The sequence below is a fragment of the Python bivittatus genome, unplaced genomic scaffold, assembly GCF_059951505.1.
Source record: "Python bivittatus isolate LINGU-HERP-01145 unplaced genomic scaffold, Pbiv_v1 ctg000220_np1212, whole genome shotgun sequence".
Lineage (NCBI taxonomy): Eukaryota > Metazoa > Chordata > Lepidosauria > Squamata > Pythonidae > Python > Python bivittatus.
In genome coordinates this window covers 23031678-23153573 of record NW_028277048.1, presented here as the reverse complement: position 1 = coordinate 23153573, position 121896 = coordinate 23031678, and the positions used below count along the sequence as shown (strand labels likewise).

Here is a 121896-nt window from a genome sequence, read left to right as displayed (position 1 = left end):
GGGGAGAGAGATGGCATCTCCTGTTAAAGGGCAGACATCCTCTTTCCTTACAGAATAGGAATTAAGTCACCTGCTTTGACTTCATGCCAGCCGCAGAAAAGAATGCATGCATTATCCATAGACATCAGAGTAGTTGTGGCAATCCCAGCTAGCTAAGCCATAGATATGCGGTTCTCGAGAAATGATTACACTATTTTAAACTCTATCACATACGTTTGGGCAGTGCCTTTATGTTGGGTTAGGTAGGAAATGAATGGTGGTGTCAGAGTCATTGAGTGAAAAAAACCCTAAAATGATCACTCTTGTGACAGCTGAAAGATGTTCATGTTTACTGTGTCATGAGCTGTCGTGTACTGAGTTTCACATAATGAATCAAGCATTGTCCCGAGAAATGAATTTAAGACTAACGAGTAGGGGAAAGCAAAGAGTTTGGCCTCAGAAAGTTAAATGTGTGCCATGCAGCTTCTGATCATTCATGGATCAGAATGGCCATTCAGTAGTCAAATAAGAGAGAGTTTTCGCTAATGAGCTGACTGGGTAGAGCCGATGTAGGGTAGTTAGAATTTAAACACTAAAATGCGTTCCTGCTTCCAAATCCTCCAAGCTTCACGCATTGAATTTGTATCTCCTGATTTTGGATCAGAGGTATGGGTATCACATTGCAATAATTCATTGGGCAATGTACTCCAGTATCTCAACTTTGTGATATAAGAACTTCAAAATGAGTTTTCATCAGTGTAAAATATAAATGGCTTTAATGCCATCTTTCCTTATTAATAAAATAGGAAGGGTAATATAGCTCAGTAGCAAAAAAAAAAAAAAAAAAATTGAAATGCAACATTCCATTTTATCAAGTTTTTTCAGACCAGCACCATCCTATTTTAGCTGTACATCAGCTGTTGCTGTGTAATAAAAGGTGGCAATTGGCACGTATAGGTCATAGACTGAATTTTTCTCACAAGATCCGTTTTTCCGATAAGCAATTTTCTCTAGGAATTTTTGTAAGGTTATGCAGTGGGCTTGGATAGCAAGAGCGATGGCAATCTGAGTAGCCTTAAGCTTTCTAACAGTATCCTGCCTCTGTTCAGGGTCCAGCCGTTCCTGGCATAACCACCTATGGTGGCAGTGGGAGAGAAGGCAGTTGTGTGCTATTATGCAGATGCTGGCCCCTGGTATCATGCCTCCAAACAGGCCTCTTTAAGGTGTGCTCTTGTCTCCGATTTAAAAAAAACTGAGAATGACAATCAGTTAATTACTGTAACCGATTAATCCAAGAAGGGGCCATTAGTCTGCTGGGCACATAAGCTGCATCATTGACACTAAAGGTATTAGAAATCTGCCATATGTGAAATTGCACCTGTCTACTACCCAAAGCTGGACCTTCACCCGGCTTCTTCATCATGTGTGAGGAACACGGTGCAGGAGGCAACCCAACCACAGGGGGTTGGCGCTGCTAGTAAATGTAAATACCTGTAATGTTGCTAGCCCTCTTCTTTGAACCTCACTGTCCAAATAGGAGGCAATGATTCAAATGTCAGAAAAGCGTTCTGAATGTTGAAAGTGCAAAGACTCAAACTGGTGTCTCGTTCTTCCATTAAGCTTCCTTCTTTCCACCCCTTTGGGATCAGAGGGAGGGTAAACAAAGCCTCACGAAGCACGATCACATTTTCCTCTTCTCTTTATTTGCTACAACAAATTACAGCAGTGGCTATGAGAGGCACAACGGCCAGAAACACACTTGCATGGTAAAGCCTGCTTGAGGAAGACAGCAAGCTGAAACCTTGGCTTGGCATGGAAGGCAGTGGGCGATTCAGCCCCCAGCAGGCGGACTGCCAGCACACGTGGGGGCGCAGCACCACCCGACCGAGTGGAGAGGCGTATTTGTTGTGTCAGATACATTCGCTATGGTTGTACAAAGAGATAGAAGCCGTTAAAAAAAATCTATTTATAAATTACAGATAGCGATCTTAGGTTTTTTTCAGAGATGAGAGAGCAACAGTGTGTGAATAGAAATGCATGGGAATTTGGCAGGGTGCGTGTGGGATAGCTGGAAAAGAATTGGCTCAGTGGCCAGACGGTGGAATGGTGGAACATCAGGTACCACTGCAAGGAAACGTTTTCCTGTGCGAAGTTGGGAAGTTCAGGAGCGCATCCCACCTTTTCTTGCTCCCCAGATTCTGCCCACCTGCCCCATATTATAAGATCTGGAACAGGAGAAGAAACCAACTGCCGCTGTGAGGCATCCCCCGGGATTTGGCTTCCCGGAGCTATGAGCATGATCCTTTAAAATCACTAAACCAGTACCTTCTTTCTCATAACACCATCACAGAAAACAAACCTCCATAAAACCAACCCCAGGGCAGCTGCTAAGTCATGCCGGGAGCTTGCTGCGCACACTCTCCCCACTGGAAGAGAATGGTTGGATGACTGGTTGCAAAAATGGCGACCTTGCAGTTGGCTTTCGTTTAAAAGAGGGATCAACTCAATTGGCGTCCCTGCCAAAGTGGCATTGAATGGCACAGCACTGCCAATTTGCAAACAGTGATTCATCAGTGAAAAAAAAGAGTTAAAATGCTTTAGTTTACATATGTGGAAAGCCCAGAAGCTCATCTTAAAAATTTGTTCATGCTAGCTAAGAAAAATCATGCCTATAGTTCATGGTTGGAGACCAGCACAGGCCTTTTCTGGCCATCTCATTTCTTGTGAGTTTTGTTGCTCCGGGAAGCATGATCTCCTCACGGTTTCTGTATCTATCTTTCTCCTCACTGTACAAAGTAGATTGGAAGTCATCAAAATGCAAATCATGCAGGTCACTCTGTATATAGGTAGATAGGTTCTGTAAATCTGATTTGGAGCAGAGAGTCAGAATTTCCTTGCTACAGCATGCACACCGTCCTAGAACTTGGTGTAACAGGAGGGCTTCGCTCCTCACACCAGATCAAAGACTAGAATGCAAGAAGGCACCAGACAACATTCATTTTTAAAACAGCAACTAAGCGGCATCCGTAAAGTTACTCTACGAAAGCAATCCGCCCATTTGGATTGGCTGCACGAAATGGAACAAGCCAAGAAGCAAACACAAACGGATTCAATTTTGAAAATTCAGAAGCAGAAAGAAGAAGGAAGGTGTGGTAAGATAACCATCTGCTACCACAGTACTGGGGATTTGCAAAAAGTTGGGATGGGATACTCCCCTCTTGGAGTATCAGCAAAATGCACAGCGCTCAGTGTCATGGATTCCCCCAATGTGGGAAAAATATAAACATTGCAAATAATAATTGCTTGGCCACGGCACTTCCCCACTTTCTATTTCTCTTGTTCCAGATGGCCGAATGCCATTTGAAAGCCCTACTAGTAGGAGAATTAGGACAGAACCCCAATCTCTTTTGCCACTGTTATGTTCCCTTTCCAAATGACTGGTCCTCTTTGAAAACATCCATGGCCCTCTTCACGTTTGGAAACCTCTATCATTTGCCCATCATCACACGGGAGAAATACTTGGTCCCTCCAGGTTGTTCTCCTTGTATCTTTCACCTAATGCCCTGAGATGAGCTCAGGCAGCTCTTGGTCTTTTTAGCTGCTTCTACAGCAGCTGCCAAAAGCATCAGCTTGCAAGATGGCTAAGGAACCCCAACCCCAACAGAAAGATGAAAAAGGCCCGCTTCTTTGGTCAAGATAAAGGCAGCGTATGGTTTTCAGTGCTAAGAGAAGCATGCAAGGTGAATGCAGGATGTGAATCTTTGTCCATCTTCCCTTCAAAAATCCAATCAGGGGTTATTTCTCCACCCCTATTGGTTTCACACTGAAAAAGAAGATTTTTTTAAAGAAACACAATTCTATGATTGCTTAGGAAAGCAAAACACCGAAAAGCCCATCCAGCAGAAGATGAGCTTGGAATCTTGCAGTGAAGGGTGGTGGCAGCAGTGGTGGGGGTCTTCATGCCAGCTCAAGTCCTTGGATCGTGGAGGCACTCTGGAAACTAGGAGCTGCTTTTGTCATCTTTTAAATCGTACCTGCAAGACAGGAAAGCCATCTCGAATCTGCAGAAAGCCATCTCAAGTTGTAAATCAAGTTGCCTGGAAAAGTAGAATTTCTGTTTCTCGCTTTCCCACAATGAGAAGCAGACAAGACGCTAAGCTACCCTTAAATATGGGAATAGTGATCTGCTACCTCTCTGGCTGGAGGGAAGGGAAGCAAGATGAACCCCACTCCTTAGGAAAGCCTCACACATGAAGTTGCTATCTCTGGAGCTCATCTCCTTTTCCTTGAAAGCCGACGTCCATATTTTACATTTCTCTTGCCTTTCTTACAGGAAAGGATGCTCAAAATAGCTCAGCTTTTTCAATATGCTCTGCTGGCAGGGAGGGCCTTTCCTACCAGCCAGCAGCTTCTGCAGCAGGGTCAAAAAAATAAAGATGGCACTCATGGCTTGGTAACACTGGCACACCTACAGAAGGGGTGGACTTCAATCAATCTGCTGCAGCTGTCATCTTTCCTTTCAGACCCTCCCTTCTTGGCACCCCAGCCACCAGCATCTAATACCTAACGCTACTGAATATTCACAGGCAGGCTGACTGCCAGTCATTTTCTCAGCTGCTTCCTCTGCAGTTCTAAGACATCTGAGTTTGGATATTGCAGGTGGCTACCATGCTCAAAGGTGAAGATGGCTGTGCAGTTTATTTTGCTCTGTTCACAGAATTCATATTTAATGTGAATTTCACTATTGTTTTAGCTGGTGGTAGATTTGCTAAATCTACTGAAAGTTACTTTGAGGCTACTGGACAGCAAGTAGCTTTATGTCCTGCTTGTGGACTTCCCACACGCATACGATGGGAATCGAAGGCCAGACTGGACAAGCCTTTGGTCTGATTCAGCATAACCTTTATTCTTATCATGACTGACGAAGATTAAGAATGAATAAGAATGCCCAGCTTGGCCTTGGCATGCAGGAAACAATTTTATCCAAAGAGCCCATTCACAGTGGAATGGATGGGAAGCAAGTTATTGAAAGAGAAAAGAGGAAAACTCTGGAAAACAGCTCAGGATGTGAGTCCAAAAAGAAACCGCCAATTCCCTTTGTGTAGGTTTCTGATTCATGGATCCAGATTCTCCTCAACAGAGAACCCACAAAATACCCTTATATCCACCTCCCCAGTTCCATTTCAGAGCAAGATTTTCCCCATGTCACCCCCTCTGAACCTAGCTTCCCACCATGCTTAATCCAGTTTCTCCAGTTTAGCACCTCTCCTCCTGCAGCACATGGTCTCAGAGAAGAGGATGTGGGAGAGAGAAAGGGTGGCCCATTCTTAGCAGTTGCTTCAGTCCAGCAATTGCTACAACTCTCAACAGATGGCTGCCTAGGGAATGTGACTATCAACCAGAAAAAAGGTTGCCCAGCTGGGTTGTACTGGACGAGACTCCACCACTGTAGCTTTTAGGGTAGGAGAATCTTGTTCATAAGATTCTACTTAACAAACGTAGCTCTGAGAAAAATCAGCCCTGCTGCGCAGGTGTCCTTTTCAAAGAGGATACACTGTGAGAAAAACAAACAAGCGAACACCCAAACCATGGGGCTCCTGCAAGACTTCTCTGCCAGACCCCTGATCTTGGATACCAGAAGGGAAATAGAAGTGGAGCTGGTTTGGCATCTGCCCAAGACACCTTTGTTACCTGTACTACTCCTATACTTACCACTGGGCAGCACCTTGGGTGAGGTCCTTTTGGGAGAGGTCAATGTGTACCTGGAAGAGACACAAAGAAGGAAGAGTCACATGCCTGGAATTCTCCCGGAAGAAGCTTCACTGCCATTAAAGTCACCAGCACAGCAACACTTGCGTTCTGTACCTTTCCGATTGGCTCTCCTCGGGACATAAAAGAGACACTGTTTTTAACGTAGGCCTCCAGCTTCCTCCGTTGGGCTTCTTCGAAAGTGAGATCCCACTCAAACCTGTTATAAGTGCATTGCATGGATTGGACTGTTACTGCTTTTCTGAAATAGGCTTTAAAAATCCTTAATGATCCTAGATACCTTTTGGATGAAAGGGAGTTTAGAAGTATAATGAATAAAATAAAAGGACAAGTGCCGGGGTCATTTAACAAAGCTTACCTCTAATAATTATGTTTTAATCATCAGAATTGTTGCATCAGTGTGCATTTCCCTATATTCGTTCTGATTGGAATATGGCATCTAATTTGTAGTAGTAACTCCAAGAATAGAAATCCAGAGTAACATTTATTTTGAATGAATTAATTCAATATAAACTCACAGAGACTCCAATCATGATTTACCTCCTTCAGTGTGTGAACGCTTTTAAAAATACAAGGAATGGCAAACGTTGCCCTAATTAAAAATGGGCAAATGGATCAGATGGCTCAGTGAGGTTCCCAGATCCCTACTACTCTTTCCAGTATCAAAGGTGACCTTTTCAAACACGCCCCTATTGCCATACAGCTGCATTCTCCCTTACTTCTCACTGAACTCAGGATTCACAGTCTTCTTCCGTACAGTAGTCTTTTTCTTGGTGACACGAGATTTGTCAGGCAGCAGGATCAAAGAGACATAGGGGTCAGGAGCATCCCTGGCACTTGACTTGAGGTTTCTGGAATGTAGTCAAAGGAGGAGGCTCTTGAAAAAGAAAGGAACCTGAACGGCTACAAAGTAAATGGCTAGGAAGCATTTTAAGGTAAGTTTGGTAAAGAGGAGCACCAATTTGGATCAGCTAGTTAAGCAAGAGAAAACCACACCTATTTCATGAAACAAGCCCCTTCCCTCCTCATCCATCAACTTCTCCCATTTTATCATTGTTTGTTAAAAAAACATAAACCACCTCTTCTGAACTGACTGCTGCCCGCTGCACCATTCACACACAAGCATTCTTCCAGAGCCCACTGGAAAGCCAGCTATGCCTCTCCATATTGTCCTCAGAACTATTCCAGATAGTTCTAGATATTCTGGATTCAGTAGGGTTTATTACTCCTTTTGATAATGTTCCTAGAGAATCTCGTGATGGACAGTACCAGACGTCCAGAAGGAGATACACTGGCAATGAGTGTTTAAAGCAAGGACCCTCTGCAATCAGGAGAAAGTGTCATCCAGAACGATGGCTTAGAATTATCTCCATGTTCTGTTGCTACAGGAAGAAATCCAATTGTTTTGGAGGCTTGTACCAAATTCGCCTTTTGTTTCTCCTCTCCCCAGTCAAGTCTGTCCGACAGCTGTTACCTGCAGGCGTGTATGATCACAATCAGTTTCCTTGCATCCATGTTGTACCAGACAGTGAGCTGCAGCTGTCCCAGGGGTGTGTCTGGTAGCTCCAAATTACTGCAGGGCAGAAAGACACAAGTGCAGAGGAATATTACAGGAGCTCGAAAACACGTGGGTCTGGCATGAGGAAAAGGGGGAATATTTTTAGACCCCTTGGTAGCACATGCAGCTTGAGAAAAGTAATGCAACAATAAGGAACACTGAAGGTAATGGAGAGATGGGAGGGAAGATGCCATTTGAAAGATCTGAACCAATAGGATGGTGGGGACTTAAAAGGCAGGAAGGTCTGTTCTCTATGTGGCAGGAGAAATGTGTCACCGAAGCAGCAAACTGCATTGGTGATGAGAATGGTGGCAGGTCGCAGTGGCGGCCTATGTAGTGCAGCGATGAGGAGGGCTGGAAAGCAAAGCTGGGATGTTTTCGGCAGCTCTGAGGGCTGCAGGGGGAGGAGTAAACTTGCTGGAATTCCCAAAGCCCAGATGAGCAATGTGCTGCAAGACAAAACAGCAGAAGAGAGCTCACCTTTTAAAGCATCAAATATATTACGTACATAAACAGCAAGCGTTGTCTCTCCCTTTCTGGTAAAAAGCTCCACTCAACCGATCTGTATCAACAAGAGGTTATTCAAAAGCCCACAGGGCACTGGCTTCCATTTCCTAGGTTGACCCTGCCTGGACCTCATGGAGTTCCGCTTCCAACCTCCCCTCCCCTCTAAGAGTTTCCTCACGGGAGACTGGCACAGCCCTCTGTGACATCACAGAAGTCTTCTCTGATGTCACAGCATCCAGAGGCATGAAAAGACATTTAGGATCGAAAGTCAAGTGAAAGAGGGTGAAACAGAATTTCAAGGGAGGAGTTAATCTTTCTGGCTATCACACTCTTAAATGATCAGCATTAAATGATTCAACAACAGGACAGCCGTTTTGGCCCTGAAGGCTGCTTCAGATGCTCAGAGGGAGAACACTTGTGCACGTGCACCTACAGATGCCCAGAGATGCACACGCACCAGCCTCTTGCTTAGGGACTGTCGATTTCCTACAGTAGAAAGCCAGGGATTGTGTGTGTGTGTGTGTGTGTGTGTGTGTGCAAGGGGGCAATTTAGTTGATTTTGCTGATTTCCTGCTGTTATTAGCATCTCATGAAATGGATGGTAGCCCAGAGTAGTATATGCTTCATTTATTTAAAGCTGCAGCAGACTAACACAGCTCTCCCTCTAGAAATTATCTTGAGAGAAGAAGAGAATTTCTTCAGATACAGAATACTGGATTTCATGCAAGAAGGGACCGCACAGAGTCAATTCATTAAACACGAATAGGAGTCATCTTATCCCTCTGCATGGATTCTGCATTCCATGCAAGGAGCCCTCCTTACCTGTTGGCATGGGGGATCCGCTGGCGCAGCTCTTGCGGGGAGCCAGAGTCTCCATCCTCTCTGATATACAGCTCAGTCTCTGACCCCTTCTGGGAGTTCTCCTCATTTTCATCCCCTGCGGCAGCATGGAAAGCCTCCACCCCAGAGTGCTGAGAAATCAGAAGCTGTGGAGTTGCGCGCAAGGCATTTAGAGCCTGCTCGGCCATAACCCAGATTGGCTTCTCCCCACAACCCCACTGTTAGCCGTGCGGGGTAGTCCAGACAAGAAGCACAACCAGGAGTACTAGCTCTGTCTTTATTATAAGGTTATATTTAACAGAATCTTGCAAGACTGAAAGTATTTCTCCCCTCCTCTCTTTTTACTGTCTGGAAAACTAGAGAGGGTCCCTTCTGAAATGTTTCCCATGCCGCCACCCCCACGTCCCCCCAGGCTGAGACATTTTTTACATGCCAGTTGTCCCTCCTATCTCCCAAGGTCATTCCCAAGACCATCACACCCACTTACCCCAAGCTGCACTCGCATCAAGACCTGGCTAGCAGTACCAGAGTTAGTGAGCTGGAACCAGCGGTCAAGGACAAGCCCCTCTGCAGCCAGCACTTGTGAGAGTGGGAGTGACAGGATGCCCAGGATGTGCCCATCATCCTTGACCTGTGAAAGAAAAACAAAAAACAAATGGCGACCTTCTACATGTCACAGCTATGGAGCAGAGAGCATCGGGGGGTGTGCATCCAAGAAAAAAATCCTCTTCTGGCTTCCAGGCTTTTGAGCTAGAAAGAGGCAGTTTCCTTGTAATGTAAGGAGCTTAGCTTCTGAGAAGATGCAGCTGGGTCTGCACTCCCTTTCCTTTAAGCTGCAAAGAGATTGTTCTCCTTACCTTCTAAAAGATTCTGGGAGGACAGAAACTGAGTTGTGAAGATAGTCTCCTCTCCCAATTTAAGGATTCTTTACCGCACAAGGCCTAGCTTGTTTTGAAGTTTTTGGCTCAAGGGTAAAGATGGGCCAGTTCTGCTTCCCTGTCTTGGGAATTAGGTGAAAGCCTTGCAGATCTATACGGCTCTCTGCTGTAACCTTCCCAAGCACCACGAGGACAGTACAGGTGTGTATAGTTTCTTGCATTTATATATAATACATATGCATAAACCACACATACCAGCTGCCTCCACTTTAGCTTCTACTATGCTCTGAAAAGCTTTGTCTCATTACCGTCCTTTTCTTCTTTCACAGAAAAAAAAGAAAAGGTATTTCAGCTAAAAAAAAAAACATGAACGTAGCACCCAAGCTTACATCTGGAAAAATAATACTTGAAAGTACTACATGTTAAGGATTCAAAGCATGTCACTGATAAAAGTTATTTTTTGGTAACCCTTAAAACTACCAGGAAGTTAGCAAAGGCTGAGAGAACTTTGCTAACTGGACTGAAGGATACTCAGAACATTCCATCTGCTCTTGTGGCAGCTAGTCCACAATCACATCGCTTAAACAACTTGGTTTTCCATATTTGAAGTTCCAGTTCCCGCTACCAAATCAGGAGACCCAAAAGTTCTTCTCAGTAGGCTTATCAAGCAAACTGAGTCCCGTTGACTTGGCTTGGCACGTCTGGATGGTGGAACAGAAGAGAATGGCTGTTGTGGGGAAGAACTGTCCGTAATACCTACCTGCAACTCTAAAGATTCTGCGTGGGGCCTCTTGATAAGGAAGGAGAAAGCTTCATCCCACACTGGTTCTGCTGTCTGAGGGGAAACCTGAGGGCAGAGACAGAGGCCTTACACTTAGAAAATACAAAAGAGGAGAAAGACAGCGCTTGCTATGTAGTGATGTGGGAACGTGCACAGAATATGACACCAATCAAAATAAAACGAAGTTAGTTATAACTCAATCCCACTAAGCACGGGGGTGGGCAGATAATCAAGACTGATTTAACATGGCAGTACTCCAGAATATGTCTGTCTTATGAGTTACAAGTGTAGACTAACTGAGCTATTTTTCTCTTTGATATAATACTTTTTATTCCACCAATAATTAATATGTTTATATAAAAATCCATCACTGTCCTTAATTAAAAATTATCCATACCATAGTGGTGTTTCCAAATATTTCTCAAAAAAAGTCTCCTTCTGTAGTCATTCACTGATGGTGGTAGCAGAGAGATATACTCTACTATAAAACCTGGAGTTCTGACCATTCCCTTTCCTCAAACCATATTCTAAACCTTATGCCTCCTTCTTTAGCTGAGAGAACAGAAAACTATCACATGAGTAGGTAATAGGAGCACAGGCAGGCCAAATGTACTTAAATAACATCTAAGCATGGAGGGAGGCAGCCAGTCTCTTAAAGCAGGATTCCTCAACCTCAGCAGCTTTAAGATGGGTGGACTTCAACTCCCAGAATTCCTCAGCCAGCATGGCTGGCTGGGGAATTCTGGAAGTTGAAGTTCACCCATCTTAAAGTTGCTGAGGTTGAGGAACCCTGTCTTAAAGGGGTCATTCTATTCTGTTAGCTCAGTAAAACCACAGGTAGTTTTCTGGAAATTAAGAAAAAATAAACTTTGCATGATGCAATCATATCCCAATCTATCTGTGGCATGAGACCCGTTAGTTTAGGAGCATTATCTTATTTTTTTGAAAAACAAAAATTGAAAATTGTTCCAAAGATTATAGTATCATGATTGTCATATGACAAGCATCAGCCACTCCACCATTGTACAGAGCTATTTTCGGTGGTAAACACTGAACAATTTTCCCTAAACTTGATCCTTGAACAAGGAGTTTTGTTTGAACAAAACATTTCTGTCGTACGTTTTCAGTGGCATCTCTCTAATAGGCAGATTTATCAAAGAGATGTGGATGATGCTCTTCTTCTTTTAATTGTTCTATTACTTTCCTTTTCTTAAAGAATCCAAAACAATTACAGTTAATAGAACGAACACTGAAGTAACGCAGTACTTTGGTTTACTAAAATATTTAGCAACCTAAAAAGTTCAAAATTTATTTTGGAAACACCAACCAATTGCTTTGTATACTTAATATGGAACTGGAGAGAGATCCATTCTTTTGTGGCTCTATAGCTAGAAAAAAGTTATAGATTAAATCCTCTTTCTTTAAGAAAGTGTGTGTGTGTGTGTTTGCACATCTGTACATATGCACAGACCCAAGCTATGCCAGAAACTCCCTCATCTTATGGCTTCCTCTTTTTTCCCCTCACACCTTCACTTCACCATCTTTGCTAGTCTTCTCAAAGGAGGGAGAGGCAAAAGATCACTGAGGATCTCCTAATGAACGCAGTAAATTAGCAGCTGCCTGCTAATTGCATTACGTCTCCTTCCTCTGAACTAGTTGCTGGAAGGAAAACTGGGGAAAAATGGGGGGGAAACGAATGGTGAAAGAACATGCCAGCCTGCTTCTAGGACTGATCATAAATTCCTAGGCTGAACAACAGCACCCAATTTGTTACCTCTAAAATCACATTCATGCTGTTCAGCTCCTATTTTAAATACACCACTGATGGCAAATTTCAGCATTATACTAAAAACCTCAAGGGAGATCCTGGATGTATCCCTGCCCCCTCCTCTCCCCTATACTCTATTCCAGTGTTGTCCAAACTTGGCCACTTTAAGATGAGTGGACTTCAACTCCCAGAATTCCCCAGCCAGCATGGCTGGCTGGGGAATTCTGGGAGTTGAAGTCCACTCATCTTAAAGTGGCCAGGTTTGGACAACACTGCTCTATTCCAAAGCCATGATTTACTACCCACTTTCAGCATGACCGTTTCCTTCTTCCCCATGTCCTTACCTTAGTCTTATAGGAGACACCTCGGACAGAGAGGGTGACGGAAGGACTTGGAGGTTTCGATCCCTTCCGCAGCTGGTGAAATGGGAAAGAGAAAATGGTCGATATTCTGTTATCTGGGGTATTCACAGGATGCGCCGTTTTGTGCCCACAGAAGGACAGGGTCCATTTTAATCTGGTGTCTCTCTGATATTAGTTCAGTATTGCTCACACGCTGGCAGAGCAGAAGAGAAATATTTGCATGCAGAACTGCCATTGTGCGGATGAGGGGAGCCATGGGAACGGAAGAGGAGGGATTGCTATCACACGAGGATGCTTGATATACAATGCAATTCCTGATACTACTCTGTATGCAATATCCTATATAAAAGTAAGCCTTGTGCCAGTCAGGCTCAACTCCTGGTGAAGTCATGGGCCCATCCATGTAGCTTTCAGTATGAAATGGCTCGCCAGTGCCCTCTTCTAGGAGGCCTAAAGCTTCCCAGTCTAGTCTATAGCTTTGGAATTTCTTGGCAGTCCCCCATCCAAGTACTAACCAGATCTGACCCTGTTTAGCTTTGGGGGATCAGCCACTTGCTTAGATGATGTTAAAACTTCCCCTTTCAGCCAACCTTTCCGCAGGGCTTCTGGTCCCCATATTGCCACAGATGCTCAAAATCAGCTACCAGAAATACCTTTATCAAAAATGTTAGCCCATTTTCTCCTCCACACGCGCCCCCCCAACTCCATTGTTAGAAATGTGTTTTTAGCACAACAACACAATCGGGATTATAGAACTTGGTTGCAGAGAATGGCACTCGATGCAGCATTCTGGTTTCTTCCCAACATCTCTGCCTCTTCCTGTCCCTTGTAACTATTCTATGAAGATAGATTCCTAGGCATTGCTTGCTTTGAATCTGCATTTCATGGCCACAGAACTGAGATTCTGACCTCTTTTTGCAGATCATCACAGCCACACCAACAGTGATGTAAATCAGTAATCTGTTCAGGGCTACTGTGAGTAGTGGGCTTTTTGTTATCCTCAAGCAGCCTACAGAACAATTTTGACCAAGTCAGTCTATTCCTTTTCCCTTTTTAATATATCCAGGAGTAAGTGCAATGTGTCTGTAAAATTCTACTTTTAAACCCATTTTAGATCTATTTTTAAAATCTACTTTAAAATCCATCTACTTTTAAATCCCCAGGAGGGGAAACTGAGTGACTTATCTAAGGCTGCTCCAGGGAGGGCCAAAATGCAAGTGATGGGGCAGCCATGTAATCCTATGTCTGACCTGCTCACTTATAAATGGAAATAGTACTTTATGTTTTATATGGAATGGAATTCACTGTGTATATGTATTTAGTGATTAAGCTGTTTTGGGGTGGTTTTCAATTAAAAAACATTAAAATCAAGATCAAAATTAAAATGTGAGATATTAAAAGCAAACAATTAATTTCAACCTTTACAGTACAGAGGAGTAAATCCACGCTTGTCCTTCATCTCATTGTACATTATTGCTTGAATCGCTTTTTTTTTAGCAGCCTAGTTCATTTCCTGTATTTGTACCGGAAAACTACTCAAACCAACCTTCTCTCATGTGGAAGTCTCACGTGTTCTGGGACTATGATTCCCGCATCCCTACTGGCTATAGTGGCTGATACTTCTAGGAATTACAGAACCAAATTACAGGAATTATACCAGAGGGCGCGAGAAAGAGAAGGGCTAGATTAAAGCAAATGAGCACAAAACAATTGGATGGAGAAAGGACCAGACTTCACTCATCCTTCCTAGAGTTTAGCTAAAAAAACAGCCGCCTTTGCTGTTTGCGAACAGGGTTAATCTCTGGATTAATTAGGCTCTGGATCTATGGCTGAGTGTTCCTGGTCAATGAAATACAGTGTTCCAAACTAGTTTCTGCTAGTGTTTCTCTCCACTGCATTGCTCAGATGATATCAGCAACTCTGAGTTTCTGGTCACGGATTACCTAGCTGCCATAGCCACTTGGAGAACTAAGATGCAGAGGACAGAGAAATATTCTACTGATACTCACTGGCAACCCAGTTGCCCTGTCAAGGAAGACAGAGAGAAGGGCAGATGACAGTTCTTCACTCTTTGGGGTCTGGATTAAGCTGTTCACTCTTAGAACCTGCAAGAGGGGCTCAACAGTTAGGGCAATATTTAGATGTATTACCACCCACCACCAGAGAACACTTTGAAAGAAAGCCAATGAGTGGGTTTATTTCTTCCATGTGTTCCTTTCAAAGCAACAATTATTACACAAGACCTTGGTAACCCACATCATGCAATGGCTCATCATAAAATAGCCCTTTCTGTATCCAAGAGAAAAGGCTGCCAGCAGGAGGATCTGAGGTGATGATCGGTCGCTAGTTGGTTGCTCGACTCCACCCACCATCAAAGCCAGGGAGGTGGCAGTGAGAATGCTTCCTCCCAACTTCACAGCTTAGGGTCTGTGGATGACCCATAACCCCTCCCCCAGCTCCAGTGTCCCTCAGCTTTCCAACTGTCTGAGCAGCAGGTCTGGCTTTGATCACAGTCTGGCAAAACAAGCAAAGCAAAAGAAGAGAGTTTTGTTGATGCCTCTGTGAAGGCATTCAGTTACTGTACAGCATCACCTTTGATTCTGGTTTTCACCATGCCTTTCATAACCCATCAAAGGGAGATGAGAAAATATAAACACACCCATTCACAATAGGCTGACTTGTTCTCCTAGAGAGGAAAATCTGAGAAGGAACCATAAATTGTGGGAACAACATTGTTATTGTTATTGTATCTGAACAGTTTAGCTTCTTTAAAAATGGAGAGCTTTCTTCCCCACCTCCCAATTCCAGCCAACCCTACATGCCAACCTCCTCCTTGATGGCCTCCATTACCTGCTCGAGCTCAGCAGCACTGGGCATAGGGGGCAGGCACTCCAGTTTCACATGGAGACGTCCCGATTTCACGTCTTCTAGGGGGAGCCACTGAAACAGGAAGGAGGTAAGAGTGAATGGTGGCAGATCAGCATGCCCTTGCCCTCCCCAATACCATTAAGAGAGTTTCCTTTTATTTAGTTTTTGGTGAGATTTATACACTTCCTCTCCTTCAAGAGCTCAAAGTGGCTTCCATGGGAAGCTCCTTTCCTGTTATCTAGACATGAACATCCTTGTGCGGCAAATTGGCCCGAGAGGGAGCAAGTGCTCCAAAGTCACCCAGTGACTTTCCCTGGCTAAGGGTGGATTTGACCTGGATCTCCTCAGTCCTAGTCCAACCCCTTATCCACGGCAACACACAGTCTTACCTCATCCACAAACCTGCTGCTTAGCACACGCTTCAAAGGGATCTTGCATCTGGGGAAGGGGAAAATTATGAGAGAGAAGATCACAGCATTAAGGAAAGTCTGTCTTTCCTCTACCTCTTCCTTACAAAAGCAAATCACTGGATGCTGAGTGAGAGGCCCAACTCTACAGGACTAACCTTCTCTGCCAAAAAAGAGTAGACAAATCTGGCCGTGAGATTAAATCTTTAGGAAAGGAATAGGGATATTCTCTTCTATTCCATGGGGAATCTGGGATATCCAAGTGCCTTCTTTGGCTTCCCATTCAGAGGGAGAGAGCAGTGAATGCTTTTGTCCGATTTTCTTCCTTGCTGTAAACTTACCTCCCCAGGAAATCATCTTTGTCAACATCTTTATCGTACAAGTCGAACTCTACCTCCTGTCCTGGGATGTTGCTCACAATGACCTAGAAGAAAAATTGGGCTGTTGCACAGAAGAACACAAGCCAGTAGCACAAATCAAAGCAATAGAACAGGAGTAGCCTTTAGTGGAATAGGAGTGGAAGCCAAGATTTGTTCTGATTTCAGCTTTGGGATGATTCAGTGTATTAAGCCAACTGTGGAAAAGCTAGGAGAAGGAACCTCAAATACTGGATATTGGCCCTACTTTTTTGGAGGGAGAAAGAGTCGACATAAAGTCACATGTTTAGTCAATTAAATGGTTAGACATACCTATCCAGTAAAATAAAGAAATATCCCTTCCAATTATCAACCCAAGGTTCAGGTTTGTGAGGAAGATGGGGATTGGCTACTGGTTACCTACAGGTAGTCCTCGCTTAACAACCTTCAATTTGTAAAAAAAACAAAAACAAAAATGCAGTATCTGCAAAGCGCTATAAAGTGAAGCACAATAAAATGAAGTATGCCTGTATTCAGTCAGTCATGTTTGAAAAAGAATCATTTGTCTACTTTCCATTGCCCAGACAGGATCTCAGTTACAATGTCAGGTACAGTACAAATATATGGTCCTAAAGTATAGTATAAATATATTTCCCCACCAAATCCAACTCTTCCCAGCAATCAATGGTAAGAGGTCCAGTAGGATACAATTTAATATATGCGTGGAAGGTGTTGGGGAGGATCCTTACCTCGTAGATCTCACTCCAGCGAGGGTTGAGCTCTTCCTTGATGACTCGGCTGCGAAACTTCTGGCCTCCCAAGCGCACTTTGACATAAGGGTCTGACTTGCCCTTAATCATCCCGCCCATGAAATTATCCTTGGCAATTAAGTTCTCCGCTTCCAGCAAGTGAATGCGAATTACACTCTGAAGAGATACAGTTTGCATGCCAGATCTATCATCATCATCATCATCATCATCATCATCATCATCATCATCATCATCATCCTCCAACATAATGAGTCTTAGTCTGGTTTCCCTGGATTTCTTAAATCTTCCTGGTTTTAACTACAGCACTTCAACATTCTTCAAACAGGATGGAAGAAGGAAGAGAATCAGTTAAGATATTGAATGCCCAGCTTCTGCAATATATTTAATTTTCCTAAAGTCAGACAGAATTTTGTCAACAACAAAATGAGTCAAGTTTTATAGAGGGAATAGGGAATGGCCTTGAAGGACAGGAGGAAGAGTTGCTACCAAGGGAACAGTCAGATAACCAGGGCTTGAGCCCATTCCAAGAAACTCATTTGAGTAAACATCTCAGATAGGCCCCTCCCTAGTTCATACAAAGATAAAGTGAGGGAGGGGGAAGCACATTCAGACCTGCAAGGTTCTGTTACTGTAGCTGTTACCATAAAAGTAGTCCTGACCTATATGCCATTGGTTTCTTTGTCTGGTCTACTCTGTAGGGCTGACAAGTTTGCTGTGATGTCCGAAATCTATGATACAATTCTCAGACTTCTTAAAACTATGATCACTACTTTATTTATTTATTAAGATCTGTATTCTCCCCTTGCCCCTTTAGAATGGAGAAACACAATGGAATAAAAACCACAGCGACTGTAGTGAAGCAGTCTGCAAAATGTGAAGCAGTGATAAAAGGCAATAACAAGAATATTAGACCATAATCAGAGACACAGCTTCACAAGTCTTTATCTAGGGAGGAGCAGGCTATAATGAGAGCACTGCAATCAGGCCTAATCTCTGATTGCATCCACTGGAATTACAGTGCTTCTCCCCCCGCCCCCCCAAACCTGGTTCCCTGATTAAAAACATACTATAACTTTGAAGTTGCTATTTTGCTGTGTGCAAAATACATAAATATTAGGCGTGACACAAGTTACAGATTTATAGCCTTCTGATGCTGCAGACAGCAACCTGGTTTAAATATGAAATAAGCTATTTGTTGTAGATGACCGGCAAAAAACTTCCAATCTGCAGCTAAAAATCTGCTTTCAAACAGATTTGGAAGTTCTATAGCAGTAAACGGAGTTATTACTATGCATTTTGTTTTCTTTTATTTATTTGTTTCGGCTTTCTAAAAATTGTCTTGACTAATAAATTCAGCTGTCTTATTTTTGCTACCATGGCTATGAAAAGACAACTGCAATAAGTTACTTTCTTCACTGTCTCTCATATTCAGAGGCAGCTGACCCGTCTCCCTACCTGGTTGACCAGCTCCAGACATGTGGACATCAACTCCCAAGATTCTTAGCAATGGCCAAGCTGGCAAGAGAATTCTGGGAACTGAAGCCCACAAATTTAGAGAGCACCCAGGTTGGGGAGAGCTGTTGTTTTCAGCACGTGCTTAAGGGCTTCTTGGAGACTTCTGGCTGGCCACTATAAGAAACAGAAGACTTTTAGCCTGATCCCACAGCGCCAGCCAAATGACTACAGGAAGCTTATGTTCTTATTTTTACTAATAGCAAAACTATTTATGTTTTCATGGCAGCTGGGTTAGGTTATTTTGAGATCAGTTAAGAAGAGGCTTTGGGGTCACAACATGAATAGCATAACTGGAGTTGGCTAATAGTTCAGTTGATTAAAACTTTGTCCACATTTTCTGTAAAAATAGCAAGACTTAACGAAGGAATTCCATGCTCTCCTTTATAAAAGTGAGTTGCGATGTCATTTTGACAAGTTGCAGATTCGCTTGTTCTTCAGTGTCTGTCCTGTCTTAATCACCGAGTTATATATGTTTAGACTGCTAACACCCATAAAGAACCCTAAATCTGGTCTGCCTCTGAGTTTGAAGTGACAGCTTAGAAGGGTCCCCTATCTTACCAAAAGGCAGGACTGACTATTAAGGTTGGGTGGGGGGAACGCGTGACCTTACCTCGGTGCCAAAAGCAGCATCTGGGCTGGCCTTGGTCGGCCGAGAAGGCACATCGACACTGCTACCAAGATGGGGACTCTCTGTGACATTCAGATGTCCTGGGGGACGTGGTTGGGTATTGAAACACACTTCAGGGGCATCCAGATATAATACCTGCAGAAATTATAGCATGTCATAGAAAGTCAGGATAGGCATCCAGGCAAAGAGAAGCTGGGGAACCGCTGGTCCTCAACCCAATAATGAAGTTGTAATATCTGCCACTTATTGTCTACACGAGCCTGGTTGCAAACCTGGACACATCGAATTCTGGAATGAGATGAAGCCATTTTGGCAATCAAGTCCAAACCACTGATCAGTACAGGAATCCAAATTAGAAACAATTACAAGTAAATCAAGTATTTCTGAAAAACGTGAATCCAGTCCCTGCTTGAAAACCTCTAGTGAAGAGACATTCTTGCCTCCCACAGCAGAGTGAACCATAGAGCCAGACAGAGCTGGGCTAAGACAAACAGGAGTTTGATTGCAGAGGTGCTGATTCAAAAGCGGTATCCAAAGATCTCCTGCAGTGCATGAGTCTAGCTCCTGGCTAAAGTGACATGTTCCTTGAGCCCCTTGAGAAATCCCAAGGATCTTGTGTCCAGCTCTTTGCCACCAGCTGATCTCAGTCTACCAGTAGATCCTGTTTAACCTCTGGCTTCCAGATTTGTGTTAATGACTCCAGTTCTTGCCAGGCCCAACTTTGGACTTGTCACCAATGGAGTTGGACCAGCACATCATGTCAGATTGGATGCTGAGGCATAACTCTGAGGTTGCTTATGTGGCCAGGCTAGACACACTGCCCAGCCCTGTGGAGTGCAATATTTAAAATAACTAGCAGTAGAAGGTAAAGAAGCCCCCTTTATCCTTAGTTAAGAGAATGAGGCCACCAAAAATATTATGCAAGAAATTTACAACAGAACCTCCCCGTACTTTTTTTTTTTCCTCAAAGCAGTTGTGGTTGGGAAGGATTCCTGGGCTACCAGAAGGATAGGATTCCCCAAAGAATTGTCCTTACTTTCCCTGCCACTCTCCACCCCCACACCCCTGTGAAACTGCTCCTAGCTATAGAAGGAGAAAGGTATTGCATCTGCCTAGTTTTCTCACTCTGCGGCTAGCAGCATTTAAATGGGGAGATTTGTTTAAGCTAATGTGAAGAGGGGAATAATGAGACAAACAATTATTCCTAGTAGACGAAGCTACTGGGAGATTAAGGCCTGGCTCTTCCGTATCACCTAAAGCCAGGATTTGAGAACCGGTTAGAAGGATCATTTGAATCTCTGCAAATCATATTTCTTACACCTTAAGAGGCGGGTCTCTTTCCCACTGCTCTCTACTGGCCCCTGATGCTGCTCAGAGATACACAGGAAACCAAAATCTCAGGGGGGAAATGTGCCATCTTCCACTTCCATTGTGCCAATACCCACAAGAAATCACTCTCTGTAGCACGTTGGGAAAAGGGAACAAAAAAAATTATGGGATTCCCACTCAAAATGGAAACTATATAGAATCAATGGCTTTCTCCATTTTTTCCAACTCCTTTTTTAAATGAAATGCTTCATGGATTTCAAAAGTTGCTGCACGTACTGCATTTTTATAGAGAGCTAGAACTGAAGGTGAGAGGAAAACCTTTGTATCATCTCCCAAGTCCTTAACCCTACCAGACCCTAAAGCTTTTTACCCGCATAATGAGTTTCATGTAGATGCGGCTGTTGGGTCCAGAGTTCTCCAGCTGGAACCACTGGTCCAGGGTCAGATTATCAGCACTTAAAAGGCGAGACAAGTGGATTGTGAGGGAGCCCAGGGTGGTCTGGCGATTGTCATCTTTGACCTAGGGGGTCAAAAAGAAGAATTTCTGCAGCTGCTGATGTGCACAAAATGACTGGATGGGCCTGGAAGAGAATGGGAGCCTTACCTGTATATCAATGTCCTCGACAGTTGGATCTTGCAGGAAAAAGCGGAAAGCGTCATCCCAGACAGGGGAGACAGTGTTATAGACAACCTAGGAGAAGAGAGAAGAGAGAAGGGAGAAGGGAGAAGGGAGGGAGGGAGGGAGGGAGGGAGGGAGGGAGGGAGGGAGGGAGGGAGGAAGGAAGGAAGGAAGGAAGGAAGGAAGGAAGGAAGGAAGGAAGGAAGGAAGGAAGGAAGGAAGGAAGGAAGGAAGGAAGGAAGGAAGGAAGGAAGGAAGGAGAGAGATTACAATGTGGCACTGGGAGAAAAATTAGAGTGGACTACTACTGCCCTCTACAGGCAGAGTTAGAAACAGCATTGTTTCTATTGATAGAACAGAATCATAGAATTCAGAGGGGCCACTGAGACCAGCTTCCTGCTTTGTGCAGAAGTCTAAATTAAAGCATCCCTGCCAGTTGGCTATCTAGTCTCCATCTGAAGACATCCAGTGAAGGGCAGCCCTACACCTCTCTGGGGAACTGGATCTCCTGGCAAACCGCTTTCTCTGCTAGAACGTTTTTTCTAACGTTCAGCTGGCATCTCCCTATCTGTAATTCAGACCCTTGTTTTATGTCCTGCATCCCAGGATTCAGATTAGGAGCAGGTCTTGACCTTCTTCATTTCAGGCATCTGAATAGCATTATCATATCCTTCTTTCCTCAGTCTTCTCAAAGCCAAATACTACCAGTTCTTTCAAACTTCAACGGGATTTAGCCTCTAGCTCTCACTCATCCTTTGTCCTGCTTTGCTATCACGATCTGAAAGAGAGGAGAGAGAAACCTGGCACCGAGACCGCATGCTAAATTTCAGACCTGTCTAAGCTCTGTGGCAAGCTGGCAACCATTCTGAATTCAGATAGCAGAAAGGAAGATGGGAGCCAGAATCAGTTTCTCCACCTATGTGCTGTTTGTATGAGATGTTATAATATGGAAAAAATGGGACAAAATGCATCTCCCCTCACAAACCTACACTATACTACCAGTATTTCCACACACATCAAACAGCTACAAATGGAAGGAGACCAGAAAAAAAACTAAACACCCTTACCCGGCTCTCCCGAGTGACATCTTGAATGGATAGCTGGACCACAGGATTGGGCTCCTTACTAGATTTCTTCAGCTGGGTAGAGTGAGGGGAGAGAAATGATAGTATTCAGCCAGGAACAATACAATGGGGAATGTCAGGCCTAGCCCAAGGAACTCCAAGAGACCATGCCAATTCAGTCCAGCTATGTTTATTAGCTACAACCTCTAGCAAGAATCTTCCCAGACTAAAACCCCAGCTCCCAAAGTCCTCCAGCCACAACAGTGTGAATTCCTCAGGGAGGTGCCAGTCTCGTCCTTTTGTTCCTCCCACGCAGTTCTGGCGAGCTAAGAAAATGCTTATCTCCCTGAGCTTGGCCTTCATAATTCCATTCCATCACAGGGAAGCTATGATCCTTTAGGGTTTTCGGACCCGTATCTCATAGCATTCCTTGCTACAGGCCACACTGGGGCTTTTCAGAGATCAGTAACATCTTGGAAGCTTTGGATTCCCAACCTGTGATGTGCCAATCCTCAGAGCTTCCTTCACGTAGATTCCTCCAGACCTTAGAACAAGGCCTGGGAGGGGCCCCTGTCCTTACAGTATTGTGGAATAATTTAAGGGCAGCAATTGGTGGATCCTCCTAGCTTCACTGCCCTCCACACCCAGTGTCACCAGCTAGTGGGAAAAAAAACACTGCCAACTGCTCTCCTTGAAGTGTGATGGGGCAAGCTTGGGCAAGGGTGGGCAGTGGCCTGGGACAGAGGCTTTGGCCCCTTAAGTTGACCTAACGGCAGGTTGTCAGTGTGGAAGTGCTCTGTCCTGGTCACCTGTCATGCAGGCTGTTTTTGAACACAGGTTAACAGCCTGGCTGACAGATCAGTGGGGTGGAGGACAGTCCCAGAACAAAGCAGGAAGGAGCTTCCTCCATGTGCCGGGCAACCTCCCTCCCACTTCACTCCACTATCTTCTGTCCCATCAGCCTGTCCATAAGTATTCCATGGAATGCACAAAATGGTGCCGAAATATGCAAAATGGCATCATCTTCCCCAGGTAATAAAAATAGGAGGACAAGTGGGTATACAGTACAAACTCTGTTGGCAGAAACAGCACAAAATTTGTAAGGCCCTCATTTGGGACAGAACCAGCAACCCATAGCTGGCAGAACACGGCTATCTTTCCTAATTTAAATCAACCTTTCATATGAAGAGTGCTAGTCCTGTTTTTGAAACACAGGTCTACTGTTTTTTTAAAAAAAGACTGCTAAAGAGATGTTAAAAACAAGTCTAAAAGTCTTCCAAGAACAATCAACCTGTGAAAGGCGAATGGGCTTTGTGTCATACAGGTAGACCTCAACTTATGACCACAGTAGGGACTGGAAAATTTGTTGTTAAGTGGTGTAATCGTTAAGTGAGACATCACATGACTGGACTTGCGACCTTCCCTGCCGGCTTCCCCATTGACTTTGGTTGTCGGAAGTCAGCTGGGAAGGTCACAAATGGAGATCATATGACTGCAGGATGCTGCAACTGTCATAAATGCAAGGACCGGTCATAAGTCACTTTTTTCAATGCCTCTTAATTTTGAATGGTCACTAAACAAATGGTTGTTAGTCAAGGACTACCTGTAGAATGTTTATATGCAAGGCTTGTGTCGGGAGCAGAAGTAAAATACTACTTTAAAACCAGAATAGCTGAAGATGAATGTAAGTTGCCTCTGCAGTGGGCTGGGGATGAGATGAAGGTTGTCATGAAGAATATAGTTAGCAGGACATGTGTTTAAAAACATGGCCTATAAAAGGTTTAGGTCAAGATACCTAAGAAAAAAATGACCCCACTTTTTCATTTATAGAATTTTAAGCTAAGGAGAGACTAAACAAAATCTTGGATGACTAACAGCTGATCCTCAGTGAAGTTAACTTTGTCTACCTACTTTATCTGATGCACAGGCAAAATGGCCTTGAAGTTTTGCAGGCAAAACTTCACATGGCAGAATGTTTTCTGTACAAAGCTCCGTCATGCAACTTGTACCGCAATAAACTCTTTAACAACTCTCACAACTATTTTCATCAGGTTTATAGGAGCAGTTCTCCCTTTTATGTACCTTGACTACTGATTTCTAAGCATCAGCTACAATGCAAACATACACAGAAAGAAGAAAACTCTGGCTAAAACCGTGTTGCTGGTCATAACAGGATGATTACGATCATGTTTTTATTATAAATACTTGTAAGCTACCTAGAGCCCAACCAGATTAAGGCGGTGTATAAACTTCATATACAAGGAAGTTGCTTTAAAAAAGTCACTTGCTTGTGGCTGCTTTTCCACATCACTGCACAAGCCTTCTCAACCTGTTGCAATTCCCAGAGTTTCCAATTTTGAGTTAGGACAAACTTATGAACTTCAAACTCACATCCAAGGATCTGCCCCATTTCATATTAAAAAGTGACCTTTGGTGAAATAAAGAAATCTATTGTGGGGGAGACAATATCTTGTGACTACTCACTGGTAATTCTTGTGCTCTGTCTAAATACACAACCAAGATGGCTGCTGAGGGAGGATCTGGCTTTGAGGAGATAGTTTTGTTCCACTGAAGAACCTTCAAACAGCACACAATAAATAAATCAGCATTAGCTAACATTTTTACACAATACCTAGCTACTATCCTATAGAATATCTCCCATCTCTTCAAAGGGACCAGACTGTGGTTCCCAACATAGTCTTAATGAGAGACGATTTTGACAAACCATTCTTCATTTTAACTTTCTTCTAAACTTCTGCTCATCTGATTCCAGTTTAGAGCATGATTCTGAGATTATTCCCCCCAACTCCCCAGTTAGCTTCCCCTCATGTCTTCCAAGCCACGGAATCCTGTTTGCCTTGTGGGAATAAAAATATATGCCAAGAGTTTGGATTTGCAATTCTTGGTCCAAGTTTCATCCAGAATCTATATCTAGTTCTCATAGTATATATGTTTCTCTAAGGAAAGTTTCCTCTAAAAAAATTAATTAAAAGTGAAAGTTTTTAGACTCACCAACCCTTGGCTTCTCCAAGTAAAAAGGTACTCAAATAACTAGATAGGAAAAACACTTCTGACCAAGACTGTTTGGTACTCTGCCCATCAAGGTAAGCAATACTTGGCATACTCTTCTTGTTTTCATGAACAGGAGTGACTCAAGATGTAGCCACCTCCAGAGACACCCCTAAACAGCATTTGCTTCTACCCTAAGTGTTTGCACTCACCTGATCCAACTTGGAATCATCTGACATGAGCGTATGCCACTCCAGACGTAAATGCACACGAGCCTGGCCTCCATCTTGTAAAGGGAACCACTGTCAGGAAGGCAAACAAGAAGGAAATTAGAAGCTCTCTATGAATAGGAAAGCCCTTAACACTTACTGACAGTAATTTGTTCCTCTAACTCAGGGATGCATAGCTTCTTTGGAGGTGAACGCCAAACTCTGACTTTTGAGTGATGTAGTGGGGCTTATATTCAGTTGATCCCCACTACAAGACAAAGACAAAAAACTAATTTTGCTTCAAACGAAATCAGTTCAGTTAATTAGAATATACCCCCTTTTGTTAGGAATTTTCTCCTATTAAAATTACAATTTGGTAGCAACATTTGAAGAGGCTTTTGTGGCTGTTTGTAGTTCTGGAGCCTGAAGCTGTACATCCCTGCTTTAATAAAATATGCAAGTTACTCCACAAATCATGGCTTCTATGACACTTTTAAAACCTCTCTGCCATCCTATTCTGTCCCCCCGCTGCTCTCAAGAGCCTTTATCATCACCCTTGTCTTCATTTAGCTGAAGATTCTCTATTCATTACTGTACCCTTGCAGCCAGTTGAAGCACCCTATTGTCCAGCTCCAGGTATGAATCAGCCATCTTCCCCCCTCAGCACTCACCTCCTCTAACACACGAGCCCTGAACACCTCCCCAAAGTCCAGCTTCATCCTGAGAAAAGAAAGAAGATGGTGATAATTGCATATCCACTAATCCTAGGATTTTAAGGAATAGCACCAAGATGTTCAGATCAAGTGCTCCTCATTTAGGCAGACCTCATATATCCAACTTCTTGAGCTGGGGTTGAAGCTGCTGATCCTTAGACTGGGCTTGTAACTACCTCTGCTTTTTTCAGTACTATCCCAATCATCTCCGTGTGGGAAAAAAAAATCCAGCAGTTAAGCTCCAGCTTCCAACCCACCATTACTCATTCAACTAGGCCTCAGTTCCCTGCTAGACTTGGAAACAGAACCCAGTTTCTCACCTGCCCAAGAAGTCATCCTGATCGGGGTCTTTGTCAAACAGCTCCACTTCCAGTTCCTGCCCTGGTACCTCGTGTACAATAAACTGCGGGGACAGTGAGGTGGGGAGTCAGAGCAGACACCACTTACTGTGTAAGCCAGAGGGGCCTTCTTCCAACAGAAAAAGGAAAGCAATGACAGCTGTATTGCATGAAGTGGAAAAGCTAAGACAAGAAGGGAGATTAGAAAAGAGCCCTAGCATCTCACTAAACACTTACATTTAAACTACCATCTCAGCTGGCAGATAGTTACCTCATACATCTCATTCCACTTGGGATTGAGGTCTTCATCAATGACTTTGCTGGTGAAGACCTGCGTTCCCACACGCACAATGGCATATGGGTCTGACTTGCCCTCAATCATCCCTTTGATGTACTTATCCTTGGACTGCAGGTTCTTAGCTTCCATTAGATATACACGGACAATGCCCTGGAAGGGAGAAAGTAGATCAGGTCCACAACTCTTAACTCACCAAGTAATAACGTTCATCTCACCAGAAAGTTTGCCTTACCCTGGGAATTGGGGAACGGAGCTGAGCTGCTTCATGGAGATCAGGGATCAATGGGATGAGCAAGCGGTTAGGGAGAACCAAGAAAGAGGCAATGGAGTCCATGATCATTGTGTCAGACAGGGAGCTGTTGAGGAAAACACATTCCACTGGTCACACTACTTCTTGATAATTTCCTGCTAATCATGTTATCTCAGCAAGCTACCCTTTGCAAACATGAGTTCCTCTAATATCCCTCAAATGACTTTCTGCTTCTCACAATGTTCAACAAGCTCAATGTTCTTCCTCTTCAAGCTTTTCCTTCAGTCTGTAAAATCTTCCTACCTTGCTACCCTTGGCTCTCTTACACATTTAGCTCCACAATGGCCTGCAAACCTGGGCTGACAGAAGGTGCCTTACCAAGCAGTTTTGGCCCACACACCTGTAGTTCTTTCCAGAACAATAACATTCATTTCCTCCTTGCACTTCTCTTATAACCTTCTAGAAATTTAAGACCAGCACAAATTTACCTCAGTCCAGGGATGTCCAACAGATTGGTCATTCCAGTCCAATTAATATCCAGAGTCTGGGAAAAAAGAAATGTGCAATGTAGGAGTTAGAATTAATTATAGATCTACTGGAGGAGATGGTTGACAATGGTGAAATAGTCAAGACTCAAGAAGATATTGCAGAGATCTCCTCATAAACACTGTGCCAGATTATTTGGGAGATTCTCTAATGATAGAATTTAATAAAATACATACGACTTTCCAGTATTAGTTTAAACAGGAGGGTCTACTACTTGTAAATCCAAGGCTTCTACAAAAGGCTTTATTTATGCACGAGCATTGCTTGACCCACAATACTTGAATTACTGGCATTTGAATGTATGCAATCAGACTCCATTAAAAAGCATCAGATTTTTTTAACACTCAAAGTATTTTTTTGTGTAGTTAATTTTATGACTGCATTCTTACAGATCAGTCATTGTTTGATACACCTGCATTTGGACACAGCCCTATATATCCTCCAGAGAATAGAGACTGGCTTAGACATCAGAGACTAGCCCTAAAAAGATGTTAGAAATCATCCAGTTCCTACAGAGACTTATTTCATAGGAGGAAGATTCTGTTACAAAAATGCAAATTATAGGAGGATCAGTAACAAAATTCTTAATTTGTTCAGCACTGTGCTTGAATTCCAAGATGACCTTGACCTCTTACATTTTCTGCCCTCCCCTTAGCTATTGTTCCTAGGAACCTAGAAGGAGGGAGGGCGTCATTTAGCTAAGCTAGGAGAACTATAGAAATCAGGGTTACAGATTTAATTTAGGACCTCTCCTGATTTGAGCGCTGGCCTTGAGTTTCTAAATGATAACTGCACAAAGTAGCCAAGGAATTTCTCTAATGAACAACTTCTCTCTCAACATACAAGATTGTAAAAACTAAACTCTTCTAGAATTGCTCCGTCAGCAATCATCTTGCTAAACTAGAGAACAAGGCACTTATCTCAAAATCATTTATATGCAAATTAATAGTCTCTATTTGAATCCAGTTTAACTCTGGGAGACCCCCATGGACACACCAATGTTATTTTTCTGGCAACAAAACAGAAGTTGCTTGCTACTGTTTCTGTCCAAGTTTTTTTAAAAAAAATCAATTTAGCTTAGCTGAGATTTCCTAACAGTCCTATTTAAGTACTAATCGGGTGGTCCAACCTTGCTTAGCTTCTTCTAGATCAATCAAGGTCGGCCAGGTGCTACTATCTGCTGTAACATACACAGATCTCTTAAGCCATACAGTGGTACCTCTACTTACGAACTTAATCCGTTCCGTGACTCTGATCGCAAGTCGAGTTGGTCGCAAGTCGAGGTAAATTTTCCCATAAGGTTCAATGTAAATACGGTTAATCCGTTCCTCCCTCCGAATTTGGTCGCACCCCGAAGCAAATTTTCCCGTAAGGTTCAATGTAATTTCCGTTACTCTGTTCTGGCGTCTGCGGACCACGCCTCAGGGGCGGAAAAGCGCCCGCACACCGCACGGTGGGGTGGCAAAATGCCCGCGCGCCGCGCGTCAGGGGCGGAAAAGCGCCCACGCGCCACGTGGCAGGGGCGCGGCAGGGCAGCAAAATGCCCGCACACCGCGTGGCGGGGCAGAAAAACACCGCGGACCACGTGTCAGGGGCGGAAAAATGGCCACAGACCACGTGTCAGGACGGAAAAATGGCCGCAGACCACATGTCAGGGTGGAAAAATGGCCGTACCTCGAGGCGGAGTTCACACATCGAGGTAAATTTTTGGGGCCGGAGCTGGTCGTATCTCGAAAATTTCGTAAGTAGGGGCGTTCCTAAGTAGAAGTACCACTGTACTTTTGTTTACAGATAGGTAGTTTCATTCATGCTTAGCATTCATGATACCACATTCCTATATTTCCCAGTCATAGAGCTATAGCTCATGCTGTCTCTTTGATGCCATTTATTTGTGGATTATTACAATTTCATGAAAGCATAGAACATTCAAGAGAATATTATTGTCAGGATTTTCTTTCTCATGGGAAAGGATTCATCCTGTTATCTTTAAAACAATAACAAATAATATTTTGGCTACAGAGATCATGTGAGAAACACCTGTTATTGTGTGTTGTGTATTGTGCTATTTACTGCCACCTATTGACGTGTGTCTGCTAGTAACCCAGTGGGGCTGGCATGGAGCTATAATATAATGAGAGGAAAATGTTCAGTGTCTCAGTGTGTGTGTGTGTGTTTTTAGCTTTAGCTCAGTATAGCACCATGTAATCATTTTTATGGGCTATGTAGTTGTAACGAATTACCAAGTAGTGTACCTCTTCTCTGAGAGTTTGTAGCTAGAGATTATGTTAAGCTTGTGTTGCTAATAAGTCTTGGATGCTACATTACATGAGAAGATGCGTTTTTCTTTATATTTTGTATGATATTTGCATTTTATGGAATTTTGCATTTTTATCAATAAACACCAGTTAGTATATATTTTCTGACTGGATTTCTTTGGGAAACAAGAAATGGACATTGCACTGTGAACAGCTGCAATGCTGATGTGTATCTTTCCTGGGTAACTTTTCCTGGAGTTTTTGCTGCGCTCTGCACAAACAGGAGTGTTTGTGATTTGCACTCTGCCCGACAATTATACTGGATGGAGAATTGTTCCTGAGGATTTTGGCTTCCACAATAAGTCTCTAATCTTTATGACTGCAAAGATGTATTTGAATACGCATCAGCTGCAAAAATCTTGGGTTCTATAGGTTGACTATTCAAAATTTTCACCAGCTAGGGATGGACAGTTGTACTCAGAGTAGACTAATGCCTCTTCCTGCAACTAGCAAAACCAAAATGAATTATTTATTTATTTATTTAATTTGTCCCCGCCCATCTCCCCACAATGGGGGACTCTGGGCGGCTTACAACACACTAAAAAACATAAATACCATTAAAATTATATAAAGCAATAACCATAGGTGGATAAATCATGTCAGATGAGAATTATTCAAATCTGCACAAGCAAAGGGAACAGCAACAACTTTCTTAAATTATACATTGAATCTCTTCTTTTAATGCAAAGCTCATCCATCTGGTGAGCTTTCCATTGGGAGGACAAGATGGGGGGGAGTGATGACATGTGAATTGTGATGCAAACTTGCATGTGACACAAGTAAGAAAGGGCAGAGGTTGCATTTTGACATAGCATTTCATCATTTTGGTATCATTGTGGCTAGGAGCAGACACCTATGCAGGTTTGCTCACTTGATTGGGTCCTATGGAGACACTTGCTCTGTGTTATATTACGCTGTTTTCTGATTCATCTCATGACACACACAGATCTGAATTCCACAAACTGATATGGCCAGTGAGAGAAAAATGTAACAATTATTTAATCTACATGGGGCTGCCTTTGAAATGGGTCTGGAAACTGCTGTTACTGCAGAATGCCATTGCTGAGTTGTTGAAGGGGATAATCTACCTCAAACATGTTAAGCTTGTTTTGAAATCAATGTAGCGGTTTCCTGCCTATTATCAAGGCATGTGCAAGGTGCTTGTTCAGGCATAAAAGACCTATACAATCCTTGCAACTTTGCATGGTATTTACCGTATTTTTCCGACTATAAGACGATACTTTTTTCTAAAATCCTTACGTTAAAAATTGAAGGGCGTCTTATTCAAGGAAGTCAGCCGAGGAGAGAACCGCGCGGTGGCAAAACTGCCCATATTTTGTCTCTGCAAACGAGCTTCCTCCTATTTCTAGCCTCCAATCACGAGTGAAATAGCTTGAGTCTGCAAACAGACTTCCTCCAATCATGAGTCTGATGTAACTGACGTCAGCTGATGCTGAACAAACCAATTAGAGGAAGGCTGTTTGCAGAGACAAGCTATTGGTAGTTTCACTCGTGATTGAAGGTAATCAGTTTTGCAAAAGAGCCTGGAAATAGAGCTGTAGAGAGACGGTTTGGACCTCCTCCCACCGAGTGTATCAGGTAAATGTTAACTAATTACTAAATAAAAATGTGTTCTGCACTATCTTTAAAATATTGATTTCTTAATTTTGGGTTGGAAAAGTGGGGGTCGTCTTGTACATGGGGGCGTCTTATTGATGGAAAAATACGGTACTCTTGCAATTTTGTAATGTTTTTACTATACTCTGCTTTGGAATGGACAGTGAGCTAAAACTGGAAATAAAATAACTCTCTCATCATGGAGTAGCAAATCTTACTGAGCTTTTGGCCTTGTCAAAGGATTGAAAGTTTGGTATCAGGAAGTTACTCTTCTGCACTACCCTTCCTTTTTTCAGTTCTTCCTAGGTCTGGTATTGTTTGATATTATTAGCTTGTGGGTTGGTCCAACCCTTATGTGGAACCTGGCAATATTAAGTCCTTTATTTAATTAAGATGGGTATGCATCCTTAAAGAAGAAGATGGAGAGATGAAACAAATATGAGGGGCAACTATCCACTTAATGATCCACAGGGGACAGCTTATAGTAGATTGAGTCCATTGTCATATAGCATTCAGTGCTATTTCTGGTCTCTACTAGCTTTCATTAAACTTGGCTTTGTAGGGTACCAAGAATCAGAGGAATCATTAATAGAACATGCATGGAACCAGCCAAATGGGTAATTGACCAAGCTAGGAAGATAAGGGAGGCAAGAGATTGGCTGGAGCACTGAGACACAAGCAGATGATGAACCACGCTTGGCATTCTGGGAGCTCTCCTTTTTTTATAATGTTTTTAAAAATCTTTTTTGTTTTGCTTTTTTAATACCTTTAAAAAAATCTTTTTATAACTATTGTGTGTGTGTGTGTGTGTGTGTGTATACTTTTTCTTTGTTTTTGCTTTTTTTGTTTGCATGTTCTACTTAACTAATACAAAAAAGAGAGATGTTAAAAAAAAATACCAAAAACTTCAACACATTTTAGGTCCCATCTTTTTCAGAAATGACTTCATTGCATTTATGAAGAAAAGGTCTGAGTCAAGGGTTAGGTTGTTGGAGATGCAATGAAATTAATGCTTTGTTTGTTTGTTTGTCTAATTTATATAGCCGCCCATCTCACAAAGCCAGTGACTCTTACATATTCCTACAGAGTCTAACACTGTTCCATTTGGAAAAAGAAATTCTTACATGCATTAATTCAACTTTGAGATTCAATATTTTCAGATGTTTGTATTCTTTTGAAGTTTATTTCTATCACAGGGGAGCTGACATCTGGATGAAGAAAGTAGATTTTATATACCTTATTTACAGCTAAACAACGTACTGTTCAGCGTTGGAAAAACAAACACATGGCTCCAACTATATAGTGGTCTGCAGAATTGATCTTACCAGCAATTGATGAAGCAATAACTTGTCAATATAGATTAGCTATGTAGTATGTCTGTGAATGTCATGTCATGTCCTGTATGTTTTTGTTTCTTTTTTAAACCTAACCTACCCTTCCCTTCCCTTCCCTTCCCTTCCCTTCCCTCCCACCTCCCTCCCTTCCTTTTATAATTCTGTGCATTCTTTTTCTTTGTTTTTTTGTATTGACCACGCACCCTTTGGAACATCATCCCCTGGAGGTTAGTTTCACCCTGACCCTACTGGCCTTTTGGAAGGCTCTAAAGATGTGGCTTTGTCATTGTGCTTGGGGATCCAGCTGTGGTATGGAGCCTGCTAGATGCCTGTACTGATTGTGATGCCTGAATTGTACTCTGTTTTATGGCTTTTAATTGGTTTTAATGGTTCTACATGCTTTTGTTGCTTTATCTGTATTTTCTTTATTGTTTTTGTTGCTGCTTTCACAGTGTGAGCTGCCTCGAGTCATAAATGTGAGATGGGCGGCTACATAAATTGACTAAATAAATACATTCGTTAATAAAAGAAATGTGAAACCACCACCACCATGGTTGGCTGGCTGTTTGGGGAAACACCAGGAATATGACAGAATACTTACTGGGCGGCGAATGAAGAACATGGTAAGTGCTCCTATGATTGGGACATCACCAATGAGGGGCTCCAGAATGACTCGCAGCATGCCGTGTAACTACGGGGAAAAGAGAAGCACAAGACCTAGTTCCCAATTCCCGGGCTCTGAAGCAAGCACAGGACGATCGTCCTCCCCTATCACCTGCCGTTCCCCTTGGCAAAGAGGGGGGGCACAAGGTCACAGTGTAGGTCAAGATGTGAGCCTCCTTTCAAAAATGGTGGGAAACTGAAGCAAATGATATGAGTGAAGGGATTTCACCAGTACTTTTTGCCTTCCAGTGCTCAAAAGTATTTGGCTTAGTTTTTATCCTCATCCTCTAAAGAGTTCAATACAACTAAGGAATCCCTTTTTGGATGCCTAGAATTGGTTGGCTGCCTTTCAAAGATTGGTGAAAAGACAGCAGATGGGCAGAGATGTTTCAGAAAAGTTCATGGGGAAGAAAGGTAAGATGGGACCATTGGGAATAATACAGTGTGTTGCCAAAGTAAAGAAAGGTCTCCTGCAACATTCTGCATATGCCAGAATTATGAGAGGAAACTTTTTCCAAAAATATAAATGCCATCACTGAGAACTAGTTCAGAGATATCTACTGCCCAGGGTCAGTCAACCTGGGGAGGAATTATGGAGGTTGTAGAAAACTTCTAGAGAACATCAGGTTGGGAGAAGGATTCTGATTTATTTAATCTTAAAAACCTGAAATGGGATATAGTTTCCAGATTTGCCTTTCCCAATCTGGTTTTCAGGGGTGTGGACTTTCCTAATTCCCTGGGAGAAAGGCTAATTTAGACCAGGATTTAGATTAAGATCTCAGTCCTAATCCACTTTACCTGCATGCCTTTCACTCCAGCCTTGCAGAAAAATTTCTTCACTTCCACGTCAATCTGGACATCACCCACGTAGCTATCACATAAGGAAAAGATCAAGAAAAAATAGCAATATGGGAACTGGAGGAGCAGGACTATGCAAGGATGGACTAACAAAGGGTCTAGAGCAGTAGTGCTCAAAGATTGGTCTAGGAACCTCTGGGGGTCCTTGAGACCCTTTCAGGTAGTCTGTGAAGTCAAATAAATAAATATTTTAAAATTCTTAGTTTTGATTTCTAAATATTGATAGATATAACCCACATAACAAAGTTCTTTGGGATCCTCAATAATTTTAAAAATGTAAAGGGGTCCTGAGACCAAAATGTTTGAGAACCATTGGTCTAGAGAATGGTTCCTCCTTCACCTCTGTCCATCTGAGCAGCTTTTTTCAGAGGCTGCTGATATCAGTGTTTTCCCAACTACCACCTGAAGATGGTTTGCATACTACAGGTAGTCCTCATGGAACGACCACTCATTCAGCAACTGTTTGAAGTTACAATGGCACTGAACGAGGACTTATGATGGGTCCTCAAAGCTGCAGCCATCTCAGTGTCCCGCAGACATGCGATTGCGATTTGGGCACTTAGCAACCAGCTCACAGTTACAGTGTCATACTGTCCTGCAGTCATGTGATTGCCATTTGCAACCTTCACTGCCGGCTTCCTACAAAGTCAATGGGGAAGCTGGCAGGAGGCCGCAAATGGTGATCACATGACTGTGGGACGACGCAACTGCATGGGATTCACTTAACAACAGCAACTGGGACTGCTGCAACTGCCGTTGTAAGTTGGTGCGGTCATGTGACATTGTGCTTTTTGACCACATCTCTGGGCAACCAAGTTGGCAGTCCCAAATACTATCATTAAGCTAGGACTACCTGTACAGATATCCAGCATGACCAAAGACTGCAAGAAGGAATGCAGTTGCTTCAGAGAGAAATAGTACTGTCTTCACTTAATAATAATAATAGTAATAGAAAGAGTAATCATAATAATGTACAGCATGGCTGCAGTTATAACTCAATACCTTGGATGCAAAATCAACAAGAAAAAAAGCCAAACAGTACACCACTGAAATGGAAGATCAGGGTAGAAAATAAATCAGCATGCTAAGATAGATGCAAGCAACCGAGAACAGATGAAAGAAAAGAAGCTGAAGAACAAGAAGACCAAAGAATACCTGATAAAGAAATATCACCTAGAAACAAGGAAGATCAAGGAAACACTGGAAATAGTAAAGCAGCAAATAACAGATCAGCAGATACAAAGCTCGAATTGCACACTATAGGCAGAATCTCCAATTTCAGTTGAATCAGAAATGTTTCTCCCAATCCATCAATGGAGAGGCTGCAATGAACCAGTCAACACCTGACAAAGAAGAAACAGTGCAGTTCTGGGCACAGCTATGGGACAATCCAAAGAAATACAACAAGAATGCAGCTTGGATAAAGGAAGTAGATAAGAATAAAAAAGAAGCTGAAATGAAATAACTTCATTTCATGGCTGCATGGCTTTTGGTTGAAACATCTGACTGGTCTGCAGACCCGCTCATTGCCCAGCGGTTTAATAACATACTGTAAGGAGGTGAAATTGAAGATTGGTTAACATCCGGCAAAACCTGCCTGATAATGAAAGATCTGACAAAAGGGGCAGCACCAGGCAACCACAGGCCAATTACCTGCTGGCCAACAACAGCAGAGGGACAAAAGATCAGCTCCTAATTGACAAGATGCTTTTGGAAAACTATAAGAGAAGGAAGACCAACTTGACTGTGGTTTGGATTGATTACAAGAAGGCATTTGACTCCCTGCCACTTGATTGGATAATCAAGTGCCTAGAAATAACAGGAGTCAGTAGAAACATCAGAAGCTTTGTGCAAAGTTCAATGGCACAATGGAAGACACAGTTGCTGGTCAGTGGCGATAGACTGGGAGAAGTTAACATCAAGAGAGGAATCTTTCAAGGAGACTCACTATCACCACTACTGTTTGTCATTTCATTGATTCCTCTGTCAACAATACTGAACAAGTCAGGCCATGGCTATCAAACATCAAAAACATCTGTCAGGCTTTCCCACCTCCTTTACGTGGATGATCTGAAGCTGTATGTAAAAACACCATCTGAAATAGAATCATTGCTCAACGATGTCTGAATATACAACCAAGATATTGCAATGGAGTTTGGACTGGACAAATGTGCCACCCTTACCATCAACAGGGGAAAAATAGTGAAAACTGAAGGAATCAAGATGCCTTATGGAAATAACATCAAGAGTCTGGATGAAGAAGTTCACTATAAATACCTGGGAATCCTTCAAGCTGATCAAGCACACTGAAATCAAGAAGAAGGTTAGTAGTGAATATATCAGGAGAGTGAAGAAGATCTTAAAGTCCAAACTCAGCAGTGGAAATACCATCAAGGCGATTTACACCTGTGCAATTCCAGTCATTAGATATACAGCTGGAATAGTGGATTGGACTCAAGCTGAACTAAAAGCCCTGGATAGGAAGACCAGAAAAATAATGACAATGAATCATGCCCTTCATCCACACAGTGACATTGACAGACTCTAGTTACCAAGGAGCATAGGAGGGCGTGGAATGTTGCAAGTACCCCAGACAGTTGAAGAAGAAAAAAGGGCATTGGAAGAATATCTGAAGGATAGTGAAGAAGATGCACTGAAGCTGGTACACCATGAAGGCTTACCGAATACCAAAGAGACCAAACTGGCCTATAAGAAAGACCAAATGAAGAATAGAAAAGAGACATAGCAAGGCAAAGTATTACATGGCCAGTAAACAAAAAAACCAGCAGGCAAAACAGATAACAACAAGGCTAAGAGCAGGAAAGTTGAAGAGAGAGACAGAGGGGCTAATTCTGGCTGCACAAGACTAAGCCTTAAGAACAAATGTATACAAAGCCAGAATTGAGAAGACAGCAACAGACAGCAAATGCCGCCTCTGCAAAGAAGCTGAAGAAACAGTGGGCCACCTAGTTAGCTGCTGCAAGAAGATCACACAGACTGACTACAAACAATGGCATGACGAAGTAGCAACAATGGTGCACTGGACTATCTACAAGAAATACCATTTGCCTGCAAGCAAGAACTGGTGGGGCCACAAAACAGACAAAGTAGTAGAAAATGAAGAAGCTAAAGTGCTCTGGGACTTTAGAATTCAAAGAGACAAGCACCTGCCACACAACACCCCAGACTTAACAATTGTTGATAAGAAAGACAAAAAAGTCTGGATAGTGGACATTGCAATACCTGGAGACAGCAGAATAGAAGAGAAAGAACTGGAGAAAATCACAAAATATAAAGACCTGCAAATAGAAGTAGAATGACTATGGCAAAAGAAAGCAAAAATAGTACCAGTAGTAATAGGTGCCTTGGGTGCAATCCCAAAACATCTGGAGCGCCACTTGAACACCATCGGCATTGACAAAATCACCATCAGTCAATTGCAAAAGGCAGCTTTACTTGGTGCTAAAAGTATCATTGCAGGATATAAGTTGTTCCAACACCATCGAACAACATCTGCCTATCCCAGGTCCTTGGGAAGAACTCGATAGGCGGACAAAAATGCCAAATCCAGTCTACACATCTGGCTGACTGTGTGACCAACTGCGATAACAATTTATTAAACTTGTATGCCATCTGACTCTCAATGACGCTGGGCAGCTCACAGCAATCAAAGAAATTACAATAAAAGACAGAATCACAAGGCTCACTGCTCAGCCTTTGTCTGTAATGGAAGAAACAGAAATGGCCAGTAGGGTCTCACCCCAGAACAGTGAGTTAACCTTTCCCTCTGCAGTGCAGCTTATTTTTCTTTATCAGGACAAAACCTGCCCTTAAGGAGTGCATTCTTCCAGGAAAGAGAGTGGTGCATGCCCAACTGCCGAAATACAGTTTATCGTTGTGATTTGTCATTCATTCCATAAAAGACAATCATTTTTCTTACTTTCTACTCTGATAAACAAAGTTGACAGCTAGCAGCAAAACCAAGTCTTACAACTCACCTAATGTTTAAGTCCAGCAAGATTTGCTTCTTGTTCAAGCCTGTGTGAACTTTGACTCCAATGATTTTGAGGGGCTAGAAACAAAAGCAGCATTGTTTCTAAAGAAATAAACATATCTAGAGGCATTGGTCTTCACTCCCATTCCCCCAGCAATGCTTCATTATGTATGGAGGCAACCAATTCATTGATTTTGTATTGAACTCAAGGCTTTATTGATGTATCTCCTTTTCGAGTAACTCTTACTACTTTCTGAAGACTAGTTCCCCACCTGCCACTCAAAAGCTAAGTGTGGCCCATAGCCCCCCAAAGGCCCCTACCTCTGAAATACCTCTGCATCTTTAAATGCTCTTTTCATTATTTTTCAGATTTATATTCTATTTTATAAATTGTTGTTTTATGGTGTCTTATGAGTATGACTGTTATGGAAAGGTGAGATAGAATCTGCTGGTACAAACCAAAAAGTTTATTTTTAGCTGACAGATGCTGACATAACTTTAAAAGGATGCAGTGTGAGAGGTCCACGACTCTTGACAATGGGAAATAGACAAGCATGGGATAGTTTTAATGCCTGTTGCACTGACCTACTTCAAGTGAAGCTTTCCACCCAATATTTTGATTAATTATTCTGTTGACCACTAATTACCTTTTCTCCCATGTCAATCTTGGTGAAGGTGAAGGTCTGCAAGTGGGTGTTAGAAGCCCGTATACTTGGGGCAATATTTTCCACCAGGAGTTTCTCCATGTACTGACCAAAGAAGGGCCAAGCTTGGGCCAGAATCTATCACAGAGTAAAAAGCACAGTCATGTAAGTATTTTCACACAATCATGTCATGGCAGGAAAGGAACAACTGAGCTAATTGCCTCTCACCTTATTGAGCCATTCGGCTTTCTCAACGTCTGGAAAACTGACCTAGAAAGAAAAAGAAGTAGAGATTATAACACTCCTGCTATGGGCTCCTGACCACACTGGAAACCACAAACATGCATATTCAAAGGTGCTGCATCATGCCTTAAGATGTGTCAGCAAAAAACTTGGTAACTTTCATAAATGACTATGAAGAAGAGAGATTTAGGTAAGTGATGCAAGATGAACAAAACATTCCCAGCATTTTTTTAAAACAGCCTATCAGAATTTAGTATTAAATTGGCATGTCCCTTCTAACCTCCCCAACTGTGTGACAAGTTGAGCTATTTATTACTCCAGTCCTTGACATGTCATTCATCATTGTTCTAAACTGGAACCTGAAAGCTTGCAATTCTCAATGTGCTTATCTGGGAGAAGATTTCACTGATTTCAGTAGGACTTCCTTCTGAATAGATGCATCTACTGTTATGCTGTTAAAACTCTGCACCCACCATCATGCTCATAATCTTCCTAGTATACATAACCCAAACTGTATGAGGTGCAAAGGGCTGGCACTGCTCGGGTTAGAAGAACTCTTGCAAAGATGTGGGACCTTGAGACTCCCAAACAAAACAGCAGTTATCATTCAAAGATATAATCAAGTCTAAGATGAGTAACAAAATTCCAACAGGATCAAGAACATGAGGCTCAGTCCCTTGGAATGTAGAGTGTTGCTTAGTCATCAACCTTTGCTGCATCAGCTGTTTGGTGAAGCAATTTTCTTTCTGCACTGTGCTTTCAACTGCTTGCTGAGGTGGGGGGAAGGGGGAGAAGAGGAGGTGTTGCAAGAGATGTTTTGTAAAGGGGGCAATAACTGATGAGGAGAGAAGCAGCTGATCTTTTCCAACATTCTAGCATGCAAGCACCAAACACCCCCCTTCCTGTTCCATAGAAATCTTGTTGATGGTAGAATAAGCAGAATTTGCTGCTGCATGTACAACAGGACTCTTCCAACACTAGCCAAAAGCCTCAGTATGTGACATGTCTGCAAAAGAGAGAGTTAGGGGAGGAAGCTTTATAAGATACCATCTACCAAAATCAGAAATCCGTTGTTTGAGGTTAAGGGGGTCTCAGATTGGGAGTTTCAACCTCCACAGGGTGTTGTGAATAACTTGGCAGGGCAGGAGGGGGGGAGTTGCCATCTTTTTTTTTAAGTTGTCTCTAGCACAGTGTTTCTCAACCTTAGCAACTTTAAAATGTGTGGACTTCAACTCCCAGAACTCCCCAGCCAACATATTTTCTCTTGCTTCCTTTTCTTAGCAGAGGCATAAGCATTTTGTGAGTTGCCAACCATACAGTATGCTTTCAATTATCCATATTACAGAACATCGTTTTGAAATAATTTTTATATTTATTTTACAAAATGTGTAAATGTATCTGTTGAAATCTGTTCTTATGTCAAAAATCTTGATAGAGGTTTGATTAAAACTTAATGTATTTTGTGGCTTAGGTTTTTAACACAACTGAAATGGACACAAGTCACATTTCTGCAAAGTAGACAAACTGACCTACTGAATATCTGACAAACATTTATCAGATATTGATACTGACTACTGATATCTGGGTTCAACGTCCCTTGGAAATAGTTCTGGTTTTTTGGCAACTTGCCAACAGGACACAGAGTATAGTAATCAATCAGTAGTCTTTGGAATGTCTGTAGATGTATACATTTTAGTCAAGTTCATGAACCCATATGATGATAAACTGATAACTAGTAATGTCAGTAGTACCAAAGAGAAGGAATTTATTTATGTTTCTTCTGACAGTTATTTGGAAATAAACATCTTAACACCACCTCACCCTCAATTTTGGATCAATGAGCAAAAGAAATTGAGAAGTTTATGATCATATTGGTTCCATTTCCATCACAGCAAATCAGGTTTTATTACACTTGCTCCTATAAAGAACAAATACTGAAAAATATTAAATGCAGAATGACAAATGAGAGCGTCCATCTCAAAAACAAAAGCCAGATTTCAGGAGTTGTGCAAAAATAAGCTCAATCTTCCTATTTAAGAAAGTTGGTTTTAGATTTGATTGGAAGTTTTATTTTATTAAATCACAGTTTTATTTTACTTAATACATTACATGATGAGAGTAGAATATTCATTCCTTGTCTACTCCAGTGCAGTGAAATGGTTAGTTTTAAATTAATTGTGATATTGCATAGTTTCAGAACTCCTGTTGTAGGGAAAGGGTGAAACTCCATGAAACAATCTTATAGTAAATGCATGACTCTGCCTATGTGAATCTGGTCATTTACCATGGGCAATGAAAGCTCCTTTTAGATTCCCTCGACTTCTGTAGCGGGATCAGAGGCAAGACCAAGATGGTCGTTCTAGACAGGAAAAACAGAGTGAATGATTGCAAGTTATGCCTAAAGAGTGAAAAACCAAAGAATTTGTGCACCTTGGTGGGAAGTTTACTGAAGATGGGGAAAGGAATAGAGAAATGCTAATAGAAAGGCAATGGGTACGTTTGGTCTGTTGTAGGGAGTGTTTGTTGAAAAAGCAAAAATGTCTGTGCATACTTTGTCCCACTTTGTTATATCAAATGAAGGTTGAGTTTGTCAGGAGAAATGCAAAAGTAAGCTGAATCAATTTAGAAGAGGATGCTTAAATACAGGTGATAAACAAGACTGGGTCCAGAATGTACAGGTACTGAGTGAAAGTGAACCGAACAGAAAAGGGAGCAATCAGTACAAAAGAGGTATGTCGAGGCAGTTTGGTCACACAGAGAGAATGAATAAGGACTTAATTACAACACAAATATAAGGAAGGTTGAATGGAATGAGAGGAAGACGACCATGAAAATCATGATTGGATGGGGTTGATGAGATCCTGAAAAAGAGAGAAGTGAGAATTTTAAAGAACCCAAAGACAATGGATGAAAGGATGTATGAACAGGGTGGAAACAAGGATGGTTTGCAAGGATAGAAAGCTATGGAGTGATAGAGCAAATGGCACTGCTATAAACGGGACTTAATTATGTGTTTTCCTAACTCATGCCTTAATTTCTCTGGCTTACTACTTCTGACTCCTTTGCTGCACTTTGCCCAACAATGCAAAGGGAGTAACTTGGTGAATACCCATAACTTTTTGGGTAGTGATATCTACCAGCCACATTTTAGTAGCTCAATAATATTGCTTAGATTTCCCTACTTTTGACTGCATTGCCCATAATACTAGAATGTTAATAGTCTTTCAAGGCAACTTGTTTTTATTGCACCACCCCAATTCTGGATATCTTATTCATTTCCTTTTGCTTATATAGGCCTTTTATCAGCAAAATTTTTAAACCGAATTTGGCAATCATCTTGAACATCTGAAGAAAAGGCAGCAGAACAGCCTGCATACAGGATATGAACACTCACGTTAAGTCCTGCCATCATAAATCCCTAGCCTTGTTTTTTGTCTCTCTGCACTCATCCGCTCCCCACCCCACGTGAGCATTTTTTTAGGAATGCAAGTGGGGAAGACAGGGTAACCCTGATGATCCAAGAATCTGTAGTTTCAGGAACTGTGCAAGGTAAGTTGAGAATCTGGACTGCAATCTTACTCAGTTGCTCAAGAGTCGGTTCCACTGAAAGTGAACCTTCTGAGTAGAGAAGCACAGAATTGTGCTCTTCTTCCCTCCACAGCTCCTCCTTGCCCCAAAAATAAAGTATTAAAAGAGTGACAACTTCTAATTCACAGTGTTTCAAACTTAAGAGAACAATATGACCCACTTCCAAGCAGCTTGAATTGGGATGTTGTAACTAAAATGTCATAGGACAAGCTAAAAATGTCCCACCTTAAAAAACTTGAAAATAAATATATTTTGCTAAGGTTTGATTCTTAGAAAGAAGATATAAATGTGATGGTTCTGAGGAGACATAAAAATACAAGATTTGGAGCTGAATCAGTATCAGAAAGACTTGCACGTGTGTTTTGTATTTACCTATGGAGGGGAATTTTTCAGGTTTACCCCTTCTCTACAGCTAAGGTAGTGTGTATTTTATACATTTACATAAGCGCTAAGCAAGCACTACTTATGTCCTCCTTTCATAGTATCCAAACTAACTAACACCCCCCCAGGCCTTAAAAACCGGTTCTAAGAATTATCTTATACTACTGTATGAAGAAATGGTTAGGTAAGAAATGCTTAATTTAGTGAAATCTCAAAATGGTTGCAAAGAAGTCAACAGGAATTCCAGTCTTGGAGGGAATATATCATTAATAATAGCACAACATGCCTTCCCCATTCTTTTGCTATTTTTTATTGTTAGTTGATTTGGTTTTATGTCCTTTGCCCTTTCATTCCCTTCAAGTCAATCTAGTTGATTGTTTTAAATAATTATAGTAACTAGATCTTGGCATCAGATGAAATTCCTCAACACAGAATGTGGGCTTGGAATGAGCAGTAATGCTTTTGGCTCAGGAACCAAAGACGTTCGTCTAACGCTTGTTTCTGGAAAAGAAGATCAAGCAAATTAAGCTGTTTTCTCCACTTCTGAAGATTAAAAAAAAAGATATTTTGAGAAATGGTAAAACTGGAGGCTATTGTGTTCAGAATTAGTAAGGAGCAATGTGACAATATAGTTTTGTGGAAAATTATTCAATGTCCGTCAGATTTTCCGAATTCTTACCTTTCTTTGTGACTGATTGTTATCAGATTATGTGGGTCCTCCTGATACATAAAAACAGTCTTGAGTTAATAAATAACACAATATTTGGGGCTTGTCTCATCTATTTCATGAACAAAATCATCCAATATGAGATGTGCCAGTGTGAAAAAATAATCACCCTCTTACATTCAGTTAATTGGTTACACCACCTTTAGCTACAATTATTGCAATCAAAAGCTTCCTATCATTAGTAATCATTCTAGTACTCAGTAACATTTGGGGGTTTTCTAGCACGAATTGCTCATTTCTAATTTTGACACAACACTTCAGTGGGAGTTTGGACTTGACTTCACAATCCCAAGTCAAATTTGGTTTTTTTGGTTTTTTCACTTCCAAACTTCCTGATCTGTTTGGAATTGTTGTCTTGCTGCATGACCCATCTGAGCTTCAGCTTCAGTTGGCAGTCAGGAGACCTAATACTCCTGACACAAAACATTCCCAAATTCCCACTGCCACCTCTATGCTTGACAACACGGTGTTCTTACTTGTGGAATGCATTGCTTGGTTTCTGCAAGACTCCTGTCTAATGCAAGAAGTTCCACTTTTACTCATCTGCCTAGAACATTCCTCAGAAGCCTGGAAGGCCATCCAGAGACCTGTTGGCAAATTTGAGATAAGCACTGATGTTCTTAAAGAGCAATAGCTTCCTCCTTGCTATTTGTTCATGAATCCCATTTTTATCCAGGACGTTTCTGATGGCAGAGTAATGAGAACAGACTTAAGCCGGGGGGGGGGGAGGAGGGAGGGAGGGAGGGAGGGAGGGAGGGGATCTGAGTATCCATCGTTGTGTTCTGGGGTTCTTTGTAATTTCCTGGATGATATTGTGCTGCATAAATTACTTTTTCACACTGGCACACCATATACTAGATTACTTTATGAAATAAATGACAACCAAACTTTGGTGTCCTTTGTTCACTCAGATGTGCATTATATATCATTAGGATCCACATGAATATTTTTTTACAGAACTGTACAAGCCAGGACATTTATCCAGCAACAAATATGATACACGGGCATCAAGAAAATGCAGACTCCCAATATATTTATGTTCAGAGGAAATGGTTTTTTGTGTTTATTTTAAAAATGATTAAGGGTGCCTCAAGGAGAAGAAACATGATGAGCTGATATCAGCAGAGAGCTTGGCTGTAGGAAATGGCACTGGCAAGATGCAGGTTCCCTAAGGCAAGACTTCTATGCAGATGTCCATCATCTCCTCCCACTCATGCGTCAGCATTCCTCTGCTGCACCTGATTTCCGATAGCTGACTTAATGTGGTTAAAGTACCATGGTAACCAAAAGATCCAAGGATGTCTTAATACCAATCGGGGCAGGAACCACAAGTTCCTTACATCAGTCATAAATGACTGTCCTGCTTTAAATATATTGCTGAAATAAATACATCTTGGGGTAATCAGAAATAGATTTTTGAGCAGACCAGTTCCTTGGAACCTCTCCATATAAAGAGAGGATGGAAGATCGCCCACATGTGCTCAGGACAGTTGCTCCTTGCAAGGAGATTTCAGGACAATGGTTTTCCGTGGGTTTGAGCATGAGGAGATGATGGGATTAGCCATCTTGCTCACAACTGTGGCAGAGACTTTTAAAGGACACTAAATTTGCAAACCTCACTTTCTATCACTTTTGGAAATTGCTCATTAACTATTTCTAAGCTATTAGAGAACTTTGGAACAACAAGTTTGAAAACACCAGTCTGCCTCAATCTTGAACAAAAGAAAACATTAATCATAAGCTTAAGAATGTAAAGAATCTGAAATAAACAGCAAAAAGCTAAATAAGATTTTGATCTTATTAATTTATAAACAGACTAAGGGTCCAGATAAAATTGGAATATTGAAACTTTTACAATAAGATTTTGGAATTAATTATAAAGAACAAACACCTTCTTGTGGGAAATAGATCCTGTTTTGGTTTTTATAAGATATAACATAGATAATGAATTACATTTTTTCAAAAACTGGACACTAGAGGGGACTAAAGATTTTAGGTAAAGATATACAGGCCTGCAAGATGGTGCAAAATGTTCTGGCAATAAAAATATTGAAGGAGACTTTGAAGAATGGAATCAGAAAATAGTAGCTATAATATCAACATTGTCAGTAATGATGTCTACTTTTATGGATAGACTATGTCCAAAAGACGTTATTGAAGAGATGTCAGATGTAGAACAAATTTTATCTAACAAGATAGAGATGGTATTGAAAGTGGATTTACAACTGACAAGCCAAGAGAATGATTTAGAAAAGGATGTTTCACTGGATCTACATAAGAAATTGGCTGAGGTTTTAAAATTTAAAAGGGAAATACAAATGACAAACCAAGAGAGTGATCTGGATAATTTTTCCCTACTGGATTTACAAAAGAGGCTTGTTAAAGCCTTGAAGAACTCTGTGTGATGGGACAAAGAAGAAATGAAGAGGAATCAAATCCTACGACAATATTTGACTGAAATAAAGATTAGGACTGTTACAAATAAAAGGAAGGAATATAAGGTTGGTTTATCTGATCAAGGTTAAAATAAGATATGCTGTTACTTCTGGCTACACTTTATGGACTTTCTGCTGACACTAGGACTGAAAAGATGATGCTTTATGGATTTGTTTATAGATAAGAGATGAGATACGGGATGAAGAGATAAATGTTTGTAACCTCAGAGGGGGTGAAGTATCACTAAATTTGTCTATACTTGTGATGAAGGTTGGAAGTTACTTCTTTATAGATTTCTTTTCTCTTTCTTTATTATATTCATACTTTTCTCTTTCTTCTTTTCTTTCTTTTTCCTTACACTGTTTACTCCTCTCTGTTGTTTTTTCTTTTAGTTTAGTTTGTATTAGATTTTAATATTATAATCAAAATTCTTAATAATTATTATATATATACATACACACACACATACAGTCAGGTCCAGAAATATTGGGACATCAACACAATTCTAACATCTTTGGCTCTATACACCACCACAACGGATTTGGAATGAAACAAACACAATGTGCCTTAACTGCAGACTGTCAGCTTTAATTTGAGGGTATGTACATCCAACTCAGGTGAACGGTGTAGGAATTACAACAGTTTGCATATGTGCCTCCCACTTGTTAAGGGACCAAAAGTAATGGGACAATTGGCTTCTCAGCTGTTCCATGGCCAGGTGTGTGATATCCCCTCAGTACCCCAATTACAATGTGCAGATAAAAGGCCCAGAGTTCATTTCAAGTGTGCTATTTGCATTTGGAATCTGTTGCTGTCAACTCTCAAGATGAGATCCAAAGAGCTGTCACTATCAGTGAAGCAAGCCATCATTAGGCTGAAGAAACAAAACAAACCCATCAGAGAGATAGGAAGAACATTAGGCGTGGCCAAAACAACTGTTTGGAACATTCTCAAAAAGAAGGAACACACCGGTGAGCTCAGCAACACCAAAAGACCCGGGAGACAACGGAAAACAACTGTGGTGGATGACCGAAGAATTCGTTCCCTGGTGAAGAAACACCCTTCACAACAGTTGGCCAGATCAAGAACACTCTCCAGGAGGTAGATGTATGTGTGTCAAAGTCAACAATCAAAAGAAGACTTCACCAGAGTGAATACAGAGGGTTCACCACAAGATGTAAACCATTGGTGAGCCTCAAAAACAGGAAGGCCAGATTAGAGTTTGCCAAAAGACATCTAAAAAAGCCTTCACAGTTCTGGAACAACATCCTATGGACAGATGAGACCAAGATCAACTTGTACCAGAGTGATGGGAAGAGAAGAGTATGGAGAAGGAAAGGAACTGCTCATGATCCTAAGCATACCACCTCATCAGTGAAGCATGGTGGTGGTAGTGTCATGATGTGGGCATGTATGGCTGCCAATGGAACTGGTTCTCTTGTATTTATTGATGATGTGACTGCTGACAAAAGCAGCAGGATGAATTCTGCAGTGTTTCGGGCAATATTATCTGCTCACATTCAGCCAAATGCTGCAGAACTCATTGGACGGCGCTTCACAGTACAGATGGACAATGACCCAAAGCATACTGCAAAAGCAACCAAAGAGTGTTTGAAGGGACAGAAGTGGAATGTTATGCAATGGCCAAGTCAATCACCTGACCTGAATCCCATTGAGCATGCATTTCACTTGCTGAAGACAAAACTGAAGGGAAAATGCCCCAAGAACAAGCAGGAACTGAAGACAGTTGCAGTAGAGGCCTGGTAGAGCATCACCAGGGATGAAACCCAGCGTCTGGTGATGTCTATGCGTTCCAGACTTCAGGCTGTGATTGACTGCAACGGATTTGCAACCAAGTATTAAAAAGGGGAAGTTTGATGTATGATTATTATTCTGCCCCATTACTTTTGGTCCCTTAACAAGTGGGAGGCACATATGCAAACTGTTGTAATTCCTACACCGTTCACCTGAGTTGGATGTACATACCCTCAAATTAAAGCTGACAGTCTGCAGTTAATGCACATTGTGTTTGTTTCATTCCAAATCCATTGTGGTGGTGTATAGAGCCAAAGATGTTAGAATTGCGTTGATGTCCCAATATTTCTGGACCTGACTGTATATATTTGTATGGAAGAATGACAATGCCAAGAAGCTAGACTGGAAGCAGGCACAAGCAAGCACCCAACAACGCAAATACTCCTCTAAGGGGCTTGACTGCAGAAAAGCTCATGAAAACATTAAGAAACAATTCTCCCAAGTGGTATGGCTTTTTCTCCCACTCACATATGCCGTGTGAATGGAAGCCACTCTCTTTTGCACAGAACGGATGGTTTTCATCTGTCTCTTGATTTAGTAGCAGGCTGGCCTGATTTCCGACTCTTTGCTTCGGACCTTGTGAGAACTGGTTCTCCCATGTGAATTCCATTCAGTTCTATTCCTCAAAATAAATTCCTTATTGTTATGTTATTGGTATAAGGGGCCATCTGATGGATTTCAGATGATGCAGTAGTAGTAGCAGCAGTAATTAAAATAACAGTAGTAGTAATAGTGGTTCCCTGAAAGTCTGAAGTCTGCCTCCTACCTTCCCACAAGAAGAGAAATCTTTGCCTCGTGAACCACGCACAATTAACCAAGAGTTCAAGGAAACGGAAGAATTATAAAGTGAAGCACCATGGAAACAACTGGGCTGGGTTGCCTATTCCCTTACTTTGAAGTGAACTCTTTGAAACCCTTTGAAATCTTTGAAATCCCATAGTCACTTATGCTCTGTGCCGCTGGCACCACAGAGTGTGGTCATGGGAGTGAGGGCTCACGTCTCAAAGATTCACACAGCTGATATATAACCAATATTGACATTTTATCCTGGCCCAGCAGCTCTGAGCTACTAATCCATTAGACAGTTTTAAAAAAAAGTTCAAGTTTTGCACAGAGAATGCTGGCAAGAACTCTAAAGCAACATTGCCTTCTGAGGACAGCTGGCACCTCTTGCCGGAGGGAGAAAACATAAACTCCTACCAAGCGTTGGTCTTCTGATCACAGCTAGTGCTCTCCTAATAGGCCAGGACTACAACTCCCAGAATCCCATGGCAATGTGAATCCCCAGGCAAGTCCCAATACTTCTGGAGAGCACTGGTTTGGGCAAGGCTGAAGTTACCAGGGGACAAGAATGGAGTATTATATCTAATCACACGATCTGAAAACCAGCTTTCAATTCTAGCTTATGACACACCTCCTGGTTCTGAGATAAGAAAACGTTTCTGCCTTAGTAACTTGTGATTAATGTAATTTCTGTTGCCAGTGGGAGAAGCTAAGCTGAAGCAATAGAGGAGTAGGTATTATTAGCAGACTTCATGTGAACAGTAAGGCAAGATTCAGAAGAGTTTTGGCTCAGTGTAGTGTGAAAAGGACTTCAGAAGCAATACCAATTAGCAACTGAGAAATTAAGAATTTATGAGTCATTGTATTAATCTCCTTACTGTAAATATCACTCACCATAACCCTTAAGTGGCTTTTTGACTGTGGAGTATTAAAACTCCTCTTACTCTTTAAGGAAAAAAAAGTCAGAGGCATGCATTTTCTTTTGAATCACTACATGAGACATTATTGCTCATACTTTGCAAAGATCTTAGATTCATCACTTCCCAACTCCTCTTGAAAACAGATTGTCCATACTAGGACTACATGAAATCTCTCAATCTAAAATATAGCCAATCACTCGATTCTTGGAGATTCAGTTTATCAGAAGAATGAGTCCTAGCAATGATAGAAGTTGACAGTGCTATCTTCTCCTTGACTGGTTTGTAGGCCACAGTAAATCATAGCTTATCAGAACCTGTACAAGTAAAATAGAAGTCCTATAATTCTTGAGTACACACATTTTCCTGTCCTTACTGCAAAGCTAGCAAGATTACATTCAGTAACGCTTTCTGAACATGGTAGTAAAGCCCAAACCCCCATCGGTTGAATTCAAACATATGAAATCATGATTAAATTTATTTTTATTCGTGTTAAATTTAATTTTTAAATTTAATTTAAATTTAATTCATGTATACATTTAATTTTGTTCATGTTAAAGAACAAATCTTATCTATACAAGAGAAAGAAAAGTTGTGGGGATGCCCTGTTGCACATGTGATAACAAGAACATGTCTCCCTGCGAAGATGCGGATTCGAAGTTTGCAAACATCTCAGCCTGTCTGCTAAGAAAGACCAGCAAAAATGCTGCAGTATTGTGAATGCAAACTGGCTGTTCACAACAGTCATATTTACAAACCACAACGTCTAGGTTCATAATACACTAAAAGGATGCTAAGTAAATGATATGATGGCACGATGCGTTGTGTGAACTGGGCCACTGGTTCTTGCTTGCTCGCGCATCACCATCGTCTGACATGTGGTTTGATCCAGAAAAAAGAGAAGACAACAGTACTGTTTTAGAGAAATAATCCTTTTTGCCTACTGGAATAGCGGCATTTCTCCATCACGAAGAAAACACTCTTCCAAATACAGCCATTTCCAGACAAACCGTTCCGATATGTATAAAAGCTTTTTGAAGTTAGGTTGCTCCCTATAATGTTATGAGAGGAGAGCCAGGGCAGACGTAGTCGAGAGGCTCTCTCCTTCTCAGACAAAGGCTCTACGTTCTGCTGAAGCCTCAGATGGCCCACAGTACAAGCAGCAACGCCAAGCATAAGCCTGCAGGCATCAGGCTGGGTGTGTGCCCAGCCCTGAATGCAAAAGGGAGAGAGTTTTTTCAGTTGCCATCCATGGGACTGCAGTCATCCCTTTCTGGCCGTTTAACAATAGCAATAACCATAACAGCTTGATGGAAGGAAACTGCAGAAAGCTGCCTAGATGCGAGAGGAACCAGTTCTCTATCTCTGTAAGGGAAAGGCTCTTTCTCAGCGGCTGTTTGCTTTCTCTGTTACAAGGGAAAAATGAAGAGGAGTGGAAAGCAATCAAGGGCAGAAAATTTGTTTACGTCGTTGCAAAACAGCTCGTGAATAGTCACAAGCACTTCATACAACCACAGTTCTCTAAAATAGCTGCACCATTTAGACCTTTACTTTTTTTTTTTTAAGTGTGCGCTTTCTGGATGTTTTATTCAGCCAGTGTTCTGTATCCAACTTACCCTACATCCTCACCTCTCATTATCCTAAAGACTTGCTTTCTACTGGGCTGGAAATGAGGCAAATGAAAAGGAGATTATTTGCTGCTGTAATTTCAAATTATACCAGATTTGCAACACAGGCATATCCGACTTTCCAACATAGCTGAGGAAGTTCAAAATCTCTAAGAGGAGAAGACACCAAATATTAATAGTATGACTTGCAAAGGTTTATGAAAGAAGCATTTGAATGCGATCAAGAGGGGAAAAAAACCCAGAGGGTCAGGTTCTCTCCTTGAAGACTGTAGAACATTTATTTTCAGGAGCTGCATGAATATAAAGTGGGAAAGGGAGATAAATCACTTTAGACTGAAAGGGCTGGAAAACAATTAAAGAAATTGCCCTGGATGCTGCTGCAATGTCCTTTGCTAAAAGACTGAAGTCTTAATTCATCAAGGAACTTTCCTGTGCAAACTCCACCTACGTAACTACTTTTGAACAAGCTGCAGCCATTTCAAAAATAATGCAGGAGGGTTTTGCAGAATTTCAATCTGGCATTTTAAATATTAATGTTAGGTCTCAGATTATAAACACAGGACATTGTTATCAACTGCTGGGTAAAGCGATACACCTATGGACTCTCCAGGAGATTTCCTGTTCTCCATCTCCAGCATCAGTAAAGGCAAGGTTATCTGTTTATCAGAGAATATTTGAATTTGGAAGCCAAATGATAAAATAAAATTCCACGCATCACTCATGGGAATACTACTGCCTCCGTAACGGTCTGATTTGAAACTACTATATGATTTGTGAGATTTTTCATCACACAGCTCTGCTGCAGCAAGTGCAGGATGGCCCTAGAAATCAACCTTAGAATAATTTTCTTTGACCTTCTTTCCCCGGATCCCATACTTATAATCCTGGACTGTAACTATGGTTCTTGTCCTCACGACTGTTTACTTTTGAGTTTGGAGAATGTAATATATTTTTTGTTTTGAAGGGTGGAGGTGTATAAATTAAAACTCCTACGGACTTAATTAAACCTGGGCTTAAAACTCTGCAGATATTTCTCTAGGTTTTCCAGAATTCAGTGACTTGAAAGTTCATTTCCAGCCCCTGCAAATATTAGAAGCTTTTGATTTACTTCGAATTCAGCATGCAAATACCAGCAGGTTCATGACCTCTGGCTGGAATTCACAGTTCCACGGAAAAACAGATTGTAATTTGGTGGATAACTGTGGTTATCCCTCTATATGAATCTGTCCTTGAAGACAATTTGCAAAGTATAGCGTGTGCCGAAGACAGTTGCCCACTTGCTAAAGGGTAAGAACCATTACAGTAGAGCCGTGTTACACCTTTATTATGGAAGCTGCATTGGCTATTCCAGGTACAAGTCAAAGCACTGGCTACCACATATACAACCCTATACAGCTTGGGTTCTGGGGCCACTGGAGACACTCAACTCCATACACAATCAGCTCATTCCATTAGAACCAGCAGAGAAGGCATGGGGGGGGGGAGCAGAGATCAGCCTTCTGTGATGGCCCCCACCCTCTGGAATACTCCATCTTCTGATGTTGGGACAACTCTCAGAAGGACAGCTAAAACATTGCTTTTTTGCAGTCTTCAGGGATTATGTTTTGTCCAAATTATGGGTGTACTATCTGATGAGTTTTTATGAGAGTTAAATTGTTACCTTTTTTGATATTGGTACTTGATTTGTTCAATAATCATTGGCTGTTATTCTCCTATGATTGTTTTATTATACTAGTTCTAAGCTGCTTGGAGTCCATGACGGGGTGCATGGATTTTGTTCACTGATTGATTGATGCCAAGGAGGAGAGCTTGCAGCTTTTCAGATGTTGCTGAACCACAACTCCCAGCCCCTTCCCCACTGGGGCTGCAGCTGAGCCATAAGTTGAGGCCTACATATTTCCCACCTCTGAGCCAGAAAGTAACACAGTTCCACCCCAAGTGTAGATTTCCTTATGATTGTGGTGGGTGTTTCCTCAGAAGTAGTTCTCTGCTCAGCTGTATACCTCATGGATTTTTCCTGCGGTCATAGAGAAATGGGCACCTCCTACCCCCCCTCTTTTTTTCCACTTGGTGTTTGACCTCCATTTCAAGGAAATGGGCACCTCCTACCCCCCCTCTTTTTTTCCACTTGGTGTTTGACCCCCATTTAACAGGGAAAGGGAGAAGGTGATATTAACTGTGGGCCTGTGATGCTGGCTACTTGAAGTCCTTACTTTGCACAGAAGGCAGAGGGCACTGCTTTTCTGTTGCATGAAAAGGAATCGTGCTGCCAATAAGCATGACCTGGGGACAACTTGCAATCACATCCAATAATTTGGCTCTTAATATCAATAAGACCAAGGAGCTTATAGTGGACTATAGAAGGAATAGATTAGATGTCCAGCCCCTGGTTATCAATGGAGACCGAGTGGAGCGGGTGGCCAGTTTTAAGTTTCTGGGTGTTATTATAAAGGAGGACTTGACCTGGAGCGCTCATATTGCAGCCTTGGTCAAGAGGGCCCAGCAGAGGTTATACTACCTGAGACTTCTCAGGAAGCAACAACTGAATGAAAAACTGCTGGTGACCTTCTGCCGCTGTACCACTGAGAGCATTTTAACCTACTGCACCTGTGGATGGTTTGCTAACTGCACAGTGGCAGATAGGAAAGCGCTCCAGAGGGTTACCGCCACTGCCCAGAGGATCATTGGTTGCCCTCTCCCCTCTTTGGAAGAACTTTATAGTTCCCGCTGCCTTAAGAAGGCTCAAAACATCCTTAAGGACCCATCCCACCTGGGACATTCTTTTTTTGAACTATTACCATCTGGCAGACGGTACAGGATAATGAAAACAAGGACAAATAGGCTGAAGAATAGCTTTTATCTTAGAGCTGTAACTATACTGAACTCTACCGTATAGTGCACTATTAATGCAGCATCAGGGGTTGTGCAATATGTAATGTGAAGGTTGTGTGTTATGTGTGTTATGTGTTTTATGTGTTCTATGGTTTTTATATTTTTAAAGCTGCACTGGGGTGGCATTTAATTTCGTTGTACGAGAAGTTCGATGACAATAAAGATTACTTTGACTTTGACTACTTTGACATCCACAAACCCACCGATGAAGATCAAGAGGAAGCAGCAGCACCCACAGAAGTAGATTGATTCATCAAGCTGATAATGGGGGTGTTTGCACACGTGTGTTCCCTTAGCAGATTCTGCAGTTTAATGGCTTTGCCATCTTCAAGGTGAAACTTCCTGAAAGAGATTCTAGTCACTTCTCTGCGTTCTTTGTGGCTACAGTTGTAGATAGATCATTTCATCTGAAAATGTGTTCTGCACTGCCCGCTGAGCTGAATTCAACCTCTACTTTAATAATAATAATAATAATAATAATAATAATAATAATAATAATATAATGCTTATATCCTGCAACAATACCTTTAACACCATCAAACAACAACATCTGCCTATCCTAGGTCCTTGGGAAAGACTTGCTAGGTGGATAAAAATGCCAAATCCAGTCTAAACATCTGGCTGACTGTGCAACCAACCACAATATAATGCCATATTTCCACTATTTTGAGACGTGAATTATATTTTTATAATTAAAATCAAGCGAGGGAGCTACCACCCTCCTAAGCTCTGTCACAGGATAATACTATTTCCAGAATTTAATATAAAACCCAGATCTGAGAGAAGCCAAGGGCAAAATGAAAGGCGGGGCACCCCACTTCCTCAGCCTTGTTTGCTGTTCTTCCAGAGCTGATCTATCTTACTAACTCGAGGAATAGGGCTACCCAAGCAGGGCTATTTCTTTTCCTTCCTTTGCCATTAGTCACATTCTTAGATGCAATTTTAAACTGAGAACAAGCAAGGAGAAGGGTCAAGGAACCCTGGCAAATTGTCAGCAATAAACTCCTTCCAAAATTCTAGTCCTTTATGATGCTTAAGGGTGCCAATTTCTAATGTTAGCCTTGTTCATAAGTTTGTGTAACCCTTAAAAAAAAAAAATTACAATAGAACCCATTTGTCTGGCTGCTTCCCATTCCAACTTCTTTCCGCCTGCGCGCGCACCCCCCCCCGCCAGTTCTTAGAGATTCTATGTGAATTATATATATATATATATATTTTATTATCTTCCCTCTAGGAATTGAGCTTGGTCCACTTGATTCCCCATACCTCCGTTTAACTTCGCAACAAACTTGTGAAGTACATCAGGCTGAGACATGCACAGCTTAGACCAAAATGATCCACAGGACCGCCAGTTCCCTGCTCTCTTAGCTCCTCCATGAGACATCTTCTGCATTCCCTGCTACGTATATCTCACCTCAACTGCAACATCTGTTTTTTCAGGGTTGGGGTGGGGTGAGAGGCTATACTATGGAAAAAATTGCTGTTGGAGTTAGACAGGCCCCTTCCTTATTAAAGTTTAGGAAGGGGCTTAAACCCAGGTGTTCTGTATGACTTTTAGCATTTCATGTTAGCTTTTCAGAAAGGCTTTTAGAATTTTATATATGGAATATAGGTACTTTTCTAAGCCGCTGAGAGCCATTAGAATGGGTGGCACATACATTTACAAATAAAGTAAACAGAAATAGCAAGTAGTCCTAAAACCATCCTGATCCCTTCACTAAGTGGCAGATCTGAGCTTCACTCCCCATCCAATGCTCCAACCATAACACCATAGTGCAGCCGTAGGCAACCTTGTTGTCATCAAGGGTCATGCTTAATGTTTTCAAGGAGGGCAAGGGTTGTAACGTGAGAGCCAGTGTGGTCAGGTGGTGACAGTTTGGGCCTGACCCTGGAGACACCCAGGTACTAGTCCACCCACAGCCACAAAAGCTTATTGGGTGATGGCTGGTGTGGGTCTTCCGGGCTGTGTGGCCATGTTCTGGAAGTTTTGTTTCCTAACGTTTCGCCAGCATCTGTGACCGGCATCTTCAGAGGGCAGGAGCAGTTCTCTCTGTGCCCAGAGCTGCTCCTGTCTATGCTCCTGCCTCTGAAGATGCCAGTCACAGGTGCTGGCGAAACGTTAGGAAACAAAACTTCTAGAACACGGCCACACAGCCCAGAAGACCCACACCAGCCATTGTATTCCAGCCGTGAAAGCCTTCGACAATACTTATTGGGTGACTTTGGGCCTGTTAGGCTCTCCCAACCCAACCTACCTCACAGGGTTGTTGAGTGAGGAAAAACAGGAAGATGCACACCACCTTGAGCTCCTGAATAGGCAGCAGGATAGAAATCTAATCCCAGCTGAAAATTGCAGGAAATTGTGTCTCAGATTCCCAGCAGTCATGATCAGAGAGCGTCCCAAGGGCTTTGTGTGGCCTGGGCACTGCAGGTTGCCTCTTCTTGCCTTAGAGGCTGTGTCAGAGTCATTCAAGTAGAAACGGGTTACTACAGAGACCAGCAAAATAAAATGAGCAGCTGAGGTGGGGGGTTCAGTCATTTCAGAGAACCCAGTGCATTAACATATGTTCTAATTAAACCAGAGGCTAAGGCTAAAAGCACCCGGAGAAAAAAAGGAGGGGAGAAGGGCCATCTGTTTCTGAGAAAGGAAATGAACTGTTCCTCAACTGCCATGAAAATAAACAGAAGAAGGACAAGGTGGTGCACAGATCCATAAATACTATTTTAAGCCATGCCAGGGTGGGAGCACAGAAAGAAGCCATTCTTTGGTTATGATGGGCTTAAGCTGGAAGTAACATCTGCATTTGGATGACACATTGAATGGTAAACAAAACATGGAAGTGGTTGAATAATTATGCCACTAAAGGTGGGGGGGGGGAAACATACTGCACTAACCCAGCCTTGTGGTTAATTGTTTCATGAAAACACACCCAAAATACAACCCATACAAATGTGTGAGCGTAGCAGAAATTTGGGAGGAAGTTATTTTACAGGCAAGCTTGCTCATGACCGATCTTCATACAGAGGACCCCAACAAGTCTCCCATAATCTCACAATTTCTTAGGATATTGTTTGAAAAAAATAATGTCAGTATCACTGCATACACCAAACCCAGCAGAAGGTGTATCAAAGGATTGCACTAACGGTTCAACTGTAGCACATTTGGGGGTCTTGTTCTCAGCAGGTCTAAGATGGTATGAATGCTAGCAGAAAGAAAATCTGGCTATTAGTCTTTTTCTCAAAAATAATTTGATTTAACCATTGTAGCGCTTCTTGGACAGTTCAATGACCACTGACTATGCGGTCATAGAATGAGAGAACCCAGTAGGTAGTTTTAAAAAAAGGATTTACAACTATTTGTTCCATCGTTTCCCAGTAACAGCCTCAATGTATCAACTTCTTTCCCACTTCTCCCCTTCCAAAATCATTTACAAACACTAGTAATGCATTAAAACCCATGGGTATTTTCACTAATTCCCCATTTGGCTTCCTATGTTTTCTCAGTGTTGTTTTCAGGGAGAGGGCACCAAATTTAGGAGATGCACAAGGGCTGAAGAAGGGAGAAAGAAAAGGCATAAGTTGTCTCTCCTTTTTTATTCTTGGAGATCTGCAGGATCTGATGAGAAGCCCTTTCAAGAACCGAAAGTGCTGTTGGATGCAATCCAAAATAATTAACTTATCTGCCAGGAGATTAACACAATCAGATGTAAATATTTGGAATTTCAGTGCTTATTGCAGGCAATGAAGACAAGTTACAAAGACTGGATTGTGTTTTTGATTCTGTCCCATGGTCAAGTCTTAAGCAGGTAAAGAGCCCCAAACCAAGTACTGCTCAGGGCCACTTCCAACCCTGCCAAGCTTGAACTGGCAGTACCTCACAGAAGTATTTGCCCTCCTAAATGAAGAAAATGAGATGAACGTACAGGTAGCTTTAGACCAGTGTTGTCCAAACTTGGCCACTTTAGGATGAGTGGACTTCAACTCCTAGAATTCCACTCTGTTCTATATATCTGTTGACTACTAAAAATATCATGAATTTACTAGAAGCAGATGTTTAACTGCTTTTACTAAGTGGGAAAAGCTGTTTTATGTTGCTTTACTTGCAAAGCAACCTAACTATATTATATTAAGCACCAGATGGAGGACATAGATGGACCTGCTGACAAACTAAAATCAATGACATGCAACCAGCTGTTTTGCTCACCAGGCCACTGTACACTTCCTCCAATTCAAGAAAGTTAGATGCATTGACCAACCCATTGCTGAGAGAAGTCAGTAAAGGTTTATTTGACATTCTAAGTACAGAGGGCAAGGAGAACGATCAAGAAGGGTCACAGGTCCATGGGGTTTTTCAAAGACCAAGAAATGCAAATTACTGATTAAAAATACTTTAAATTTAAACCTAAAAATAGATTGCAACTATGTTGCTTTTCCAGGTATAAAATGATATCTGAATTAAATCCAGTTGTTTATATCTATATCTATATATCTATATCTACATGAAGTGTTCTGGATGCTCTAAACTCTTTGCAGGCATGTACTGGTGCCCCAAACATTTTACTTTTCATTTACTGATTTACTGGTGATTGGAATTCATGTTTAAAATAAAACAAAGCAAAGAATTTGTATATGATATAACAGAGCCTCTATCTTTGGGCATACAGGTTTTATGAATTTCTAGACCAATGATCTCTTTTGATTGTTCCTCTTCTGCTGTCTCCCTGCTCATGCACACACAAACAGATGTTACCATAAAATATAAGCCATAAGAGTTAAAATCCACATGTTGGATTTCAGATTCTTTAAATTCTTAAGCTTATGATTAAAATTTTCTTTTGTTGAAGGCAGAGTCACCCGGCGTTGACGAACTTGTCATTCTGAAGATCTCTAACAGTTTAGAATTAGTTAATAAGCAATTTCCGAAAGTGTTTGGAAAGTGAGTTTGCGAACTTAAAAGTCTCTGCCACATTGGTGAGCAAGATGGCTAATCCTCCCATTTCTCAGCACTCAAACCCACAGAAAACTGCTGTCCTGCAGTCTCCTTGCAAGGAGCGACCGTCCGGAGCATGTGTGGGTGATCTCCCATCCTCTCTTTATCCAGAGAGATACCATTCTACTCACCGGTTCCTTGGTTTTTCCTGCGGTTGTTGGCTCTGCTTTTGCAAAGCCATCTTCAGTTCACCATACCACCCCAGAAGTCCAAGTCCAATTGTTTTCAAGTGGATATTTACAGAATCAGCTGAAGGAAAGTTAATCATCTAAATCTCAATTCAATCAATGGGGCATTAATTATGACTAGCTTAGGCTGCATTAATTCAAACTAAAGAGTAATCATGTGTCCTAGTTTAATAATGTTTTCAGTAAAAAAGAAAGAAAAGAACTAGTACTGCTGCTTTGGGTATCTTCTCTGGTTAGCATCTTCCACCTGTGTTTTGCTAACCAGATGCCCCAGCCAGGACAGCTTTCTTGGTTTGCAGATGCACCACGCCCTGAGGTCACTAGATTGGAGAATGCTATTTTGGTCACTGTACTGTTTTGTTTTACTGTGTTCTTTTTCCCTGAAATCTACTTTAGTTATTATTTCAACAGGAAAACCAGCTACCAAAACCAGCTAGCACTAAATAAAGGAAACTAAAATTACACGAATAAGGCATCCTTCCTCTAGATTCAGGTCATAATTCTGAATTCATGACCTGCTATTAAATACATTGAGCAAAACCATCTTTTGAGTTGTAATGACCAGATTATGAACATGGTGATTCTTGAGGTCAAGAATAAAGGATATGACACAATCATATACTTGTATTACTGATGAAAATTTGACTGTATTATTCTGCTAAACAAACCACAGGACATGGTCCAGTTTGAGAAGGAAGACTAATCTCTTGAATACCCTATTAAGTGGTCTTTTTCAGGCGTCAGTGGAAAAAGAAATTGCATGACTTTTTCATTTTCACCCTTCCCCACTTCTGGTTTTTGAAAGAGCTAAGACTGCAGAGCAAAAGGGATGTGGACTCCGGGGCCAGAGAACCTCCCCCCCCCCCACACTTTTATATGCTTTCAAGCTGAAACCCAAATTTTTGATACATTATTTTAATGTGCATATAGGGCACCAAGAGAATCTTCCTGAGGCTCAAAGCCAGGTGGGAATGTGAGACAGCAATAATCAGCAAAGAGACACAGCTTAAAGAGGGGGGATCAATTTTCTGTTCCTGATTGTGTAGATCTTGATAAAAATGAGTCCTTTGGGAATGTGGCAGTAGTACATAAATAAAAACAAGATGTCAGCAAATTCAGAAAAAGAATGCTCCAGCTAAATATTAGATTGACCAACAGATACCCAAGTTGGGCTTCTATATCACACTATGCAGCCATAATTTATTTGTTGAACAAGTGGTAATACTTAGTTCACACAAAACTAAGTGATCAACAGTGCTTTCACAATCACAATGGCTGGATGTATGCATCACACTAAGCTAAAACCAAACAAACTTTAGCACATTGGGACCTCAATGTAAACATGCTTCCCAGGAGCCTACTTGAGCCCAAATCATAATCTCCAATGCAAATATTATCTTTTAAAGGAAAACATTTAGCATATATTCAACTAGTAGATGGTATAATTGGGAATCTGTGCTTTAGATTCTGAAGCTGTTATAATTCATATGGATTAGAGTCACACTTTTTTTTTTTAATCTGAATGCAGAAGGACTTTGTTGGGTATAGGCCACCTTTTAATTCCTTCTATAAAATGTGTGGAAACATTAAGGAAATAATTAAACCTACATGGGCTGCAAGACAGTTTATCTAATCCAATGGATGCAAGATTTCCACTCAGAGCCTTTGGGGAAAGAGGGGTACGTCATCTGTGTAACATAGGGCGCAATGAGAATCTAGAAAAGGAATAGGCAGTCTAGTGCCCTCCAGATGTTTGGCTACACTGTCTGGAGCTTTTGTGATGTGTAATTTGAAACATAAAGAAGTCATAATCAAAAGGCATGTTTCTTTTAGCACAGTGAACCTGCGCTAACTTGAAAGTGCTCAGACTTCCCTTTTAAAGGAAACTTCAGCCACAAACTAAAACATCCAGCTCAAAAGTAGTCAACGTAGCAGGAAGATGCTAGTCTAGTTTATATTTAGAGAAGTTCTCTTTTGGCATTGGCCCAAAATGTTACACCCACCAATCTTAAACTGTGTGGCTGCAAAATGAACAAAGCAACAATTCCCATTCAGAAGAAAACAGAGTGGGTAGCGAGTGGTGAGTCAGATAGAAGAATTCTCCAAATTCCACCACTGTTGGGCCTGTCAATGAAGACTAGGATACAGAAAATCAGCATAACAGCCTCTCTTTTCCTATCCTTTCAGAGATTACAGTGCAGAGATTATAGCTCTGATTTTTTTTTTTTTGATTACGTGCAATTGGATCAGCGTCGACTCTTAGGGACTACGTGCATTTTCTCCAGGAGGATCTGTCCTCAACTTGGTCCTTCATGCCTTCCAAAGATGCATTCGTTGGCCCTGTAATTGAGTCCCTCTGTCTTGCTGCTGGTTGTCTTTTTCTCTTGCTTTCTGCCTTTCCCAGCATTAAAGCCTTCTCCAGAGCGCTAGGTCTGAAGTAGGATAATTTGAGCCTGATCATTTGTGCCTTGAGGGAGAATTCTCAGTGGACTGGTTTGATGATGCATCTGTTTGTTTTCTTGGCCACGGTATTCTCTTGAATATTCTCCAACCCCAAAACTCAAAAGTGTCCATATTCCTTTTATCCTGCTTCTTCAAAGTCCATATAGCTGTGATTCCAATCAGGAATTAAACTACTAATCCTGTCAAGCAGCACCTAAAACAAGATCTACACACCTGATTTCCTGTAACAAGAGTAGCCCCCAGGTATCTAGCAAGAGAGTTTTTCAAAACTTTGTAATCTGTTATTCTTTCAGGTTATATTGAATAATTTAGGCATAAGCAGGCAGATAAACTATATCTGGATCAGATTGGCCTATGCAGAGCCAGGGGAGCCCCCTGCTTTACAGAGAATCAAGCTGCAGAAGCACTGCTGGAGGAAGACAAAGAGAGACTCTGACCGGACACTGGTAAGAGCCTTTCTTCAGATAGAATTCGTGGCAAAAGAAGTGGCAAACATGCTCGTTTCTCCGCTCTTATTGCATTCTCTGGGTGTCAGCCAAAGGCCTGGTTTAGGGGAAATTTTACAGCATCACTGTGAAGCGTGCTCCTGACACTTGGTGGATAAAGTTGTTCTGAGCCGAATGCCAGCTTTGCAGGTCACATGCCATTGACTAAGGCACAGATAATCTTGTGTTATCTGGGAGGAGTCTGAGCCTGTTAGCCTTGAGGAAGTGAACAGGATCCTTAGCACTGTTGAGTCAACCACCTGAGAGAGGGGGTAGTTCCACTGGTTCTGAAAGAAGCAGTCACTGGATTCACTGGATTTAGTAATTTTTATCCTGCTTCCAATCTTCCCTTTTTAGATAAGCCTTGTTTGTGCTTGTTGGTTGCCTTTGGCAGACCTGGATGGTGACAGTCCATCTGTCCTGGCTGTCCTTGATGTTTCAGTGGCCTTCAATACCATCGACCGTGGTATCCTTCTGGATTGGCTCAGAGGGTTGGGCGTGGGAGGCATGGGGTTATCATGGTGGTTCTCCTCCATCCTCCAATGTGGGTCTCCACCACCCCAATATGGGTGATTCCAACCCTGTTGCCCTTCAGAAAGGCTATAAAAATCTGGCTATTTCTTTGGGCACTGTGCCCAGAATAAGTAGAGTTCTTGTTTGAATGTGAGCCCCACTGCTGATTAATGACTGTCTGGTTTTATGTGGAGTCCTTGGTGTTGAGCTTGGTCGTTTTCTTGCAAACGCTTCGTTACCTGGCTAGGTAACAGCTCCAGTGCTAGAATGGAATGGGATTTCAAACCCCACTCCATTCTAGCACTGAAGATGTTACCTAGCTGGGTAACGAAATGTTTGCAAGAAAACAATCAAGCTCAGAGAACCCCAAGGACTCCACAGTTCAACCCTGAGCTACACATATTCTCTTCTACTGTCTGGTTTTAACTGGAATTGTTCTTTTCATTTGGCTTTTTTTGTTTGCTTCTTTACTGTAAGCCGCTCAGAGCTGCAATGTTCAATTGGGCGGCCATAAAAATGTTGTAATAAACGAATACCCTGTATAAACAGGGTATTTTTGGACCTACTTGGAAATCTGTCATTTTCTTCATATGTTTTGAGAAATTCTTGTTTTTCAAAACTTACTCCCATTCATTCTAAGAAATTTAGCAGCCTATACAGTAAAACTCAACACTTTTTCTCAGAACATTCGGGTGCAAAGGCCACTTGGAGAAATAGTTAACACTTCTCAAGTTCTCCAATTAGCAAAGAGAGAATTATTTTTTAAAAATCAGATTGGAAGTACATAGTAGCTTTACAGATGCAAAAGTATGTTTTTAATGGAGGGGGGGAGGGCAGGAAGACCCATCTGCTCAAAGATATTACTCTGGGGTTGGGGAGCAGACCGCTTTTTTTTCTGCAGACCAAACCAACAGTCTCTCCTCTAATCTCTCCATACAAGGACAAATTACAGCTCATCAGCCTAAAGAAAACACGAATAATTTTGCCTGCCTATTAAAAAAACTGCTAATAAAAGCCCACATATAGGCTACAACTGAACTACAGTCTTTAACAGAGTGCACCACCATTGTCCATGGCAGTGTTTCTCAACGCTGGCAACTTTAAGATGTGTGGACTTCAACTCCCAGAATTCCCCAGCCAGAAACAGTGGCTGTTTTTAATCCGATGATGATGATAATGTGGGTGCCTTCCAGTCAGCATTGACTCCTGGCAACTGCCTGGACTAGCCCTTGCAGATTTCTTGGCAAGGTTTCAGAAGTGGTTTGCCACTGCCTGCTTCCAAGGGCTGAGAGAGTGACTGGCCAAGGTCACCCAGCTGCCTTCGTGCCTAAGGTGGGACTAGAACTCACAGTCTCTGGGTTTCTAGCCTGATATCTTAATCACTACACCAAATTATTATTATTATTATTATTATTATTATTATTATTATTATATTATTATTATAATTATTATTATGGTTGGTCGCAGAGTCAGCCAGATGTTTAGACTGGATTTGGCATTTTTATCCACCTATCGAGTCCTTCCCGAGGACCTGGGATAGGCAGATGTTGTTGTTTGATGGCATTAGTGGTGGTGGTGGTGGTGGTATTATTATTATTATTATTATTATTATTAATATGCCACCTGATTCCCAGCCTCTCTGGGCAATTAGCAAGCATCTGCTTTGTATGCAAAAGGTCCCACATTCAGTCCCTGGCACCTCCAATTAAAGAAGATCACGCAAAGCAGGTAAAGGAGAGACTCAGAAGAGTCAGTCATAAAAAATGACACTGAGCTGGATACACCCATGGTCTGACTCATTTAAGGCAGCCTCCTGTACTCGTAAAGACTGTTAAGTTACAGTCAAATCACTTATTTCTGGGTAGTAAAACAATACTTTTAGTGTATGGTTTGAAGATGCTAAATGTTGCCGTTGCGAGCTACAGCCCTCTGCCAAAGAAGTAAGCCAAAAACAGCCGTTCAGGATCTGGAGTGCAAACTCGGTCGCTTGATGGCATCAGCACAGCGACCAGCAAAAGAAAAACTCTCCATTTATGGCAAGCAATGGATTGTTTTTTTCCACATCGGCGCGTCTGTGCAGTCCTCTCCCCACCTCCAACCCCTAAACTCTCTAAAAAGTGACTGTGAAAATACTTTCCATTGTTTCAAAAGCTGAAAGTAAGCCTGGTCTTCTCTGCAGGCATTTCTGCAGGATTGGTTTGTGTATTTTTAAAGGAGATTCATTCATGCCCTTTGCTCCTATTTCTCTAGCTTAAGTCCAATAGGTTCTAGAGATTCGTTTAAAAAATAACCTGAATTATTATGCAGCCTACAAGACGTCAGATTGGCCTCCCTTCTGTTAATTATAAAAGGGAAAATCATGTATATGTTAGAGTTTCATATGAATGTGCTAATTTGCACTATTTCACCACTTCTCTTGCCTTTACCATTCTCTTAGTTCAAGCTCTGTTGTTCTTAGCTAAGAAACTAAAGCCAGAGGGTCTCGTGCAACTTGAGTGTGCCGACAGGTAGATTCACTACAGAACTCTTTTAAGGGCAAAATTCTCAAGGCATTTCAAACAGGGGATATCTAGAATACAGAATACAGAATTTCTTTCTATGAAAAGTCACAGGCACAAATTTAATCTGTTCTCTAGGTGGGCTGCATACTGTACTGAGTAAGATAAGTACATTCACCAAGGCACTATGGTTTTAACGGCTTGTATCAGCAGTTTCCTTTGGCGATCTTTTTTAGCCTCTGGGGTTATCATACTCAACAGCTAATCTTGATAACTTTCATTTCCACGATTTCACACTTTAATGCTTGGAAAAAACAAAGGGAAGATGCTATCTGTACTGCATCTGACCACTTGAGAATCTTAAAGATCATTTAAAAATAAATTTTTAGTCCTTACAGCTATGAAGACACTGTTGAAAGAAAGTACAGGTGGTCCTCACTGAACAGCGGTACTTACAACCAGGCCTTGAAATTCTGGCTGTCACAAGGTCCCCGCAGTCACTGGACCGCCATTTGCAACCTTCACTGCCAGCTTCCAACAAGCAAAGTCAATGGGGAAGTCAACAGGAGACCGCAAATGATGACCACGTGATGTCACGCTTAACAACAGTGCGGGCTTCGCTTAACGACAGCAACTGGAAGCGCTGGAACTGCCGTCGCTAAGCAGCACAGTCATGTAATGTCACACTTTACAACTGCATTGCTTAGCAATCGAAATTCCAGCGCCAATTGCCATCGTTAACTGAGGACTACCTACAAAGTCTAGTGAAAGTTTGCATCCAGAAATCAGAGCTTTGGATCTGTCTCTTTTCCTGAGAGTAACAAAGCAAAACTAAACAAGGTGTAGGTTGTGCACAAGGTACAGATTCTGGGTTTTTGTGATACAAGATTTAGGCTAACACAAGATAGCACCGATATCTGTGCCTCTGCCAATAAGAACAAAAGAGTTACCCCCCCACCCCTGTTTTAGTGTTCTTAAGTCAAAGGATACCCATAAGCTGCTGTGAGCTCATCGGTCACATTTAGGATTTTGGACATACAGCCCTTCCTTATAGCCCACAACTGCTGCTGTCCTTTGCATTCCTATAGGGCGATCCATCTGCTGCTGCTCAACAGCAATTCATTCCTGGGGTGGTATTTCCTTTCCCCTTTTGCTGCAGCAGCCAGAGCGCAGACCTTCGAAGATATATCCCCGTGATCCCTTCACAGTTAGAGGCCTACATTCAACATTCTCCCCTGGACACGCAGGGAGTGAACCTCACAGAAGACAAGCTGGCTAAAATGCCTCCAGAGGGATTATCTTTGCTGGCAAAAGCGGAAGCATTCTAACCTCTCCCCCTAGTAGGAGAAAGGGAACGAGGAAGCTCCCTCTTATCTCTAGGGGAAGCAGGGCAAAATAGGCCAGTTTGCAAAAACAACGTTATTGGTAGCCGCAGCCAAAGTGGGCAGGTTGTCCCAGCAAGAACAAAAGGAGTTCACCGGGAAGCAGGCAAAATTCTCAAGCCTGCTTAGAGGGCCTTCGAAGCATTTTGCTCAGCTTGTCCAACTGAACTGTCTTCAAGGGTGCGGACTTCTTCCTCAAAGACCATTGTGCGGGCAAGCTGAACAAAAACACTTAGAAGGTCCCACCACTAATATGCCCGAGACCAGCAAGGACGAAGGGAGACGTCATTAAGATGTAAGAGACCAAGTGGGCATGCTGGAGAGATTGATGAGCTCGTGAGCGTGCACAGTCAGGATGCATGTCTCCCACAAAGGCCACCTTACAGTGTTTCTCAACCTTGGCAGCTTTAAGATGTGTGGCAACTTTAAAATTCCCCTTGCTGGCTGGGGAATTCTGGGAGTTGAAGTCCACACATCTCAAAGTTGCCAACGTTGAGAAACACTGTTCTACAGCAAGGGAGTTCACATATTTACTTCCAATGGATTCACATTATCCTGATCAATAACAAGAGGTGGAGATAAATATTCTGGCCCATCATCTCTGGCCACAGCAGATCTAAACATGCAACATCTCCATCCTATCCTTTTTTCTCTATATGTTGCACAGAAAGAAAAATCCAATTAGGAAGCAGGTACTCATCAGGAGATGATTTCTGAATCCAAAATTGGACAGTTGGAATACGAAGGAGGCTGTAACACAGGAGAGCCAGAGGATGCAAGAAAGAGCTAGTTGTAAAGACGTAAAGACAACAGCATGAGGGCATTAGGCTTCTGCATATTTGACAAGTAGATAAATTCAACAAGGGATCTTCAGCTATAACTTACAGACTTGATATAAAGTTAGCGTTTGGCTAGCCATGATTTATTAAATGAGCCACAACAACTGGGTTCCCCAAAAAATTACTAACCATGGTTTACAAACTACAATAGCTGGTCTCACACAACATGCTAACTCAAAAGCATAATACAACACTGCAGCTTAGCGCAATGTGTGAACCCAGCCATTCTGTTAAATATGTTAGTACAGCAAAAAAAATTACCCATGTATTAATTTATTTATTAATGGGAAGATCCATTCTCTGGACGGGAAGATTCTCTCTTTACAACTTCTATGGCAAAGGGTCCAATTTAAAACAAGCCAGCATATATTTCAGCCACTTTAGGGGTCAGTTGGACGATACTCAGTTGTGCAGTACTCTGTATCTGGAGATTTACCAAGGATTGCACGCCCTGCAGCAATATAGTATCTGCAAACTATACACAGGTTTCAGGAGAATTTGTCAGGCTCCCCAAATCAGCAGCTGGCTCTAAATCTCCAACCCCCAATTTTACATGGCTAGATCAAATTGGGCATAGATCTAGATAAGAATTTTTATTGCAAGCTAGACTGGCAAGATGTATTTAACAGCAGATTGCCCTCTGTCAGAATAAGAACGCAGTTCCTTCTTATATCCAGGGCGGTATAAACCTATGGTTTATTCTGCCTGCCTTTCCCATATTTCAACAGAGTCAGTGTCACATGCTGAGCGGCAGCTGGTTGTTGACATAACTGACATCTCTGTCCTCAGAATTGTTGGCTCTTGGCTTATGTCTCATGAGACTCACATATATTGTGAATATATGTGCAAAGGGCAAATTCAACACTTCACATGTCACAACATCCACTGCAGAAATATGCTACTGCAGTCCATCATTGTCTCCCCTTGTTAGATATTTGCTCAAGAGGCAACAATCTCTATTGTAAGAAACTTGCAGTACTCGGTTTGTGTTTCCAAGTTATACAGGAGCAGTAATTACGCAGAAAGTAATAACGCATGAATTCATCCTAGAAAAGTTGTCAAATGCCAAACTACAGAGCTGAACAATAGCATTACTGTTTAATACTTAGGGTATTTTACATATTTAGCAGACAGTGTACCAGTACTCAACTCTGCACAGACTTCTGCTCAATGGAGCACTTAAGACAAGGAGTCCTACTAAAACAAAGACGAGGCACACAAATTAATTAACAATTCCTTTTCAGCTCTGAAGGAATTGTCTGTCCTTCTGCAGCATTTTGGAGCCACAAGGAGAAGTCTGGTTTAATGAAAGGATATCACCAAAGCAAAAGAAAGCTCTGTTGAAGAAGCTTCATCTATAGTGTTTTATCCTATTCTTACCCAGGCCTGGTTGCTTGGGCTTGCTCAAATCCTCTGTAGCTCATATGCAGAGGAAGAGCCAAGAAAAGTTAACAGTCAGAAACCTAGAAGACAACTACAAGATCCTGATACATCTTAGGAAAGTACTGTGCATAAAAAACAGGAAAATCAGATGGGGTTTTCTCAAGGGAAACAGGATGCCGACAGGAAATTGTAGAGATAGCAAATATGGAGACTACCGAACATGATGATTAGAACAGGGCAGAGACAACATTATACTCATGGACATCAATGTACCCCCCCTTCACCCTGACCTTTTAAAAATATAAAATGTTAAGCAGGAAGCTGATATGCTGCAAAGTAAAGCATCAGCTTATAACATCATCCTTTTTTTCACAACCCCATAGGCACTATATAGAAATACAAGCTGTGGGTGGCTGCAGCCCTGTGTGTTGCTTGGAAGTATGTCCATTGCCCCCCCGCACCAAAAGACAGAGGTAAGCCGAGTTGGAAGACCAGAATGGGGGCTGCTTGAGGGTGAATAAACGTGCCAGTTGATGCCCTGCTAAATCCGTCCTTAGCATGTGTCCCATGCCCACCGTGGCAGCTGTTTTGCAACAAGGCAACTTTTTCTGAAAGTGGCCACAGCAACATGTCCTCACAATTCCAAATGCCTTCAAGGCCCCCCAAAAGATTAAAGAGTCGGGGAAGTGAAAAAGGGAGTTTTGGAGATGGAAGGTAGAACAAGCAGCATTAACAGACTGTGCTAAATGCAGCAACTGCTCTGCAAAGGAGCCTGTATGAATCTCCCAAACATTTAGTAAGATGAGGTTTGCTTCTGCTTTCTCCTGGGATAGAGCTTTTAATTTTTCTACCAGGGAGGGCAGCAAACACAGAAAATTCCAGGTTGATGACTCGAGTTCCCAGAATTCTCAGTCAATACAGTCTATTCTAGAATTCTGGGAATTGAAGGCCAACACAGGCAGAACTCATTGGTTTGGAGAAGGAGGCTGGCCTAAAGAGACTTGCTGAAAGGAGATCCAGAAAAAGAAACCAGAGTTCCTACCAAAGGGTTCCTATTACTGGCAAATAATAAAAGCCAGTAAACCCAGAGCCCTTTACAAATGTTATTCTGTTCTAAGCTCAACAATAAGGCTGAAAGGAAATTCATCAGCCCCTTCATATAGCCTATGAAATAGCCCAAGGCGATTATCTTGCATTGGCAGGGCATACTGGAGAGTGATAAGGCAAAAGGGAAGGGAGAAACAGCTTGGAGAAGGCATTTTATGCCCACATTTTGTTATTCATTAGGTTTACACATTCACAAAGGGGAAAGACTCACACATCAGGAGGTGTGACTGTTTTGCCACTCAAGTTAGGAAGGAGCCAGAAACCCAAGAATCAGCAGAAAAGAGTATTAGGTCTGTACGCCTGGAGACTACCATATACCATAAACCTCCCCCTTAGTGTCCACCAAGCTTCCTGACTTTTTACATTCAATTAAAAAAAGAGAGTCAGCCTCCAGCATCATATTTATTTCCAAGAACACCTTGGGGCCCCAAATGTTTTCCTAGAAAATAAAGTGGTTGACCGCAGCAGCCCAGTGCTCTGTTTGGAAATGCTCAGCTATACAGGTAAAGGGCAAAGGCGACAGGGAGGGTTCTGGAGGAAGGGAGTGGCAGGTCACATTTTGGCCAACTAGTTACCTGCAACTGATTATGGCAGCCCTTTTATGAACGGGCAACCCCCCCCCCATCTCCCATGTTCTGAGAGCACCCGTAACATTTTCTCAATGCACCCACTAGTCCCAAATGTTTGTAGAGGCCCAGTATATGCTCAAAATCAGTTCACTGAAGGAGATGCAGGGCTTGGTCTAAAGATACAGGATGAAACCATTTAGGTTCACCCTAAGGAAGAAACCCTGAAGACTCAAAAGTGTGCTCCCTTACTTATGATAAAAGTAAGGTGGATCTACTTACAGAGCCTCCAAGCCACAAAACTGTTTTGCAAAATCAGATTTCTTTCTTTTCTTTTTTCATTTTTTAGCCACCAATAACTGAGCCAAAGCGTACATGCAAAAAATAACCATTATGGGCATCTTAAGCATTCTTTGAGACCTCACCTTTAATGACTCTCATAATATAGTTGCTTATCTTTCAGATGTCAGTGTTTTTTGCTGCAGCAGCAGCCGCTCTTTTAGAACAGGCATCAGGCAGGCCAACCAGCCTGAGGGCAAGTAACTTTTGGGGGCTCCTTCCCCCAGCTGCAGTGGAACATCAGCCTAGCTGGGCTACAAACAAATGGCCGGGCTCTTCCCTCACGGGAAAAGAGAACTGACGTCCGCCTAAGCAGGCAGCCATGCCTAAGGACATATGTGCATGGACGTTAAAGGAGCGCATCGTAACTTAAGAGGCTGCCGCATATGGGAAAGTCTCGCCTGCTCTGAACTCCACCGCAGCTCCCACCCAGGACCGCCTGATGCAGGTCCCATGCCGGAAGCAAGGAGAGCTGGGGGAGGGAGCGTTTTGCTAGAGGGGGACTCCTCCACAACTAACACGCTTCGGGCAGGGGCGCGGCGCTCTTACCCAGGCGGGCAGCTCGCTCCGACCCAGGCTCCGGCCCAGATCCGTGGCGCTCTTCATCGTCACCTCTTCATCGCCCAGGAACAATTCAGCCGCCTGCAACGATCGCTCCTTGCCCAGGCGCCGGCTCCGCCAGCCCATGTAAAGGGCCACGCCAGCTACCACGAAGCCCACGCTGAGCCCCGCCCGGCCGGCCAGATACACGGGGAGCAGCCACAGCAACCGCCGCCCGATCGCACCCAGCGCCGCCAAGGCTTCTGCGGAGCCGAAGCCTCCCGGCAACCGCGACCCCGAGCCGGAGGAGACCGCTGGGACCGGATCTGGCGCCCCAGCTTCCCGCTCCGGGCCCCGCTCCATGGTGTTGCCGGGACCGAGCGGAGCACGAGAAGCGCCAGCCCAACACTGCGGCTAACTCAGCCGCCCCTAAGGTCCCGCGGCTGTTGCAGTCCTGGATCGAGTGGGCGGGGCACGGCCGAAGCAACGCCCCTCCGCGCCAGCGGATTGGAGGGTGAGACCCTGAAGGTGGAGCTAAGGCTGCAATAAACCGCGACACTGCGTTCTTTGATTAGACCAGACCCCCGGAGGAAGAGACGGCAGAATGTGAAAGCCGCGCCCCTCCTCTCCTGATTGGGCAGCGAGCGTTCCAAGATAATGGAACTAAGCAACGGCTTAGCTTGCCTCCTCTCCCGTTGTTGTGACTTGGCCGCGCTCGCGACGGGCTGAGTTCCTCAGACAATAAACTGTTGACTGGTCGCCTGGTCTTGGGTGGGCGGGGCGAGAGGCGTGGCAGTGTTTGCATCACTCCGAATTCGTAGCTTTGGGGCAGGAAGTTGGGTAGAGAGGCGTTGCTTTATTATTATAAAATACCAGTTTTTCCTTAATGCGCTAGTCTCTCTCTTGTCATTCACGCAAGAGATGTGCGTTTCCACGAGTCCTCACAAATTGCAAACACAACCAGATTCACCAAACCAGCGGTACACGAATGTAGCACACGGGTGGTCTAGAGTGCTCAGTAATTCTCTTCAAGAACAACGCTCACCAATTGGAGGAGGGGGCAAAACCGACAGAAGAATAACAGTAATAACAATACTCAACATCCTTAAAAGTTGGACAAAATAGTGGCCAGGATTCTGTGACAGCCAGCGGCAACTAGGATCAGTATCCAGACGTTAAATAATTTAAATTACCCAATTACCTAAGACAGTGTTATCCAAACCTGGCCACTTTAAGATGAGTGGACTTCAATTCCCCAGAATGCTGGCTGGGGAATTCTGGGAGTTGAAGTCCACTCATCTTAAAGTGGCCAGGTTTGGACAACACTGGCCTAAGAAAACAAAAGCCAGTGCTTCAGTTCCAATAGCAGGTAATAAATGTAGCTGAGGAAGAGTCGAACTATGGAGTCTTTGCTGCTCTCTGGGCTTGGTTGCACCTAGTCGGGTCATGACAGGTCTGCAAGCAAACATCCAAGCTCAGAGAGCACCAAGGCCTCCACTGTGTCTTCGGTGCTCTGACTCAGCATATTTGCATTTGTGGAATCCATCCCCCCAAACATCTAGGAAATTAGGGTAAATATCTTTACATTTGTCAGAATTTGCTCAGTTCCTTCCTGAAACACGTTTTGGCATTAATAATAATAATATGTGACAGTACAGTTTATTTCATAACGATTTATTCAAGTGGGCTTTTGACAGGGTTAATGTTTGGCATTTCTCATTTTTAGACATTGGCAGCCAAGAATGAAGGGGGGGGGAAAAGATTAAAATCTTAATCCAATCTGCTAAAATGTTGATGCTAAGGTTTCCTTAACTCCACATTACTTTGTAAAAACTAATGCCTGTCTTAATGTAATTTGGCAATCATGTTATTAATTGAAGGGGAGGTATATACAATCAAGTGAAAAAGTAAGTACACCCCATCTAAAGTTTTTTTCTTTTTTAACATATGTGAACATATCAATATTTTATCTTCATTCAAACAATATATTGTTAGGCACTAGCCTTTATTTATTTGTTTACCCAAGTTTAGAGAACCAAATTAACTTGAGACGAGGCTTATTTTTAGCTAACAGAAGTTTATTGGCCAAGAAACATTCTGGATGGGTCATTCAACACCGTGGCAAGGTGTTGAGGAGAACCACACCTTGCAAAGCAAGCAACAAAGATTTTATAGGCATCCACAAATGTAATCAGATAGTACATCCCCTCATACCCATACAAGTGAATTTTGGGATGACCCAGGGAGGAGTAAAGGTGGGCCCTAAAGAGGTGAATCTAAGTTTAACTTTTTTCCTTCTGGTTACCAAGGAAACACCCAAGTCAGTCCTTATCTCTTGTAGAATTTCTTCTGGCCTTCTTTGTAACTTCTTTGGAATTTGGTGTCTCTGCCTGCCTGGTACGAATCTAATTTATAGCTTACTTGTTCAGTCAGGCATCTGGCTAATTGCTTCTAAAGGAAATGGGGTGGGGGAATGCTGTGCTCTCTTAGAAGGCAATCAGGCATTCAACAAAGAGATAAGGTGGGGGAAAGAAATGCTGTGCTCTTTACAAAGCAAATTAATCCTTTATAAGTAAGATAGAGTCCACTGTCACATGCATGCCCACACATTATGAGAGAGTATAAAATTGTGTATCAAAACAATCCTTCAATATAAAGATAAAGGTGGTGTAATTGAATAAAAAACCCATGAAAAATTGACTTTGCAAGCATTTGTTTAACAAAAAATTAACAGATATGCCATTTCCTTCTATGGAAAAAGTAAGTACATCCTTGGCTCTAACGCCTGGTATAAATAACCTCAAGCAGGCATTACTTATGACTGCCTACCAGTCTCTGACATCCACTGGAAGGAATTTTTTCCCACTTCTCCATGCAAAATTTTTTCGGCTGTGCGACGTTTGAGGGGTTTCTTGCATGTACCGCCTGTGTCAAATTACCCCACAGTATCTTGATGGGATTTAGATTCAGACTTTGACTCGGCTGTTCCAGAACTCTTGGTTTCTTTTTTTTTTCCTTCAACCATTCCTTGGTAGATTTACTGGACTGTCCAGGGTCATTGTCATGTTGCAAGGTCCACTTTTGCTTGAGCTTCAATCTTCTGATAGATGGCCTCATATTATTCTCAAGCACCCTCTAGTACAATGAAGAATTCATAGTAGATTTTATGATGGTGAGCTGGCCAGGCCCTGATGCAGCAAAGCAGCCCCAGCCCATAACATTTCCACCACCATGGTTTACAGTTGGGAGCAGGTTCTTCTGGTGAAATGCTATTTTTGGTTTTCATCAGACATGTCTTCTGGTATTGTGGCCAAATAACTCTGTTTTTACTTCATCTGTCCAGAGCACAATGTTCCAGAAGTCCTGTTCTTTGCTCAGGCATTCATGAGCAAACTTTAATCTTGGTCTGATGTTCTTTCTGGACAGCAGTTTTCCTCCTGGCACACCTCCCATGTAGATATAATTTGTGTAGCTTCTTTATAATGATAGACCCATGCACTTGACCAATAGTGGGAAGTGCTGTCTGTAGGTCACATGATGAATTTCTGGGTTTCTTAGAGACTTCTCTCAGCATCGTGTGCTCTACTCTTGGGTTGAACTTGCTGGGATGGCCTGGTAGGGGCACGTTGGCAATTGTTTGAAATCTTCTCCACTTGTAGATTATCTTCTGGCCAGTGGAATGATTGATGCCCAATTGTTTAGCAATCTTTTCCAATCTCTTCCCAGACTCATAGGCATCTATAAACTATTTCTGAAGGCCTCAGAGAGCTCTTTCGATCTAGGCATGGTGAGACCACCCACTTCAACAACAAAGAGCAAATCAAACTAAAGGTCTGAGGTTTCCATAAGACAGGTTCCTCCCAGAATCTCTCTAACAATGTTGTAATAATTTGCATCCAATCTGGTGCACCTGATTCTAATTTTAGTATTTGTGCTAGTGATAAATGTAGGGGTAATGCTTACTTTTTCCACATGCAAAATTTGCATTTCTGTTTATTTAAATTACACTATGGATTAGAAAAAGTACATGATGCATAATATTTGTTGTATTACTGTATATCCTCTTTATCAATATTTTTGAAATGAAGATGTCAGAAAACGACAGACACGGGTTCGGTTATCCAGTAGACAGAAGTTTTTATTGGGCACGTTTGCAAAGGTGGGTCCCTCCCGCAGCAATGGAGGAACCCCGAAGCAAGGTCTGACAGGTTTTTATACCCCCTATCTGTCCTCCCCCTCCTGCGAGGGCTTGGCTCACAATCTCACCTTTTTTACCGCCCCGGAGCGCCGCTAATTAACCGCAAAACCGCAGACATTCCACTTTCCGAATCCAATCAGCGCAATACACATTCCAATCCCCACTTGACCCGACAGCCGCCCCCTGCCGTTTCTCTTCACTCTGGTGCGATCGTGCCTCTTGCCTGCAGTCTTTCCTCCCTCCTGCCGTCCCTCTCTACTCTGGTGCGAGTGTGCCTTCTGCCCATCCTCCCTCCTGCCGTCCCCCCAAGGCTGCCCCATGGTGCACAGCGCTCTCCCCTAGCAAACATGGTTCGTTTGAGGCCCTCACTTCTCCCTGCCTTCTCACAAAGATCAAATATTCGTAGGTTGAAATATGTTGAAAAAATCAACAATTTCAATGGGGTGTACCTACTTTTTCACATGACTGTAGATATATGGGGATATATGTCCCAAATATAAGTCTGTTCTCCTTCTCCCATTTTACATAATAAATAATCAGTTACTCCTTTGTCTCAGCTATGCTTTTCTATCTATATCCCTTTCTATATTTGATTCCTAATATAATTTTTTAGAAATATGGTTCCAGTAAATACAAAGATACACATATATTTCATTTGCATAATTTTTATATTATTCTCATTCACATTTGCACAGAAAATGACCTTATGGCTTTAGAATACTCCCAACATACATTAAATTAGGAAACCTCGTTTTCTATAGAGGGTATTATGAAGACTGATGGGAAAGCTCAATGAAACCAACCTTTTTGGTTCAACTCTGAGGCTAATAGTTTGATTAAAATTAAGACTCAGTGTTAAAACCTTAATACACCTTTTTTTTAAAAAAAGGCTCAACATCATCCAAGGGAAAGTATATTCAATCCATTACGCTATTTTTTTGAGTTAATTCACTCCACCCTCTTTGTATCTCTCACAAACAGTCCTAATCATCAGCAAGGATTGGTGGCACATTATTCTGCTCTACTGAAGAGAATTTAATTTACAGTAAAGCCAATCATCTAAGTGTTTTTTTTTAAAGCCAGCATAGATGAAATAGCAAAATAGTGCTTCTTGAAGACAATTATATGAGCAAAATAATGGGAGGAAATACAGATCTTCATAAACAACTAAAACTTTGAAACTGCACAGTTCCCCATTTTTGTGGAAGCCAGTCTTTGGACTGAAGACACTGTGGTGTTTTATATATACATATTATATATTATATATACATCTTTGCCCTCAAACACACTGTCACTGAGAATGAGAGCCACATATGAAACGCCAACCCTTTCAGGGAAATATTGCATTGCTTATTCTATGACCCTGAGCAAAAATATGCATTCCTCAACCCAGTTAAATTGATATCTTTTTTTATCCCTCTTTTTTCAGATTTTATTTTTCAATATCGCCTCAGTCTCCTGGTTTTCTCTCTGCTTTTGGAGATCGAAACGTATATGTCAGCTGTGTTTAAAGGAAATTTTATTTACAGGGCAAATCCTCCCTGCACAACCTTGGCTCAGCCACAGCTAGGGAAACTACTGAATCTGATTATTTTTTATTCTTTCTTATTGGATCAAATTATGTCAACCAGACCCCAAGACCATAGGAAAATATTTGCATTTGCCCCTCCCCACTTCCCCCTTGCAGAGCCAGTGGACCTGCTTCTTTAAAAGGAAGGATGTTGTATTAAAGACAATCCATTTTATTCTTGGACTTAACAAGGAAGAGTACAGGTGACTGAGAAATATAAAGTCAAGCTTCTGTGATTTGCCACCCCAATCACTTTGGACATGTGTTGCTCAACACATACAGAGAAGTTACACAACTGAAAAGGGAAGGTTTGATTGTGGTTTTCTTAGCAACCCAAGCTCTTCCCAACCTTTAGTATTAAAAGGGAACTGAAAGTACAGAAAAGCAATGTCTCTCCCTAGTAAATCAATAGGAACACTGAGCAGTAAATCAGGAAGAATACTGCTGGCCTGGACCTCCCTAGCCTGAATGAGGCTGGGCCAAATCCTTTAAATCAGTGGTTTTAAGGGTTTCTAATATTGCAGAGGATTAAGTTTTTGCATATTGAGGAATTTTGCATATTGAGGAATTCTGTGTTGAACTCCACACTTCTTAGTTGCTGAAACCGAGAAACTTTGCTTTAGAACAATGTTGGGATCAGAGAGTGGTGTGGAGCCCATAAAACGGCTGTACTGGTCTTGAATGGCTGTGCTCTCCTGGTGATTGTGTTGCATGACTTTTAATTGTTTAATGTTTTTAAAATTTTATTGTTTGTATGGCTGTTTTATTTTTTGACTTTTTGGTACTGTTTGTTTTAATTGTAAGCTACTCAGAGTCACGAATATGAGATGGGCAGCTATATAAATTGAATGAATGAATGTGTTTGTTTTCATGTGACTCTCAGCAGTAACACCCTCCAGCTACATCAGTTGGTTATGTGTGAAACAAGCACCACAAATCTTTCTCTGGGTTAGTCAGAAGTAAAGTTTATTGGAAGGGTTTGCAAAGGCTGGTGGGCTTCCTTGCAAATAAAAAGCCACACCCACATACACACTCCGACCTAATTATATACATTCCCGATCGCAAGTCCCTCCCCTTTTCCCCATTGGCTAAGGTACTCAGGGTGTACAGTCTTTCCGGCCGCTCTATGATTTCTTCCTGGTCCCTCCCACTTCATCCATTGCAAGTCTATGGTAATTTGCTCAAGGTTTCACATAATTGCGTTATACTGATAAAGACTGCCCCAGGTTAAATTAGTTTTTATTTACATTGTCCCACACAAGGAGACAACTTCCTCTCCATCTGCCACTATTTGATAACCATAACACTTAACACTACTTCCTTATCTCTCACACAGCTGCACTCTTAGCATGCTCAAGCTACTATTTCTTTGTCAATAATAACATATTTTATCCATCTCTCACAGTTAGATTCCTTGTAAGTTGATCTTGCTAAAAGCACATCTGACACCAGAGTGACTGCATTTCAGGATCTTGTCTTTCGTTTGTTGAATACAAGCAGAATAAGAGAGTTTCTGAACATGCAGCTGGTTTTGTGGTTTAACTGTTTTGCCAGTTACTTAATGCACATGTCTGCTTTTTATAAATTATACAGAAAAAATAATTTATTGTCCTATCCTTCATTGTTTCTGTAGTCTTAATGGTTACAATGTATGTTTGTGAAAAAAACATTTGTCCCCTCTGGATTTTCTGAATTTTTGCACATCTTTGCTACTGATTCTTTCTGATGCATAAAGGAAGTCTGAGTAAAGAAATCACACCCATATTTGCTACCCATTTCATTTATTTCATGTGCCAGTGGGGAAAAAAATGCCCCCTTGGATGAAATAACTGGTTACTCGACCATTAGCTACAGTAACATGTCACTCTGCTGTGAAGGCATTTTAACCTATTCCTCCATAGTGAACTGCTTCAATATTTGAACATTTCTCGTATGTCATTCTTGTAGAACTGCTTGTTTCAGATTCTGTCACATTTCCGTGGGATTTAGACCTGGACTTTGATTTGGCCATTCCATACAATTATGGTATGACTTACTGGTATCGTTGTCTTACTTCGTAATCATTGTCTTGCTGCGTGACCCACTTATGTCCAATCAAATACTTGTTGCTGTAGCCAATCATATGTACATTTTCATTTATTGAAATATGCTTAACTCTCTACAAGAATGACATGGAAAAAGATATTACACTGGACATACAAAAGAAACCGGCTGATGTTTTAATAATTAAAAGGGACATACAAACAATAAACCAAGAGAGTGACCCAGATAATTTTTCTATATTGGACTTACAAAAGAGACTTCTTCAGCTTTGAAGAATCTTGTGAGAAGGGACAAAGAAGAAATGAAATCAAGTTCTGTGACATTATTTCAATGGACTAAAGCAGGGTTTGGCTGGGGAATTCTGAGAGTTGAAGTCCACACATCTTAAAGTTGCTGACGTCGAGAAATCCTGGACTAAAGATTAAGATTGTTAGAAATAAAAGGAAAGTATATAAAGCTGATTTATTTGATCAAGGTTAAAATAGGTTACGTTGTTATTTCTGGTAAACCTTAATGGACTTTTGCTGACACCAGGACTGAAGTGATGATGCTTTATGTTTATAGATAAGAGATGGGATACGGGAAGAAGAGATCATTTGTTGTAATTTAAGAGGAGATGAAAAGTTACTAAAATTGTTTATACTTTTTATGAAGAAGGTTGGGTGTCACTTTATATTTTTTTCTTCTTCTCTACTATATTCTTACTTTTCCTTCTTTTTTCTATTCCTTACAGCTTTCCTATTTTTTCCCTTTGCACCTTTCTTTCTTTCTTTCTTTCTTTCTTTCTTTCTTTCTTTCTTTCTTTCTTTCTTTCTTTCTGTTTTTCTATCTTTCTTTTAGTTTGTATTAATTTTTACTATTGCAATTATAATCTTTAATAAAATTACTTGGAAAAAAAAGGAAGCCATAGAACCAACAGAACATGGTGAAACAGACTGGCTTTAGGTTGGCAAAGGCTGTATACCCTCCTCTTATTTATTCAACCTATAAATGGAATATAAATTGAAGGAAGGTGGAGTAGAAGATGTGCATGGTTTTAAAACTGGAGGAAGAAATATCAATAACCTGCATTATGCTGATGATATTACTTTGATATATGAAAGTGTAAAGGATCTGCAAGCTTTGTAATAACAGTCAAGGAGGACTGTGAAAAAATGGGGCTAAGATTAAATATAAAGAAGACCAGCCTGATGACAACAGGTACAGCAACCAGATGATGAATATATTGAAGTAGTGGATAGTTTCTGCCTTACAGAATCAACTATTAACAGTCAAGGAACTAGAAGTCAAGAAAAGTCAGATTGGCCCTTGGTAGAGTAGTAATGAAAGCCTTGGAAAGATATTCAGATGCCAGGATGTGTCTATACCTACACAGATCAGAATCATGTAGGCAATGGTTTTCCACGTGACACTCTATAGAAGCAAAAATTGAACTTTGAAGAAGCAGGATAGAAAGAATATTGAGCTTTTGAACTTTAATGCTGGAGAGGTCTCCTGAGAATACTATTTGTGTGTGTGTGCATGCACACCTTCAAGTCAATTTTGACTCCTGGCAACTGCCTGGACAAGTCCCTGCAGTTTTCTTGGTAGGATTTCAGAAGTGGTTTGACCTTGCCTTCTTTTTCTTAGGGCTGAGAGAGAGGGACTGGCTCAAGGTCACCCAGCCGGCTTTGTGCCTAAGACAGGACTAGAACTCCTGGTCTTCTGGTTTCTAGCCTGGTCCCTTGACCACTACACCAAACTGGCTCTCTAACTTCAGCACTTGAGAATACCATGGATACTCCCTCCCCCAAATAATGGTTCCTTGAACAAATCAACCCAGAGTTTTCACTTAAGGCACAACTGACCAGGCTCAGATTACCATACTTTGGATACATTATGCAAAGACCTAGCTCTCTGGAGAAGTCTGTAATGCTGGGAAAGGTGGAAGGAAAGAGAAGAGAATAACCAGCAGAAAGGTGAATGGACTCAGTTACAGTGGTGATTGGTGCATCTTTGGAAGATCTGAAGGATCAGATTTGAGACAGATCCTCCTGGAGATATCTATGTGGTTGCTAAGAGCCGACACCAACTTGATGGCACATAATCATTCAGCTTTTCACAGTGGCACGTAACAGGTTGGACAACTTCACTGATGGACTAAATGAAACCAGCACCAAACGTTGGTGTTATTTGTTCAGTCTCCTATTACATGTCTCCAGAGTCCACATGAAATTCTGGTAACAGAACACTCTTTAACTGAACTGTGGACAACTTTACTTTCTTGCAATCACTGCCACGGATTAAGATACAAGGGGAAAGATTGCGAACAACCTTTTGAACTGTTTGTTTTCTAGTTAAGTCCGCAGAAAAATAAATGAAAAACAAGCATCTGCAGAATATACATTCACTTCAAAGGAGCCTATTTTGTTTTTGCCTCTTCTTTCTATATAAATTCATAGTGTTCTTTTAGTTTTGCGCCTCTTATCCCCCAGATGCCTATGAGCGTAATCAATGGTGAGGATGCTGGGAGCCATGTAACTCATAAGAAGATGCACAAATGTAGAATCTAAAGTCATAATGAGATTTGTTTTCAGCTTAGTGCAATATATAGAACTTTATGGCTTGGTCAACAAAAAGTAGTTCAAAGAGAGAATAGCTTAGCACAATGTATGACTCCTGCTTAATATAGTACATATATTATATGAAAATATGATATGGGGAGTGAAGAAAACACGTATGCCATCTTTAGCCCTTGGATGAATGACAACATAAAAATATAATTTAAAAAAACAACAACAGTTAAGGAAGCAGTGCAGGAGGAGTTATACAGAATCCTATCTCCTCCTTCTTTTCACAAACCTGCATACATAGATATGGTGGAACATAGGTGGCCAGCTGTCTTTCCCACTGTAAATTCCAGCAGTTATTTTAGCTAGACAAGACCCTGGACTGTCCTGTATTTTTATACTGATTTCTTAAATTATTTTCAAAACGACACTCACAGATAGAAGGCTAATTCATGCTGTCCATTGAATATCCAGTGCAATATGAACTATGCTTCAGTTCCTTGTAGTATCTATGAAATGTATTTGTTTTCTCAAATGAGGTTTTGAAGCATTTTTGGAAGTGAGTTCTCCATAGTGTGGGCCTTTGTACCTTCTCTTAAATTCGCCTCTTTTCTCCTGGCTATTGCTTAGATGTCTTGTTCAGAATCTCTCTCCACCATCCCCTAACAGAAAATCAATCCAGATGCCATGCAGGTAACTTATTTACCAGTTACCTGTTGTCCACCTTTGTATATATAGCCTTTTGTAAGACAATTAATCTGTATTAGTTGAGCTTTAACTGTAACCCTTTGCCAACTGTCCTCTCTTCAAACATTCTGATCTGGGGCTGCCAAAATTGCTCTTAAAAAGAGCACAAAGCAGTTTGTCTGCCAGGATATTGAATAGCTGTCACTTGAAACTACAGGCATCTTGTGTATGGTCTGTGTTTTAAAGGAATGATTTAGCCAAGAAGACTCTGCCAGTGAAGCAGATTCATATAATTTATTCCAAGTCAACTGACCTACAGTATAAGATAGTCAAGTTGCCTTCACATCTAGTGGTTTCATGGACATGTCCATAATGTTTTTTTGGTTAAAATACAGAAATGATTTGCCATTTTCTCACTCCCCAATCCACCAGAAACCTCCTCTCCAAGTGCTAGCCAAGCCTAACTCTGTTTTCCTTTTCAAGATCATCAAAAGGGGAAAAGTTCTGAAGCCCATAATCTTATTTAGCCTTCCCATTTGCTATTTAAAATGTATTTTAAAAAGAGGTTGAGACTTTCAGCTTACTAAATGCTAAAAATACATCCCCCTTCCTTCTAGCATCTCTTCAGTATTGAAACAAGAGTCACCTCACATTACACTACCCATTAAGTGTATTTTTATCAACAAATCATTTCCTGTAATTGTGTACAGCAAACCACACTGCATCCACTTTTCTGTTAACAGCCTCCCTGTTCAAACAGAAAATGTAGTAGATAAACTTGGAATCAAGCCAACTCCACCTTATGAGATATTAAATGATGGGTGAAAGCTTGCCCCCTAACTGGCCTTCAGTTCAGCTGCCGCTCATTTAGCACCCAGTCGGGAAGAGCAACGGTGCCCTCTCAAGGCAAAGACATGCACTGAAAGCGTGCAAGCAACTTCTAAAAGCAAAGGATGCTGTATCTGAGAAACTACACGCCTATCCATTACAGCATGTACAATGGTGCTTTTCAGGATAAGCAACCCTTTGCACCCAGAAAAATTGCTAGAAAGAGTAAGCAAAAGAAATGAAAATCATGAGACAAGAAAAAGAAATAGAAATATAATTAAATCCTATAGTTAGATCCGCCCTATGGAACATCATTCCCCCTTGAGGTCAGGCTGGCCTGACCTTGACGGCCTTCCAGAAGGGCCTGAAGACCTGGCTTCGCCATCTGCCCGGCCTGGGGATCAGAGAGTGGTGTGGAGCCCATAAAATGGCTGTATAGTTCTTGAATGACTGTGGTTTCCCCAGTGATGTCCTGTAGGGTTTTTAATTATTTTAATTGTTTTTAAATTGTATTGTTTGTATGGCTACTTTATTTTTGGGTTTTTTTTGTTATTTTTTATGTTTTAATTGTCAGTCACCAAGAGTCACGAATGTGAGATGGGCAGCTGTATAAATTGAATTAATGCAGAAATAAATAAATAAATCCAGTTTAAACTAACGTTGTTCATTATTCTCCTCCATATCTTTCAATCCCTGCAAACCATCCTTGCTTCCATCATATCTATATCTGCTTCCTACACTCTTTTTTCTCTTTATTCCTCTCTCTTTTTCATAATCTCAGGACTTCCATAAACCACAGCTCATGGTCTTCCTCTTCCTGACCTCTTTGCTCTTCTTTGTGATTTGTTCCTCATTCATTCTCTCTGTAGGACCAAACCACCTCAGTCTACTTCTTTTCTGATCCTTATTCACTCACTTTCCATTCATTCAGACCCCATACATTCTGGGCCTCATCTCTTCTTGTTTAACCACATGTACTTCTTAAGTATCCCATCCCAACAGCGTTCAGTTTGTGATTATGTGTTTTTGCCAGTTTGGTGTAGGGATTAACAAGTTCCCTTAGGCGTGGAAAACCTGCTGGGTGACTTTGGGTCGGTCACTATCTCTCAGCTCAACCTACCTTACAGGGTTGTTATGGTGGGGAAGATAGAAGGAGGGAGCGTTATGTATGCTGCCTTGAGTTGTACAGACTAAAGGCAGGATATAAACCAAAGAAATCAATATTTACCCTGACATACTCAACTCTCACGTCATATAACAAAGTGGGCAGAAACACTCTTACACAAATCCACTGGCACTTCTTTCAACAAATGTTCATTCTTCACAAGAGACCATGTATTACCTGCTACCTTTCTACCAGCATTTGCTCCTGTTTTCTTATTTTTAGTAAATATTCTACCAACATATACACATTCTTGGGGTACTATTTATTTATGACTTGCAGTCATTCACTCCATTTTCCCTGTCAGACACAACTGCTTTGGAGTTTGATACATTAATTTTCAGATCCCTAGCCCTTGTGGCATCGTATAATCTACCTAACATTTACTGGAAACCATTTGAGTTCTCAGCATACAAAGGTACACTTACATTCACATTCATAACCAACACACCTTTAACATCGCCACAAGCATCTCTTATACATTTATCCATAAACGCATTAAACAACCAAGACATCATACGTCCCTTATTCTCTGCTTTATTTTGCATTTAGCAACCAACCTTCAACTCAGCTTCATCTGCAGGAAACAACTATGATACAAAACAATGATACATATGTGGTGATGCCAACATGCAAATGCCATTAGATACTTACATCCTGACATTCAATGCAAGAACTTAAGTCTTTGTTTTTGAGTGACAACATCCTCATGCATGTTTTGTCATTTGTCCTCTTTGCATTTGTCCCTATTTAGGCAAAATATTCTATTCCTCTTCCCTGTCATATAATTTCTCTGTACCATAAGCTCCCTTTCTCACGTTCATACATTTCTCAGTGACCTGCTGAAAAGCAAAACTGGTGTACATACCCCTTGCACAGCATAAAGTCCCAATGTACTTTGTAAATTTTGCTCATTGTAGCCTCTGCTATGCACTCCATTCGAATTCTGCCACACAGCTTCCTAGGGCACTAGACAAACTAACCCATCTGTAGTTTTTGCTTTCACTCTTATTATTAGCTTGCCCTTTGTGGAGGAGAACGGCAACTACAGTATATTCTTTTCCAATCCTCAGGCATGGATGTAAACTTCACAATGTCATACAGCCTTTCCATAAGTAAATTATACCCATACTTTGACATTTCTTCAATGACATGGTCTGCTCTTCTGCCAGACTTCACCTGGCAGGCACGCAGGAATCAATTAAATAAGGAGACTAGGTTTCATGAACTGCAGTCAAATTAGTTTATTGTACAAGAAACAGTGATGTCATTACGGAAGAATTTTGGCAATTGCTTTTTTCAAAACCAGCCCCAACATTTACATATTGTATGTACTGCGCCTCCTTTTGAGCAGGAGGCCCAGTTTCCGTCTGTCTCTCGTTTATGCAATACTGAGTCGGGATGTGAGACGGTTGCTCTTTCACTCTGCGAGAACTGCCTCTCATACCTGCAGTCTCACCATTATTTCTGCATCAATTCTTCCTGGGACACAAACATTTTTTGCATTTATTTCCATTTCCTTGTCACATCATTAATATTTCCATACAAACTCTAAGTTATTCCAGCATTCTCTTATTTCACTTTCATCCTAACTCATTCCATCACTTTTATTTTTAATTCCTGTCCCTCTGTTGGAGGCTTCTTCTTTAGCACCCTTTACATTTACATCAAAATGGCTCTACATTCGCTTCTTTTGATCTTAACATTCTTTCTTCTTGCTGACTGCATCCTTGCAACTATCTTTCTAGCTCTATACACAGTATACAATATCTTTCTTTCATTCTCATTTTTGCAGCAGTCATTCCATTACAATTGATGCATTTTTTCACATCCACAGCCTCTTTCACTTCATCACTCTACTGAACATTTCCTTTCCATATTTCCTCATAGCAGATTGTCATGCTCTGACCCAAGCAGTTTTCACAACCTCTTTCCTTTTTGTCTACTTTCTATGTACTGAGAGATTAAGCTAATACTTTTTCATACATGATTTGTACTTTTGCTTCTTATAGTATTCTTTCACTCTCATTTCTTTCACTTTTCTTTTCTTCCATGTCCATTTTCCCCAAGATCCATTCTTGACACTCCCAACTAATGGTCTGTTCCCACATTCAGAACATCTCATCGTCCTTGTATCCTCACTAATTCTCTAACTCTTTCATCACAAAGAATCCTGCTTTTTGATTAACTCCTTTTCCATGTGTATGGATGAATGGACTTATGCTTAGTCAAAACAAACAGACCTTTTACTAAGCAGATATTCCCCAGAGAGTCACTGTTCTCACGTACTCTTGGGCTTCCAAATGGCTGAATTACTTTTTCTGAGGTCTATCATCTTGTTCCACCCATCTACCCATGTCACCTAGCAGAATAAATTCTCCCTGGGATCACGTTCATGCAGAATGTTGGACAGTTTTTCCCCAAACTCATTTCCAGTTCTTTCATTATCACCATTCACTGAAACATAAGATGTAGCTATCGCCAGCTGCTGATCTATGCATTTCTACTTTCATATGCACTCACAGCAGCACCAGCTAATATTTTCTGATACAAATTTCATTCATATTTAAATCTAACCCTTCGCATCCCTGCATGTCCTCAACTGCATTCCACAAGATCAGGCTTCTTCATGCAGGTCTATTACATCCTTCCCCTTTCTCATAGTTTCACAGATACATAATATACATATCTATTTTTCTTTCTTTCTTTCTTTCTTTCTTTCTTTCTTTCTTTCTTTCTTTCTTTCATTCATTCATTCATTTCATGCTTTTTTCTACCTACTCTTCTTTCAAATCTCAGTCTTCTATATGGCTTGGTTATCACCAGATGGGCCATAGGTACTGATTTCCACCACCCATCACGGCTTTAATCAATCACATAATGTTTTTCAGCCAACAGAGGATGTGTAAACTAGGTTATCAGTCTTAGCCATATCTGTGTCATATGCAACTTTCCCTACTTACAGTAAGGACAATGTCGGGAATCTAGAGTTTCTAAAAATGGTGCTTCTTGTATTCAGCCTCTGTGTGACTGAAAACCTAATTCCCAGTATCATGATACTGTTGTTTATGAACAATCACGTCTTTCAGGAATCTTTTTTGTTTTCTATCTTCTTGTATTGCTTTGGTGATGGACTGGATATAATCAGCTGCCCTTTTTTACCTTTGACTCTGACTTAGTATGTTGTGTGAACCCAGCTATTCTGGGTTAAAACACCTGATAATGGTGTCTCATGTTGCGCAAACCCAATGAACTGGGGCTTGGACAAACCATGGTTAAACCAAGGCATGTGTGGTGCTTAAGTCATACTTGAATCTAGTCATAAGGGTGCATTGATGAGGGCAGGCATGACTGTGGTCTGGAGGACATCTAGCACAAGTGCGCTCTTTAACTTGGGGTTACGTACTGCTTATTAATGCTACCACGTTTCAGCTACTCCACTAGCATATAATTACTGAGCAAGCAGCTCAGCTAAAGGAGTATTCTGCCAAGGCCTTTGCAATAATGGCTATCCTAACATGACCAATTTATTTTAAATTAATTACCATGACAGAAGATAAACTAGCACTTAATGCTTTCAAATATATTGTTTATTATAATATTATCTTATTTAATAGTCCAGATACAATGTCTGAAAAAAAGAACTGAGAAGGCTTTGTACAATTTTGATCTTAGATATACTCTACTGTTAAAAAAAACACTGCAAGGCCTTTATAAAAAGTAAACATATACTTTACAAAATTAGTACTTTGCAGTGATGATTTCTAGTCCATTTTTAAATCTAAATCTGTATCTGTATCTAAATTAAACCTGTAATTTGATTCAGCTTTCATTTAATGAATCTAGTCCCGGTACCTAAATTTAACAGTTTATGATTTTTGTTTATAATGATTAATTAGATGCCTAGGAAGTATGGATGGCAATAAAGAAATGTTTGGCTGAATACTGTCCATGCCTTCTTCCCTTCCTCCCTGAATGAATTCTTAATGTTTCTTTTGTCACTTGCAGAGTATACATTTTTAAATAAACATGCTTTAAAAATAAAACAATACAGATCCTCAGGAAACTGCTTTGATTAATTTGCAAGAATTTCCACCATATCAGATTGCCAAAGATAAATCATAAATTCATAGGATAGTGGCATGGGAGAAAATTTCCCAAATTGCAGTATATATTCGCATTATATAGCAATTTTATATATATTCACATGCCATGACGCCTTCCCCAAAGCCTCTCTATTAGAGATTCCAGCCCAGGTCCCCTTCCAGAGAACTGAAGTTCTCAGAGTTTCCTCTGAGAGAAAATGCCTTTAGGTTAAATAATGCTAGCTGTCGATGCTCCTCACAGTGTTACAAGGGATCCAAAGACTGATTAAACTTGCTTCCTAACATGAAGCAGGACCATAAATCCCATAGTCCCTCATAGCTCAAGCTACATTTGCTTTGCTGCTACTTAATCCAGTCTGTGCATCACAAGCATTGCAGAAATTGTGCCTGTCCAGGAAGCAGCAGCAAGAAATCCTGTGCGGCACCCTATGCCGAACACGAGGGGCACCTAAACAGAGATTATTTAAAGGTCCCAGTGCACGTTTGCTGTGTTATCTATGATACATATTACCCACGCAAGAGAAATGACACACCAAGAACAGAAGGGGAACAATTTAAGAAATACTTGCCCTAGTGCCTGCCCTGCATGGGAAGAAGAGTTTTTATTGATGCAGCCAGCGAGGAAAAGCAGGTCAAAGGCATGACGTCTGTACCACCCCTATCCCAGGTTGGCATATTGCCACCATCAATATCTGATTGGTCCATTAAAATATTAGAGTCACTGAGAGACTGCCTTCCTGCCCCTCATGCACAGGCAGGCCTCCCACCAAATTGCACTGATGGGGCTGTGTGTTAGAAAATGTCTGCTGCATTTGCCAGTGTGGCCATCACAGCCTCCAGATGTTTGTGGCAAATGTAGGCTACGAGCCCTCCTTGATTTGCCCAGCGCTCAGCACCCACGGAGTCCTCGACGGGCTTGTTATAGGTCAGTTCGGGCAACCGCTTGCGTTGCCCGGCACGCCAAGCCTGCAGGGCCGCTGAAAGATCCACGATGCCTCCACCGAGGGCTCGCAGAAGGGCATGGGGGCCGCACGAGTCCCACTTGAAGGTACTGCCTTCCGAAAGCACGTAAGCGTCAGCAAGGCCCAGGGCGACGCAGAGCATCTTGTAGCCAGCGCCGGACGCAAAGCAGAGCCGCTCACCGTATAGAGGGGCCAGCGCTTCCTGCAGCGCCACTGTCTCGTTGCTGCTCAACACCCCACGGGGGGAAGGCCGCTGCTGGGGTGGGCTCAGCGAGCTTAGGTTGGTGCCTCCGTAGGAAATGCCCCAGTGGTATTTGCTCTGCCATCTGCCAAAGGGAAAGGGTCAGCGTAGCTTTGCTAGGAAAAGCTCCACCATTTTGTAAAATCAAGATTGGGGTGAAACAGCAGTCACTTTCCCTCAGCCCAACCTACCTCATAGGATTGTTGTTGTGGGGAAAATAGGAGGCAGGTGTATTAGGTACATTCGCTGCCTTGAATTATATATCCAAGAGTCACTTGGATTGAGATGGGTGACTATAGAAATTGCATAAACAGATAAATAAATATTCAAAAAGTTGAATAATAATAGTGCTGCTTTTGAGAAAAAGCCTTGAGTAAGTTGAAGAAGGCGGCCTGGGTGGCAGTCAGTATTGCAAGAGGAGAATGCAGCAATTGGGAGGAGCAATGCCTTTGCTTAGTTGGAAAAGGGGAGCCAGGACAGGAAGAGGGACAAATGTTTTCTGAGGCAAAGGAAAGGGAACACTACAGGAACCACTTGGTGGAGTATTTTTACACAGTAATTGATGTTCGTGGCAGCTGTACTAAGCCTACGGCAAGGTCTGGGCCATTCCTTAGGTGTAGAAAAATGCAGATCTTTTAAAAGCTCTGAGAGGCCCAAGGAAGAATGTTCATTTGAGCTCCCCTTTCTTTTTTTCACTGCATCTTATAGCAATATAATTTTTGTATCCATTGTTTCTTGCCCATTGAAGTCAGTGGCCCAGTAAACAAGAGTACATATCGTAGGCAATGTGAAATACTGTTATAGCTCCTGGGCTTATATTTTGATGGATTAATTTTACTCTCTTGAATGAAAAGTATTGATCCACCCGATTGTTTCAGTGGAACATTCTTTGGATAAACCCCTCTCTATAAGTGGAGCCTGGGCAGTTATCCCATTGCCCCTCTAAAGTCTGTGACTGGCCAGTCTGAGTGAAGAGGAACAGGTCCACAGCAACCATGGACTTAAACAGACACCCCAAGTAGTGGGCTTGTGTCAGCCCTATAAGGTAGACCAGACTAAGAAACCAATCTCATATAGATGAGGATTACCATTATTGTTACAGCTATAATAACTAAGTCTTGCAAGTCTGAATGTGCTTCCCTCCTCACTTTATCTTTGTATGAACTAGGGAGGGGCCCGTCTGAGGCATTTTCTCAAGTTAGTTTCTTGGAATGGGCTCAAGCTGCACTTGTCTAATCAGTGCCTTGGTAGTGGCTCTTCCTCTGTCCTTCAAGGCCATTCCCTATGCCCTCTACAGTCTGCTTCATCTTCCATCTGCATCCATGTTGATGTACCATAAAGAGAAAGGGAGAATTCCAGGGCTAAGCCAACCCTAGCTGAGCCAGCCTGGCCCAGGCAGGCAAGAGTGACCCATAATGCCATTGTTACCTGCAGCTGTTATAATGCAGCTCCTCCCGGAAGAAGGGTTCATTGATGATGCCAAGGACAGGCTCACCCGAGTGACGGTTGTATACTCCTATCAGCACAAGTGCTGAGTGAAGTCCAGATGGGTAGATGCCATCCACAGGCACCACACTGCTACACCCACGGATGTACTGATTAGTGGAATCTGAGAAGAGAGAACCCAACAAATTCAGCTTCCTTCAGCAAGGCTTAGCACTGGTAGAATAGATGTCAGAGTGCTCCCCATTAGATCAGACTTTAAAATAGTATTAACTCTATTCCTGATCAACGTATACTGGATACAGGCTAGGAAAAGACACCTGGCGAGACAGGAGAATATCACTATTCGAAAGGAACAAGACTGGATATGAGAGTCACCGACCCTCTTTTATATAATCCAGTCTATGCCGCAGATACAGAACTCAGCACTAGAGAAGGACTGTGCCTAATTGGCCTCTGTTGTGATGGAATGGAATTATGAAGGCCAGGCTCAGGGAGATAAGCGTGTTCTTAGTTCGCTGGAGGAGCGTGGGAAGTTCAAGAGGATGAGGCTGGCACCTCCCTGAGGAATTCACGGTGTTGTGGCTGGCTGGCTTGGGGGCTAGGTTTCAATCTGGGGAGATTTCTGTCTGGAGGTTGTAGCTAATAAACACAGTGGAACTGAATTTGCATCATCTCTTGGAGTTCATTGGGCTAGACCTGACACTATTGCCCAACCTTCATCTTCCATTCTATTACCGATGGGGTCGATCCATACGGCCAGGCTCTCTGTTGAGATAGTCACAGCCACATTGTCCAATGCTGGGTCCGAAAGCACCACTTCCTGATGAACAGCGGCTGCCAACAACTCAGCTGCCGTCTGTTTCCGATCCAGGACTTTCTGCAGCAGGGCAGCAGTTTCCTGCTGGGTGGGGCAAACCCGCACCACCACAATCTCCCCTGCAAAGGCAAATAAAGTTCAGAGAATGTTCAAGAGGGTCTCTCCCTTGGGTCTTGCCACTACTGATCGAGGGGATCTTTCAGGGAACACATTTATTCTCAAAGACCCTTATATGTTGGGCAAGCAATGAGAATTATTTAATGCCACACTTTTCAGACTGTGCTCAGAGGAACTTTTAAGTTTCATTGGAAGCTTATCAGAGACTCTGTAAGAAAGCCCATAATGATGGGGAAATTGCCTTGTTCTCTTCCACCACAACCTGTGCTACTACAGCTTACACAGAGAAAGATTGGGTGAGTTGTAGGATACTTGTTTCTAGCTAGTTGATCTCAATTTACAAATGGGTTATACAATACTCTAGCCCAAGGTGGTTCACATCAATAAGATCTCTGCAATATTTATCTTTAGTTTTTTTGAGGAATTACTTTAAAAAAAAATGGGGCAATCAGATGTAATAGAACACAGGATTTCTGTTCTTCTAACAGGCACTTACAAAAAGGAACATTGGGAGGTGCAGTATTTCTCAGTAATACAAAAGACGAATCTATTGATGTCAGTTTTGCCAGGGAGATCAGATAGGAAACACAACCAGTTGAGCTTATTCTACTTTATTGTAAGGCTACATTAACAGAATCTTGTAAGTCTGATAGTACAAATCTCCTGCCATTTCTTTTACAGCCTGAGAAGTTAGGGAGGTTCCTTTCTGAGTTTTTTTTCTCTTTCCATTATGTAGCTGCGGGCTATGTCCTCTCTTATCTGATAATTCCCTAGGCAGCATCTCTTCCCCCCATCTCCCAAGATCATTCTCACATACAGTGCCATTACATTTGATAAGTCCTTCTTCTGCAGAGCTAAAACATACAGGAGCCCTGTCCTTTTTTTGCCCTTATAGGACAATCTTCAACTTGGCACCTCTAAAAAATATTACCTTACCACTACTAATTGCCCCACCTAATACAGGCACTGGGCATATTGTCTGTGAGTGAATAATGGCGGTTGTAGCACTCTAATTCATCTGAAGGGCACTAACATGGGGAAGACTGCCTTAGGGAAAAAAATAGGGAAATGGCCATACATTAGAAGGAAAAAAATTCCTGGCACAAGGCCTTTGACTGTACATTTAGTATAAGACCTAGCATTTTAGGGCATGTTCCTCCTTCACATGAAACTCCAATATGTCTGGCAGTGCTCTTCCTGAATGGAAAGTCTCCCTAAAACTTTTTCCCCAAGGCTCTTTGCAATGTACAGGAATTCTTGTAAAGAGCAGACATCTTTGCAGGGATGAAATTTGCAAGAGGCCATCAAAGTAAGCCTGGAACAGGTCATGGAAATATTTCTCTGAAGAAAATGGGAGCTGGAAGCAGGAGAATGACTCGATTAATCGAAAAGAAGATAAAGCATGTCAGAAGGACAACCTGCCCCAATCTAGCTCCCTCTAGAGGTATTGGGACAAGAACTCCCAGAATTCATAGCCAGTGTGCCAGGTGGGAATTTCAATCCCACACATTTGGAAGGAGTCCAGTTGGGGAAAGTTATTTCAGAGGATAGGCTGGTACTTTCTCCTCTCCATGCCCATTACTCACCAAGTCCATTTTCAAATTTGTTGGACTCCTCACCACAAATGTGATCTTGTAGTTCTGGAAACTGAGAACAACAGTGAGAAAGGGTAAGTAGGGAAAAGAGAAAATGGTACTGAGGGGAGAGAGAGGAAGACACACCTTAACCAGGCTGACATGCCTGATCCAGGCTACAGCTATTCTGGGCTCAGTGATTCTGCCGTGTCCCATTCCAGGTTGATCCCCTGGATGAGAAGGAGACAGCTGCATGTTGCATCAGTCCCAGGCAGTTTAGAGCCCTACCCATGGCAACTCACTCCAAAGTGAGCAAGGGCTGAAACTCCTCTATAACCATTTTACCTCAACCATGAATTTATAATATTCTCTTAAGCAAACCAGCATCTCTAAGTCTTTACTACCTTTACCCCATAGGAGAAGAATAATGCAGGTCCACTTTACATGTTTATTTGGGGACTAAGAAATGATGTGTGAAGAGTCTGGGATACATGAGAATAGCTATCACACTCAACCATATAAAACTGAATGTATTATTCAAATGGATGATAGATGAAGGTCCATCCTGAGTCCATGTCTGCTCCTACTTTTGCAAATGCAATAGGTTGAGTTACTGCTTTCCACTGCAGGTTTTGTCTTTAGAATATAACAGTTTAGAGTAAGTAGAAGAGCTCCTTTCAGTGAGAATGGAGAGGAAAAGAGTTTAAATTCTCTAGGATCCAGCCCAATCTCCTATACAACACCTTATTACATTTCTCATGACATAGGGAACCCTTCCCTAAGAAGATACCTCTTTTCCCACGTCATGCTTGATGACTTCTTGGATCAGCACGTCAGCCAAAGTCTTGAAGTCCTGTAAGAACTTCTTATTCTTGTCCACACCTCTTTTCTCCTCGATGAGCAGGCTGAAGAGGGCCTCCTCTTGGCGACATAGCTGGGCAATGCGGGCGGCTTTCTCTGAGGCAGCCAGAAGGCTCCTCAGAAGAACTGCCATGTTCTATACAGAGGGAAGAGAAAGGGAAAGGTTTGGGTAGGAAAATACACAGAAAATGAAACCCTACCTTGGCTGAGGAACAGTATCCAGACGGGGGATGGCATGGATGCTGAGAGCTTGCGTGTTGCAGTGCTGGGATTGCGACAGAAAATTGCCCTTAAAATAGCCCAAGATCACATGCCAAAATTTAGTGGCAAAACTGCTCATTTTTAATGACATTTTTGCCTCCCACTGGTAATTAAGTATGTTGTCTTTACCTGTTTAGCTTGTAAAGAGAAAAACAAAACAAAAATGTTCAGCTTTGCTCCCAGTGACACCCCCATACCATAGACATGGCTCCAAGAACCATCACCATCATAATAACAACAGCTACTACAACTGCAATAGGCTGAAGAAAGTTGCGCACGCTTAAACTGTAAGTTAGAGAGTGCGATGAGGTTCGTTTAGGTCAAAATCTCCAGTCTACCACAAAATTTCCAGGCTGGATCATTGCTTTCCCCCAGCCTAGCCTACCTCGCAGAATGGCATGCTGTTCTGAGCCTCTTGGAGAAAGGCCAGATGAAAACACGAATAAAGCAACTGTTTTTCATACAAAGGAAATAAGCTCCCCGGAACTTTTTTTATTGGGACTTATGGATACTGAATTAGAAAAGACTCGCAGAAGATTAGTTCTGTATATGGTAACAGCAGCAAGGTTATTATGTGCACAAAGATGAAAGAGTATTGAAATTCCCACAATGGAGGAATGGATCGTAAAAATGTCAGAGTTAGCAGAAATGGCAGAATTGATCTGTTTGGTCAGGGAGAAAACAAGGGCTTTTTTAAATGACTGGAAAACTTTTATGGACTTTTTGCTAAAAGAAGAAAAAAGTGAAATGATGATTTACAGATGTAATGATTGAAACAGATGAGAATTAAATAAGGGGCTGAAGAGATTTCTGGAAGAGTTAAGAGGGAGGGGAGACAATAGGTTTGTTAATATCTGTTGAAGAGAAAGTCAGAAGTCATTATATTTCATAACTATGTTGTTTTTCTCTTTTTTCTTTTCTTGCACTTCTTTCTTCTTTCCTTTCTATCTTTTTCTTTAGATTTGTTTTTTTACTTTATGTAAAATATAAAAAAAAAACACCAAAGGAAGTAAGCTCCATCAAACAAAACAAGCTATATTTGAAAGTAAATATTCATAGGACTGTACAGCAAGAGCACTAGTACATACACATATAGACTCCCACACACATACATGTAGACTGAACATTTGTTATTAAATTGCATCAATATAACACTCTCTGACTCCAGTTTAACTGCTAAATATGAACCAAATCAAACCACATCATGCTATCTGGAGATGGCAGGGAGTTGGGGGTGGAGGGAGAGACTCCCAGATTAAGAGTTCAGTCTTATGCATATTTACTCAGACTTTACATGTCCATTGCGCAGCACTAGAAATACTGAGCCAATACTTTCCACCAAGGAGATCTGGAAAATTATTCCAGCAATGTCCATTTCACAAAATTGTGTTTACCTTAACACAGCAGAAGCCCTGAGATTTGTTTTCTTTTTTCTTTCAACTCTGTGTTATTATTATATTTTAGTTTCTACTTTTTGTTCTGCAAAAATGATAACAACAGAAGCCTTGGGATTCTGACCTGATTTCTATCACAAATGGGAGAAATGGATAGTTTTTCTTTCAATTGGCACTTCAGCCTGAAAGATACATGTATGAAAGATACATAGATGCAGTAGCAGAAAGTGCATTGTCCAGAAATGTCCCATCTCTTTTTTGTGGGAAAGCACACCCAATCCCATTATAAAATATACATTAAATAGAGTGAAGGGACTGAACAGGTGGCAACATCCAGCCCTTTTTGGCTGATCTCTCCCACCCCCCAGAATCTAAGCAGGATCACACCTGGTTAGAGCTTGGATGGGAAACCACCAGGAAACCCTATGTCTGCAGGATATATTGGGAAGCTGAAAAAATATCCTGGAAGATGCTAGTGGTAAATCACTTTTGTACTGCTGCCAAAAACATGGATGATATCACCAAGAGTCAACATCAGGGTGTGGGAGTTTTTATTAACCAAACAGAAAAATAATATTGCAAAATGAAATTTGACAATTTCCTTGTTGGGGATAGATGAGGCAATACATTTATGTATTTTGCCTTTATTAATTGAATGCAAATCAGAAAAAGAAAAAAAAAACACAAAACAACATTAGGAAAAAAGAAAAGAAGTACCAAAAGAAAATAAAGGAATAATAATAGTTTTATATTGAAGAGCTTGGCTTCCCAGTTTGATGGGGTAATAAGATTTGCTGAGTAAAGTGATTTACTTTTGAGTTACTACATTTTTTCTCTAGGTTTATAAATATATAATAGCAAAAGGAGAATCTACCTGTTACAAAGAGGGGGACAGAAGTTATGTAGGAATCGACTGTTAATCTCTGGACGATTTGCCCTCAACTGATAAGATTTTCCAAGCTCCCTGTTTAATAACTTCAACCATAAAGTAATTCTCCTGTTTTCATCTTAAAACTGTACAGCTGAAATGAAGAAAGATTGGAATAACTGGGAATTGATTTTTGCCAAGAACTCCATTTTCTTCTGCTACTCAGAACAAAGTCTTGGGTTCAGAATTCCTTAATTTAAAACTCATGGCTTTTCTACCTGACTCCGACTGTTGGGTCCCAAAACCCTAACTGCAAGTTAAAAAAAGGAAAGAAGAGGGAAAGAAATGTCCTGCCAATCTGAAATCTGCTTACCCTGGCTAATGCACCCTGGATCATCCACTTCAGATTGTACAGACTCTTCCAGCCACTCCTCAACATTGGCATCCCTTTGGTCATGCTGGCTGGGGATTATAGTCTTTGAATTCCAACACATCTGGGGCCACCAGATTGGTATTATGGCTTAACTGTGTATCCTTATTTTTGATATTTATATTTAACTTCCCCACCTTCCCCCCCATAAGCAGCTCAAGGCTAAATCATTCCCCCCCAATAACCATGTGAAGAAGGAAAGGCCAGTGGATAGTAACTAGCTGAAGGCCACCCGGTTAGCTTCACCACTGAGAGTGAAAGTCTGAGCAGTCTCTCTGTTTCTCCTTCAGTCTCCAGACAATATGCAGCCACCGATTCCCGAGGGTCAACTTTTAAAAACGGGGTGTGGGCAACTCCGTGTTCATTAACCCCCAACTAAGCCTACATCCCAGGGCCGGATCACCACATTTGGGCACCCGAGGAAAGGGCTGCAAGCACCTTCCCATCCCCTCGCTGGGGCCAAAGCCGGCGGGGATCCGCGCTGCGGTTGGGTGCGAGCAAAGAAAGGCTCCACGTCAGGAGGCCAATAAGCAGCTGGGAGCGGGGCCTGGCTGCGGGAGAGCGGCGTCTGAAGGGCCACACGGCCTCCTAAAGCATCTTCCCCGCCTCTGGGCAGCGGCCTGCCTGTCCTCTTCACGGAGGCTCAGGCGAGCAGCAGCAGCAGGAAACAGGAAACTCCCTGAGAAGCTGCTGTTCCCGGCTCCCCGGGGCTCGAAGGCACGGAAGAGGCTCCTTCCCTCGTGCCGCCGCTCCGGCTTGCCTCCCTGCGCAGCGCCCACCATCTCTGCGCCGGGAGCAGAGGGCGGGCAGGCGCAGCCCCGGCAGAGCCCATCTCGCGCCCTCAGGGGGCTGCGGCGCCCTCCCCTTCCCGGCACCGGAGGCGGTAAAGCCAGCCGCCGGCCACGCCACAGTAACGCCATCACAGCCGGAGCAGAAATTGAAGAGCGCGTTGGTCTGCCCCCTTCGCCGCCTCCGACCTGGGCAGAGAAGCGAGCTGCCACCCAACGGGCGCCGAGCCAGCCCTTCACTCACGGTCCGCTACGGAGCTCCGATCAGCCGGAGGTCAATCCGAGGCTCAACACGCCCTTTCCTTGCTCCCTCGCCGGACCGTCTTCGGGCTGGGGCTGGGGCTGGACGCAGTTTTAGCCACGTCCGTTCCGGAGCAAAAGCCGTTTAGGAGACTTTGGATGGTAGCTCATTGATTGCGCGTGGAGTACTGTACAGTAAATCCTTCCAAGCAAGGAGGCGGATCCCCTAATCTGTCTGGTTTCAAACATGTAATTCTTTGTTCCGCTCGTGGGCGTGGAAACTGCCGGCGACGCAACGCTCAGCTCACTCCTAGTTTGTGTTTGTATTTCCTTATTCAGTTCTATTTGCGGCTCGATCTTCACCGAAATACCTCGGGGCGGAACCATTTTCCCTCCCGAAATGAAGGTAGAGGCTGCATCCGCGTTCAGCGACTGACTCATCAATCCATTACCCACATCCTCACTCAGATTCACAGCAGCCCAGTACGGTACTCTCCTCGCACCCCAACATAACTAGGCTGTAACGCATGTTATTGCAAGGGATACGCTTTCGTGAGCTGCAGCTCATTTCATCTGATCGGTATGGTGATCCGTGTCCGTATAATAGCATCTGATGCATTGAACCGCGGCTCAGAAAAAAATATCCCGTGGAATCAAATTCGTTAGTGTGCTACCAGACTGTTTCTGATGTTTGCTACCGTAGACTATCACGGCTCGGTGTCTAGGCTGATAAGGAAGAAGTGATCTAAAGCAATCAGAGCCAGACCTTGTGTGGGCGACGACTCTGGAGTTAATTGTTTAATCTATGTCTTTATTTTGATGCGGTTCACTATTTGCAAATTCGGGCAATCTGGTGCATTTGTGGATTCGTTCTGGAGAAAGCTGCCCTATTTGCACCGACATCAGTTGTCTGTGTGAATTGTCCCACTGGGGGATCGTGAGGTCGCTCTGTGCCAGTCTTCCCCGCTTTCCGAACTGTCGGATTATAATGGGACACACGAGAGTTCCAGTTCGACAGAGATGATCGGGCTTGGCAACAGCTTCATTTCGGATCTCTGCTTCTGCTGGAAGTCAGCGGAGTAAGCAGGGAGAACGGAAGTGTCAGTTAAAGGCAGTGATTGTCATTCTAAATTTGTATGTGTACGGGAGGGTGGAAAAAACGGAGCGTTGCTAAAACCTGGCAGCTATTTTTGGATGACAGCTACTTTATTATCTGACCTTCTTCGAAATGACGGCTAAACAACATGCATGGTACCAAGCGGTCTGCCCACCCTTTTACTGCACCGAGAGTTATAAAAAGTTCCTTGCTGCGCTGAGAGTTATAATGAATATGGAAACTTTCGTGTTAGCTTTTGGCACCCGTTACGTCCCTGGGATAATGAAGCCTAACAGTATCATTACAGTATAAGAAACGGTATGTGAAGTACCGATAGCAGGTAAGGCTGCGCTCCTGTACGCATGGTTACTAAGATCCTTCCCAGTGAATCTTTTTAATGGGCGTGCGTAGGACAGCTCTAAAAGGCTACAGTCCTTTTCGATACAAGGTTTGTATCGTATGAAAAAAAAACACAGTATGCAAACTAGTTTTCTTTTCAGATGAGCTGGAAGACAGGTTTTGCTGGCGCGGTTGTGCGCATCACTTTATCCTGATTTAATGTGAATGAGCAGTTGTCCGCGCCGCGGGGACACGAAATGATAGAGGCGGCCGAAGACAACCTCTCCACGTCTCCACACAAAGCGGTAGCGTTCCTTCCTCTTCCTTGCGCCCACTTCCGCTCACGTGATCGCCGTTATTGGCGGAACTGAGGGCAGTCGGGCCTCAAGGCGGAAGTTGAGTTTCACGCTGGGGCGGCAACAGCGGGGAAGCTGCCTCCCTTTCTCTGAGGCCGGCGCGGGGAGGCAGCGACGACGGTCATGGAGGCGGTAAGTGAAAGACGTCGTAGAGCCTGGCGGGGGGAGAGTTTTAGTTGCTCCCCAAACCGGATTGTTTTTCTTTTGAGAGTCTCTTCTTCCTTAAGGAGAACCTGTGGTACCCCAGTATAGGTTTTATCGGGGTTATTGGGGTTTGGGTCCAGATAGGTATTATAAACTTGGCACGTCTAATAGTGAATATATCGCTTTTGTATAGCGTTGGGTAGGGCTAGCAGGTCTGGAGGGCAGGCAATAGGATGACCACTCGAGGACAGCAGAGATTTTTCTATAAGTGTTCACGTGCAAATGAGTGGTCGTCCGGATTTTTACAGCGCCTTCTGAAGTGGTGGGTCAGTACCATATATTATTTAAGATGATGGGCTAAGATTTAGGTTCAGTTCCAACCTTGGCAGCTCACTTGAGAGATCTGAGGCTAGCTACTTTCTCACAGTCTACCTTGTATTTTGGGAACAAATTGGAGGAGGAAATGCTGTGGAGCTTCTGGATGAAAGGAAGGATGTGACTCTAATAAATGATCTGAATGACAGACCTCTTCTTTTGGAAAATAGATTAATGCCATAAAAAGATTTTGCTTTGCATTGGTTGTCAGTACTCTGCTGGATAGTTTTGCAATGATTTGATTTTTGGCCTGAATTTCTTTGGGCAAGTCACGTTTTGAACAGGCTACAGCATGAGCTATAAAATGGAAAAAAACCCTGTAACTCTGGCAGTGTGATCTCCAAAAGCCAATGCATATAGATCTGCATGGGTATGTGTAATTTCACAGCCATAATCCTAAATGATAAAAACACTGTCCCCATGTTTCTGATAATTATTAGAAAATACAGTATTGTAGGTCAAAGTTATCCCTTAGTATAGTTAGAGAAACTTGAAGCAAGAGGGGCTTGCTTAAAGCTGTCAGATGGCTGAGATGGGACTTTATGACTTATGCTAAACGTGTATGTTTTTCCCTTTTCATCCTGAGGCAGGCCATCAGGTTGGTTTGTTACTTGACACTGTCTTGCAGTGCTAATGGCATATGTAATTCAGCCTACTTTTAAAAAGAGAGCAATTCTTGATCACATCAGGAGGTCATGCTTTCATGTGTAAAAGTGTATGGCAGTCTCTTTAAACAAAAGTATCATACCCACTTACTTTAATTACATTTTAATCTAAGTGTCAAGCAAAGCAATACTAGGGCTTCTCAATGTTATTAAATAAAACTATTCATTGTAAGTTAAAAAAAAAACCAAACAAATTTAAACCATATTTTTAATGGGAAGGATAAATTTCTGCAGATTGCAAAAATCTGGGTTTTATTTTCGAGACACACTCTCTTTGTGTTTCATATTTAACATTTATGAATATATGCTCTTTGTAGTAGTCTAATACCAATACAGCGTTGCAAATATTTATGGGAGAGGATGCTATTAAGAAGAGATGTTGCCATTATATAGAAGAACTGTACAGAAGGATCCCCAAGTCAAGGATGCATATCATAATTTGGACATGGAGCTAGAGCCCGACATTTTAGAGCCCTAGGAAAGATTGCTAAGAACAAAGCTGCAGGTGAAAGATACCAGCATGTTGATGAAATACCAGAAGAATTGTTTAAAATATTACAAGGTGCTGCACGTGGTTTGTAAGCTTACATAGAAAATGCAGCAGTTGTCAGAGGACTAGAAAAGATTGATTTATACTGTATTCCAGTGTCAAAAAGGGCAGTGTTAAGAAATGCTCAAACTACTGAACACTTGCACTTATCTTACATGCTCCTAAGATAATCCTCAGGATTTTGCAATCCAATTTCAACAACACATGGAATGAGAATTAGCAGACATACCAGCTGGATTCAGAAGAGGCACAGAGGCATAAGAGATCCACTGTTCCTAGCACTCAACAGATAATGGAAGGGCAAGGGAGTGTCAAAAGGATATTTATTTCTGCTTAATTGATTATGTGAAGGCTTTTGACTGTACAGACCACAACACACTGTGGATAGCCCTTAAAAGCATGAATGTACCAGGCCATCTCATCAGCCCATTGAACAATTTGTATGATGACCAGGAAGCAGCAGTTAGAATGGAATATGGAGCAACCAAATACTTCAAAATCGAGAAAGCAGTGAGCCTAGGTTTTATGCTGTTAACCTATTTATTTAACTTACATATAAAGTATATCATGAGAAGCAATAGGCATTGAAATTAAAATTGCTTGAAGAAACATTAACAACCTCAGATATGTTGATGATACCACTTGATGACTAGAAGCAAGGAAGAGTTAAGGAATCTCCTGTTGAAACTAAAAGAAGAGAATACAAAAGCCAGCCTTTGTATATTAATATAAATGAAAACATTTATATCAATAGGCAATGCCAATCCAGTGCACATAGTTGGAGAAGAGGTTGAAGAGGTAACAGACATTATCATCATCTAGTTTGATGGGCCTCCCGGGGGCCATGATGTACAGTTGGAGTGTCCCTATGTTAAGCCAAAAGTAATAAACCACATTAGAGCGTGGCACAATTTGTAAATTCAATTTATGACTTCAAGTCCATCATGTCTGAAGGGTAGCAGTTTCTAGAAGACTAGCTGAGATCCAGTAAAAATACTGGAATTGGGAAAAGAAGGGATAGCTTTATACTTCAGTCACTGTGTGAGATTGCATGCTGGGCTATAGGGTTTGAAGCTAATCCAGCATTCCCCACTATAGTGTCTGCAGATATGTTGGAAATGCAATTGATAGAGTAGGGATCTTAACACATCTGGCGGATCTCAGATTGAGGGAGGTTGAGATAATTCGTGTTAGAACTAAAAGGTAATTGCTTAAGTACATACAGTCACATAAAACTGAAAGGAAAAGATAAACAGTAATTCGTTTTGGAACTTACACCTGCATTTATACCACACATAGGGATGTTGAGCTCCAATATCCTTGAAATTTTCAGCTTTAAGCCCTGAAATGAAATCAGCTTATAAGTAACCATTTACAAAATACATGATAATTTATCTTGTTATTATGTGGAAAACTTTTTTGTTTCTTTTTCTTACATGTGATGCTGTAGGCAACCACTGATTTTACAGCTCTGCTACACAAAAAATGTTAAGTGTGGCCCTTGTCCACCCCAGACTACAACAGTTAGCTTTGAGTTGTGTTTAGATTCCCTAATGCTTTTGATTTGGCTACTTAGATTAACTTTGCCCTCTTGTGCTCTACATAACCAGCCTGCCCAGTACATGCTGAACCCACAATTTAATGGACTGACTGGGGGGAAGGGATATCTGTTACAGAAAGGGATATTTGTTAAAGCCAAATGTCCATCACATAACAAGTGGAATTTTTTTGAGCCCTAAACATCCATGTACCTGTGAAAATCTTACTGGTTTTGCTGCATTGGGTTTCAGTGATGATGATATTGGACAACTGATCAGCTTGAAGAAAATGATTTCCTAATTTTAATTGAACCTTGCAAATGTGTTACTCAGTATCTCCTAAAACCAAGGAAATAGGGGTGATAAGGCTGGATTTCAGAATGAGATAATAAAAGCTAACATGTTATGGGATGGAATCTCAACATTGACCACTTCAGCATGGGAGTTGTCATTTCTACTTCCTCATCCTCCTCGTGCTAATTTCCCTTCTCCCTGGCTATAACCTCTTTGTCTATCTTATTCTCTCATCAAGAATTGCTTTTATCTTCTAATCACTGCAAGACATTGTCCTTAGGTGCTGCTTCTTCACCAACTTTCTTTATGGTTTGGTGGTAATCACTGACTTCAAATCCTTCAAACTCCAGGAAGTGCTTCACCAAACAGTGGATATTGCTTGTTGTTTGTAGTGAAGTCCAAATTCACATTGTAGTGGATAAAATAAATTTAACAAACAAAATGGAGATTGCACTCTTTTCTTCCCTGTCTTTTAGAGTTGACCAGGGTCAAGCCCACCTCCTCTCGTTGCCTAATGCTACCAGATCCAGACTGACTTTCCATGCCCCCAGCAAAGCCCCCTGCAATCCCAACTAAACCAAAGAATAGAAGCCTCCTCACCAACTCACAATACAGCCCAAGGCAGGCCAAATAAGGGAATTGCAACATATTGTAGTAACAAGCTGAGAAACCCCAACCTTCCATCCTCCATCAGCTGATGACCTCAACATTCCATCTCCTTTGCAATGGGTTTCTCCAGCTCTGCTGTCCTCCTGAAAGGGCCACTTTGTCTAACAATAGAAATAACCCAAGGTTCTGACAAGGACCTGCCTAGCTTTCCAAAAATCAGATCCCTAGAATTGTAGCCCTCAACTTCTATAAAAATCTTTGCTTTCCTATTGTTTGGGGTGCCTCTTTCTTGTAAAGCAGGCACCCAACAATTGTTGCAATAAATATGCTGCTTCTCCTCAGTATTGGGCTCTGTACTTCTGAATTTTCCCCAACACAGATTTTGTCCATTATATCTGAAATCTGCTTAACTAATATGCATTAAATCAAGAGTTAGCTGTACTAGCAGCTTCACAGCTTGGAAGTATTCAGAGCTGGATCTTGTCATTCCTGGAAGTGGCACAGATAATTATGGGGAGACAATAACATTTTCCTGGGATACAGGAAACAAGCCATAGAGAACACAGTTCTATCTCTCCGCTGCTGGGAATGAACTTCTAGTAGAACTCTCATCAGTGTTTACAAGAAGCATGGCGAGTATATGTATCTCTGTTTTCTATGTTATCATAGTATTTCTGTGAAACAGATAAGGCTAAATAATAGCGGTGAGATAAGATTTATAGCTGAATAAGACTTCAGATTTGGTTGATGGCAACACTGCCCAGCTATGCTGTACCTCTTCTTTTTCTCCACCTGCTCAGGTTATTTTTCTGTGGTTATGTCTCCAGCTATAGGTGGGTTGGTGTGTGAGAAGAAATGACATTCCAGATATTTTGGATGAGGATTAGATTGTGTACAGTAGCTAGCTAATCAGGGTAATAGGTTAGTGTATTTTTAAACAGTTGAAAGGTGTTCTTTTTTCAAACAAGATAGGGCTGTTTTTTTATTATTATTTTTTAAATACTTAGGAAAATAGGTGATGCAATTTGGCTTTGACAAGGCAGTTCCCCCTCTGTCTTGGGAAGCAATCCTCTTTTAATATACTAAAATCTCTATCAAAACTTCCAAAGCTCCTCATATGCAAATACTTTTAGATTTAATCAATTAATGAACCAAGAGATGATTGCTAGTAAGATTTATTTAATTGATCGGTGTTCCTAATTCTTATTTATTACATTTCAAGGAACAATTGTCATTAGATGTTGCAGGAATTATATGTTGAAACAGTGCATCTCCTTGATCTCTTTCTCTCTGTTTCTTAGGGTGCAATTCCTGAGGGTGGATTGGAGAAAAAACTGCCTTTATCAGAAGGTGAGTGAAGCACAAAGACTGGTTTTTGGCAGATTTTCCTGCAAATTTGTAAATTTGTAGTTTACTGCAAATGTTTATTCTATCCACTCCCTTAACAGCTGTAGGCAGATTACAAAAATACAGTAAAAGCAGTGATTCAGACAAAAACTTAAAACAGGTGTCAGGGTTACTTTCTCTTAGGAATTTGCCAAGTAGATTGGTGGATTCTGAGCTTGGAGATCCAGTTTCTGTTGCAACTGTCTCTTAACTTTTGCAAACTTTTGTCTGTCCTACTGAGTTAAGCTTGTCCACCAATGTCCAGAGGCAGGTAATGTGGCCTGTGACTTACTTTCTAACTTTGCAAACCAATTTCTTCCTTACAGCATTGAAGATAACTTTGGAAATTGAAGGGGAAATTTCTGATGAAAGTTAAAGGAGGGCAGAACTGAATTTGCAGCACTTGGGATTAACTTCACTTTGGTTTTTTCTTCCCCTGAAAGTTATTAGCCTTAATTGAGAAAATAGCAGTGGGTTTACAAAATATGTAGATTTGCTTGATATTAATAGGTCGGATTTGTTTAAAAGCATATAGAATGGATATGGTATGATGTTTTTTTTGGTATATTTAAGCTTCTTAGGAGCATAGACTTTTCTGCTCGGATGTTATTTTGTTAAGGCATATCTTGAAGTTCACCTTTTCTTACCCTCAATTGAATTGGAATTCCTGTAATGGAGATTTGAGTTTTCCGTCCCAGGAATAGGCTACTTCCAGTTTACCATTTTTTTTTAACTTCCTTATACTTTGAGAGATATATAGTCTCTGAAATTTGCTTCCTCAAACAGATGACGATTCCAACAATGGCATCTACACATGCTTCATGAAGTCACATCGCTGTTATGACCTCATTCCAACAAGTTCCAAGCTTGTTGTGTTTGATACATCTCTGCAGGTGGGTAGCAACCTGGTTGGATGGGCAGAGCAGCAGTAGCTTTCTAGGGAGTTGGGATTCCTGGATAAACCTTCATTTCCTCTAATTGAAGAATACATGCTCAAGAGTCAGAGAACCTCTGGCAGCTTGAGTGCAAAGTTGTGGACATAAACTCTCAGTAGATTATGGAAGAAAGTGGCCAGTTGCTTAGTTTCCTTTAACTTTAAATATTGCTGAAATACATTTCCCACCACTGCTCAGCATTGACCATACTGACAGGAGCTGCTCAGAGCTTTCGTTTACTAGCATCTGAAGGGCCAAAAGTCCCCCTGTACTGAACAGGGATAAGAGATATGTACACATCCACTTGTTGCAATTCACTGTGAATCCAAACTTCTTTCAGTTAGGGAGCCTATCACATCTATAGCTTGGGCAGGTTCCTCACAGACAAATCTGTCTTCCCTAAAGCTTTCGTCCTTTGGATTGACTGGACTTCTTAACAACTTGGGGAACAGAGGTTGTGCATCTGGCCATCAGCCGCTTTCCATACAATCTCCTGAACCCCAATGAGCTCCATGTGTTTCTCCTGATCAGTAGAGAAAAGATCCATCTTTCTAGATTGAGAACATTCATTAGAATTGCTGTGAGAGGTTCTGACCTCATTTCCTCTGTATTTTGATGCCACCAAGATCACCATCATTGTATTGTTAGCACCACAGCCTTGGCTGCCTCAGGAGCATCAAAATGAGATGAGATTAGAGGACATCCTGTTTCTCCAATCGTCTCAATCCCGTCCCCAGATAGAAGTTCCCAGCCAGGGTCTCTGCCCTTGGGGTTCTGTCTTTCTCTGCTTCTGCAGGGAGAATCCTTAGACTGCATCAATTGCCACCAGTTTGATCTGTGTTTGAAAGCCCATGGGGAACTTATAGGAAACAGAGGTTTGAACATAATCATCCTACAGTCTGAGTCAGGGCAGGAAAAGCATGTCAGTATACCTATGTATGTGAGTGTGCGTGTGTTAGAGTGTGTGTTTGCCAGAAAGAGAAGAGCAGACCGAGGGAAAGCTGTGCACATGTGTGTGCAGTGCCTAAGCCATCACAATATGTGGCTGTTTGGGAGCAAAAGGACTATAGGCCTTTCCTCCATTAAAGGTCTCTTAAACTGTTACGGATTTTATGGCCTCTCAACAGTAGTACTTTCTGTGGTCCCAATTAATCACAACTCGTGAAGTGAAGAGGGGGTAGAAACTCTAATGCTATAAAAATATTCTTGATTGGGAGATCATCTCCAATTTTGTTTTAAAGTATCTCACACGCTCCAAGGGGGATGGATATAAAAATGCTCTCCTGTCCTGTTCCTGTTGAGAGAATTTATAAAGCATTTCTGACACGTTTAAGCGGGGGGGGGGTTTGTTTGTTTGGTACAGTGGTACCTCGAGTTACGAATTTAATCCGTTCCGTGACTCTGGTTGCAATTCGAATTGGTTGCAACACGAGGCAAATTTTCCCATAAGGTTCAATGTAATTACCATTAATCCGTTCTGGCGTGGAGGACAGGGAGGCGGCTATTGCTTGGAGGGAGAGTCAGGGGCGGAAAAATGGCCGCGGACCACGTGTCAGGGGCGGAAAAATGGCCGCGGACCACGTGTCAGGGGCGGAAAAATGGCCGCGGACCACGTGTCAGGGGCGGAAAAATGGCCGCGGATCACGTGTCAGGGGCGGAAAATGGCCGCGGACCATGTGTCGGGCGGAAAATGGCCGCCGACCACGTGTCACGGGAGGGAAAATGGCCGCGGATCCGGTTCGTAACTCGAGGTGGTTCGCAACATGAGGTAAATTTTTGGGGCCGGAGCTGGTCATAACACGAAAAATTCGTAAGCAGAGGTGTTCATAACTCGAGGTACCACTGTATAAGATAGTCAGGGTGACAGTATAATGATAATGATACATATATAAACAACTTTTTTTTTACATTTCTCTTATGGTTATTGCTAGGATCTTACCGATTGCTTTAGATATGTGTATGCTTAGAACAACAAGAACAGTCCTTTACAAATGCGTAAAATATTGTTCTTTACAAATGATCAACAAGAAGATAAGCAGAATCTTGGGTAGTAAATTAAAAAAATAGAGTGATTTAGGTCAAAAGTTGCTAAACTGCTTTTAAAAAGCTGCTTTTTATAAAGTTTTTCATAAAATTAGTAATGAAATGTTAAATTTTGGAAACTGATATATAAGAGCAGGATTTGGGGATGGATTTAGATAGTAACCAAACAAATGCAAAATAAAAAGCTCTTCACAGCAGTTGTCACCTGCAACCTTTTGTGCGTGCTGCTTCACCTTTGCACAGATGACAAAGTAAACACCAAAGCTTTGACAAAAGCTGCTCCTCTGAAATTCTTGAAAAATGTGATATTCTTGTCCTTATCCTTCTTCTAACTCGAGGTTTTCCCATCCCATGCCTTCCAGACGGATGGATTTTGACTTCCGTAGTCCTCAAAACAGCTTGGATTTGGGCAGGCTGGCTGAGGGATTATGGGAACTGGAATCCAAGACTTTGGAGGGGCACCAGGTTTGGGAAGCCGCTGTAACTTTTTTCTCAGTAAGTGTATGGATGCCGTGTCACAACCCCGTATTTGTCTGGCTTGCAGGTGAAGAAAGCCTTCTTTGCGCTGGTGACCAATGGTGTGCGGGCTGCTCCACTCTGGGACAGCAAAAAGCAAAGCTTTGTTGGTAAAGACCTTCTTGCTTCGTCTTCTTACCCTGCCTTCCCCCTCCCACTGCCTGGGGTGACCTCTTCACAGCTCTTTTTTTCCCTCACAGGAATGCTTACAATCACAGACTTCATCAATATCCTTCATCGCTACTATAAATCAGCCATGGTAAGTGACCTTGGAGCACGGTCATCCCTTCCCTTCTTCACTGAAGGAGCCCTTGGTCGAAACAAGGTCTTTAACACAGCCATGAAATATTGCCAATCTGAGTATTGTAGGAGTATGTTTCTAACTCTGGGTTGTAAGGAAAAAATATGTGGGTGAAACATTTAGTGTAGAGAGTGAGTTTTATTTCGGAAATGGTAGTTTATTAATGGGACTTCATCCAGCCTTGACAATACAAGGGTTTCCAGGGAAGGAAACAAGGTGAGAAAATAACGGGGAAAAAAATCAAACTACATGGAATACTGAAATACAATAGCAGTGAAAACTCACTTCTTAACCTCCCACAGTCCATGATGTAGATCAGAGTGGCCAAAATGTCTTAGTTACATGAGCAGTCTGCTAACTGGGGCAATGAAAAGTGGATTGGGAAAGCTTGTGGCTTGTCTTGCAAGAGCTGTTGAAGAGGGCTGCTTTGGCGCCAGAGCCCTACGCAGTTGGAACATGTCCCTGATCCTGCCAGGTTGGCATCTACTGTATCTGGAGGATTAAATTCTGTCCTCAGCAAGCTAGAGCACACGCTGACCCACATGTGTGGGTGTTGTTTGTGGTACTTAGCCCTAGCACTGTTTCCTGTGTATCCAGGTGCAGATTTATGAGCTGGAAGAGCACAAGATTGAAACATGGCGAGGTAAGGACAGAAGGGTTATTATCATGGGGCAAAGACAATATGGGGTGTTTCTGGTGAAGAACCTTGGAAGAATGTGTTGGGTATTTCCAGATATTGGCATTTCGCAAAGCCCTTCTTTTCCCTCCTGGGTGTCTGATTGTACACCCAAATTTGGACCTTTTGGCTGTCACCAGCAGGGGGACTAGCAGGTCATCCAGGTTGCCTTTGTGTCCTTTCTCTTCTTTCTTCCTAAAGGGACACAGTTGAATAACTGATCTTTCCTTTCTCATGCAGAAGTCTACTTGCAGGACTCCTTCAAGCCATTGGTCTGCATTTCACCCAGTGCCAGGTAGGAGACTCCACCAACATGGGGTTGTGCTAATTTGTTTCTCCATTTTTGAAGTGCCACTGAAATGCTTACTGCCAGTCTCCTCATCCGGCATGCTCCTTGTTTTCTGGAGCCATCGCTAGTTTAGTCAGTCCTTCAATCATTCCTAGTCTATGGATTACCTCCTGTCAGCCCTGGATTAACCATTATCCAAAATAAGCACGTGCTTAGGCCCCAAGGGAAAGGGGACACTACAGAGTTTTTCCCCTAGCCATTAAGCTCTTAATTCTTTCACTGCCACACTCAGTTTTAGTTTTCAGCACCTACTAAGTCTTAATTCTTGTCAGTTAAGCAATGGAAGGGCCGAGGGACATCATCAGTTGGCCTTAATGTGGTCCTGCTTCTTGTACTTTGGGTATCTTGTGGCAAGCTATTTTGACTGTTATCTCCTTTGACTGGAGGCCAGTCAAATCAGGCCAGAAGTTCAGTTTTGCAACTCTTTATAAAAGAGTGATGATTGTTACTATCCTATATGAATGCACCGAGGATTGTGTATTCAGAGCTCTATGTTTAATAGATAAACAGGGCAAATTTAGAATGATGTGTACCAAAGATCTGGGGTCTTCCTTTGTAAATTAAGATTCTGTCTTACATAGGACTGGGGAAATACTACTGGGAGGGCTCACCTGCTTAATTGTTCCACTCAGTTCTTCTGTAGTTACTGTTCTGTAAACTCTTATACTAATAGCTCTTTAACTGTAGCTATTAGTTACTCCCCCTTTCCCTCCCATACCTCTCCCTTCTCTCCCTCCCACACTTACACCTCACATTAAGCTGTGGTACTTAATGAATACAGTGGCAATGCAGCATACTGCCACCTCCACCTACCATGGACCAGAAACCACAGCTGTCTGCAACCACACCTTCATGTTTTTTCTTTGCTTCACTTCTTGCCATTCAATCTTTTGAAAGATGAAATCATTTGTCTTTAAGAAAAAAAGCTAAATTAAGAGATACGTGCACATCTCTTACAGTGGCAAACTTCTCGCTGCACAGCAGGACCTATCCAAGACATTTTGCTGCTTGATGCAGAGGGGCAAATGACTCTTCTCACTCTTCTCCTTTGTGTTTAATATCCAACATCAACCAAGGTTTTTTTCTGTTTCTGAACCATAAAACTTCATAATAATCTTTTCTGTCCCAGGCAGCTATTGCAACAATAATGATAACAACAAAAAGACAAATAAGTAACGAACAAGTTGCTGCCCCATCATGGGATGGCACCACTGAAAAGGCCCTCTCTATAATGGTCCTCTTCTTAGCTTCAGAAAGGGGAGAGGGTGACATAAATAATCTGAAGCAGAAGATCTCTGTGCCTCTTATCATGTAGATAGATATTAGAGGGAGGAGGATTTCTATCTATGTGTTTTTCTTGTAAGTCTTGCAAGAGGATGGAATACAAATTAGAGCAGATCCCAGAAACTCTTGCTACCTGCATGGGATCTGATCTTCTCTCAGACTTGAGGATAGATCTAGGAATCCCAGCTGCATCTCTTTTGCCTCCTTCCATGTCTGCCTCCCATCCCTAGCTGAGCTTTAGAGACCTTCTTTGTGGAATTAAGGGGATAAATCAGATAGTTGAGTGGTCTTCTTAGTTTTGATATGCTCCTCCTCCTCCTCCTCTTATAAAGCCTGTTTGATGCCGTGACGTCATTGATTCAAAACAAGATCCACCGGCTACCTGTCATTGACCCTGACTCTGGCAACACGCTGTATATACTGACGCACAAGCGCATCCTCAAATTCCTCAAGCTGTTTGTGAGTACTTCCCAGGGCAAGCCAACTTGGCTTTTCCTGTTATGCATTGCTGAGAGTCGTGTGTCCCCTTTCTGTGGACCACTGCTTTTTGTATAGCTGTGAGAGGCCATTTTATTTCTTTCGTCCACAAAGCTTCAACTTGCTATGAGAATCTCTCTCTTGTCCCGCAGATTGCCGAGTTCCCTAAGCCAGAATTCATGTCTAAAACCCTGGAGGAGTTGAAGATTGGTACTTACGACAACATTGCAAAGGTCCATACCAATACGCCTGTCTATGTTGCGTTGGGCATCTTTGTACAACATCGGGTCTCTGCATTGCCTGTGGTGGATGATTCAGGTGAGAAGCAGCGTTGTGGAGTAGATGAAGGCATTTCAGAGGAACAGAGTTCAAATGCTACTCATTTTATTAGTGGAGTGTGCTGTAGACAAACGGCAATCACTGAAGAACTCTCTCTGAAATAATAAAATTCTGTAATCCGATGTCCCACAAATTCCCCTTGTCTGGAGCTTCAAGTGGTAAAATTTCCAACTAACACATTTGGAGGGTTCCATATCGTGGCAGGCTGATGTATTAGTAATACATTTTCGTGTTGATTGTACTGGATGGGAAATTAGAAGGGTATTCTTGTCCCTGCGTAGTGGTCACATATTATTATTTTTCTTTTGAGTGTGGGTTGGTTGATTTATGAGGTGCTGTAAACCACTGATCCAGTACAGTACAGTGGGCACGTTTTCAAATGTATCCAGTTTCTATCTTGTTCTGTGCGTGAGGAAAGGTGATGAAATCCTTAATGGGTCTGCATTGTAGCAGGAAGTTTCTCTCAGTTCCTTCCAACTTAAGTATATTTTTCCTGATCTTAGGCTGGAAGGTTACGCGGAATACTGAACTTTGCTCTCTCTCTGTTTTTCAGGCCGGGTTGTGGATATTTACTCCAAGTTTGATGTCATTGTGAGTATTTCTGCTAATATTTGCTTATTATAAGAGTAAAATGTGCTTTTTGGCTTACTCAGTTTCCTCATTTAAAAAAAGAAAAAAACCTTCTTAGCTTATCAAACTTAAGATTATGCTACCTTAAGTACAGTATGAAAGTTAAGTTTGGAAATTTAATTAATTTGCGAGCCTGACCTTGTCAGCAGACAGATATTTATGTATACAATTTATATGTTTGAGGCCCTCAAAATACATAGGAGATTTAATTTTGAGAAGATCCATGTCCTGAGAGGAAGCTGATACGATATTGGGTATAGAAGCCATGACCATATGGGACTGCCATGGTTTAAAGGCAAGGAGTTCAAGAGATCAGATAGTCTTAGTTGGCTGTACAGATAGACCTCGCTTATTGACTGCCTTGTGCAGCGACCATTCGAAATTATGATGGTGCTGAAAAAATAACTTTGTGAACAAGACATGCATTTACAACCTTCCCAGTGTCTGTCCCTCAGTCGTGTGCTCTCTGCTACAGTCAGTTAGTACACGTCCTGTGCCTGACACTTTTTTTTCTTTTCCCCCCCTCGCATAGTGGAGAGATTGCTTAAGCAAGCAATCTCATTAGGCAATCTCTCCTATGCCTGACCCATTTTTTTACTTCCCTCCCTTCACAGAGTGGAAAGATTGGAGAGGAAGGGATTACAAGAGAGTAAGCAGGTAGCCAATGGGGAAACCCATCAAAAGGAAACAGCTAGTACCAGTGCATTCCTTTCTATGTGTATTCCCCATTGTGTGCCTGCTTACTCTCTTGTAATCCCTTCCTCTCCAATGAATGTAAATACAAGCATTAATTCCCTTCTTGCTGATTATCCCAGCACCAGGGAGAGTGGGGAAAAAGGAAAACTGAAGTAAAATCATAAGCACAGTTGCGGTCATGTGATTTTCCACACGAAAGTCCACACAATTTCCCAATTGTGGTTGCTAAACAAAGGCTACCTGTATGTGGGTTTGTACCTTACTCAGGTAAATCCAACTGATGAGGTATGATTGTATCTGGAACCAGGAAAAAAAAATGGGAGGGGGTTTGATGATGGTTCCCTCCCCATTTAATTTGTACCGTGTGGCTCAGATCACCTGAGATTTGCTGCACTGCTTACTGTTTTGTCCTCTGCATTTAGAGCCCTGGAGAAAATTCTTAAATTTCAATATGACATGACCTAGTGTGGTGGTGCAAATATTAGCTGACAGCCAATTTTATATTATTCCTATGATGGCAATATTTGCTGTGACAACTGAGAAGTGGAGTTAATCCTTTTTAATAGAAACTTACTAGGTTTAGGCATCTTCTCTTTGCAAACAGTGGGCAGACTTGATAGATTCAAGCTCATCAAAACAGGTGTGTGGAGAGAGAAAAAATGTTGGACTCAGTGAAGGCCAGTTATGCCACCAGATCTTCTCACCTTCTTCTCTCTCTATCATCAGAACCTGGCAGCAGAGAAAACCTACAATAATCTGGATGTGACAGTGACTAAGGCATTACAGCATCGTTCGCAGTACTTCGAGGGTGTGCTCAAGTGTTACAAACATGAGACTTTGGAGACAATAATCAACAGACTAGTAGAGGCGGAGGTAAATCCAATTCCCTCCTTCTGTCATTTGGCTAATAATTCAACATAGGAAGGGGAGGTTTTTGTGGCAAGATAGAGCCAGAGGTACTCATAAGATACAGTTCTTTCAGCTGTTTTGAAAGTTGGGCTCTGCATGGCTTTACTCGCTCTCTTTAATTGAGATATTAAAACTGTGCAGTAGTCATGGATCCCAGCAAGTTTAGATTTGGTCTTTATGTGACTGTGGTGAAATACCATAGTCATCCTCTCTGAAGGAAGGGACTCTTCATTTCCACAAAAAAACTTGGGAAGCTTTTGAATGGCCCAAGAAAGGAAGTGGGGAAAAGCTGGGGGGGGGGGGGATTATTGAAGTGCCAGATTCCTTCTTCATCTAGACAACTGTATCAGGATGTCATCATGGGATGGCCACCAAATTCTTAATTGTGTAAAATAGGCCCTCACAAAACTTTCTGTAACCAACAGGTTCATCGGCTGGTTGTGGTTGATGAAAACAACGTGGTGAAGGGCATCATCTCCCTCTCCGATATTCTGCAGGCCCTAATGCTGCCTGGGGGTCAGAAGCCCCCGCTGCAGGAGGGCTGAGTCTGCCCATTGGGCCTGAAACATGGCACGGCTGTCCTTCCTTCATCCCTCTTTTGGCCAAACAAGTGCAGCATAAAGGGGGCCATGTGGTCCACTTACAAGCCAATCCCCCCTGGAGTTAATTCTCTTGACCTCTCCCTCTTCAAATGTTGGTTTCCAGAAGCTTCAAGGCCTACTGTTCCTTTGATTTAGAAACACTGGTTTTATATTCATAATGTAGCCTCAATTAGATAACACTGGCCATTTTCGGATGAGAAGAGCAGGTGTCAGGCTTCCTGGTGGAGTGTGAAGTAACCATGGGTGGACACAAACACAAAACTGTAAAAATCCAGGATATAGACCTTTGGGGAATCTAGTTCTGAGCTTAAGTTAAAACAAACCTAAAGTGAAGTACCTGGCAGTTCTTCCATTTATTGGTTTGCACGCCCTTTGCATGTCATGCGCGTCTAAGAAATGTGCATAAAAGAGTGAGAAACCCTATCCGAGTGTCACCTGCCATCACCATCAAGTGATATCCTCTCCTTCTGAGACTCCCTGGTAGGCGTGCTTTATGCTACCCGGCTTCCATCGCTCACAGTGCCCTTCCCTGCAGCAGAGCCCAAACTTTGTTTGATAGTTCCAAATGGAACAAATTTCATCATTGGAGCTGAAAATCCCTTTTTGAGCCAGGATGGTGTGACAGTATTTGGCTGCCTGCTGTATTTGAATTTGCTGATCCGTGCAGGGAAAGGCTCATTTGTCTTCTCTCTCTTAATACTTCCCTGTGAGAGGACTACAGACAGAAATGCCCTTGTCTGGAAACATTTGGATCTTGCTTCCAACCCAGAAAGGTGAATTCTTGGGGAATCAGGACTTGTTTTCCCTTACCAAAGTGTAATGTCTTCCCCCATTGTAAAAATTTGCCTTGCCGAGAATGCCACCTCTTTTGCACATTCCTATATTGCTTTCCTCTCCAGGTAAATTGTACAATATATATTTTTGTAAAGTTGTATTTCCTATCTCCATTCCTCTGTCTATTCTTATTATCAAGGGGAAAGCTTTCAGGAGTTCTTTGTGTCACCTCAATAGGGACTTGAGAGTATGTTTGGTAATTATTTCAGGTGCGTGGAGAGGAGTTATCCCTAACCCTGAAAACCCTTCCTTTGATTATTTACTACATTTTTGAGAGTCTGTACTTAATAAAAAATCAGTCTGAAATTTCAACTTACATTGAGTGAAGGATGAATGAACCTTGGCAAGCAGTGTAGAGGGGAGAGGGAGGGAACTCTATCAAAAGAAGAAGATTATTTTTCTGATCATGGAGACCCACTTTAGCCTGCACGTTGGCTAAACTCATTAATGTTATTTCAAAACACCATTTGGTTTGAGTTGGTATGTTTTCTCCATAGTTTCATTTCACTCCTCCAAATTTTATTTTGAGACTTTGAAATTGGATACTTCTCCCTTCCTTACATATTTGCTCCTCCAGATACATATGTATTTATAGGATATTGTACCTCTACAGCTATACACATGAGAACATCATCATATCTTTTATGTCTATATTCAGGAGTTGGATTTTCTGCATCTGGCTTCGACATCAGTATTTTTCAAAGAGCGTTGAGCTTCTCAGCTGAGAGCATGACAACTCTCATGACAAATTTCTCCAAATAGCAGCCCTTCTGCTGCTACCTCTCTTCTGCAATGTGTAGCTCTGATTCCTTTCACGTTATATTACATGTGCCTTTTTTGCATTACACACACACACACACAATTTATGCACACAGTTCTGTCTGTCTCTCTCCAAATGGAGCTGGGAAGCTGCAAAGGAAAGTGCTGATCTTCAACATCCTCTTCATTTCCAGTAATGCCTTTGGACTCCCAAACTGGGCCCGTAAGCTTTCTCAGAGAATAAAAACAGTGGGTGGTTGCAGCTGGCCAGCACTGCTTTTCTGTTTTTCCTTTTTGCTTTTTTTAAGAAATCATGTTCTGGTAATTACATGCTTTGTATCTAGTTACGTGTCCAAGGAGTGTTTTGTGAACGGACAGGATCACCCCCACCCCGCAGCCCTTTGGAATACGTTTTCAAAATTACAAATGTGCCTACGAGGTCAAAAAGATTGGAAACCTCTGCTTTAGTGGCACTGAAATACCACTTCCAGCGTATTACGTTGCATGCTCCAAAATGAAGAGAAATTGCTGACAGTGCTTCGCTGCTTATATCAGCTCTGCCTATCACTTCAGCTGAAAGATCGATGGTTCAAGGGTTTTCTCCTCCATTTGGGAATGATTCTTCTTGTAGGCCACAACAAGCTGTGCATTCTTTCCATATGCCTTTCAAGCCTCCATTCTAGCCAAAATGATTAGTTCCCCCCTCTCCACATTCTCCTATCTCCCATTAGGGGGAGATGGGCAGAGATAAATCTAATAAATATCTTGTATTGACTTCCAAGGCCTTAATCTGTGTCTCTGTCCCAGTCACTCCTCTCCCTTCACCGGTGCCCCTGTGGCCAGGAATGCGCTGAACCAGCATCCCTGCCCAGACGCTAGATGCCTGTTTGTTCTGCCCGTGGCTTTTTTAAAAGGCAGAAATCCTCAGGCCCGTAGCTGGAGCTATGGGTGGAATATCATCTCATAGCAAAAGGTGATGGCAGTTGAGCAAGGCAGGCCCTTAAGAATGGGGTGACCCACCACGGAGTAAGCCAAAACTACAGAGAATGAAGATGAACTGTCAGGGTAAAGGAGGAACGCTGCCAGCAAAAGCTCTTTTGGAGTTACTTGCGGTTTATTCAGTTGATGCTGTGGGGGTTATGAGATTTTGGGGGGGGGAGGAGCCTTGGGGTAAAAAAACTGGTTACTTCTTCTGGTTTTGGCAAGGCTTCTGAGCAATGGGTAGATTCCATTTTTTTTGCATCTGCTGGGACCTGGATGTCTCTGCAATCTCTTGGGGGGTACACATGTACCCCAGAAGTGGAAGAAAAGGTCTTCATCCATACAGCCGCTTGCAGCCTCAGACATCTAGAGAGTGCCAGGTGGGAAAAGGTGCACTATGATTAAATCATGGACCTTACCTGTTCTCATGCCCCCTTCCCCCTAGTTTTATCCTCAGAGATAATGGTGTGTGAGGTGATAAGTGGTCCAATATCGCCAAATGAGCTTCATAGCCAAGTGGGGAATTTGAACCTGGATCTCCTCCATCTGAGTCCATCACTCTGCTCTTGCACTACACATTGATGAGCTTCAATCAGGAGAGAGACTGCTGTTAGAGCCTGTATTAGAAGGAGATGACCTTAGAGCACAGTTGTTCCCCCACAATAAAATATATGGAGGACAGCCCTATACCAGAAATGCATTATATCCCAATAGTCTGAGTCTATTCTACGATCATGCGCTTACTCCTGGTCTTCGCTCCTCTACCCCCACCCACACACGAGTGTTGACACAGCACATTCCCCGCAGGGTGGGAGTAGGGCAAGCAGAGAATGGTTAAGGCTGCACCCCTGGGTTGGGACAATTTGGACTTTAAATATTCTGTATCTGATGCTAACAGAAGACAGAACTGGGCTGGTTGAGGAGCAAGTGGGTGACCAGGCTTCTGGGTTGCTGATTTCAACCTAACTCAAGTAGGCCAAGAGGACTGGGGAGAGTGGCAATCGTGGATAAAAGGGATGGATGTGAGCACAGATCCAGAGCTGACAGAAAGTGACAAACCGTAGCCTTGTGGCCAACTCCAGAAGACATACAGTATCAAAGTATTTTCATCTCACAACTGTGGATGTGGAGGTAGGTTTCTGTTTCTTGATTTTGAATGTGGGTCGCAAGGAAAATACACTGCCTGTATGAAAAGATCTTTGTGTTAATGATCTGGGACTAAGCATGTGATGCTGCTTGCCTGGACTTGGTTATTTGGGGTGAGCAGAAACTAGATGTATTTATTTATTATTTATTTATTTATTCAGTTAATATAGCCACCCAACTCAGACCAGTGACCAGTGACTCTAGATATGGGTCTCTCAGTATCTCCCAGACTGCTTCTAATATAGCAGCAAAAATTTCTGGACTCCAATTAGCACCTCCATCAGACAGATGAAATAATAATAATATTAAGGGTAATACAGTTCAGCCTGGGTTTTTTTAAAGGAAGGACAGTGAGCTCCATTCTGTTCCGATAGTCCTGGGCTCAGACTGCTAATCTCTGGTTGGAGGGCGGGGGATTCTCATCAATAAGTCTTACCAAACCTAACAATTGCCCATTCCCACAGTACAAACAGTTGTCTGTCAACACTCTGTGTATGTGTGTGTGAACGGTGATGATGATTTACTTAATTAACCGAACAGAGAATCAGTCTGGACTGATCTACAAAATAGATATGTAATAAGTAGTTATTTATCTGGCTGTCTGGTACTAAACTGCTTGTTTCAGTACTGGCTTTCTCTATATAATTAAATTATGAAAACTGATTTTAGATGTTGTCCATTATATGACAATGTAACGTGCCCACATATTGGTCTCTGTGTTGGGAAAGTAGGAATACTAGCAGTTGTTCCAATACTTCTGAATGGGGCATGCTGGAGCCCTTGGGCACAACAGTTCCCATTTTTTTGATTTGCTGGAATGCACGCCAGAAAATTTCTCATCTCAGCACTGTTCCCAGTGTAAAGTCTAGTGTTCCTCTTTTCCTGTCAGATTTTGGAAAGTTGGCAAGTTTAATGCAGAAGCAAAGTTGGTCTGAGTACAGATGTAAAGGTGAGCTCTCTGTGCTAGGAAAAATTACATATTGGCTTTGTTTTTGCGGCCAGTGATGGTTTTATAGGCCCAGAAACAGTGACAGTTTTATTCTTTCAAACCCAACAGAAAACTGGAAAAAAATTATGCAAAGGCGTTCAGGCTTCCAGCTGATTTTTTTGTCTGTCCATCAGCAGTATAATTCTCCGAAAACTGAACAGAACAGAACCGTATTGGGGTATGGGGGAGAAGCCAGAAAAAGAAAGACCAAGTTAAGAAATGGACCAAAAATGAGGCTGGGGGCTGCAGGAAAAAAACATTGTGGGAAAAATTCCCCCAATGTATCCCTGTTGGGAGAGGCTCTCGGGCAGCGGCTTGGAACGTTTCCGACTCCTCCATTCTAAGCCCTCCCCCCATCACAGCTTGCCCTCCGCTTTCCAGTTGATGTGTGCAAATACAGAAGCACCATGAGAGGAAAGCATGAACACACATATACGTGTCACTTGCATATATCGCATAGAAGAAAATACCAAGGCCTCATGCCAGCATTCTAATGCTGGTACAGAGGTATTCAAGAAGCGATGTTCTTGATGATGAGATGAAAGGATTATGGGAGTATAGACAATGCAACCCGTTAAGTCTTCTGTATATTACGTCTTAATAATTAGTACGTGGATCCCTGGATCCGGGGGCTCAGTCACAGGCCTTTTGAAAACAGTGACACGGGAACAAATGTTGCCAAGTCCCATCACTTCCCCAACCCCCCATATAATCAGTGGGGTTGTGTCACTGGCAGTTCTGCTAACCACTCCCATCGTTGCCGTCAGTTGCCAATGCAGTTGCCATGCTGGCGCTCAGTTGCTAGGTTTCACTTGGAGCTGGTGTGGGAGTTGTGCTGAACTCTCTTATTTATTGGGAAACTTGGGGAGGGGGGGGAGAAGAAGCAACTGCATTTACCTGGGAATGAGGGGTGAATGCATGTTCTTGAGCATAAGGGTAACAAAGGAGTTGGGAGAGAAAATGAGAGATGGGCCAGGGTACTCCTTACTGTTGCCAACAACACAATGACCATATCTGAGTTCAGGATGTGGATAAGGAACAAAACTTTGGTAGGCTCCGAGTTCCTCTCTAGCCCATCCTTCTCTGAGCTGACAGGACGGCTGCCAGCATTCTCTTAGGCCAGGCGGTCTGAGAGGTCTGGGCCTTACAGCAGCTCTGCGAGGCTGCTGTTGCCTACAAAAACTCTGGTTTTTGCCCTTCTCTCTTAGATGATTAGGTGCACCTTGATGCAGTGAGGAGAGAGGATGATCATGTCAACACTTCTCTTGCTGTGCCACTGTGAAATATATACTGGAGTTCAGTTTTAGGTTTTGAAGCTCCTTTTCATGATACTGCCCATGAGACCTTTCTGAGCGGACCCTCCTTTTCTTCCTATGGATCATATTTAGCATTTCCCTTGAGGCCAAATGCCACCACCTCCTGGAAAGATCAGGAGAGAGGGAAAAGTA

At 42.1% G+C, this 121896-nt stretch overlaps 3 protein-coding genes across 4 annotated transcripts; 1 reads left to right on the top strand and 2 right to left on the bottom strand.

Annotated features, from left to right (window-relative positions):
- Window positions 1-1640: 1640 nt before the first annotated feature.
- ESYT1 (extended synaptotagmin 1) lies at window positions 1641-71955 on the bottom strand. The gene is made up of 31 exons (XM_007426086.4): window positions 71499-71955; window positions 39015-39056; window positions 38790-38924; window positions 38147-38220; window positions 34089-34161; window positions 33229-33318; window positions 27304-27359; window positions 26798-26921; window positions 26539-26715; window positions 26250-26332; window positions 25888-25936; window positions 25220-25309; window positions 24483-24575; window positions 22002-22073; window positions 20920-21006; window positions 20686-20835; window positions 18969-19121; window positions 16823-16999; window positions 16059-16141; window positions 15700-15748; window positions 15293-15382; window positions 14452-14547; window positions 12425-12496; window positions 10292-10378; window positions 9141-9284; window positions 8636-8799; window positions 7223-7321; window positions 6468-6599; window positions 5845-5947; window positions 5692-5741; window positions 1641-4013 (listed from the first exon to the last, which is right to left on the bottom strand). Exons 1-31 carry the CDS (start codon window positions 71850-71852, stop codon window positions 3980-3982), a joined length of 3282 nt encoding a protein of 1093 aa, XP_007426148.2. The 5' UTR covers window positions 71853-71955; the 3' UTR covers window positions 1641-3979.
- Window positions 71956-87214: 15259 nt separating this feature from the next.
- Window positions 87215-99019, bottom strand: INPP1 (inositol polyphosphate-1-phosphatase). The gene is made up of 6 exons (XM_015887720.3): window positions 98636-99019; window positions 94580-94786; window positions 93802-93862; window positions 92017-92217; window positions 91264-91444; window positions 87215-89920 (listed from the first exon to the last, which is right to left on the bottom strand). Exons 2-6 carry the CDS (start codon window positions 94781-94783, stop codon window positions 89425-89427), a joined length of 1143 nt encoding a protein of 380 aa, XP_015743206.1. The 5' UTR covers window positions 94784-94786; window positions 98636-99019; the 3' UTR covers window positions 87215-89424.
- Window positions 99020-100102: 1083 nt separating this feature from the next.
- On the top strand, window positions 100103-116890 carry PRKAG1 (protein kinase AMP-activated non-catalytic subunit gamma 1). 2 transcript variants are annotated; one of them, XM_007426084.4, is made up of 12 exons: window positions 100137-100554; window positions 105899-105947; window positions 106770-106876; window positions 109506-109587; window positions 109678-109736; window positions 110376-110421; window positions 110695-110749; window positions 112420-112546; window positions 112717-112882; window positions 113457-113494; window positions 114956-115102; window positions 115564-116890. In XM_007426084.4, the coding sequence occupies exons 1-12, from the start codon at window positions 100546-100548 to the stop codon at window positions 115681-115683; spliced, it is 1005 nt and encodes a 334-aa protein (XP_007426146.1). In that variant the 5' UTR covers window positions 100137-100545; the 3' UTR covers window positions 115684-116890. The 2 variants fall into 2 exon arrangements, with proteins under 2 accessions (XP_025021101.1, XP_007426146.1); XM_025165333.2 differs by having other exon boundaries at window positions 100103-100554; window positions 109506-109736.
- Window positions 116891-121896: the final 5006 nt, after the last annotated feature.

What these genes read in the sequence shown, in the direction of transcription:
- ESYT1 (XM_007426086.4), bottom strand. Translation starts at nt 71,852, where the DNA reads ATGGAGCGGGGCCCGGAGCGGGAAGCTGGGGCGCCAGATCCGGTCCCA. An exon ending in GCTGGAGTGAGATCTACGAG is followed by an intron (nt 16,142 to 16,822) that starts GTAAGGATCCTC and finishes TTTTTCTTCTAG; the next exon opens with GTCATTGTGAGCAACATCCC. An exon ending in AAAGATGATTTCCTGGGGAG is followed by an intron (nt 15,749 to 16,058) that starts GTAAGTTTACAG and finishes CCCCTTCCCCAG; the next exon opens with ATGCAAGATCCCTTTGAAGC.
- INPP1 (XM_015887720.3), bottom strand. Translation starts at nt 94,783, where the DNA reads ATGGCAGTTCTTCTGAGGAGCCTTCTGGCTGCCTCAGAGAAAGCCGCC. An exon ending in CGTATGGATCGACCCCATCG is followed by an intron (nt 91,445 to 92,016) that starts GTAATAGAATGG and finishes CTCTCTTCTCAG; the next exon opens with ATTCCACTAATCAGTACATC. An exon ending in CTGCATTATAACAGCTGCAG is followed by an intron (nt 89,921 to 91,263) that starts GTAACAATGGCA and finishes TCCCTTTGGCAG; the next exon opens with ATGGCAGAGCAAATACCACT.
- PRKAG1 (XM_025165333.2), top strand. An exon ending in ACTCCAAGTTTGATGTCATT is followed by an intron (nt 113,495 to 114,955) that starts GTGAGTATTTCT and finishes CTCTATCATCAG; the next exon opens with AACCTGGCAGCAGAGAAAAC. An exon ending in ACAGACTAGTAGAGGCGGAG is followed by an intron (nt 115,103 to 115,563) that starts GTAAATCCAATT and finishes TGTAACCAACAG; the next exon opens with GTTCATCGGCTGGTTGTGGT.